General features: G+C 38.1%; 1 protein-coding gene and 3 long non-coding RNA genes across 4 annotated transcripts; 2 read left to right on the top strand and 2 right to left on the bottom strand.

The window, feature by feature from the left end:
• Positions 1–24,230: 24,230 nt before the first annotated feature.
• LOC129923638 (uncharacterized) lies at positions 24,231–97,000 on the bottom strand. The gene is made up of 8 exons (XM_056015568.1): positions 95,887–97,000; positions 75,269–75,396; positions 73,448–73,526; positions 50,461–50,565; positions 43,307–43,476; positions 41,791–41,890; positions 37,855–37,963; positions 24,231–24,391 (listed from the first exon to the last, which is right to left on the bottom strand). The coding sequence occupies exons 1-8, from the start codon at positions 96,877–96,879 to the stop codon at positions 24,249–24,251; spliced, it is 1,827 nt and encodes a 608-aa protein (XP_055871543.1). The 5' UTR covers positions 96,880–97,000; the 3' UTR covers positions 24,231–24,248.
• LOC106057581 (uncharacterized) lies at positions 44,186–45,832 on the top strand. The gene is made up of 2 exons (XR_008775617.1): positions 44,186–44,624; positions 45,677–45,832. It is a non-coding gene; the product is annotated as an uncharacterized LOC106057581 (long non-coding RNA).
• On the top strand, positions 82,570–85,289 carry LOC106080026 (uncharacterized). The gene is made up of 4 exons (XR_008775618.1): positions 82,570–82,879; positions 83,184–83,329; positions 83,742–83,824; positions 84,711–85,289. It is a non-coding gene; the product is annotated as an uncharacterized LOC106080026 (long non-coding RNA).
• LOC129923639 (uncharacterized) lies at positions 89,502–93,237 on the bottom strand. The gene is made up of 2 exons (XR_008775619.1): positions 93,000–93,237; positions 89,502–91,623 (listed from the first exon to the last, which is right to left on the bottom strand). It is a non-coding gene; the product is annotated as an uncharacterized LOC129923639 (long non-coding RNA).
• Positions 97,001–124,153: the final 27,153 nt, after the last annotated feature.

Raw genomic sequence — 124,153 nt, 5'->3', positions numbered from 1 at the left:
GGTATATGTGTATAAATTAGATAGATATTCTCAACTCATTGGCCACATTACGAAACCTGGATTGTGACGTCAAAAGCTTGCTTACAGTGTCATTCAAGAAAAAAACTAATTGCTCAGAATGACACAAAGATAGAGACACATTACAAATGCTCTTTCTTTCCTAGTGTCATTATGCTGAAAAGCGTTGGAGACAGCCCTGCTTCACGCCATTTGAGACAGGAAAAGGCTTGGAGTAGTCTCCGTTGTCTTGGACTCTTGCTTTCATGTCATCATGGAATAGGCGCACCATTGTTATGAATTGATCCGGGCAGCCGAATTTGAACATGATTTGCCAAAGGCTTTCACGACTGACGTCATATTGAACAAACCCCCCCCCCTCTTGCTCGTGGAAACTCCGGATATTGAGAAACATTTGTGGAAGTAATTGTTTCGCGCTTTGGGACTACATTGAATGGTTTTGTGACCCTAACCCCTAGCATGCTACCCTGCCTCATAGTGGCGCCCGGGTGGAAACGATCGTAAGAGGAAACGATTAGGCTAAAGGGTAGCAAAACAAGACTCCCGTGGGGGTGCCTAAGGGGGGTGCGAGAGCATCCTTATTGCACTGTGCGGAGTTGTAAAAAAGCTCCCACAACCTTGTCATAATCCAGGCGTTGTTCCTCAAGGGGCCGTTACATAAATAGCGTGTCCCGCACAGTTAGCCTGGTATAGAAAAGGAAAGTGGCGGGGGTCTTGGTGTATGCGGTCTCTTGCCGCGAGTCTGACCCACCCGTCAGACAGAACAGTGTACACTTTTCTCATTCAGGCCGGTGAGAGGAAGCTCTTGTTCACTTTTGCTGGCCTAGAGTTCCAAGAGCCGAGGGCTCAACTCTACCTGACAGTTATATATATATATATATATATATATATATATATATATATATATATATATATATATATATATATATATATATATATATATATATATATTTATAGCTTTTATATAGCGCTACTTTCATGCTTATAGCATGCTCAGGGCGCTTTGGTCCAATCTCATTTGTGGACCAGTGGGGGGAGGGAGGGGGTATCTAGGAGTTGGTTTTCCGTGCTGCCTTTAGGCGCTCAGTAAACACAACTCTGCCCGAGTTGGGTGTCGAACCTCGAGCCCCCTTCTAGGTAGCCAAGACAAGCCAAGTTCAAGCGCACTTTGGAAACAAAACCAAGAAAAGCGAATACTGGTTTGAAGCTAGTCTACCAGAAATGGAAACTGCCACTACGAACAAGAGAGCAGCCATGCTAATCTACAAGAAGGATCCCACCCCAAGCAACTTAAAAAGGCTCAGAGCTGCACGTAACAATGCCCAAAGAGTAGCGAGACAGTGTGCTAACAAATACTGCAGGAGCTATGCGAAGATATTCAATCTTTTGCCGACTGTGGTAACATCAGAGGACTATACGAGGGCATGAGAAAAGCCTTTGGACCTCATACCAGCAAGTGTGCACCGCTCAAGTCAAAAGATGGCTCAATCATCAGTGATCGTGCGCTGAAAATGGGGCGATGGGCAGAGCACTATGCAGAAATCTACCAGATCTAAAACGCCATCTCACCAAATGCTGTTTCCAATTTAGATCTATAACTAGGTCTAGATCTAGGTCTAGTTTGTATGACAAATGACAACGAAAATATTAATATTTATTTGCGAGGGGAAAGTCTTGTCAAGTCATTTGTACACAACTGTAGCTAGCTCACTACCTAAAGTAGGCCTAATCTAAGTCAATAATTTTTCGTGTTGCCAATTTATCGAATTTTGTAAGAAGAATACATCTTTTTTAGTTTCTCTTCATGATTGTAACATGTTATTAATTTTGAATGTATGGATAAGGTTAATTATTATTATTTTAAAAAAATATGAATATATGGTGATGCTGTGGCTTAGGGGTAAAGCACTTGGAACCGAAGTCCCGTGTTCAAATCCTGGTGAAGACTCTCGGTGGACCACTTCGGGGGCCGATTTTAAGTTTGTGTTTCCACACAAATTGTCTTTGTAATCTTGTTTTATTTATTTTTTGAACCTACGCATCATAATTTCTTCGACATAGACTTTTGACTTTATTTGAAAAGACTTCATAATGCGCCCACGAGATACACACGCACCAATCTCTTAAACTGTCGTACGAATTCGTAATTAGTAGAAGGTAAATGGAACATGTGTACGAGATTGCGAATTCGTACGAGTGTTTAAGAGATTTCTTGATAGTTGAGTCAGTCAGAGGGTATTGCTTATATTTTATTATGGATTTTATCCTATGAATGTTCTCAATGATGCTTTGTTTGTATTCCTATGTCCATTCTCATAGATGTATATTTTAATAATTGTTATATGTGACGTAGTTGTTTGAAACATCGTATCGTTATTGAATGACATTGGCGATGAACTAGATGTCAGACAGCTCACACTATGCTTGTCACCTAGTTGGTACACATTCCATTAGATAAAGTGTGACAGGTTAGCGAAAGTGACGTGTGTTTGACGTGTTTAATGTCTAGGGGATGATTATTTTTGAAATTATCACACACCAACCCGTCAGCATATAAATCGGGAGCAGGCACGCAACGAGACAAGCAATGAAAAAAAGATACAAAGCTAAAATTGAAGAATATTTATTTACATAAATATTTACACAGAAGAATAAAAAAGGGGGAGGGTTTGTATCTATCTCTAATCAATACTATATTTAATCATCACTATTGCACTTAATAAGAGAGTATGTCACTTTGTCTTCTGAACTTAGCTGGTTGTCCTGTTGATGTCGCAGCTGGCTGTGATCCTGGCTTGAGGTTTAGCAGCTGGAGGTGGCGCTCTAGCGGGTAGAAGGACGCCGGTGATACAGTTCTTGTGGAGTCTCAATCCAAAGTTCTGATATCTGTAGTGGGCACAGTAGGGCGGGTGGCCAGCTTCCGTGGGCACAAGGGTACTGCGGGCAGAGCTGATCTGCCGTGGGCAGCGTCCTTAACAGGATAAGTCCAGTGAGTTGCGGAGGGTTTGGCGTAGCTATGACGTTTCGCACAGACTCTGGGTCTATAGGGACATCGTTCCTAATAAGTTGACATGTGGGCTGTCAAATAGGCAGGTAGATAATAGTAGAGCCGATAGCGCCAAGTGGTAGAGTTGAGTAGATCCACGTAGGCAGGAGATGATACTCAATAGCAAATAGGCAGGAGTGCAGTGCTGAATAGCACTACGTACAAAGACAATAGTGCTCCAACCAAGTAGTTGAGTTGTGTCGAATAGACACTGAACAGCAAATAGGCAATTGACTAGCCAAATAAATAGTCAGGCCAGTGATCCGATAAATAGGCAGACACCTGAGAGAGGCTACGGATAAATAAAGACAAGTTAGGACATGTCTCTCTTGCATCTTATTGATGCCCTCGACTGAGGTGCATTCGTCAGATTGGTAAAATTGCTTTTGAGCACAATGAGGAGATGATGGAAAATGGGATTTGGAAAATAGAGGACTGATAGTAGCAATATAAAAATGTATCTAAAAGGGTAAATAATAATCTCAAATAAATAGCACAAGTGGAAAGAGAAAAAAAAAGGGGGGGGAGAAATGGGCGCTGGTCAGCGACCATGACGGTTTGTTTACATACGACCGTCGGTCGAGAACAATGGAGTGCGCTTGAAAGGAGAGTGTCCGTTCAAGGGGCGCAACTCCCGACAAATTAGAATCACTACAGGGGAGATAACTCATATCTCTTTTCTAAGCGCAGTATCAAGGCGGTCAGTCGAGATAAAGGAAATAAAATAAGATGTACAAATATATACATGGTTGCATCAACGATCAACTGAGCAACGTAGCATTAATAGATTAAGGCAATACATAAATAAATACATATGCCATGTTTCTGTTTTCTACTTACGACAGTGAGAAATACACAATGCACTAATTAAATATAAATGAAATAATAAAATACACATGATAATATCCAGTGAGAAATATTCACAAAGTAATTAAGTGGAACTGTGATTAAGTTCGGATTACCACCAGGTATTCCTCTAAGAGTAAGAATAAATGAAACAGTCTAGACTCGATTGCTCAGCTAGAATGAGAAATGAAAGAGTGTCTGTTCCGCCTTATTCTACCTTATATAGGCCTGGAAAAGGTGGGCGGAAACAGGAAATGTCCTAGGCTAAAAATTATCTCTCACGTGGGTGAATTTGACTCGAGATGGGAGTCGCACCTTGCAGTGTCGAGGGGCGTGTTGATCCGAATGATCTCTTTGATCAAAGAGAGACGTGGGGGGGGGGGGGAGAAAGAGTGACTTGCATTCCACCCAAGGTGGTGTCAACTACGACTGTCAGACATCCGGCGGGTAAGACCAAAGTGAGTGTGTGTTTATCTTTCCCCGATCAAGGGGAGATAAGTGAAAGGACGCGGCCTAGCTATCTCCAAGGTGGTGGACTAAGTCTAGCCTGGAGAGGAAAAGGTGGGGCGGGTGATGGAATTGGGGATAGGACGAGGAAATAACTACAATAAAATAAATAAATAATAATTAATGCTGTGATAAAATTGAGTGACTCTGACAACAACTTGTCACATGCAGTCAGCTTGAAGCGTTGACCACAACCTTTTCCTTTGAATCATGTGTATTTTATTATTTCATTTGACAAATCTATTTTAGCTATTTAATCTTGTCATTATCTCTTATGATTGTAATCACAAACAATTTTATCAATCTAACGGATACCCCTCGATTGAGAGCATCAAAAAGATGCATGAGAGATGTGCCCGATGTTTTCTTCCCAGCCTGCCTCGGGTTGTCTGCCTTCTGATTCCACGTATATACTTATGTGACAGAACTTGGTACTACTGACTACGATCACACCTACGATTGCCACTTACTTCTTGCTCTTGATACGTCTACTACCTCTACCCACTGTAGACCGTTTCTGCCTACAGTACTTATCACGCCTTTGGTAGCCTGCCAACCGCACTACCGTCCCCACAATCGACTCCGGTGACACTTGGACTGAGTCATCGATAACCCTCTACCTGCTAGAGTGCTATCTCCAGCTGCAAGCCCTCCACTACAGCCAGCTACGTCATCAATAAAATCTTCTGATTTGGGCAATGTTGGACTAGTCTGTTTCGTTTCTTTGATTAAAAAGTATTGGGCCTGAAGTCGCTTTTTTCCCTATATATCTTTGCATTTTTCAGTTCTTTTTAAATTAAACTGTCATTATTATGCTATAATTTTAAGTGTACCTGATAGTGAAAAAAATTCTGCACAAAAATACGGGTAGTTGGGATCAAACCCGATAGAGGCTATAAAAATAAAATACCTGAAACTAGCGCTTGAAACTACACATTTACGATACTTTATTTGATTAGTATTTTACCCAAGATCTGTGTTGTTTTTTTAAGGACTAGCTTATTTCATGTACCCGGCATTTTCCGATACACAATTTCATACACAAAATAATTGTTGAAATTTTTTTTTAGTGATTTTAAACTTTAAATGATTACTTTAAAAGGTGTTACTCTAATCAATTTTGAATATTAGTTTGTTATGAATGTCACTGTCTATTTTGTGTCTGCTCTAGTTTCTTAAATTTTTCTTGAGAAAGGGGTCGTTTTTTCTCCTAGCAGCCTTTGTAAAATATTGGTCCTAAATAATGTTCATAAACAAAAAATCGCATGGCTGCATTATGATGAATGTACGTGTTAGTTCAATATATTTTGTATTACTAGGTAATTAAAAATAACTGTATAAATAGACATAAGTTTCTTTCTTTTTCTGTTAGACAATGTCATATGGCAAATTTTTGTTTATATCTTAATTCTAAAAAGGAATAATAATAGAATTATACAGTATAAATGATCACTAAGTTTTTTTTTTTTTTTTTTTTTTTTTTTTTTTTTAAAGTCTAACTGATAAGATTACAAAGAGAGTTTGTATTTTTGCAAATGTACACAATGTTGACTATGAGTCAGCCTGAATTTATGAAGTTACAAACTTCAAACAACTAATATATTCCCTCTTCCATAAAACTTTGTATTTAAAAAATAAATTTATCCAATGCTCGAGATCCTGCTTGTATACTTAGTCCCTATAAATCGATCCGGTATCAATGTATTAAGTAGCAATAACCCCGCAAAATAAATGAAAGAAGATTGAGATGTACATATATTTTTGTGATGGTACGCACCGGTACGGGGTACCGGCACCTTTTTTGAATGTCGGGAAAAATTATTACTTTTCTTGTATTTCAACGTTAACTGTTAATTTATTAGTAGTTGAAAGTTAGGCAATCTATCACTCAGTATCGGCACCTATTTTTTTTTACAAAAAAAAAGCACTTTATATATGTATACTTTGTATATACCTTACTTTCAGCTGACATGCCGTATTATTAAAAACACCTATTTGTGAAAATCTCAATCATTTAGAGTCTTAGACAGTCATTATTTTAGACTATATTTAAGTATAGAGTCTAGACCTAGATCTAGTAGGCCTATTACTATAAACAAATAACAATAATCAGTCATTAGACATCATTAGCAATTTCATTATTCGGTCTAGGCATTGAAAAGTAAATCTTTAAATAAACTATAATAGATCAAAGTCTAAGTACTAACTTATTAAATAAGTAGAAGTACTATAATGAATATTGTATAGATCTAGATTGACTAGATTATAGATAGATCTATAGATAGGCTTAGATCTCTAGTCTAGTAGATTAAGTATAGAGTATGGCCCCTGTCAGGACTGAGTTCTGGTCAGCCTGGGTCTCCTGTTTACTGTAGAGGAGAAGGGGGGCAATTCAGGTGGTTGATTTCAAAACTGTTATTGTTTTGGGTTGTTTTTTTTTGGTGAGATGTTTTGTTGAACAATGTAACTCATGATAAAGCAGTGTGTTTTTGTTCCTAGTCCAGGACAGTTGGACTTTTTGGATATATATAGTCTAAGTGTAGACTCTAACTATTTTCAATCCACCAACTGATTTATCTTTATAATCCAAAAAATAAAATGTATCGGTGTGACATGCAAACAATCCCACTTGTTGCCCCCTTTCTGGTAATACTCTTAGTCATTGCTGTGTTGGACCTCTATTCTTATTTATCTTTACCCGACACCATCGAGCAATGTGTCCGCCCTTTCCACATCTATAGCATATCACTTGTGTACCCTCTGTGTTTATATTATTCGGGCGACGACTGTTAGATTGACCAGTGGCACCAAAAGCTACATATGGGATATCGTTGCTAGTTACTTTGTTACTTCCCTTTACAATATGTGTGGAGCCTTTCGTGGCATCTCTAAATTGATCAATACAGTCTAAGACCTCTTGGGCTGAAGTAGGCTTTCGTAGCAAAATATCTTTCAGGGCCTCAGAAGATAGCACACTGTAAAGTCTGTCTCTCATTATAAGGTCAATTATACCGTCTACTGTCATTGGGGTTTGTGATGTTTTAAGCCAGTTGTCAAATGTCCTTTTCAAATGGACATAAAAATCTTTCATGTCGTCCGTCTTTGGGGAAAGTTCATGCCACAGTGTTCGGCAGGCTTCTTCTGTGAGTTGGGCTTGTTTTAGGAGCTCCCCCTTAACAAAATCATAGTCAGTGTTATGTATCAGTTTTGTTTGTATCATAAACAATTTTAGTTTTTCATTTAACTTGTGAGTGAGGACAAGTGGCCATCTTGTCTTGGGTATGTCGTTAGCAGTAGCAGTCGTTTCAAACAGTTCTAAGTAGAATAACAAGTCCTCGTTGTCTGTCATGCATTTTAGGTTTTTGTCTAACTGTTTACTCTGTTGGGGGTTGTCGTTAACTGTCATGTCTTTCTTATCCATTTCATGTTGTCTTGCTAGTTGTTTGTCCTCCATCTCTCTTATATGTCTTCTCTCCTCCGCTTCCCTTGTCAGTCTATCTAAGTCAATTTTCTGTTGGGCCTCTATAAATTTCTTTAACGTTTTGCCCTTAAACCCCAACATCTGAGCCTGGGCTACTATCTCCTCAAATGGACGAGGTATAAACTCTGACATTTTCCTACAGCAGTGTCCTTTATTACAATATTACCTCACAAAATGATATACATACAAAAACAATTAAAGCAAAATTAAAATAATACTAATACCTCTGCTCATACTTATGTTGTTCAACTGGTACTCCAACAGGTTAAAGACAATAGTCCAAGGTTATCCAATAATGTGATTTCTCTTAGTCTATTTCAGGTAGATAATCCAACAGGTAATCCCAACATGGCTTTATACCTACGCGCGGTACCGGTACTTGGAATGTATCACATAAGTTAAATTCATATAAGTATTATATCCAGCAGTAGCTTCTTCAGTATAATCCTAATAGAATGTACCACAAAAGTTAAATTCATATAAGTAGATAATCCAACAGGTAATCCCAACATGGCTTTATACCTACGCGCGGTACCGGTACTTGGAATGTATCACAAAAGTTAAATTCATATAAGTATTATATCCAGCAGTAGCTTCTTCAGTATAATCCAAATAGAATGTACCACAAAAGTTAAATTCATATAAGTATGAGATCCAGCAGCAGCTTCTTCAGTATAATCCAAGGAATGAGCGTATTGGTAATCCAATTATGAGGAACGAAATTGGCCATGCATATACACTTATGTTTAGACGTACGAGGGGGGGCTACTATTACTTGCTAATACTGAACACATTCGGCATGTTAAATCATTATTATTAGATAGTAACAGCCTAAAATACAGACGACGAGTTTCCGCTCCTTATGGACTTGAACTCTTTCATTAGTACACACTTGGAGATATGCGCTGTCTGGGTGCAGCAGATACTTCAGGTTACTGTACTCAGCGATATGCGTTGCCTGGGTGCAGTAGATACTTCAGGTTGCAGTACTGAGAGATATATGCTGTCTGGATACAGCAGATACTTCACTGGAGATTGATGCAGCCATCACATGTAGTTGTTTTGGACGGGCCCCCAAAATGTCAAGGCCTACTTCCACTAATATCTGTATGTGTCATGCTAAATGTACCCAAGTCCTGGATAATACCATAATGACACGTACAATGACAAAATAAGATTCAGAATGCCACTTTACCGACATATAACATGTTTAATTACATTATTTTCACTATAATACAGAAAAATAGTTAGAGTCTACACTTAGACTATATATATCCAAAAAGTCCAACTGTCCTGGACTAGGAACAAAAACACACTGCTTTATCATGAGTTACATTGTTCAACAAAACATCTCACCAAACAAAAACAACCCAAAACAATAACAGTTTTGAAATCAACCACCTGAATTGCCCCCCTTCTCCTCTACAGTAAACAGGAGACCCAGGCTGACCAGAACTCAGTCCTGACAGCCCCTTCGAATCGGGTTTGGATGGTTCTGTTTTTTAAGAATGCCCTGATCCAGCTGTACATTCTTCTATGGATGCCCATTTTTCTCATCTTCAAAAATAGACCTTTTCTCCACACTCTATCATAGGCTTTTTGCAAATCTATAAATACTGCTGTAGTGTGCGTGTTTTCATGAAACCCTTCTACTGTGTCCTGTATAAAACGATAGAGGTGGTCTTCTGTTCTACTTGCTTTCCTGAAGCCAGCTTATGCATTGTGGAGTGAGCAAGTACTTTCCAGCCACCAATAAAGACGGTTATTGATCATTTTTTCTGCCATTTTGCCAAATGTTGGATGCTAGAGATATTGGTCTATAACGTTTTGGGTCTACAGGTGGTTTATTTTTCTTTAAAATGGATATTATGTTTGCAGTTCTCCATTCCTGTGGTATGTCTCCAGTTTTCCATGTTTGGTTGATAAAGTTAAGTATACAGTTTTGGTCATGTGGTCCTAGTCCCCGGATCATTTTATTTGTTATTTTATCGGGTGATTTTCTTGACTTGAGATTTTTTAGGGCAGTACTGGGCTCATATAGAGGGAAGGGAGTGTCAAAGATCTGACAGTTGACTGTTGGAGCTTTTTCTTGTTTCTTTAGGATATTACTAAAGGCCTGGTTAAGTTGTTTTCTTGGTTTTGACTTGTTGATGGTGGCAAAGTATTTATTGAAGGTTTCGGCCTTTTTAAGGTTTTCTGTTATTAGGTCATCAGTGCCTTTTATAGGTTGGGGGTTTGTTATTTGTTTCTTTCCTGCTAGCCGGTGCAGAAGGGTCCAGCCCTTTCAATCATCCTTGTTTAGATCTAGTTGTTGGCATGTTGTGTTTCTTTCTGTTTTAATTTTGTATCTTATAAGCCCTGCCAGTTTGCTGTACTTTGTCTTGTTTTCTCTAGTAGGAGTTTTTGTCTATAGTCTTCCTGGTCATGTTTCTTTCTTTTACTAATTTATCTCATTCTGGTGTCCAAAAAGGTTTGTATTCCCTAACTTGACCTCGAGGGATGTGTTTTGTTGCTTGTAAGATCTTGGAGACTATAGTTGCGTAGGTTGTGTTGACATCTGTCTCCATTATGCTTGATAGTCTTGTGTCTGTTTCTTGTGAAAAAGCTGCACAATTAACTTTTTTATAGTTCCATCTAGTTGTTTTGCTGGGTTGGTATCTACCTGGTGTTCCAATATTGAGGAGTTTAGGCCTGTGGTCACTACCTATGTCTTCAAGAACTGTTATTTTAGAAGAGTCAGTAATGTCTGTAGAAATAAAAGGTCAGGTCTGCTAGTTGTGTTGTGTGCTCTGTGGAGGAATGTTGGAGGTGAGGTTTTGTTTTTTAGAAATTGTAGGTTAGAGGCATTTGTTACATCCTCTATTTCTTTGCCGTGCTTGTTGTAGTATGGGTAGCCTAGGGAGAGTGCGTGTGCATTAAAGTCACCAGCTATTATTGTCCTTGTGTAGTGTGGTAGTTGTAGGTCTATTTCTGCTGTTGAAGTTGTAGTGGTTAAAATGCACATTCCTGTTTGCTGATCATGTGATATCAACAACTTTGATTATCAAAAACATGATGCAGCTAACAACTTTTTTGTCAGTCTGCATTTGAAGATGGTTAAGTAAGATGCTGTTAGAAGTTATGGGAGTCAATATCTACTCTTGAAAGTAGCAGCATTATAAATTTTTTTTTTGCCAAAAGCTTCTATGCAATATTATGAATGGGTTTGTTCCAAATTATTTGAGTCAAGTGGTAGTGTTTAAATTCTATTTTTATATATTTTGGGCATCTGATAAGCGTGTTAGGTCAATATTTAGTGGTTTTAATTTATGCGCGGCAAATAATAATGTATTAACTGCAAGAACATCAAGTAGGCTACACCGTTTTTATATCTTAAACTGAGGCTAAATGAAGCTGAAGCTATAATAGATTCTAGTTTATCACAGAGCTCTAGGTCTATATCTACAGTAGGCCTATATATGCTCTAAAAGCGTTAGGATAACTAACTTTATTTAAAAATTTCTTAATCCACACCCTCCCTGTCCATAAAGTAAATACTGATTTGAACAACATGGTCAGATAGACGTCCACATGTATGCTTAGTGTACTATACATCAGTAGTCGATGATGCTACAAGACCACCCTTTGTTTTTTTAAATTTCTTGTTATGCAATAGTGTTTGCTCAATGTTTAGGAAGAAAATAACACACTGGCATGGTTAGTCAAGCATGCACTTAGATCTATCTTTACACTAAAAATAGTTACACACCCTCCTTACCCAAAAAGTAAATCGACTGTGTCCGATAGACGTACACCTGTAGACCTAGTGTACTGTACTGTGCAGTCCATAATGACAAGACCACTCCGCATTTTTTTCTAGCGCGTTTAACGATAATGCAATAGTGTTTATTTTATATTGTGAGTGGACAAGGAAATAACTCATTGACTTGGTTAGTCAAGCATGTATTTACACTAAAATAGTTACATAGGTCAAATGTTACATAAAACTTCAAAAATTTCATTTCTATATAAACCGTGGTAACTACATCTCAGTGTGAAATTCTAAATCTATTTTATTTAATAAGAGTTTAGACTTTATCGGCATAAGTAAAATTTTTCGTTAAATAATAACTTAATATACTTTTAAAAAAATTAAAGTATCCTTCGAAATCGTTTCTAAATATTTTAATTCAAAGCTAAAATACAAGCATACATATTTATTTAGACATCTTTTTCTAAACATTTTTGTGCTATAACGTTAATGATTTTACTATAGAGAAATATTTCTACAATGTTAAAAGAATGGGCTTTGTTGCTGAACATAAAAATTAAATATATATATGTGTCAGACTCAAATAGCCCAATTTTTCAGTAAAAGAAATCACAAAAGTCATTTCTCTATAGAAGTTACGAACATAGACATAAATAAATATAGACTGGCCGATAATAGAGTTTTATGAAACGAAAATTTGTGACTTGTATTTCTGTGTACTTTATTTATGTCTAGGAGTTTTGTTTAATCTCTAAGACTGAAGATCATGTAATTTTTCAATTTTTCAGAATTCGGAAATCCGAATACAATAGATATACATGTTTTCAAGTTACATGAAGTTATTTCCTTTTTCCAGTCTATATTTATTTATGTCTATGGTTACGAAGCATAGACATAAATAAATATAGACTGGAAGTAGGAAGTTATTTTTATTTGGGGGAAGTCAAATATGTTTTATGTACTCTATCTATGTGAAAAAAAAAATGGCGGCAATTGAGCTACAAATTCTTGGACTAACATTTCAGCCAATATATAATTATGATCTTTAGTTTTGAAAAGTACAAAACTGCCATATTCCCAATATTTTGCCTTTGTTTCATAATCATAGACATAGGCAAATATATATAGGTTTGTGATGTGGATCTATGTTTGTTGACACGGCTTCTTTATTAATGTATGGCGGTCGTCTTATCGATTCAAATTGTTAGAATTAGTTTTTAGTCAAAAAAAAAAATGAGCAGAACGTGCTCTAATGTTCGTAGTACGATAGGCCAAAGATAAATTCTAAAGGTTGAAAAAAAATTGAATATTATACACATTAACTTTCAGTTTCAGTAAGTCAGAATAATTCAGTGTCACTGACACTGTGACTGTCACTAATTTAATATTGATAGATCTAAATCTAATAATTATGACTAATATTTGTAATAACTAGGTCTAATACTTTTCATACTTTTTACTACTAACTATTAAACTAGTCAGTCTATCATCTATGCATGCAGACTATAGGACTATAGACTAGATCTAGTATAAGTATAGATCATAGATCTAGTGACAATCTTGAATCTAGTCCTAGACTATTTATATACTAACTATAGACTATAGACTAGACAGATTACAATTATAGTTTAAAGTATAGTATAGTAGTATAGTACTAGTAGTAAGTAGTATTTTTATTTACTATAGTATCTATATAGACTTGATCTAAATCTAGTATTTAAAACTATTTATAATTAGGCACGATTAGAGATATAATAATACAGAAGGGGTTCTATCAATTATATAGATTATGGCTGAAAAAACAACAACTATAAATACTTTTAATTTTACACTGCTCATAACTGCTGTATAACTCATACAAACTTATCTTTTTCCAAATGTTTCCCATAATAATTTTTACTTTATCGTCCAGTCTATAGGCCTATATATATGTCTATGTTACGAAAGCTATATAAAATACAACCACAGACCTATATATACTACAATAAATATAGGTTTTTGATTTGTAGTTACGATTTATTTAGGTAGGTGCTGTTTTACTATTACATACCAAGTATATTAGAGTTTAGAAAAACCCAGGTTGGTTTCTTGTGCAACGCTATTAGCTAACACCGCATATCATCTCTCCATTAGTATATATAGATCTATAATCTAATTCTAGTCTAGATCTATATATAAAAATCGAATAGATCTAGTAATAGTCTAGATTCTATCTTGAGACTAGATTACCGAGTCTAGCCTATGCTATGCATATAGTCATTTTTTATTAGAATAAAGTCTAGATATTACTAAAGACTAAAGTTTATTAATTATTAGATTATTAGATATAGACATAGGACATAGATCTAATAATCCTGTAATACATTTACTATACTCTATACTTAATCTACTAGACTAGAGATCTAAGCCTATCTATAGATCTATCTATAATCTAGTCAATCTAGATCTATACAATATTCATCATAATACTTCTACTTATTTAATAAGTTAGTACATAGGACATAGATCTAATAATCCTGTAATACATTTACTATACTCTATACTTAATCTACTAGACTAGAGATCTAAGCCTATCTATAGATCTATCTATAATCTAGTCAATCTAGATCTATACAATATTCATCATAATACTTCTACTTATTTAATAAGTTAGTACTTAGACTTAGATATATTATAGTTTACTAGACATATGTTACCCGCGACCCGCGGGTCTTTATTTGCGCATTACTTTCGATATAGTCACTGAGTGTTTTGTAAACAATTAAACGAAATAATAATGTAATAAGTAAAGCGAATGTGTCAATGTAAAAATAGTGTGAATGAAGCTATCAAATCAAAATAGCTAATAGGCTTAAATCCTTTTTTTTTCTTCAAATTAAAACATTTGCTTGTAGGCCTACATATATTTGATTAAAATTTGAGATGATTAGACTAAATTTTGTATGTTTATGTGTATAAAATATAATGTAGATCTTGAGGTAGACATAGATCTAAATCTACACTAATCTAGAGTTAAAAATTGGCTTTTATAGAGTTCATTCTGTGCTGCGCATGCGTGAACTTTTTTTCATGAATGAATATAGGCCTATCTCAACACGGCTACGCAGCTTTAGCGAAAAGCGAACGAATGTATTAAAAATGCTTTAGAAAAACAAATTTGAATGTTAATTTGATTAAAATATGAAATGAATGGACAATAATTTGTATGTTTATTTGTTAAAGCATAAAACTATCTTTGCGAAAAGAAGTTTTATCATCTTAGAGTTCAATAAGAGTTCTAGACCTAGGCCTAGGAATAGACTCAGTAGAGAGATGTGTTAATGTGTAACCATTTGGTAATGTCTAATGAAAGAATGTTCGCCAGGAAATCTGTAGTCACAGATATCAGGAACTAATTTATGTAAAAAATGCTTTTGAATAATCTAGTGGATTGGATTTAGATGTATGTTAAACGTAGCTAATGATCCTTTCACGTTATTTCTCTTTCGCTACGAAAATAAAATAAAATTAGTTTTGCGAAAATGGGTTTGTTTACCCGAAGTCGATACATTCTTATGTATTAAAAACGAAAAGAGCGATAGCTTTGTTAAATGAATGGGATTATAAAGTGAACAATTAAACGAAATAATTTTTAGTACGCGATCAATGAATGAATATAGATCTAGGCCTATCTCAACTCGGCTTCGCAGCTTTCGTAAACGAATGTAGTCTCTTAAAAATGCTTTAGAAAACCAAATGTGAATGTTTATTTGATCAAAATATGAAATGAATGGACTTTAATTAATATGTTTATGTGTTAAAGTATAAAACTATCTGTGCGAAGAGAAGTTTTATCATCTTAGAGTTGAATTAGAGTTTTAGATCTAGGGATGGGATTATAAAGTATACAATTAAACGAAATAATTTTTAGTACGCGATTCATGAATGAATCTTGAATGAATATAGATCTAGGCCCATCTCAACTCGGCTTCGCAGCTTTCATAAACGAATGTATCTTCAGAAAACCAAATTTGAATGTTTATTTGATCAAAATATGAAATGAATGGACTTTAATTAATATGTTTATGTGTTAAAGTATAAAACTATCTGTGCGAAGAGAAGTTTTATCTTAGAGTTGAGTTAGAGTTTTAGATCTAGGGATGGGATTATAAAGTAAACAATTAAACGAATTAATATTTAGTACGCGATTCATTACGGTATTGTCTAATGAAAGAATGTTCGTCAGGAAATCTGGAGTCACAGATATAAGGAACTAATTTATGTAAAAAATGCTTTTGAAACACAAAATTGAAGGTTAATTTTATTGTATAATGAAATCAATGGATCTTCTTTTGTATTTTCATATGTCAAAGTAAAAAACTATCTGTGCAAAGTGTATTTCTTAAAATTAGATCTAGGTCTAAATCCTTTCTATCTTTTCTCATGTCAACATTGTAGACATCTTATCTTATCTTCTTATCTTATATAATACAGACGTTACTTCAAAAAAGAAGATGATTACGTCCTACGCGTCATGCATTTAGTCATGCATATTAACCAATGACTTAAATTCTGCCAAGTCACTGGTTTTCCTGGCTAGCTCAGGCAACCCATTCCATGCTCTAATAGCACTAGGGAAGAAGGAGTATTTGTACAAATTTGTCCTAGCATATGGGACGAGGAATGTGCCTTTATCTTTGTGTCTTTCAGAGTATTTTATTAAATTTTGTTTTTGTATTTGAAGATTATGGTTCAGTGTTTTATGTATTATTGCTACTTTACTTTTGAGCCTTCTGTCCTGAAGGCTTTGTAAATTTAGTAATTTTACTAAAGGTGTTACTCTAGTCAAATGTGAATATTCGTTTGTTATGAATCGCACTTCTCTATTTTGTGTCTGTTCTAGTTTCTTAATGTTTTCTTGAGTTGAGGGGTCCCAAACAGAGGATGCATATTCTATTATTGGCCTAACCAAGGTTAAATAACATTTTAGTTTTATGTTCTTATTTGATTTATAGAAATTTCTTTTAATAAATCCTAATGCTTTGTTTGATTTTTTTGTAGTTTCATCAATATGTGGATTTCATGACAGTTTTTCATTTATTATAACACCTATGTATTTTGCGTTTTTAGTCTGTGTTACTGGTTTGCCATGAATAAGATAAGTGGAATTAATTTGTTTTAGTTTTTTTGTTACTCTTAACAACTGACATTTTTCTGGGTGGAAAGACATGCTCCAATTTGATTCCCATTTCTGTAATTCATCTAATTCTCTTTGTAAAATATCTGTGTCTTGTGTTGTTTTTATTGTTCTATATATTATGCAATCGTCTGCAAATAATCTGACTTTTGTTCCTGAACTAATGCAATTTGGTAAATCATTTATGTAAATTAAAAATAGTAGTGGACCCAAGACTGTTCCTTGAGGTACACCTGAGTTTACTGTTATCGGTGTTGATTTAGAACCATTTATTATTACAGTTTGTTCTCTCCCTATCAGAAAGTCTTTAATCCACTGATGCAGTGGACCATTAATGCCGAAATATTTCAATTTTTTAAGCAAACTTTGGTGGTGAACTTTGTCAAAAGCCTTAGAAAAATCTAGTAAGATAGCATCTATTTGTTCACTATTATCTAAACCTTTTGAAAAATCATCAATCAGTCCTATTAGTTGTGTTTCACATGATCTATATTTCCTAAAGCCATGTTGGTATGGTGTGAGGACATTATGTTTGTCTAAGTGGTTTATGATATTGCTACATATTATGTGTTCTAGGATTTTACATGTGATGCTGGTAAGTGATACTGGTCTGTAGTTTCCTGGGTCAGATTTTTCTCCTTTTTTAAATAGGGGGGTGACATTAGCTTCTTTCCAGTCCTTTGGTACTCTGCCCTGGTTAAGTGAAGCCTGAAAGAGTATTTTGAACACTGGGGCTAGCTCATTACTTAGTTCTTTGAGTAATCTAGCTGGAATACCATCAGGTCCAGAAGCTTTATTTGGTTTGGTGTTGGCTAATAGTTTTTGAATTCCATTTTCTTGTACTACTATATCTTCTATGTTGTCTACTTGGTTTAAATTCAGTAATATGTCTTTGTCTCCTGGGGCTGAGAATGCTGATGCAAAGTATTTGTTTAGAATGTTTGCTTTAGTTTCATTATCATTATGTATTATGTTATGTTCATCTTTTAATGGCGCTACGCCTGTTGTTTCCATTTTCTTAGACTTAATGTATGACCATAGGTTTTTGTTGTTATCTTTAGATATTACATTGTTTATGTATTCACTCTGCAGCTGTCTGCTTACTTTTTGGGTTAAGTGTTTAATTTTTATATACTTTTTGTAAACTCTTTCTGTATTAGTTTCTTTAAATTTTCTATATAGGTTTTCCTTCTGTTTACAAAGCTTCTTTAGTCTATTATTAAACCAGCATTTATTTATTTTGTTTGATGTGTATTTAGTTGGTATATGATTTTCTATAATGCTTTTAAGATGGTTTTTAATGAAATTCCAGAGGTCATCGACTGGTTGGTTAATGTCTTTTTCTAATAAGAATGTTTGTTGAAAGTTTAATGCAGCTTGGTGTAGTTGTGTTAGGTTACATTTATTCCAGAGTAAGATTTTTCTTTTGGGTTTTGTATTGGCTACTGCTTTTATCTGACTGTGTATTTTTATGATCTCATGGTCTGATAGACCAGGGATAATATCATAATCAACTACTAATCCAGGTCTGTTGGTTATGAAGAGATCTAATGTGTTGTTTAATCTAGTTGGCTTTTTAATGATTTGATCTAAACTTAGGTTGTGTAAAGTTTCTATGAAAAGCTCATTTATGTCCTTAAGGTTTTGGTGTTTATCTATGGTTAGTGTTTTCCAATTTATATCAGGTAGGTTGAAATCACCCATAATCCAAAAAACTGCATTTTTATGGCCTAGATCCATAAAATACTATAGCTGTAATAGAGTCGGACAACTTTATTTTTTTTTTTAGAGTCTTAAGTTTGTTTTAGGGCTACTATACATACACTACGGTCTAAGTTAGTACCCAAGGAACATTCCTGCCTAGTTTTATCAAGATTGGTCAAGCGGTTTTGATGTCTATAAGTAACATACATACATACATACATACATACACCTCACATTCTACTTTATAATATAGATTTAAAGATTTACTTTTCAATGCCTAGACCGAATAATGAAATTGCTAATGATGTCTAATGACTGATTATTTTTATTTTTTTCGTTTACGAACATAGCATTTTTTAGGACCAATATTTTACAAAGGCTGCTTAGAGAAATCAGGTATACCCATTAGAAGAAAAAACGACCCCTTTACTCAAGACAAATTTAAGAAACTAGAACAGACACAAAATAGACAGTGACATTCATAACAAACTAATATTCAAAATTGATTAGAGTAACACCTTTTAAAGTAATCATTTAAAGTTTAAAATCACTAAAAAAAATTTTCAACAATTATTTTGTGTATGAAATTGTGTATCGGAAAATGCCGGGTACTTGAAATAAGCTAGTCCTAAAAAACAACACAGATCTTGGGTAAAATACTAATCAAATAAAGTACTGTAAATGTGTAGTTTCACGCGCTAGTTTCAGGTCTTTTATTTTTATAACCTCTATCGGGTTATATCCCAACTACCCGTATTTTTTGTGCAGAATTTTTTTCTCTATCAGGCACACTTAAAATTATAGCATAATAATGTCAGTTTACTTTGAAAAGAGAACTGAAAAATGCAAAGATATATAAGGAAAAAAGCAACTTCCGGCCCAATTTGTGATTCAACTTATTAATAAAAGAAACGAAACGGACTAGTCCAACATTTCCCAATACATAATAAATAAATCTGCATCCCTAAGCAGTTGGAAGATAAGCTATTGCCTTAATAATTAAAATTGTGTTCAAATTATTAATACATTTAAAATATACTAGCCGGACATTACCCACGGCCTGTGGGCCTTAGTTTGTGTATTACTAATCTAGTGGATTGGATTTATATCTATGTCAAACTTAGCTAATGTTCCTTTCAAGTTTTTCTCTTTCGCCACGAAAATCAAAAGCGAAAATGGGTTTACATCCAAATCAAATATAAAATACTATGGAAAAGGATTTACCCGATTTGTTTAAAAGCGAATAGAGATAACTTTAGCAATTAACATGAAAGTGGCGCGAGATGAATAGGATATAAAGTACAATTAAAACGGGTTTACCCGATTTGTCAATTGAAGGGGATTATAAAGTAGGCCTACGTCAGGACGTCTAAATTCGCAGATATAAGGAACACATTTATGTAAAAATGCTTTTGAAACACAGATTTGAACATTAATTTTTTATCAAATAATGAAATCAGTAGACTATATTTTGCATTTTCATGTGTAAAAGTAAAAAACTATCTGTGCGAATCGTAGTTCTTAAAATTAGATCTAGATCATTTCTATGTAGACTCTGTAAACATGGCCTAGATCAGGGGTGGGCAACCTTTTTGTATCGAGGGCCGTATTAAAAACAAGTTTTGGAATGGCGGGCCGCATATATATATATCTTAGAACGATAGAATGGGTAGAATGTCTTTTAACTCATATTTACACTATATTTTATTCATGTTTCTTTCCTTTTTTTCACACTCCACGTTAAGGAATTACAAGAGTTAGCAATTTTTTAAACCAATTTTTCGATTTGTTAAAAATTGCTGTTGTCTTTTTATATTACAATATCCCCACAAATATACAGTTGTACTTAATGTACAGTATTTTGCTTTTTACACGCATAATGTTCCGGAACTGTGAAACTACCTTACTAGTTGTTACCCTTGTGACTGCTGTCAAATTACAGTCAGTCAACATTGACCAGTGATTATACTTGTTTAGTTTCAACAAAAGAAATGCTTGTTCACTGAATGAGACAATATATGTTCCGGAAGTTAAATGTCGGAACGACCGAAACCTGCCCTTGTGGAGCATCACCATTACCAGCGAATGCTGACCATGTCCTTCAATGGTGCATACTACATCAAGAGGCCCGAACAAGATTCTCCAAAGACTATTCGGAGAACTGCCTGATCTGGAAATCACTGCGCGGTTCATCTCAGATATAGGATTACTGATCTGAACCCTCCAACATGTAAAATGAGAACGAGGAAGAAAAAGAACTGATGTATGTGTACCTAAATAGTGTGAACAGCAGCAAAGTTTTTTTTTAAGGTGTGGAAATACAGTTTTAGTACTTTTAATCATTTCACTAAAAATAGTTTCACCTTTCAGCAAAGGAAAATGACAAAGACTATTTCTTTTGCTTGCCAGTAGAAATGGGAAAGCCTTGTTTGAAAAGATTTAACATGCATTTACATTTCGTATGTAAACACGATTGCAATCTATAATATATAAAAACATGAAATCTGTCTTCCACTCTTCTTAGAAATTTTGGTAACAAAGTCACAGTCTATAAGTAACAACAATTTCTTCCTTGAGATTGTATACCTCATTTGCCTTGCCCATTATAGTCTGGCGGATACATTGGATTATTTTGTTCATAGATCGGAACTACCCGTGGTTAAAACCTCTAACTCTGATAAGTTCGATTACTACACAATTTCATGACCTAGTAGTGTAATGATGAAATTTTATGCAATTTTGTGGAAACTTTCCTGTTTAAAGTTTATGGTTGTGATATTTTTTATATAAAAAAAATATAATTGTCTCGGTCAAAGATCGAGCTCCATCAGTTGTTTCACTTGTCATCTTGTTCCAAGCCTACCTAACACTCAGAGATTGTGTCTTGAATTGAGTGTATTGATGTATAGCCAATAAGCATAATCTTTGTTCACTTAATAAAACTTTTTACAATGAGAAAGTTTCAATAATTTATATAGATATGTTTTTTAATATTTGCATTTTAATATTTGTACTCTATGGGCACACCTGGTTTCTGTAGGTGTCGGCGGGCCGCATAAAACACTTCGGCGGGCCGCATGTGGCCCGCGGGTCGTAATTTGCCCACCCCTGGCCTAGATCCATGAAATAGTAACACTTTCATAGGGCACTTTTTTTGTTGAGGGTCATAATCTACTATACATACGTTACAGTTTCAGTTAGTACCCAAGGAACATTTATGCCAAGTTTTATCAAGATTAATCAAGCGGTTGTGATTTCTATGCGTGACATACACCCATACATACGCCCTATTTTCTGCTTTATAGTATAAATATATTATAAATATATCTAGATCTTGACTCTATTTAGTTTCATTTAGACTGTCAAGTATATAATGACGATGTCAAAACTGCGCGTTATAAGAGTAGTTTGTTATTTTTAAAATTTATAATTAAAACGAAGTTCGTATCAAAATTCATTTTTAAAAACAACATTTGAATCAGTATTCCATTCAATAAGTTAGTTAATAAATGGAAAATATATTTTATCATGATTCACTGACTCTTTTCCATTGTGACCTTAGATGCAATTTTGTTTTACCTATGCGCGAATCTACGAATGAAGCTTGAGTTATTAATGAAGTGACCTTTTTAAAATACGTACATCCCCTGAAGTTTTTCATTAAGATGTAGTGTATTTTTTTAAATCTGCTTGCATAGATATTTTTAAAAATTAGATGGTTCACTTTCGGAAAAGAAAAATTAGTCGTTGCATCAGAACTTTGAATGATCTAAAATATCATGATGTCCTATTTTCATTTTCTCTTCTTGTTTCTGAGATCTAAACGGCACGGACGGATGGACAAAGAAACCACACAAAATTAATAGCGTCTTTTCCCCTTTCGGGGGCCGCTAAAAAAACATTAGAGTTTTCAGTTTACAAAGAATTTACGAATTTCTTTAAAGTGTCCATAAGCCTGCGGGAATAAGTAGCATTTCAAAGCACTACTGTTATTGAGGACAGCTTTTAGATTTAACAGTTTTGTCATGTATGATGCAGTAACGGAAAAGAATATTGTTTCGATGGTAGTTAGATTCGATTTTTGATGGAAAATTCGAACAAACCCATATATGTTTACAATTATTCAAAATATGAGGGGTCGGTATGTTGTTTCTTTTGTGTCACAAAATAAAAGCAAGGTAATTGTAATAATTATCGCTTCTATATAACGCTACTTTCATGCTCAGAGCCCTAGAGTCCAATCTTATTTGTGGACCAGTGATGGGAGATGATCTAGGAAGAGGTTTTCCGTGCTGCCTTTAGGCACTCAGTAAACACAACACTGCTCGAGTCGGGTGTCGAACCTCAAGCATCCTTCATAGGTAGCCAAGCCAACACAAGTTCAAGCGTACTAAGCCTCTCGACCACGCTTCCCACTGTAACAACAACATTAATATAACAACAACATTAATAACAACAAGCATGCACACTAACTCTGTCATAGATTTAAAAAAAAGAAATAATAACAATAACACCTATCAACAGTCACATGTTTAAGAAACATTTAACTTTAACCGAATTTGTGTTGACTGCGCTTGTGCAAATCTCAAATCAGCAGATACAACTATCATAAAACAAGTCTATCAGCAGATACAACTATCATACAACAAAACTATCAGCAGATACAACTATCATACAACAAAACTATCAGCAGATACAACTATCATACAAGTCTATCAGCAGATACAAGTTATCAGCAGATACAACTATCATATAAGTCTATCAGTAGATACACTTTATCAACAGATACAACTATCATACAAGTCTATCAGCAGATACAACTATCATACAAGTCTATCAGCAGATACAACTATCATACAAAAGTCTATCAACAGATACAACTATACAACAAAACTATCAGCACAGCAAATACAACTATCATACAACAATTATATAAGCAGATACTACTATCACACAGCAAGTCTATCAGCAGATATCTATCATACAACAAATCGCCTTGAATTAGAGATTAAATACATTAACATTACTTCTTTGTTTCTATTCGAATATTGAACGAGTATATTATTTATTATGAGAATTCTCTAGCGTTCTTTAAAAAACTATTGTATAATTTTTATAATTCATTTTGTATGCATTTCCCATTGCTTTTAACTAAGTTTTCCCAATAAATTTGTTTTATTCTAAAGACTTGACACGAAGTTATACAATGAAAACAAAACAATGAAAACCATTGCACCAACAATAATTTACATTTTAAATGAGAGCTAAACAAACAACAACAAAAAACAGCAAAGAAAAGCTTTTCATTTTAAAGAGAAAATAGTGGGACTAGTTCAAGAATAGTAGTTCTAGATCTAGATTTAATGACACCAATTTAAATTTGAAATAAAAAAAATATTAGGGTTAAACGTCAATAAGTATTCACTAACATTGTTTTGAAAACAAGGGATTTATGTAATTTATGGTTGTTGTTTTTTACAGACACAAATTTGGGATTTTTCGGAATGTAAATAAAAAAAAAAACAACAATGGCGCAGACATGGTGTCATACAGAATTACCCAAATATTCATGCAACATTTAGGTCTCACTGTATTTTGTGTTTTCTGTTGACTACGGTAAAGTGCTGTGTGTGTTTAAACACTGCAGGAACATTCGGTGAATACGTTAGAGTGTTAAAAGCTGAAAGAAAATGTCAACATATAAAGGTTTATTGTACTTTTATTTCAAAAGATAAAATTTTCCAGCTTTTTCTACAGCTTTTATTGTTCTTTGTGCAATCTGAGCTGCAATATTCGTTCCATTACGTATTGTGTCGAATGAAACCAGGCTTGGATCAGGCTTGGGATACGTGAAATGATAGGCTGAAAGAGAAGGAACAAGAAACAAAGTACTGAGTCAGTATTCTAGCAAAATAATGAAGATACAAAGTATTAATGAACAAGAAGTAAACAAAGTTAGCAAGATACAAAGTATTAATGGACAAGAAGTAAACACAGTTAGCAAGATACAAAGTATTAATGAACAAGAAGTAAACACATTTAGCAAGATACAAAGTATTAATGAACAAGAAGTAAACAAAGTTAGCAAGATACAAAGTATTAATGAACAAGAAGTAAACACAGTTAGCAAGATACAAAGTATTAATGAACAAGAAGTAAACAAAGTTAGCAAGATACAAAGTATTAATGAACAAGAAGTAAACAAAGTTAGCAAGATACAAAGTATTAATGGACAAGAAGTAAACAAAGTACTGAGGTTAGTATTGTAGCAAGATACAAAGTAGTAATGAACAAGAAGTAAACAAAGTTAGCAAGATACAAAGTATTAATGAACAAGAAGTAAACAAAGTACTGAGGTTAGTATTGTAGCAAGATACAAAGTATTAATGGACAAGAAGTAAACAAAGTACTGAGGTTAGTATTGTAGCAAGATACAAAGTATTAATGGACAAGAAGTAAACAAAGTACTGAGGTTAGTATTGTAGCAAGATACAAAGTATTAATGGACAAGAAGTAAACAAAGTACTGAGGTTAGTATTGTAGCAAGATACAAAGTATTAATGAACAAGAAGTAAACAAAGTACTGAGGTTAGTATTGTAGCAAGATACAAAGTAGTAATGAACAAGAAGTAAACAAAGTACTGAGGTTAGTATTGTAGCAAGATACAAAGTATTAATGGACAAGAAGTAAACAAAGTACTGAGGTTAGTATTGTAGCAAGATACAAAGTAGTAATGGACAAGAAGTAAACAAAGTACTGAGGTTAGTATTGTAGCAAGATACAAAGTAGTAATGAACAAGAAGTAAACAAAGTACTGAGGTTAGTATTGTAGCAAGATACAAAGTAGTAATGAACAAGAAGTAAACAAAGTACTGAGGTTAGTATTGTAGCAAGATACAAAGTAGTAATGAACAAGAAGTAAACAAAGTACTGAGGTTAGTATTGTAGCAAGATACAAAGTAGTAATGAACAAGAAGTAAACAAAGTACTGAGGTTAGTATTGTAGCAAGATACAAAGTAGTAATGAACAAGAAGTAAACAAAGTACTGAGGTTAGTATTGTAGCAAGATACAAAGTAGTAATGAACAAGAAGTAAACAAAGTACTGAGGTTAGTATTGTAGCAAGATACAAAGTAGTAATGGACAAGAAGTAAACAAAGTACTGAGGTTAGTATTGTAGCAAGATACAAAGTAGTAATGGACAAGAAGTAAACAAAGTACTGAGGTTAGTATTGTAGCAAGATACAAAGTAGTAATGAACAAGAAGTAAACAAAGTACTGAGGTTAGTATTGTAGCAAGATACAAAGTAGTAATGAACAAGAAGTAAACAAAGTACTGAGGTTAGTATTGTAGCAAGATACAAAGTAGTAATGAACAAGAAGTAAACAAAGTACTGAGGTTAGTATTGTAGCAAGATACAAAGTATTAATGAACAAGAAGTAAACAAAGTACTGAGGTTAGTATTGTAGCAAGATACAAAGTATTAAAGAACAAGAAGTAAACAAAGTACTGAGGTTAGTATTGTAGCAAGATACAAAGTAGTAATGAACAAGAAGTAAACAAAGTACTGAGGTTAGTATTGTAGCAAGATACAAAGTAGTAATGAACAAGAAGTAAACAAAGTACTGAGGTTAGTATTGTAGCAAGATACAAAGTAGTAATGGACAAGAAGTAAACAAAGTACTGAGGTTAGTATTGTAGCAAGATACAAAGTAGTAATGAACAAGAAGTAAACAAAGTACTGAGGTTAGTATTGTAGCAAGATACAAAGTAGTAATGGACAAGAAGTAAACAAAGTACTGAGGTTAGTATTGTAGCAAGATACAAAGTAGTAATGAACAAGAAGTAAACAAAGTACTGAGGTTAGTATTGTAGCAAGATACAAAGTAGTAATGAACAAGAAGTAAACAAAGTACTGAGGTTAGTATTGTAGCAAGATACAAAGTAGTAATGAACAAGAAGTAAACAAAGTACTGAGGTTAGTATTGTAGCAAGATACAAAGTAGTAATGAACAAGAAGTAAACAAAGTACTGAGGTTAGTATTGTAGCAAGATACAAAGTATTAATGAACAAGAAGTAAACAAAGTACTGAGGTTAGTATTGTAGCAAGATACAAAGTATTAAAGAACAAGAAGTAAACAAAGTACTGAGGTTAGTATTGTAGCAAGATACAAAGTAGTAATGAACAAGAAGTAAACAAAGTACTGAGGTTAGTATTGTAGCAAGATACAAAGTAGTAATGAACAAGAAGTAAACAAAGTACTGAGGTTAGTATTGTAGCAAGATACAAAGTAGTAATGGACAAGAAGTAAACAAAGTACTGAGGTTAGTATTGTAGCAAGATACAAAGTAGTAATGAACAAGAAGTAAACAAAGTACTGAGGTTAGTATTGTAGCAAGATACAAAGTAGTAATGAACAAGAAGTAAACAAAGTACTGAGGTTAGTATTGTAGCAAGATAAAAAGTATTAATGAACAAGAAGTAAACAAAGTACTGAGGTTAGTATTGTAGCAAGATACAAAGTATTAATGAACAAGAAGTAAACAAAGTACTGAGGTTAGTATTGTAGCAAGATACAAAGTAGTAATGAACAAGAAGTAAACAAAGTACTGAGGTTAGTATTGTAGCAAGATACAAAGTAGTAATGAACAAAAAAAACTCCTTTTAAAACTATTAGTTTCTCTTCTTTCATTGTTTACGTAAAAAGTACATTGAACATTTCTAATACAGCGCTGGAGTGTAATATTCGTATGACATTATTTATTTTGAACCTCTTCACATTTATTTCTTATTGTAAGCTTACGTTACCATCCTCAGCCCTCCCCACTCCTCCAGCAGAAAATCTAGGATCTTATCGTATGTCGGTGGCGTTTCAAGTTTTTTAAAAATGAAAAATATTTTTTAAAGCTAATAATCAAAATGCTAAACAAAGTGGCAGCTTGTGTGCTACTTACTGTATACGAAATAGAAATTCCTTGACACAACGCTTACTATTGTGTACTGATCAATAGGCAGAATACTATTATAGAATGTTGCACATTTTCCTAAAAGTGCTGCAGCTTGTTATCAAGAGCAGTAGAAGTTCAGTTAAGACTTATTCAGTATGATTCCGTTACATCGTTCAATATTCCACAATATCTGCTTCACAAAAATTTTGATTGATATTGTAGAGCGAATACTTTGAAGTCCAGCTACCATTTTTTCCCCAGGAAAATTGATTACATTAACATTGGTATACTCTTCACAGAGAACAAAAACAGTGTTATAAAGAATTTCGAGGGCGCTGTCGTTCTGATAAAGGTTAACTGCTTTATTGAATGTCAGAACGTAGCCGTTAAAGAAGTTACACTGCCAAGACTACTATGCCAATATTAGGCCAATAGAAAACGACGACGCGAGCTAGACTGTAGTGAAACATAATTCCACTTGCCTTGTACTATGTATATGGCTCCTTTTGTCTCGAAAGGCAATGGATGCGCCCAAGTGAGTCACTGGTTTTGGCTTAATCTTGAGACGGGGCAGAATCTGGTGTGGCTAATCAAGCCAATTCTAGAACGGCAGACTTTGCCACAATTCGTACATGTGTATGCCTCTGATTTAGGGCTAGCAGACAGGGCAGCTTTCTTTTTTTCCCTCTTGATTAAAGCCGCTTCAATTCTTTTGTTCTCAGCAAGGGTTGTCCCAGCACGCACAGTCTGTCTCCATGCACTCCGGTCTTTGGCTATGTTTTCCCACATACTTTCACTGATGCCTGAGGCTCTCATGTCTCGCTTGCAGACATCTCTATATGTTAGTCTTGGGCGGCCCTTGGGTCTGACTCCTTCCACAAGCTCAGCATATAAGATATCTTTCGGGATTCTACCATCTGGCATGCGGGTGACATGTCAGAACGTAGCCGTTTGAGAAGTTACACTGCCAAGACTACTATGCCAATATTAGGGCAATAGAAAACGACGACGCGAGCTAGACTGTAGTGAAACATAATTCCACTTGCCTTGTACTATGACATTTAGAATAAACAGAGCATATAAGCAATTTTTTTCTTTTTTCCCAAAATGATTTCGGGTAAATATTAACTAGCTAGGGATTTGGAGGCCCGGGATTTGGATGACCTCTTTGGGGGCCCCTTGCATTTTGACTTTCGACACCATGATATGAGATAATGTACTTCATAAATATATAAGCCTACATTCACATTGGTACAGTATATCAGTAAAATAAACAAGAAATAATCATTAAGAATCTTTTAATGAATAATAACGTTGTTGTTTTTTTTGGCGAAATAATGCACAAGTGACAAATCTCAATTCATATCGCTTCACGTCGTGCTTCCCTGCAGCAAAGCCATCTATAACATCATCTACATCGATACTGTCTAGTATTTGTGACTCCACTGACATTAAAGCCATGCTGCTAAGCCTTTCTTGCGTCATTGTGCTCCTGAGATAGTTTTTGATTAACTTGAGCTTTGAGAATGATCTCTCACATGACGTAATGGAAGTGGCCTGAGTTAGCAGTATTCGGATGGAGGTTGCAATATTTGAGCACATATCATTACCATATGAAGCCAACTTCCTCAATATGCCATTTGGTGATTGTGGCACTGGTTTGTTGATGAAAAGTGCTCGTGCATCAATGACATCATTGAACAAACGATTTGCATATATTTCATCAAACAGGAAAAAATAACACAGTTTTTCATCAGCGTGTCATCATCCATAGACTCCAAGAGGTATCTTGTTTCAAGAAGTAACCCAAAGGTGTCCACATGGTTTTGCAGCCATCGGAAACTGTCCTTCATCTCCATATGAAGTTTGTCCAGCACTTCTGTAGCAACGTTTGAATTGCAGTTCTATTGACAGTCCTACATCAGAACTCAACTCCCCATCAAGTCTTTTCTTTCTTCTGGTTATTTTGATTACAGTAACTCCATAGCATTCACTATCTTCTTTTGCTTTGGGTGATCAGTTTCGTCCGTTTCTCATCATTTCGGAGAAAGCATGAAAGGGTTTTAATTTCTTCATCAGCTGCTTCTCTATGTGCAGTCCAGACGTTTGTAATTTCTTCTGAACTATATTAATTGGGCGAAGGAGATTTGACCAGAATTCCAGATAAGCGAAAATGTTATAATTTCCCCTGCATGAAGAAGATTCTGTGCACTGCTTCAGAAAGTTTCTCCAACAGCTTGATGATTTTGTCGAGATGCAAGGAAACTGCCGAGGTAGCTTCTTCTCTTGGGGACCACCTTGCATTAGTCTCCTTTTAAAACTCCATGCTTCAGCTTCTTTCAGTTTGGCCCATCTTTGGGGTGAATTGGAAAAAAAGTTGAACAATTCATGTACAGTTCAAATAAGGTGACAATTATTGGTTCTATCTCAGCAGAATGAAGAGCTCCCAGGCTCAGAGAGTGATTATCACAGTTCAGAAATATTGCATTTAGATTTATGGCTGCTTTATCATAGGTTTGACCTCTGAACAGATTAAGGTCCAGCCCAGTGTCTTTAAGAGTTTTCAGGACAAGTTCTTCATAATGTTGTCCATCAGGTTTCTAAAATTTCAAAGTAACCAATGAATGACTCTTTTATTTCGAAATTATCAACCATCAAGTAACGAACTATTAGGGATGCCTGTTCTTGATGAAAAACATCTGTGGTAGAATCAAGCACCAGAGAAAAGTAACAAACTTGCTTGACTTTCCCAACAATTGATTCCCTAACTTTATTGCATATGAAGCTAATAAACTCATTTTGATTTCCGGTGACAAATAATGTGTCTTCCCATATTCGATTCTATGTAAGTGATGTTTCGTAACTTCATCAAACTCTACAAGAAATTTCAAAGATGCTAGGAAGTTCCCAGGATTGGGTGAATTTTTTTGTTGTGACTATGTAAGCTTGAGTTTGTTTTTGCAAAGTACTTAATAGCTGCTGCTTCACGCTTCAGAATATCTCTCCAATACTGCTGATTTTTCAAAATTTGCGCTTGAAACATATGTGACGGTTCATCTGGTTCTGCCTTAAGCTTTTCTTCTTTTAACTTCCTCTTCAAAAGAACTTGTCTGTGGTGGACTCCTTCTTCATGTTCTTTCAGTCTCTCAGGTGTCTTCCATTTGGTGAAACCAACTCCAGGTTTGCTCAATGCACTAGATGTCTTGTCTGATGCCTCAGAAAACATTACACATGCAAAACAAGGCAGACATCCCAAATGTGGAGAGAAGAGGAGCCATGAGATTTTTACTAAATTATTACATTTTTACTACCTTTACTATTTTAACTGTGAATAGGCAATAGGGAATGGCTTTTATGATCAAACAATATCTTGCAAAAAAACAACAACAAAAAACTGCAAGGTATCAGTGTTAGTGACTCAGACTATCCTTAGATGGCTCTAATTTGTCACTAACATCAGTGCATAAGCTCCCACGCAGTAACCCGACACCAAGAAAAGGTTCTACGGTGGCCTAAAGAGAATCCTGTGTAAAGCGACGCTGCTGACTAATTCATTGTCATGGGTGTAACGACCCGTTTTTAGCTCACTCAAGGTATCACTCAGGTCCAAGCATTTAATTTATTTAAACACTTTAATCATCAATTTTACTAATTTAGCCCATCAAGCGCTAAAAACACACCCACCACCCCTCCAATCCAATCCCACCCCCTTTGGCGACGATGTCACATTTTACCTTCCCCATCTTGACACGTTCCACACTAACCTCTTGACAAGAGCACACTCCCTCTACCTATCTAGGTGGACATCCGTTGACTCCCCCTCCCTCGGGAGCGGCTAGTCACTTCAAAGAGTCCATTCAACTCAACGCCTCAAGCGACGTTATTCCCTGATCGTCTAGCGCTAGCCAGTATTAAGGTAATCTACCTTGCCCTGGCCACCTCCAATAATCTCCCCTTCACATCCTCCGACCAACTGGGCAGAAGATAAAGGGACGCGAGGCGACCGTTTCCAGGTCTTTCAATTCGCGCTTTCTCGCAACGTCTATTCCCGTAAACTCTCGTCTCGGTCAAGCGGGGAATTCTTTAACAAAGTCGCGCTTATCGGTAAAGCTTATCTGATGATTCAATACGGGTTGAATCCTTCAGAGACAAGGCTACAAAAATATATCACATTTGGGAGTACCCCAGGATGCAGAACATCAGGGTTAATTATACTGCCTGGAAATCATTTGAGGCTATATCTACTAATTAATACATTATATAAAATACTACAATGACTAAAGATATACTTAGCCCAAAGATCTCCAGAGCAGGGCACACTTCTCCCGAGTACCCCAAGACACACAACCACTAACATAAAAAATACAATTTATAACTCAGGTCCACTGGTCAAGCTGGTAACTCAGGAGCAAGTGGCAACTAAACACCATCTACATGCCCTTATATAAAATGCGTAAGGGGAATCACTCCTATAATCAAAATAAATTACCTTTAAAAAAGCTATTTCCACATTATGTCACACTTCTGCTCTACACATTTCATCCCCTATTTCTTACACTTTGGATTGGTGGTATGTAACTTTGTAAAGTGCTTGAGAACCATTTTACTTTGTTGTGTATATATTTGTGAATTTAATTACTGCATTATTTGTGTACATATATTTGTGTATTTCGTATCATGGATAATGTAAATAGATTACTTTATGTTTATATTTTATATCATGACTATTGTGGCTTAATATTCAAGCCATCTAGACTAGAATTTATTACTAATTCTTACCACATGCATTTAGCTCCTTAGCCATTCTTAATTTATCCCAAATGTACTATAGCTCACCGTGTGCTCTTATTATTAATTAATGGATACGTAACGTTTTGGTGCTGGGGACTTTTTGGCACGAGATATAATTTGACGATAATTTAATAAGCACGTAGCGTTTATAACATATTTATAGAATATTTATTTCACTCTACCATAATATTATATGTATAGTATGAATTTAACACCGTCCATCGAATTGTTTTTTTTTTATAAATATAAAGGTTTTGCTTATTTCATAAATATCATCATTGGCCTCCGTCAGCCTTCCCTATGCGTTTTTTTATCTCCTCTTCTAGAGACAGGTCATCTTTAATTGTGGATCCCAGATAGCAGAATTCGTTTACGGCGTCCAGCTTGTTATCGTCTATGAGGATGGAGTGTGGTGCTGTAGCAGGTGGTCCCATAACATTTGTTTTCTTCGTGCAAATAGTCAAGCCATATTCTTTACAGGCCTGAGAGAAGCGGGACATTAGTGACATAATTCCTCTTTCGTTTGTGCCACTACCGCTGCGTCATCCGCGAATAGCATATCTCTGATTTTAATTTTGGCCCTCAGTCTGGCAATATTTAGGAGTTTGCCATCAAATCTGGAATGGAGATATAGGTTCCTTCGGTGGATTTGTCAAACGCGTTGTGGATTAGAAGTGAAAATAGTATTCCAAAGAGGATTGGGGCCAGGACACATCCTTGTTTAACCACGCTGTTTATACTGAAACTTTCAGAGCTGGCACCGTTGAATTGCACTGTACTTATCATATTTTGGTGGAAAGATATGATTACATTTAGTAGCTTGAGTGGACAGCCTATTATCTGTAACATTTTCAAGAGGCCATCTCTGCTAACTAGATCGAAGGCCTTTGTCAGGTCAATAAACGCAATGTACAAAGGCATCCTTTGATCTCTGCACTTTTCCTGGAGTTGGCGGATGGAGAAAATCATGTCAATCGTTGTTCTCCCTGAGCGAAAGCCGCATTGTGATTCTGGATAGACCCGATCAGCGAGTTTTTGTAGCCTGGGAAGTATCACTCGAGCAAAGACTTTGCCTACAATACTTAGGAGGGAGATTCCCCTGTAATTGTTGCAGTCGCTTCTGTCATCTTTGTTCTTATACAGTGTAATGATTTTAGCATCCCACAGGTCTTGTGGCACAGCACCTTCTTGCCAACATTTGCAAAGCAGTTCACGTAGAGGTTGAATTAGAGTAGTTTTGCATTGTTTTAGAAGATCTGGGGGGATACCATCGCATCCGGTTGCTTTGCGAGCAGCAATGTTGTCTATGGCTTTGTTGAGCTCTGAAAGGGTGGGTGTTTCATCTAGCTCGTTCATTGTGGGTAATTAAGGGCTAAGTCAGAGACTGAGCTTGTTGTGGCGTAGAGCTCAGAGTAATGTTCAACCCATCTGTGCATTTGTTGGCACTTGTCTGTGATAATTTCCCCAGTGGTTGATTTAAGAGGTGCTGTCTTGTTTTGGGAGGGTCCGAGAGCCTTTTTGATTCATGAATATAGGCCTATAATAAGTCAGAGTCCTGAATGGTAATGATATGCTATCCCCTCCCCTTTATTTATATGTGAGTTCTGCTAATCGCACTGGATGAAATTTTTCGATTTATTTCCAAAAGAAAATTTTTTTATTTGACATTAATGTAATACTTTCATATAACAAAAACCATGTTAACATCTAAAGCTTTATTACGCCGAATGACAATAACTCAACATATAATAAAGATTAAGACACGGAATGCGGTCAGTACAAACTCTAACGTGAATCCACCAATGTAAACAAACACTAGGGGCAACAATAGATAGAAACAAATTCACGACACTAAGATACTTTGAAAAGATATATTCCTAAGATTTAAGGGGGCCACGTTTGTTAAGATTTCAGCAGCGTTAATTGGCCTTGTCCGAAAGGTGCCACAAATGAACCTTAGAGCCGTGAGAGTCTCATCGCACTAGGGCACCGTGTTGAGAACTCTATTCTCTGATAACAGCAGCAGTTCTTTTCAGAGCTTCTCTGTCTCCGTACAGAGCCAGCTCTTCATGCGAACCAGTTTCTATTTCACTCAAATGGCCATGTTTGGGGTGTAGTGTTGCGCACTCGTAAAGGATGTGGTTAACTGTTTCGACGTCGTCCTGACAATGCCTGCAGCGTGAATCGAAGTTTGGTTTAAATTTAGCAAAATAGGCACCGATTGGACAGTGTCCCGTTCTGTACCTAGCGATTGTAACCTGTTCCTACCTATTTAGCTGCCACCATTCGTCCGATTTTGAGGGCCCTTTTAGGTTTTGCCAGACTTCCCTGCCCGTGGTACCGTTTTCCCAGTTTTTGCACCATTTTTCTCTCTCCCACTCATCCACAATCGCACGCGCCTGCTCAAAAGTCTGTGACTCGTCCACAGGGTCCAGCTTTGTGGCGAGCTTGGCTAATAAGTCAGCCTTAGTATTGCCTTCCGCGCCTACGTGTCCAGGTACGTACTGGAATGTCGTCCGAATTTCGTGTGTTTCTTGGAGGCGTCCCACGCAAGCCAGTGTTTTTGCCAGAGGTTCCGGGAGCATGTCGGCTGAGCTTTCAATGGCTTGTAGGCACGACAAAGAGTCTGTGAATAGCACAATAGGACTGGGTTGCGCTGTTTTCTTGTTTAGTCGTTCTTTAATGTACTCTACTGCATTTTGAATTGCTACCATTTCTGCTACGTAAAATGTGCTTGCACTCGGTCGAGTGATTCGAGGGCAGTTTTATTAGCATATACTTGAACTGTATAGCTGTACCCAATTTGTGATCTGACTGCCCCTAAGTACAATGTGCGTAGCTTGTCAGCTTTGGCACAACACTTTGTACTGGCTAGCTTTCTTAGTAACGCTAACTTCTCCGAGGCTTTTCTTTCAACATCCTGGACGTGCTGGAGCATTGACAGTTTTCTATACAGGGTCACCCCTAGATATTTTGGCGTGTTTTCACGTTGGAGTTGCAGCCCACAGAGTTGAAGCTCAAATGGAGCCTTAGGAATGTCGATCCCTAGGCTGAACAGGGACCAGGTCGTTTTGGCAACGTTTATCTGAATCTGCCATTTGTCGCAATACGAGAAGATGGTTTGGAAGTCTGCTTGAAATGCCGCCTGAATTTGGTCGGCTTTCTTCCCGGTTGACCAGAGGACAATGTCATCCGCATATAGCAGTTTTTTTGACCGCAGTGAGCTGTGCAAATCATTATGATAGGCCATGAAAAGTGCACAGGACAAGGCAGAGCCATGTGGCAGGCTAATACGTTGTTGTTTTGGCTTTCTAAGGGAGTGCTGGTATTTTGTATGTGTGCTCCTCTCAGACAGAAAGGATTGTATCCAATCGTATATCTTTCCCCGCACACCCATGGTTCTAAGCTTAAGATAGAGGTCTTGCCTCCATACTCGATCGTAAGCCTGTTTTAGGTCTATGAATACTACATATGTGCTTTCGGAACTCTGTGCGAATATCGTGACCTGGTCGATCGGGCTCAAGCATTGACTAAAACCGGCCTGTTCTGGCGCCAGGATACCGGCAATCTCAAAGGACCAAACTAGCCGCTCGTTAACCATACGCTCGGCAATTTTGCCAAGGGTCGAGGTTAGTGAAATGGGTCTGTAGGACTCCAAGTTAGTCGCGTCTTTGCCCTTCTTGAGGACTGGTACAATGATAGCACTCTTCCCAGGTTTGATTCCTAAACTCCAGGAGTTTACCTCTTGCAATGCCCCTGAGGTGTTCTACCATCTCAGGGGTAACCTCGTCTGACCCCGGAGCTTTTCGGTTTTACACTTAGCTATCGCTCTGTCCAGCTCAGCACGACAGAACGGCGCGTTGCACGTTGCTTGGCTTTCAGGCTCATCTGGTTGATATTTCATTTGCCAGAACTCTGTCTGTATTATATTAAAGCACATGCAAAAAAAAACAAATTATATGTCCGTACTTGGCATTCTAATTCTTCATTCTGTCGCTATATGTGTCATTACGGTATTGTTCAGGACTTGGTTACATTTATTAATCAGCATTGAAATACACAGACGTATAGTAGAGAAGAAAAGAGCATTGACACATGGCACCTACTGGATTAGGTACAGGCACATGCTGGATAACATACTAACATTTACTGGATTACATACTAGTCATACAGTGCGATGTTAGAGACACCGACATGATTATTATTATTATAGTTCGTCCATCGTGGTTTGTTGATGACCACTTTTGTCATCTAGGGAGCTGAGGGCTTTGCACTGGGGCTTTGTGCCTCCTCATGTGGCTGGTGAGACCTATATGAGCCCGAAATATTCGGTGCACTCTGGACAGAATATTCCAGCTAGAGTTATTGTTATTGGCCTTGCTTTTTTTCTCTGACGCTTTACTTCTGCCAGCGCTTTTTTCAAGTCCTCAGCAATTTGTGCGCCTGTTTTTACAGTGCGACGCAATGATGCTCTATCCTGTGCTTCTGTCTCCCAGGTGGCTGGGTCAATGTTGAAAGCATTTTCTTTGTCCTCCTTGTGAGCGCTTTCCTTTGCTTAATTAGCCATACAGGATTCGCTTAGGGATGCGGCGGTCTTCCATTCTGCAGATGTGTCTTGCCCATCAGGAATGTGTGGATGCTTTGCAGGCATGCTCTTCGAGGACTTCAGTATCTGGTATTTTTTCTTGCAATTTAAAATTCAATATTTTTCTGAGACAGGTCATCTGGAAGTGGTTTAGTTTTTTTTTTTTTTTTTTTTTGCATGTATTCTATATACTCTGTCCATGATTCTGAGGCATAGAGCAATGTAGGGAGGATGACAGCTCGATAGACTTAATGATTGTGGGGATACCTCGTCTATTCCAGACTTTTTTAAACAGTCTGCCAAATGATGCAATAGCCTTGGTGATACGCAGGTTGACTTAAGTCTTGTTTGTGTTCATAGGGAGGCCAAATTCAGAACACCCTCTAGAGGCCTATCGAATAGTGGAGTAGGCCTATCGAACAGTAGAGTATGTGTATCGAACAGTAGAGTAGACCTATCGAACATTGGAGTAGATCTATTGAACAGTGGATTAATTCTATCGAACAGTGGAGTAGACCTACCGAACAGTGGAGTAGGCCTATCGAACAGTAGAGTAGACCTATCGAACATTGGAGTAGATCTATCGAACAGTGGATTAGATCTGTCGAACAGTGGAGTAGATCTATCGAACAGTGGAGTAGGTCTATCGAACTATGGAGTAGGTCTATCGAACAATGGAGTATGTATATCGAACAGTACAGTAGACATGAGAGACGCGAAGTAGGTCTACAGAGAGTCTAAATCAGCCTACAAAGAAGCAGATCACGAAATAGATGCTGGTGGAAACTATTTTGAGCATAATTGAGCCTATAAATTCTCTTCTTTGACCAGTTATTGACATCATCTTATTTGATAATGCGCTGCACAACTTGCTAATTACGTTCTTCAAATGTTTCATTTATACAGGCCAAGAGATACTTCTTTGGATCTATTTGCTTACCATTATATTTACATCTAATGAACACTTAAAGAAACATCTGAAAGTCTCAACACATACCTAATGGTTCGTTCAGGGAAAAATTCCCCGTCGGCTTTTCGCTGTCAGAGTAAGGACGTATATAATCAGGGTGCCAGGTTGGATGACAAATGTTGATATAGCAGATAATCTGAAGAGGAAAAAAAGGATAAAAGTAAAAATGCATTTGATTTATTGAAACCCTCACCCCAGCAAATTTCTAGTTCTCTTATTAAAACTAATCAAATTCTGTAGACTCTATAGAGTTTGCAGCGCGCGAGTGTTTGGCATGCGTTGGGTCTAGGGAAAGATGGTGTGCAATATAACAGATAAACGGGAAGCAGGCAAGCAGACAATCGAGAAAGATACAATAATTTGTAACATTTCCTATGATGTTTATTTATAAATGATGGGAGGGGATTTATCTTAATGAGAATGTTAGTCATCATTATTAGAACACGGGTTGTGAGATGGATTGTGTGCCACATTTTCTTTGGTTACGTAACTTATCTATCTGAGGGTACTAGCGCTATTGGTGATGTAGCTGGCTGAGCTCCACAGTGAAGAGTTTGTACCTGGGGATAGCACTCTAGCAGGTAGAGGATTACCGGTGACTCAGTCCAAGTGTCACTGGGGTCGATTGTGGGCACTGTAGTGCTGGTGGCAGACTACCGAGGGCGCGATAAGTACTGCAGACAGAAGTGGTCTTCCGTGGGCAGAAGTAGTAGTAGTATCAGTAGGTGTAGTATCACTAATAGTAACTTTGCTAGTATGTGTAGTGGCAGAGTAAAAGTAGTATCAGTAGTCGTACTCGTGGTATTAAGTAGCAATCATAGATGTAACCGTAGTTGATATCAGTAGTGACTTCCAAATAGAATCAGTAGTTGCACCAAGTTTCAAGTAGGCAGACTGGAGGGAGGTGCGAAGAAAAAAAAAAGACAACGTTAGGTCACTTGTCTCGTCCATTTGATCGATATCCATGATTGTTATGCATACGTCAGTCGTGGTATTTGATAAATGATGTTTTGGGTTTTTGGCACATCGGCACAATTTAAGCCATGTCATGCCCATAATTCCTCAACGGTTATTCGCCTTTATAGCTCAAGCGCTAAATGTTACACAGCCAAGTGATTAAAAACAAGGTCCATTCAAATGGTAAAAATGGTAAAAATGTATATAATCCAATAAAAATATGTTGTAAATATTTATTCGCAATTACTTCGCCTAATCTCAAATCAAATTTTCGTAGTCAACCCCACCTCCCGGATAAAGCCCATTTTTTTCCCAGGGTCGCCATAATCAAACCATGTTTCTAAGCTTTCTGCTCCAAAATATTTCCCTGTAATATTCTGATATATGGGGCGCAATCAAGGAGGATAATTGCCAGTACTCACAGTGTTTTATTTTCGGTATTTTCCCAAAAGGCCGCAGTCTAATTAGAAAGCTAAAGCAAGAGGGCCATCCGAAGCTTCAGACTGTCTTCATCGTAATAGAACTATAGATCTATTTACATTTCTTTTCTTCTGCCAGCGCTGTTCTCTTGTCCTCTGTAATTTGTGCGCCAGATTTCACAGCGCGACGCAATGATGTTCTCTCAAGTGCTTCCGTCTACCTCTTGGCAGGATCAATGCTGAAAGTTTCCAAAGAAGCTTTGAGGGTGTCCCTGAAGCGTTTACTTCGTCCACCTTGTGAACGCTTTCCTTCCCTTAACTGGCCATAAAGTGGTAGTTTAGGTATGCGGCGGTCTTTCATTTTGCTGATGTGTCCAGCCCTTCGCAGCTGTGATGCTTTGCAGGCCCGCTCTTCAAAGGACTTCAGCATCTGGTATTTTTCTTGCCATTAAACATTTACTATTCTTCTGAAACAGGTCATGTGGAAGTGGTTGAGTTTGTAATCCGCGTCTTTAGTTTAGGCATTAATGGTCTTTTGTATTGGATTTAGATCTATGTCAAACATTGCGCATGTTCTCTATCATTTAAAAAAAAGAATTCAACGAAAATGAAAGTACAGTGTGAAAATGGGTTTACCCGTTTATCCGAAATATTAATATTTAATATTGAATACAACGAAAACGGGTTTACCCGATTTGTTAAAACGTTTCGTTCTTTAAAAGAGGTAAATTTAGGTAGTTTTGTTAGATTTAGGGCCTTCCAGTTGTGGGAGGGACATTGAACATACACTACGGTCTTCGCCATGATCAAAGAAACATTTTGCTAAGTTTTATCAAGATTGGTTAAACAATTTTTATTTCTATGCGGGACATACAAACATACATGCTCCTTACATATTAGATTTGACTGAGTTTAAAAGCACTAGGTCTCAGTATAATGTACATCATTTGTAACACTCCGCGTGCATTAATTTAGTCTCTTGTACCATGGTTCTAGTATCTCAAAGTATGAATGTCTCCGTATACCGCGTTCACACAAGTTTTGTCGTTTTCGAGACATCTCATACCTTCGAAACCTGATTTAAAACCATGCACTTATGTCTTCCTGGTACTGTCGATATTTTAAATCTAATTTTTCGCTTAGTATAGTGAAATAATTTTCTTTGCAGTGCTTGTTAGCAGTAATTAAGTACATTTCTTGTTTACTGCCGATTAACCAACGCATTCCGCACCTCTGGTGGCTCAGAAACTTTTAGATTGCGCCAGTGGGAGCTGCTCTTTCCTCGTGGAATTTGAACTCTTGGGACAGCCCCAACATTTCATGAACATTAAAACCAATTCTCTAAGGACGTGGACTTATTTTCATGAACATCATAAAATTTTTTTAGAGACACCTCATTGGCATAGTTAAAAGAACATATAATAAGATTAGTCTTCTAGTCCTAAGATTAGTGAGGAATGCAGCATTTCCCGTGGCTGCTGAGAGCTACATATTTTGCCACATCCAGGGCAAACATAACCATTGTCCGCAGGTGGTCGATTTAGATTTTCTTTTCGACATCTGCGTTTGTCCTCGGCAGCGGATTTTCTTTTGGTCTCAAATGTATCCCGCGGCCTTCGTGAGTGACCTCCTGCTGTCTCGTTCTGAGGCCGCATGCAACCAGGTGCTCTTTTCTATGTCAGCCAAGGAAAGTTGAAGCCTAAGCTGGTCTTTGAAGCGTTTCCGTGAGGCGCCTCTGTTACGTCGACCACCTTTTAGCTCACCAAAAAAGACTGCCTTTGGCATACGTTCGTCTCCCATACGGGATACGTTCCCTACCTAGCGTAACTGTCGGACCATAAGAAGTTCCTCTATACTGTCCATACCGGCGTTCGCAAGAACATCACTGTATGTAATGCGGTCTTGCCACCGAATGTCCATGATGGAGCGCAAGCATCTTTGGTGGAAGCGCTCAAGAAGTCTTAGATGTTTCCTGTATAGTATCCATGTCTCAGAGCCATACAGAAGGGTTAAGAGAACCATCGCCTGGTAGACACTGATTTTTGTAGGCAGGCGGAGCTATTTGTTCCGCCAAACTCTCGCCTGAAGTCGTCCAAAAGCGCTACTGGCCCTGGCCAGACGATTATCAACTTCCCTTGAAAGTGAGGCGTCATTTGACACTATACTACCTAGATATGTGAAGTGGTCTACCACATTAAGGGGCTGTCCGTTTACGGTGATCATTGGGGCTGAGTATGTTTTATTGAGCGACTTCTGGAACATGACTTCTGTTTTCCCGAGGTCTATAGATAGACCGAAAGAGGCGGCAGCGTATGCAAATTCGTTTACCGCGTTCTGGAGATCATGTGAGTTAGCAGGACGCAATTATCGGCATAGAGAAGCTCCGTTATGACCATCTCCTTTGTTTTTGTATGGGATAGTTGACATCGAAGATTGAACACATTGCCGTCAGAACGAAACCGGATATAGATGCCATCGTGCAACCGCTGCCTGATTTGACCCAGCATTACGCCAAAGAAGATAGCGAATAGAGTAGGAGTTAGTACACATATAATGAATATTAAAAGAATGTTTTGAATGTTCTTACCTGAAGTTGTTCATAAATGTAGACAGATTCAGGATTCATTTCAAATACTTTGTAGGGCATCAATATTCCATTGTAACCCCAATCAGCATCTTTCTCAAGCCTTTACAAAATTAGTAATTTCATTATGGACAGATTATGATAGAGATTACAAATTTCAAATGTGTGAAAAGTTACTGTTCATGAAAAAAAAAGTTTATGAAAAATGTTCCCATTCAGAGAATCGAACTCTGTACTTTTGGATTTAAACTCCAATGCTCTGCGGGCTCAACTCCAATGCTCAAGGGTCAACTAAGCACGAGACAAGTTTTACAATCTATTGGCAAACTGAATCGCTTTTTGCCAAACACCAGTAGTTTTTATTTATTTATTTTTGTTATTTTATATCGTCCGATTTTTGTACCTGTTACTGTTACCTGTTACTCTAGTCAAAGAACTGCAAACGACTCGTTCCTTTCCTACTTTGTTGATCAGTTTATGGAGTCGAGAAGATCAAGTGGGAGATCTTGTTCCAGTTTTGTAATGGAGTGGGAGCAAATATCTGAGTACGACCTATTTGGAATACATCTTCTAAACGTCCACATTTCTTGTAGTTGTACTACTATTTAGTTGGACTGAAATGCTCCAAGATATACACAATGATGTCATGGAAATTCACTTGAAATGAACAAAACGCTAGATGATGTAGGCCAAAAGGTTTTACTGGAAGAATACTATCAATGTGTGGGGTTTGTGTGGTGGGCTTACAACGTCAAACAAGGGAGACCAATACAATATTCGTTGTATATTTCCTCTCTATCGATGTGGCATGTCCTTTTATGGAAACTAGATGAGGTCATTATTTTCTAGTCTGCAAAAAAAAAAATCAATAATTTTTTGCCTAATCAAAAGTTCTTCTTAAATATTCCAAGATTTCAAGCAAAAGTGAAATGTTAAACAACTCTACGTAGCCGTTTACAGCTTAGACTCAATCTTATTTGTGTGAGCTATGTACATGACTGTAGATATCTTCCAATTCATCATGAGTGCTCTTTATTGCCACAGAGCATGAAAGACTCACTATAAATAAGTTTTTAGAAAAATACTAATAAGAGAACCACTGCTTGGTAGATATAGATTTTTTTTAGGCCTAGAGGCGTCCAAAAGCGCTTCTGGCCCTGGCCAGACGGTTAAAAACTTTCCTTGAAAGAGATACGTCATTTGTACTATGTTTCCTATGTGAAGTGGTCTACCACGTTAATGGGCTGTCCGTTTACGGTGATCTTTGGGGTTAAGTTGGTTTTATTGGGTGACTTCAGGAACATGTCTTCAGTTTTCCCGAGGTTTATAAATAAACCAAAAGAGGCGGCAGCGTATGTAAATTCGATTATGTTCACACACACTTGTTATACAAACATGTAACCGCAAGGATTGGCCTCTTTAGTCACATGAGAAACTGCTAAGGGCAAAGAGTATCTCTCGAGACCTAAAATGACACAGATAGACAGTAAACATGAATGATTTAAATGTATACATTTACCAAAATGTGTCCAGAAATGTGTAGAGAAATGGAGATTTCGCCCTTGACATTAATACTCCCATATTTATAGCCCTTGGCCATTCGCCGTAGTCTGGCCAATCATAAGACATTAACGTGGGATATTTTCGAATCTCTTCACTAACTGGGTTACCCCAAATGACATCTCGGTCCTGAAAGAGAAGAGCATCAAGATCTAAAGCTTCATTTCTTAACCAGCAGTACCCCAAAGCTACGCCTGTTGATTTGTTCCCAGGCTATATTATTTATTTTGCCATGGACCCCTATTTTTCTTACTTTAAAGAAAACTAATTTTAATACGGGCCTGCCATGGAGAGAGGTTCTAAACAAGGCAAAAAAAAAAAAGGGAGGAATGGAGAAAGATGGTCGACAAATCATGCCTGGTGCCCCAACGGTCCAACAGACTAAGGGATAGGTAAAAAAGGGTAAAAAAAAATTAATAGTTCCACAGCAACCCCCCCCCCCCCCCGATATATACCTATGGCCAACAAATTGTATTACATGTATCTATGACGTTAAATTGTAGCAGTCCGTAAATTTGAGTATCACTTCTCTCCGCCTCTCCCACTCTCCATCTTAAGAAATATTTTTCACTGACTGACTATTCTTCTGCTTTTCAGTTCAGAATCAAACTATTGGCTCTTTGGATATGTTTTGTTTTAAGGTTTACTCATCAACCAAGAAGGGTTCTGTGGGATTTCTATTTTAGAGACTCGGTCAATGAGTGGGGTTAAAATTTTGATGGATTCTCTCATTCGAATCCCAACGGCTGTATGACGTTAGGCCTTCGGTTGTATAGTTCTACATCTGTAGGGTTAAATATGGAGTCGAAAGCAGGGTTCGTGGGGTTGGATTTAGCTTTGCAATCTTTTTCATTCTTATGTCTATGGGGAGTTCTCCAGCCTCCACGTGGAGATTTGGGATTGGTGATGTACGCAGCGCGCCGAGACAGAGCCGCAGGGCAGCATTTTGTGTGAGCTCCACTATTTTTAGATACGATTTCCTAGCTGCTCCATATATAATGGATCCATAGTCTAACTTGGATATGAACAGACTCCGATATAGCTCTGTCAGCTCCCCAGTCCATATGGCTAAATACTCTGAGTAACGTGGGGCAAAAAGCCCTTCGGGGTAAAAGGCCTTTCTTAATTTTTGTGCGAATGGCTTATTGGATGATTCAAATTAAGACTTCCTGAGATAGCTTACTTCCGTTCTTTTAATGCACATTGAGCTTGATGTAGTAGCTTTTCAATTTATCGTCACAGATCACTTTGAATTTTTCTACCTATCTCACTATAAGGTAAGGGCTCATTTTATTTGTCTGTATTTTTTATTATGTGTTATTTTATCCTTAATTGTAAATATTCTTTGCAAAGGATTTTCAATTGAAATCCTTATAGATGTTGCTATACTCTAAAAGCGACATGGTGAAAGTTAATATATTGATCGTTTCAACATCACCTAGATGTAGATCTATGTTGGGGTAAAACGCCCATTTGAGTTAGGGGCAGGAAGCCTTTATCGAAATCTGGTCATAAAAGATCTAGATGTATAATGTATAAAATCTAGAAATCTCTATAAATTTTAGACTTCATTGTCGCTAGATTTAAGATTATTCTAGATTTATATTAACTAGATATATAAAATATACAAATAATCTACAAAATTCTAGATTCTAGACTGGAATCTAAGAATAAATTATATTAATACAAGTTCAATAGGTCTAAAATGTAAATTAGAAAAATATATCTAAATCTAGATTGATTATAAATAAATCTAATAAAATATCTAGTCTAGATCTAGTAGATCTATTTCTATATGTCTATATCATTATATTATTATATAAATCTATAATAATAGATTTTTATTCTGTACACAATAGTGATTTGGGGTATTCTAGTCAATCCAGATGAGACAGCAATTAGTATGCGTATTTGTGATACTTAGATTAGAAAGTAATAGTAAGATCTAGTAGGGCTGTAGATCTAGTCTATAAATTATACCATATTAGTAAGTTTAACTATAGATTTATATTTTCTGTTTGTAAAATGTTTCAGATGTTCCTTCAGAGTTGAAGATAATTACTTCCTAGTCCAAACCTCCCGCAGGACGACGGGGGTGGGAGCGGGCAGGGCTTGAACCCTGGACCACTGACAAATCTCAACGACAGTCCAGCGCGCAAACCGCACGACCAAGTAGCCATCGATTTTCTAGATCGTTATTATTTATTCTACTTTTGCCTGCTATGTTTGGAATTATATATATTTATCTTTTGAGATCCATAAGCTTTTAAAGTTTAAAATGTGCACAATATACTTTTTTTAATTTTTTTATTTATTTTTTTCATTTCAGAAAATGGTAAGAAATTACCAGAGAAAAACACAAGGCTCGTATGGACAACATTCTTGACAGGAGCTTTAAAAGCTATCGCTGATGGGATGCCACTTAACAATGTCTCCGAAAAAATTACATTTATAATTATTAAATATTTCACTTATACTTTTTAAATTTGTTTGTCAAAATTTATTATTTATGTTTGTGTATACCAAATATCGCAAGCTAAAATTATTTAAAAACAAATTCATGTGTTTATATAATTACATACTGGTACACTAATACATACAACTAAGAGCTGAAAAACATAAAAATAATTTTTAAAGTTTTTAGTTTTCATTAATTTTGCTTCTGCATTTTAATCAATTTTCTTTTTTATCTTGTTTACAAACTAAAATAAAAACAAAATTACCAGCCTAAATTTATACACAAAAACAAACATCTACGAAGAAAAGAAATTCCTTATTTGCTTGAACATAATTAATAATCAATTATCATTATTATTCTTGTGGGCAAGGATAAAAAAAATATATTTGAAAACAAAATTACACATACAAATATATATACACCTAAGAGATTTAAAAAATAATTAAATTCTTTATTTACCACAATTTTTGCTTTGGGGGTAAGTGGCCCTTGGAAGGGCTTTTTGTCCAAAGTGTGGGGTAAAATGTCCCTTAAAATTTTTTAAAATTTCATGCAATAATTTTTAGATACATTGAAATAAATTTATTTTAAAAACTAATTTGTAAATTAGACGTAACACTAAATGAAAACCAAATTTAAGATAAAATTATATTAATAAGCTAGCTTGTATAGGCCATAGAAGCTTAGGGGGGGCTTTTTGCCCCACGTTACTATGTTTAATGACATGGGGCATTTCTTGCTTAGTTTTTTAATATGGGTGAAAAAATAAATTTGAATCTAGGGTAAGGCCTAAAGATTGTGTAGTTTAAACAACAGAGATTTTCTTTTTGTCTAAAAATAAATCAAGGTCTGGATGGATTCCCCTTAAATTACTGAAAATGCATGCTGACAGTTTTTGGAATTTAAAGCCATTATGGTTTGCCCAATTTTGATTTTTATTTAAACATAACTGTAATTTTCTTTCTAAAGTACTCATGTTTTTGCCATATGTAAAAAATGACAAAGTTATCAACATACAGAGAGCATTCTATGCCAGGCACAGAACCTTTAAAATGCTTTTTTTTTTTTACATTTTTAGCGGCCCCCGAAAGGAGAAAAGACGCTATTAGTTTTGTACGAAATGTCTGTCCGTTCCGTTTAGATCTCGTAAACTAGAAAAGATATTGAAAATCCGACATCACAATATTTTAGACCACTCAAAGTTCTGATGCAACTGCTACTTTTTTTTTCTGAAAGCGAAAAATCTAATTTATAAAATCAGTTATGCAAGCAGTTTTTTAAAGAGAAAAAGCTAATTAGTATGCATTATAAGTTAGACCTAATTTAAAACGAATGGTAATCTTGTAAACCTCATTTTCCTGAACATTTTTTAATGCGGTAATTTTTTTTTTTAAATAAGAGATTGAGCCTTTTTCAAAACAATTAGATCAATTATAAGACACCAGCTAGGCCATGGGAGTCGCGGTGGCTGAGCGGCAAAGCGCTTGGCTTCCGAACCGGGGGTCCTGGGTTCGAATCCTGGTGAATCCTGGGATTTTCAACTTTGGGAGCCTCTGAGTCCACTCAGCTCTAATGGGTACCTGACAATAGTTGGGGAAAAGTAAAGGCGGTTGGTCGTTGTGCTGGCTACATGACACCCTCGTTAACCGTAGGCCACAAAAACAGATGAATTTAACATCATCTGCCACTAGGTCTAAAAGGGGAACCAGTTAGGCCAGGTTCACATCTAAATTTACATTCACTTTCACCTATTCTTTGATCCGCGGGACCGTTGGGGCACTACACAAGATCTGTTAACCTTCTTTCTCCATTCTTATCTCTCATTTGTCATTGAAATAATTTCATTTGGATGTTCTTTCTGAAAATATTGAAGCCTGTCTGGGTGGACCACTTCGGGGGCCGATTTTGAGTTTGTGTTTCCACACAAACTGTCTTTTGTAACCTTGTTTTTATATTAAACAGAGTTACTGAAGGAATGCAGCCTGTCGCCTTACTGCCTTTGAAACCGCAGAGGTTTTAGCATCCAGAGTGCCTACAAAATTTCTCCAGGAATTCTTTTTGGCTAACCATATAGTTTGTCTAGCCTTCGCTCTATCTATCTTGAATAGCTTTAGATTTTCCTGGAAAAAATTCTTTATAAATGCAGCCAGTTGATTTTTTCCAACCACCAATAGCACTTTTGCAAGCTGTATCAAACTATGGTTTCCTAGGCCGTTTTGGATTTGCGGAGGTTAGGGCTACAACTTTCCCCGCAAAATTAAGTAACTTGCTAGCAAAAATATCAGCTGGACTCTGTTCATTAAGGATATTTTCTGTGATAGCCTTGGAGCATCTTTTTTGGAATTGTTCCCAATCGGCTTTATTCAGCTTCCATCGTTGAGGTCGTCCCAATGAGGGGAGATTGTTAGTGATCACTTCCCCGTAGATCATTGCTTTCTGGCCATTTAAAAAAGTCCAGAAGTACAGGGACGCATATGGTGAGTTCAATGCAAGTGAGATATACAGTTCTTGGATGCAAGTAAGTCGTTGATGCATCATTAAGTATGCATAAATCATTTTGGATGAAGATATCCTCCAGCATACAACCTGTTGTGTCAGTATTAATGGATCCCCACATAGTGTTATGAGCATTGAAGTCTCCAAGGATTATATAGGGCGAGGAAGCTATTCTATTAGTTTCTCAATGTCTGTTGGATTCAATGAAGCGCCTGATTTCTGCATCGTAGGAGCCCATCAGAGTGTATCTTGCTATCAACTTCTACGAGAAGTTCAAATGATTTGTGCAAATTCGATACTCTCTTGGGCTGTCCCCCTACTGGGTAGATGAGAAAAGGACTCATCTTTGGTCAGGTAGCACAGCTTTATGTGGCCTCCTCCTTTTTTTCTTCTATTCTTCGTCTCTTGCCAATAGACATCAATCTGGTGCAAGTAGTTATCTTCTCTTTCTTTTTTTTTGGTTGTTGTTGTCCATATACATTTAACGTTGTTAGACACCTGTGCTCCCCACCCGCCACCGAGTCCAACGAGGGGACGAGTCATTCGGATGTCCAGAATGAGCCCGCCAGTGCTACCCAGGTGCTATACTCAGTCAGCTGCTACATCGGACATGTGTCCGATACAGCAGCTCCCTGATTGACCCTTTAGCCACAGCCCTCCACTGCTTAGCGTGACAAGCCGGTTGAGGGTTAGTGATCATCACCCTGATCTACAACACAAGCTTTCACTGACCCTGTAAAATACGGTGTGTCAATACTAACTCTAGCAATCGGTAATTGTACAATCTTCCCATTAAACAAAACACACTTTCTAGATTCGCCCGTACATACAGAGTCTTCCACTAATTTGTTATTCACTATAATAATAGTGCTCCCTGTGTCCCTTGTGGTCTTGGCTGTCTTGTTCCCTACGAATGTCTGAAAAAACTCCAATGTATTAGATGACAATGATAAACCTTGTTCTATTCCACCTTTCTCCCAGCCTTTTCTTTTCTGTTTCCTTGATATCGTCAGTTGCAGTTATCATATTGTCTTCCATATGTACCACGTCTATAATGCCTATCCTGTGTCTCCTTTTTTCCGTGAAAGTTATTCTGTGTCTCACATGTTCTGTTAAAGGCAACTATTTCTTCTATATCACTGCCTCTAGATAATTTCTTCTCCGGATTAGCCTCTTTATACGCCCTTATCAGTTTTACTATGTCTTCTATGGATTTCGGTTTTCTCTCCAACAAATATTTTTAATGCTTCCTGACACTCGTAAATTGCTTTGTTCAGCATGAAAAATATCTGTCAAAGGTTTTTTCTACCTCTGGTTCTATCTTACAATTAACAAACTGTTGGTGATAAAAGGCCTCGGTTTTCCCGAAAGTTCGAAGTAGTTGCTCATTCACAACATTGTAGTTGCCCCGGTTCATACATATTTTTTAAGGGACCTTCGCTGTAAATGATCTAGACAATAAGAATGTCCATTGTCTTCAAGGTATTCCAGTTCTCTAATTTCTATTTCGAACTTCTTCAGAAAAATGTCAATGTCTATTTTGTCTTCGTTGAATATCACACCTTTATATTTGGCCAGTTTATTCCCTGTAGTGTCACTCTGTCTTTTATCACTCTATCTTTCTTGGTCTGTTTTTCACGTTTTCACCGCCGTCTCCTTTTCCAAAGCCAATCTCTTCTAGAGCTCCTACTAATTCTTTTTTCTTTTCCCTTTCGAGTGGAATCTTTTCGTTTTCCTCCCTTTTTTTTTTAACTAGCTCCACCCACTTGGCCTTGAAAACCGTAGACGAAGGAGATCCACGTTAGTCGCCGCTAGAGACGTTCGCAGCGTTATCATGGCTCGCCAAGGGGAGACAGGGACCACCTGTGGAGGATTCTTTCTCGGTGGGAAGGGGGGAGGGGATACGGCAGAGTAAAAAATGTTAGTAAGAATCATTTGGACAGAGCCATAACTTCCGCATCGAAACTGCAAATGTGATTTTTAAAAAAAGTACAATTTTTAGTTGTCTTTGAGATAAAAGAAATGCACAAGTGCACCCATGTTAAAAGAATGCCTCCCTTTGAAAATATCTAACTACATCCACTTAATCCGCCTAACTAAACTTTCATAGTGATTAATTAGCTAATAAACATGAGTTTGTTGATATATTGGGACACTACCTGATAAGCTCCTCCATATTTCATCAGAATTAAAGATCTCAAAATGTCTGACTGGTGAGCAAGTACACGAACTTTTTGTTGATATACTGTCTCGATGTTTTCTATCTGTAATGACAACACATGAAATCATTGGATTATGAAACCATTTTACTTGCAGCACTATTAATAAAACTCGTAACTTCGTGGAAACTTGCCAGAAACTTATGGGTGGAACCTGGACAGAATCTCGATTTTCCAAGGTATTAGAACTTGCTGTATATGGTTTGGAAAATAATTGCTACCTTGGTCACAGAGGGAAAACACTAGTTTGGCCGTTCTGATGTTTCGAAGTATAAAAAAAAATGAGTTTCAATTTGTCTAGAGAACGAGAAAATCTTTATCTTGAACGGACTGTGCATCTTCGGGAATTTCCGCATTCCTTGAATGTTCAGAACAATTTTTGGGAGACCTCTCCTAAGTCTAGATCTAAAGGCCTATCATTGGAATAGTATAAAGTTTAGTAGATCTCTAACTTCACTTAACAACGATTCTTTATCGGGGGAGGGGGGAATGAGGCTGGGTAAAAAAAATTCCCATTGCTTTTTAATCTAACATTAATTAATGAAAAGATTTTTAAAAATACTCTATAAACTGTATAAAGGATGTATTTTATTTTTAACTGTCCCCGAAAGAAAAATAGACGCTATTAGTGTGTTTCCATCCGTCCCGTTTAGATCTCGTCAACTAGAAAAGATATTGAAAGTCCGACATCATGATATTTTAGACCTTCCAAAGTTCTGATGCAACGGCTACTTTTTTCTTTTCTGAAAGTGAAAACTTTAATTTTTAAATTCAATTATGCAAGCAGTTTTATTTTTCATAAAAATACACCATTTTTACAACTATTCACTATTAATAGTGGGAAGCCTTTTAGTAAGGGAGATGACAATATAACATATTTCTAACACATTTATGCAAACGGTTTCAGATTTTTTTTTTCAAACAAGTATTGCAAAGTTAAGCAAGTTCTGTTATACTAAATACTATATTTACACACACAAAAACAACAACTTTTTTCTTAAAGAGAAAAAAATCTATTTAATATGCATATAACAACAAAAAGCTGAGAAAAGAAGCAGGCCTATCTGTAACTGACCAAACCCACCCATGCCGGCTTTTTAAAGCAAGGATTGGACTTTACAGTCATCTTTGAGCCCATAGGAAATGAGAAATGTGCTCATCTTCGACCACGAAGAAAGAGCTATATGTAAGTGGAACATAAATTAAAACAAAAATTAATACGTAGTTTTTCATATTATCACGTGAACTGTAGCACGGCGCCACATCAGTCGGACACTTAACTTAAGGGACATTGTTTGTTTTTTACGGAAATTTTATTGTTTTTTCTTGAGGCTTTGAATAAGAAATTTATCCTTCACAATACAATTAGATCAATTAGATAATCATTATATGACATCAGTAAGGCTAGGTTCACATCTAACTTCACCTTCACTTTCACTTATACCTTGGTCGGTGACTAGAAATTTAGACACCTGATATTTAGGTAACCGGAAAATTAAGCACTCTTTAATTAGCGACCTTAATTTTGAAAATAATTTTAAAAATTTAACGTATATTTTATCCTTATATATTTTTTTTTAAAGAGACGTATGAAGGAATAAAAAAGGCTCTCGGACCCTCCCAAAACAAGACAGCACCTTTTAAATCAACCACTGGGGAAATTATCACAGACAAGTGCCAACAAATGCACAGATGGGTTGAACATTACTCTGAGCTCTACGCCACAACAAGTTCAGTCTCTGACTCAGCCCTTAAGGCCATCATACAATTACCCACAATGAACGAGCTAGACGAAACACCCACCCTGTCAGAGCTCAACAAAGCCATAGACAACATTGCTGCCCGCAAAGCACCCGGATGCGATGGTTTCCCCCCTGATCTTCTAAAACAATGCAAAACTACTCTAATCCAACCTCTACACCAGTGATTCCCAAACTTTTTGTCTCGTAGACCCCTTGTCTTTTTTCTGGTTTTCTGTAGAACACCTGCTTAAGTTATATTGAATTTTTAAAAATTCATCAATTTCAAATTACTTTCAAATTACACATTTTGTTCAAAATAATTTCTAACCAGTGACACGAGAAGTGAAAAAGGAATTTAAAACTTACATTTTAAGCTGAATTAATTTTGTAAAATAAATTTATTGACCAAATTCAAATTTAAACCCATTATATAAGTTAATACGTAAAGCATACAATCACTAAACACATTGGCTACTTTTTGTTTTTAAAAGGTTTCTAAGCTCACCATATGTTGTTTTATGAAGTAGTTTTTCAAAACATTGAATATTAATGTGCCTATAGTATTATAGTAAAAGTTTTCACAAAGAGCAGTTTTTCGCGGATTTCTTGGGCCATAATAATTTGAATAAAAAAAATACATCATTACCAAACAAGGTTGACTTAGCCAGCTGTATAGAGAAATTTGTTGTTTGCAGAAATATGGCGTTTGCAGAAACATGTCGTTTGCAAAGACTTACTTAAGAAGAAAGAAATATTTGTCTATATTCCAATAGAGCTCAAGAATTTAGTGAACTCTTCTACAAATCGATTGCCCTAACAACCAATGGGTCAGAGTTTGCATGGATGGTACTCAATGAACGACCCAAATAAATGACCCAATGGAGAAAAAATAATATAAAAATTAAGCTTATTGTAACTAATGAGCTCTGTAACAACCAGAAATAGGAGTGTTGGAGCTAACAACTACCATGCTAGCCAATCAGCCTAGTTCGCCTAACAGTTACATTTTTTCGTGGGCTAGGATGTAATTATTTTGGATAATCTGAAGGAACATCCAAAAGATTTTGAACCAAACATATTGTGTGACCATGTAAAGCTAAACAACTGCAAGAACACTGTTCTCCAATGTTGAAATAGAAGGCTGACACACTTGCCAAATGTGAGAAAACAAATACACAATTGAACATCGCTCTCTATCCGGAAGAAATGAAGAAACTAATAGTGAATTGTAAAAACGAGAAATGGATGAGCTCTCATTCGATATACAAGAAAGATGACACCTATTATAAACTATCCCGATAGGACCACCTAGAAATTTTCACATCAGAACCGTACACATCATAATGAGAAAACATAAGTTCTGGAAGCTCAAAATTGGGATCATTGAAATTTGCCCTTTTGGAGTGTCACCAGAGAATGCCGACCATGTCTTCAAAATTGCATTCATCAAGAGACCCAAAACAAGACACCGGCCACAAAACCTAAACATGAAATTCTTTTAATGATATAAGTTTGTGTAAGAGTTTTTACAATTTCTTCAACGGCTGGTAAAATCAATAATTTGCCTATCGTGTGATGTTTTCAGTATTTTACTATAAGTAAAGAGGTATAGTAAAACGCTCACTAATCATCATCTTCTTAATATCAGGCCAAAGAGAGATTTTGTGGATGTATTCTGAACATTATCTTTGAGTGTTCGAAAGTTTTGCAAACCTTTATCTTTTTATCAGGGTGGCATCATCTCGAATGATCTTATCTTATATAATACAGACGTTACTTCAAAAAAGAAGATGATTACGTCCTACGCGTCATGCATTTAGTCATGCATATAACCAATGACTTAAATTCTGCCAAGTCACTGGTTTTCCTGGCTAGCTCAGGCAACCCATTCCATGCTCTAATAGCACTAGGGAAGAAGGAGTATTTGTACAAATTTGTCCTAGCCATAGACATAAATAAATATAGACTGGAAGTAGGAAGTTATTTTTATTTGGGGGAAGTCAAATATGTTTGATGTACTATATCTATGTGAAAAAAAAATGGCGGCAATTGAGCTATAAATTCTAGGACTAACATTTCAGCCAATATATAATTATGATCTTTAGTTTTGAAAAGTACAAAACTGCCATATTCCCAGTATTTTGCCTTTGTTTCAAATCATAGACATAGGCAAATATATATAGGTTAGTGATGTGGATCTATGTTTGTTGACATGGCTTCTTTATTAATGTATGGCGGTCGTCTTATCGATTCAAATTGTTAGAATTAGTTTTTAGTCAAAAAAAGTCAAAGAAAATGAGCTGAACGTGCTCTAATGTTCGTAGTACGTAGGCCAAGGATAAATTCTAAAGGTTGAAAAAAAATTGAATATTATACACATTAACTTTCAGTTTCAGTAAGTCAGAATAACTGTGACTGTCACTAATTTAATATTCTATATTGATAGATCTAAATCTAATAAATATGACTAATATTTGTAATAACTAGGTCTAATACTTTTCATACTTTTTACTACTAACTATTAAACTAGTCAGTCTATCATCTATGCATGCAGACTATAGACTAGATCTAATATAAGTATAGATTATAGATCTAGTGACAATCTAGTCCTAGACTATTTATTTTATATACTAACTATATAGACTATAGTGTCTATAGACTAGACTATACAGATTACAATTATAGTTTATAGTATAGTAGTAAGTAGTATTTTTTTACTATAGTATTTATATAGACTAGATCTAAATCTAGTATTTAAAACTATTTATAATTATTTTAATTATGTAAATTTAATAGATTTGGTAGGCACGATTAGATATAATAATACAGAAGGGGTTCTATCAATTATATAGGTTATGGCAAAAAAAACTATAAATATTTTTAATTTTACACTGCTCATAATTGCTGTATAACTCATACAAACTTATCTTTTCCCAAATGTTTCCCATAATAATTTTTTACTTTATCTCCAGTCTCTCTCTCTATATATATATATATGTCTATGGTCCTAGCATATGGGACGAGGAATGTGCCTTTATTTTTGTGTCTTTCAGAGTATTTTATTAAATTTTGTTTTTGTATTTGAAGATTATGGTTCAGTGTTTTATGTATGATTGCTACTTTACTTTTGAGCCTTCTGTCCTGAAGGCTTTGTAAATTTAGTGATTTTACTAAAGGTGTTACTCTAGTCAAATGTGAATATTTGTTTGTTATGAATCTCACTGCTCTATTTTGTGTCTGTTCCAGTTTCTTAATGTTTTCTTGAGTTGAGGGGTCCCAAACGGAGGATGCATATTCTATTATTGGCCTAACCAAGGTTAAATAACATTTTAGTTTTATGTTCTTAATTGATTTATAGAAATTTCTTTTAATAAATCCTAATGCTTGATCCTCAAGCTTAATTGTCATAGCATCATTAAAAAATGGCACATAAACACTCACTTGTTTGATAAGGAAGTAATGAAGTTCAATTTCAAATACTGTACAGTCTTTTCTTTTTGTTAAAGTTATAACCAGACAAAACTACACTTTTTTAAATATAGTTATTAAATTAAAGAAAACAATTATTTATTCAATCAGCGGGATAAAAATTTTAATGATTTCCTAAGGTATAAATCATAAATGTGTGTATCAAAAATTCCAATTATCAAAATTAAAGTCACGACATGCTGAATTGAGATTCTTTATCGTAGACCCCCGTGCACATCTCATAGACCCCCAATTCCCTTTTTAACTTTCGTAGACCCCTGGGGGTCTATATAGACCACTTTGGGAATCACTGCTCTACACGAACTGCTTTGCAAATGTTGGCAAGAAGGTGCTGTGCCACAAGACCTGTGGGATGCTAAAATCATTACACTGTATAAGAACAAAGATGACAGAAGCGACTGCAACAATTACAGGGGAATCTCCCTCCTAAGTATTGTAGGCAAAGTCTTTGCTCGAGTGATACTTCCCAGGCTACAAAAACTCGCTGATCGGGTCTATCCAGAATCACAATGCGGCTTTCGCTCAGGGAGAACAACGATTGACATGATTTTCTCCATCCGCCAACTCCAGGAAAAGTGCAGAGAACAAAGGATGCCTTTGTACATTGCGTTTATTGACCTGACAAAGGCCTTCGATCTAGTCAGCAGAGATGGCCTCTTGAAAATGTTACAGATAATAGGCTTAGGCTTTCCACCCAAGCTACTAAATGTAATCGTATCTTTCCACCAAAATATGAAGGGTACAGTGCAATTCAACGGTGCCAACTCCAGGAAAGTTTCAGTATAAACAGGGGTGTGTCCTGGCCCCAACCCTCTTTGAAATACTATTTTTACTGCTAATCCACAAAGCGTTTGACAAATCCACCGAAGGCATCTATCTGCATTCCAGATTTGATGGCAAACTCCTAAATATTGCCAGACTGAAAGCCAAAACTAAAATCAGAACCACCCTCGTAAGAGATATGTTATTCGCGGAAGACGCAGCAGTAGTGGCACACACACAAAGAAACTTCAGTCACTAATGTCCCGCTTCTCTCAGGACTGTAAAGAATATGGCTTGACTATTAGCACGAAGAAAACTAATGTTATGGGACCACCTGCTACAGCACCACCCTCATCCTCATAGACGATAACAAGCTGGACGCCGTAAACGAATTCTGCTATCTGGGATCCACAATTAAAGATGACCTGTCTCTAGAAGAGGAGATAAAAAAAACGCATAGGGAAGGCTGCCTTGACCTTCGCTAGACTCATGCCAAGAGTTTGGAAAAACAAGAAGCTCATACAGTGACCAAAATGGAAGTCTACAAGGCATGCGTTATGAGTACACTACTGTATGGCAGTGAATCATGGACCACCTACGCAAAGCAAGAGAGAAAACTGAACTCATTCCATTTGCGATGACTCCGTAGGATCTTAAAAATTACATGGAAAGAAAAAGTGTGCAATACTGAGATCCTTGCGCTAAAAGGTATTCCCAGCATCTTTACAGCCCTCAGACAACGCCGCTTGCGCTGGCTTGAAAATGTTCGCCGGATGGAGGACAATCGCATCCCAAAAGTCATCCTCTACGGACAACTTGCGACTGGCTCAAGAAAAACAGATGTAATAAAATGGGACCACAAATCAGTGAACATCAGTACTGACCATTGGGAAGACAAAGCTCTGGACCGCACCAGATGGAGAGAGACAGTGACCAAGAAAGCTATGGACAGTGAAAGAACATGGGTCTCAGCTCAGGAAGAAAAACGTACAATCCGAAAAACGGCCAGCTCCTCTACCACCGAAGCAAAAGCCACCTTAACCGTGTAAGTCTCATCGCACTAGGGCACCGTGTTGAGAACTCTATTCTCTGATAACACGGACAAGGAAAGCGGCAGTCCTTCTCAAAGCTTCTCTGTCTCCGTACAGAGCCAGCTCCTCATGCAAACCAGCTTTTGTTTCACTCAAATGGCCTTGTTTAGGGTGTAGTGTTGCGCACTCGTAAAGGATGTGGTTAACTGTTTCGACGTCGTCCTGACAATGCCTGCAGCGTGAGTCGAAGTTTGGCTTAAATTTAGCAAAATAGGCACCAATTGGACAGTGTCCTGTTCGGTACCTAGCGATTGTCACCTGTTCTTCCCTATTTAGCTGCCACCATTCGTCCGATTTTGAGGGCCCTTTTAAGTTTTGCCAGACTTCCCTTCCCGTATTACCAGTCTCCCAGCTTTTGCTCCATTTATTTCTAGCCCATTCGTCCACTATCGTACGCGCCTGCTCAAAAGTCTGTGGCTCGTCCACAGGGTCCAGTTTTGTGCCGAGCTTGGCTAATAAGTCAGCCTTCACATTACCCTCCACATCCACGTGTCCTGGTACGTATTGGAATGTCGTCCGAATTTTGTGTTTTTCTTGGAGGCGTCCCACGCACGCCAGTGTTTTTGCCAGTGGTTCCAGGAGCGTATCTGCAGGGCTTTCAATGGCTTGTAGGCTCGACATAGAGTCTGTAAATAGCACAATAGGACTGGGTTGTGCTGTTTTCTCGTTAAGTCGTTCTTCAATGTACTCTACTGCATTTTGAATTGCAACCATTTCAGCTACGTAATTGCTCCTACCAGAACACGCACCTAGAATCTCATCGTTCTCGGTCGAGCCAGGGAATCGAAAGCTCTAGACAGCATCAGGAAGGCGAAAGCGAAACGCAGATATGTCTATGGTGAGGATGAGACGAGCACATTCATCAACTCTTTTACCTACGGAGAGCTAGAAATTGCACTTCGGAAGTGCAAATTGCGCATGGCACCGGGGCCAGATGGGATCAGCAACGAAATGCTGAAACATCTCGGTCCCATAGGCAGAAGGAAACTGTTGGATTTGATCAATCGTACTTGGACTAAGGGGGATTTTCCCAAGGCTTGGCGAGTGGCAACGATTGTTCCCCTGCTCAAAAAGGGGAAAATCCCAGATCGTGCAGAAAGCTACCGACCCGTCTCGTTGACGTCCAACGTCGGGAAGGCGGCCGAACGCATGGTCAACAGAAGGCTCACATGGTTTCTAGAAACGAAGGGTCTCATTGCTCCTGAACAGGGCGGGTTCAGGAGGCAACGAAATGCGATCGATCAAGTGACGTTATTCATGCAGAAAGTGGCGGATGGCTTCCAGTGGGGCAACACAAATCGACCTGGTCAGTCGACGCTAGCGGTATTTATCGATCTCAAGCAGGCCTATGACAGAGTATGGAGGCCCGGCTTGTTGTTGAAACTGATGAACTTAGGTGTCGGTTCATATATGCTTAGGTGGATCCAAAATTTCCTCACGGAAAGAACGGTACAGACTCGTGTTGGTAAGCACTTGTCGAGGAAACTTCCACTTGAGCAGGGGGTGCCGCAGGGATCGGCACTCAGCTGTACGCTGTTTTTGGTCTTTATCAACGACTTGCCGGCTCTTTTGAAATGTCAGAAGCTGTTGTTTGCAGATGATATCGTGTTGTGGGAGTCAGGGAGAGACCGTCAACAACTCATTGACACTCTCCAGCAGGCATTAACAACTATATCCTGTTACGCCAGAATGTGGAACCTTGAGGTAAACCACTCGAAGTCGGTTTACTCATGGTTTACGCTGGGCCGTGATATATTGAAGGAACCTGTCGAGCTTAGAATGGATGGCAAGATTCTGGAATGGGATAAAAAGCCCAAGTACCTTGGAGTAATTCTCGATCAGAAACTGACTATGTGCGATCATATCCAGCAGGTAAAAGAAACAGCTTCCGAGAAGCTGAATATCGTAAAGAAACTAGCTGGAACGAAGTGGGGAGCGAGAGCTGACGTGCTGAGAGGACTGTACATGGGTGCAGTACGCTCTCACATGGACTACAGTCTTCCTGTTCAGGTCTGGGCCTCGCAAACGACCTTAGCAAGCCTAGACTCTGTTCAGAACCAAGCCTTAAGACTAATCTGTGGAACCTTTAGGACAACGCCAATTGCCGCTGGCGAGGTTATGGCAAACATCCCACCGTTGAAATTGCGCAGAGAACGAGCCGTCATACTAGCTCACGAGAGATATATGCGGCTGGAAGATGGATGCCCACTCAGAAGTCTGGTCGACAACTGGGAGGGTAGGAGACGTCTCAAAAACCGGCCTTGTTTCATGCATGTGGCACGCGGGCTGGTCAGAGAGGCGAATCTGCCGGTGGAGCGGGCTGCTCTTTCCCCGTCCGGTTCTATCTTCCCGATGGAGGCTCTCGGCATGCCGACGATACGGAAGAGCCTACTTGACCCAGTGGTGACGAAGCAGAGTCCAACCACACGGCTACTACAAGCAGCCAGAGAGACTATCGCATCATATCCAGCCGGAGTAACCACCATCTACACAGACGGTTCTGTGCGGACGCTCGAGGGAACTGTGAAAGCTGGGTACGGAGCGGTAGTTCGACTCTCTGGCAATCCCGAAAGTGACGAGCTCAGTGGATCCTGTCAGCAGAAAAGCAGCCTCGAGGCTGAACTCGAAGCAATGTTCCAAGCACTGGACTGGGTGGCTACGATGGTACGTAACGGGACTGCGTCAGCGCACGACATAGTCCTTTTCACGGACTCGGTGGCCGCACTGGAGGCCATAGAACGGCTGGATGAAGGTGCTAGAAGGGTATGGGACGTCCTAACGGTCGGAGGGCGTCTCCTACGATTCGGCGTGAACGTTACTTTGCAATGGGTGCCCGCCCATTGTGGGGTGGTCAGCCACGATTTGGCTGACCAGCTCGCGAAAACCGCGGTCGCAACGGCGCTCGAAAATGATGAACCGTACTCATATGAAAGTGTACGATCCCTAGTCAACCAGCGCATGTTGACACTTTGGCACGACGGCTGGGATTCTTCGGACAAGGGGCGTGAGCTTTATCGGGCAATGAGGAGACCAGACAGAAGGGATGCATGGTGGCAACTTAATCGTGCGGAACAGGCAGTCCTAGCCCAGTTCCGGGTCGGCCATTGTCCAATTGGTGCTTACCTCGGACGATGGAAGGAGAACTACGACACACGGTGTCGCCATTGCATGGAGGACGATGAAACAATAGAACACATTCTTTACGAATGCAGAGTTCTGCACGAAGGACGATTGGGACAAACTATAGATAGAGAGAATACTGGTTCATGTACGACACAGAGGCTGTCCTTGTACGGGGACAAGGCAACCTTAAGACTCACTGCTCGCTTCCTCTCACGTGCTCTAAGGGAGTAATTCTCAGCATGTTTTTCGTTGTCAATGGGGTTTCTGACTCGGCTAATAAGTCAGCCTTCACATTACCCTCCACATCCACGTGTCCTGGTACGTATTGGAATGTCGTCCGAATTTTGTGTTTTTCTTGGAGGCGTCCCACGCACGCCAGTGTTTTTGCCAGTGGTTCCGGGAGCGTATCTGCAGGGCTTTCAATGGCTTGTAGGCTCGACATAGAGTCTGTAAATAGCACAATAGGACTGGGTTGTGCTGTTTTCTCGTTAAGTCGTTCTTCAATGTACTCTACTGCATTTTGAATTGCAACCATTTCAGCTACGTAATTGCTCCTACCAGAACACGCACCTAGAATCTCATCGTTCTCGGTCGAGCCAGGGAATCGAACTACCACACCATACCCAGAGGTTTTTTGTCCGAGGTTCTCTCTCGTGGAACCATCTGTGTACACTTTAATGGAATCAGCTGGGTACTGGGCGACAGTTTTCCTGGCAGTGTTTCGTAGGACAGTTTTTGTGCATTTCTTGTTAACTTCTGGGTCAATCAGCGATTTCCTCACCTCCGGGACTCCAGGAGCATTCGCCGGAGAAGAAGCCCCATGCAGAGCGAGAGCTGCTCTGTTCTGGGGTAAATCGACTTCTTTGGACAATTCCCGCACCGAGTGCATGAAAGAGTTCCGTTTCAGCCGATTTCCGCCCTGCCATTTGTCGACCAGACTCCTGACTGGGCAGCCTTCTTCTAGCCGTTTGAATTTCTCATAAGCAATCATAACGGCTCGCTCCCTTCGTAATCTCAGTGGTGGGAGATTTGTCATGACCTCACATGCCGCAGTTGGCGTCGTACGAAATGCACCACAAATGAGTCTAATTGCTTGGTTCTGCACTGAGTCCAGCCCCGCTAGAGACGTTTGTGAGGCATAGACCTGTGCAAGAGACGAGTACTCCATCCTCGACCTTACCGCTCCAATGTAGAGGGCCCGTAACACGTTCGCTTTGGCCCCCCACTTGGTCGTGGCTAACCGCTTGACTACCTTAAGGCTCTCTGACGCTTGCTCTCGCACTGTTCTCACATGGTCGGACAAACCCATTTTTGGGTCCAGGGTGACTCCCAGGTATTTCGGCTTGGCTTCCATTTTTAATTCGGTACCATTGATTGAGAGAGAAATCTTTTCTTTATAGATATCTTTGCCAAGGGTGAAAAGGGTCCAGACTGTTTTCGCACAATTAACCTCCATATTCCACAATCGTGTGTAGCAGGAAATCGTGACTAGGTCACGTTGGATCTCCGCAGCTAGAGCGGCTGCGGATCTCCCAGTTTTCCAGATCAGCAAATCGTCCGCAAAAAGTAGTGAGCGACACCCTAGGCGTTTGGTCAAATCGTTGATGAATACCAGAAAAAGTGTGCATGAAAGTGACGAGCCCTGAGGCAACCCCTGTTCAAGTACCTTCTTATTTGACAGTTGCTCGCCATAACGTGTTTGAACTAACCTGTTCGTTAGGAAGCTTTTGATCCATCGATACATATTGGAGTTTACCCCAAGGTCCATCAACTTAAGCAACAAGCCTTGTCTCCAGACTCTATCGTACGCCTGTTTAAGATCCAGAAAGACCGCGAGTGTCGACTCACCCTTCTTCTCCCTTCCGCCTCTCTGAAAACCGTCCGCCACTTCTTGCATAAAGACTGTAACCTGGTCCATTGCACTACGCCGTTGTCTGAAACCACCCTGCTCCTGACAAATTAGATTGTGGGACTCTAGGTACCACGTAAGCCGTCGGTTAATGATTCTCTCCGCAACCTTCCCCACACACGATGTGAGGGAAATTGGTCTGTAGCTCTCAGGGCTGTTTGCATTCTTGCCCTTTTTTAGAATAGGAACAATGGTAGCCAATCTCCATGCCTTAGGGAAGTCCCCTTGAATCCATGTCCGATTTAGTAAGCCGTGAAGTTTTATGAGGCCAATCGTTCCAAGATTTTTTAGCATCTCAGCGCTGATGCCATCTGGCCCCACTGCCTTGTGTAGTCTCGCCTTTTTGATCGCGAAAGCCACCTCCATCATGGTAAAGGGCTCTGAGAATGTTTCCGTCCCAGCCTTGCTGTCGACCCACTTGCGTTTTTCATTGGCTCTTCTAACACGGTCAAGGGCCATCGACACGGAAGATTTTTTGTGTGCTTTGGAGACTCCAGCAAAGTGTTTGTTCAAAGCCTCCGCTCTCTTCTTGTCAGTAATAACAGGGCCACTAGGCGTTTGCAGGGGCTCCGCTACCCTCGGTTCCCCCACTCCAGCCAAGTTGTTTAGTAACTTCCATGCCTGTCGTCCATCCGCGAGGTCCAGGTTCGCACAGGTCTCCGACCACTTTTTTAACGACTCTTCTGACACCGTATCTCTTACCAATGCCGTGAGTTTATTGTAGGCTCGCCTCGTCTCCTCCGTTTTTTGTCTAGCATGCCGTCTTCGTGCTGCTTTTCGTTGTCGGACAAGACGTGCCAACTTTCGAGACCAAAAGGATCGGTACTTGCGCTTACCACTGGTTCGCGGAATGGCCCTACGAGCCGCAGATAAAAGAGCCTTCACAAAGAGACTGTAAGTTGCGTCAATATTCTCAAAATCAATATCAAGTCCTTCCAGGAGTGTATCTGATGAAATCCTGAAAAGCTCCCAGTCCGCCTTAGCGTACACCCACTTACGTCTAGGGCAGGCTGTTTGTTTTGTCGTTCCGAGATCAATTGAGACCATTAGCGGCAGATGATCCGATCCCAAGTCCCCCAGGACGTCTAGTCGACTCTTAGCAACTATGTCCGCAGACGCCAGGCACAAATCTGGTTTCGATTCCCCTCCATGCCCGGAGTGAATGAATGTGTTTGGAGAATCAACGTCGTTAAGGAGAACCAAATTTGTTCCGTCGCATAAGTCGATTACTTTCTGTCCCGAGAGATCGGTTGTTGTACAACCTATAACCTGGATTTTGGCATTGAAATCACCCGCCACTATCGTTCTGGTACTGGAGAGGCTTTTGCTATCGAGTGTAAGGACACTTCGCGGTGGATTATAGACATTTAGGCATTCAAATCTCTGTCCATCTTTAAATATTTCGACCAAGAGCGTGTCGGTCTCACCACATCCTCGTGAGGTGGCTCCCTTCACACGAGCAAGCAAAGGGTTCCTGACAAAAGTGACTAACTTCTGACATTTTACACAGGAACAGGTAAAGGCCGTGAAGCCCGAGAGCGAGGGCACACAACTCCGTTTCCTACCAGCGTTGCCAGCTTCCTGCACCAAGAACGCATCGACCTCGAGTTCCGACAGCAGTCTCTCAATTTCAGGCTTTTTAAGGCGCAATTGCCTATTCGCATTAAATGATATGATTCTGAGTTGCCCAGTACCTTTAACATGTTTGGGCTTGGAGGGACCGTCCCTCTTGCGTTCCTTTTCCGAGCTTTTATTGGTCACATTTGGTGTGGGGGTCACGACTTCCCCGTCCGTGGTTTTTGATGGGTAGCTTGGCTCGACTTGCGTCGAGGGGCGCTGGCCACCCTGCAGCAACCCTTGGTTAGTTTTTGCTGTCAATATCGGTGAGCTTAGTGGGCGGACATCTTGAAGAACAACGACGGTAGCTAACTTATCGGACATCAACCCGTCGTTAGGATTGATAGAGCGGGGCCTATCGAGTGAGTAATGCCCATACTCGGGTTTAATAGATAAATTTTGTAAAGCCATGTGAGTGAAATACCCGAGTGCGGGCGAAACTGGTTGCATGTTAGACTGTTGGATTCGATCTCCTCAAGTGGGATCAATGCTACCTACTCAGGAACTCGGGTTCGCTGAGCTAGCTTCCAATGTCACGCTTGCGCGAATACCTTGTGGTATAATGAGTGGTTGTCTAGACTCGTTGCTTTCACCGCCAGAAAGTTCGCCATCAGTGGGGCGACTAGATGCAATGTCGTACATCCGGAAACGTACCTTCTAGAGCCTACGGCGTTTATGGGGCGCGCCTCGCATTCCGGCGCACCCTAATCCAGCTTTTAACCAGGCACCCACACATTGGGTTGGACATCCTGGATTTAACAAGCTCCATCCACTTGGCCTTGGAAACCGTAGACGGAGGGGATCCCCGTTAGCCGCTGTTAGAGGCGTTCACAGCGTTACCAAAGTCCGCCGCGAGGAGGCCAGGATCACCAATAGGACTTTGCCACCTTAACCTGCGTTATCTGTGGACGGGAGTGTCTCTCCAAAATAGGGCTCCACAGCCACATGAGGAAGTGTGCTCTGAGATGAGCCATAGTCGTTCTACGACTGACGGAGGCCAACAATTTTATCCTTAGGCTATGGGCTATCGGTGACGTTATAAACAATAGCAACTATAATGATTCTAACTGCATTTTCATGATACAAAAGAAAAGCTGACAAAATGGGGGGAAAATGACAATCATGAGAATGTGTGGAAAAAATGACTCCTGGATTTAGGGGAGGTAGAGATGATTCTCCGCTCATTGCTTCCCTTGAGCCAACTTATCCCCTTCCAGTTGTCTACCAGACTTCTGATAGGTTAGCCTTCCTGCAGCTGTTGTAAATTTTCGAATGCCAACATAACGGCTCACTGCCTTCGTAACCTCAGAGGTGGAAGATCTGTCATGGCTTTACCCGCAGCGATATGTGTTGTACAAATGCATCGCACATCAGTCTTAAAGCTTGGTTCTGCACAGAATCTAAGCCCGCTAGACATCTGAGTGCGCTGTACTCAATCCTTGTCCTCACACAGGCAATGCCGAGGACCCGCAAAACGTTTTCTTTAGCAGGTCACTTGGTCAAGGCTAACCTGATCTGAAATATCTAGATAAAAACTAATTATTCCATATTTAGTTGACTTTTGCCTTGTTTGTTAATTGTATTTTCTCACATTGTTGTATCGAGACGTTATTTTTGTATAGTATATATTGTTGAGACCCCCATTGTATTTCTTTATATTTATGTACACATAAGTACTTGTTATTAATCAAATTCATTGTATCCCATTGTAACTTTATTTGATTATTGCATCCTCGTCAATCATTTAATTTTTCTATGTAGTAGATCTTTTTTTTTTTTTTGAAATACTAATGTAAGATGTATGCTAATTATGCTGTCATTTCATGTGCATTTATTTTATTACTAGCCGGCTATGACCCGCGGTCTGCGAGCCTTAGTTTGAGTGTTATTTATCTACTGGATTAAAAAAAGTTCTATGTCAAACATGGAGAATGTTCCCTTTACATTTTTTGGGCCACGAAAATAAAAGTAGATTGTAAAAATGGGTTTACCGGTTTATTCGAAATATTCATAAGAAATATAAAATACTGTGAAAAAAGGTTTAACTGATCTGTTAAACCGTGTCGTTCTTTAATAGAGATACAATTTGAAACGTTTTGTCTATTTTTAGTGCCCTCCGGATGTAAAGTAGCAATTATACATAAAACACTGAACCATAACCTTATCAAACGCCAACAATATGTAAAAGTGAACGGGCATGTGTCAGACACGAAGGGTCTTCACACTGAAGCGCCGCAGGGGTGCGTTCTGTCACACGGATTGTATACCATCTGCAGGAAGACTTTGGAGGGAGTACGCGTTGCACCTCATTTACTATGGTGATTTTTTTAAATACCCATTTATTATGTTCTGTTAATAAATTATTAATAAATATAATTCAGATTCTTTAATATTATTTACAGGTACTTTTATATTTTTCTAACCTCAGAACCGGTTATTTTAAATCTTAAAATTAAATTAAGATTGGGAAAGGAATGTCGATGTTTTTCAACGTCAAAAAGATTCCATATAGTATTTGACGTTTTCTTTTGTTCTTTAGAAGCTTACTAATTTAGCCCACTAACTGAATACTAATTGTCAGATTGTAAGAGATTTATATTTTTTGATGTACCAATCAAAATGGCTAGAGAGAATTGTTTTAAAGCTTCGCCATGTGAAGTGGAAGGCAGTCATTACGCGTCTCAAAACATATGTTTCATTTCCCTATCAATGGTTGTCACGAGCCGCTGGGAAAGGCCCCTATTGCGACTCTGGGAAGTGTTTTTAATTAAAATAAGTTATTTATTGAAATAATTTAGCTTTGGTTACGTTAGGTCTAGGGGTTTGTAACGCCAGTATAGACCAGCGTGCGTTACAGATTGGAAACAGAACACACAGGTAGCATACAATAGAAAAAAGAATCTCTTTAGTTAACAAAATCAAAAATGTTAAAAGTCATTAAAGATAAAATGGGGAGGGATTTGTGACAGGTGGGGAAATGTGATGTGTGTTTGGCGCGTTTAATGTCTAGGGGATGATTATTTTTAAAGCTATCACACACCAACCTATCAGCATATGAATCGGGAGCAGACACGCAACGAGACAAGCAATGAAAGATAGATACAAAAGTTAAAATAAAGAATATTTATTTTCATAAATATACATATAAGAATGAAAAGGGGGAGGGTTTGCATCTATCTCTAGTGAATACTAGATTTAATCATCACTCGTGCACTTAATAAGAGAGTATGTCACTTTGTCTTCTGACTTAGCTGGTTTTCCTGTTGATGTCGCAGCTGGCTGTGTCCTGGCTTGAGGTTCTGCAGCTGGAGGTGGCGCTCTAGCGGATAGAGGGACGCCGGTGATATAGTTCTTGTGGAGTCTCAATCCCATGTTCTAATATCTGTAGTGGGCACAGTAGGGCGGGTGGCCGGCTACCATGGGCACAAGGTTACTGCAGGCAGAGCTGATCTGCCGTGGGCAGCGTAGTTGACAGGATATGTCCAGTGAGTTGCAGAGGGTTGGCGTAGCTATGACGTCTCGCACAGACCTGAGTCTATAGGGACGTCGCACCTAATAGGTTGACAGGTGGGCTGTCGAATAGGCGGGCAAGGCCGATAGCGCCAAGTGGTAGAGTTGAGTAGATCTCAGTAGGCAAGTGCAGTGCTGAATAGCACTAAGCACATAAATAGGCAGATAAGTAATCCGATAAATAGGCAGATAAGTAGGCAGACACCTGAGGGAGGTTGCGGATAAATAAAGACAAGTTAGGACATGTCTCTCATGCATCATATCGATGCCCTCGACTGAGGTGCATTCGTCAAATTGGTAAAATTGCTTTTGAGCACAAAAAGGGAGATGATGACAAAAAGGATTTGGAAAAATAGATGGCTGATAGTAGCAATATAAAAAAGTACATAAAAGGGGAAATAATAATATAAAAATGTACAACACAGGTGGATAGAGAAAGAAAGGGGGGGGGTGAATTGGGCGGTGGTCAGCGACCAAGACGGTTTGTTTACATATGACCGTGGGTCGAGAATAATGGAGCGCACTTGAATGGAGAGGGTGTCCGTTCAAGCGGCGCAACTCTCGTTAGAGTGAAATGACTACAGGGGAGATAATTCAATACATGGGAGATAACTCATATCTCCTTTCTAAGCGCAGTATTAGTGCGATAGTAAAATCATCAAGGCGATCAGCCGAGATAAAGGAAATAAAATGGATGCACAAATATATACATGGTTGCATCAACGATCAATTGAGCAACGCAGCATTAGTAGATTAATGCAATACTTAAATACATACATAGGATACGTTTATGTTTTCTACTTACGCCAGTGAGAAATACACAATGCACTAATTAAATATAAATGAAATAATAAAAATGCACATGATAAAATCCAATGGAAATAGCACAAAAGTAATTAAGATGGAACTTGTGATTAAGTTCGGCTTACCACCAGGTATTCCTCTAGGAGTAAAAATGTATGAAGTAGTCCAGACTCGATTGACAGCGATAGAGAAATAAGAGGGTCTGATTTTATTTGGATCTACTTTATATAGGCCTGGAAAATGCGGGCGGAAACAGGAAATGTCCTAGGCTTAGAATTATCTTACACGTGGGTGAATTAGACTTGAGTTGGGAGTCGCACCTAGGACTCGAGTAATCTCCAAGATCAAAGAGAGACGTAGGAGAAAGGGGGGGGAGGAGTGACTTGCATTCCACACAAGGTGGTGTCCACTGCGGCTGTCAGACATCCTGCCGATAAGATCAAAGAGTCTGTGTGTATCTTTGCCCCGGTCAAGGGAAGATAAATCGAAAGACGTGGCCTAGCTATCTCCAATGTGGTCAACTAAGTCTAGCCTGGAGCGGAAAAGGTGGTGCGGGTGAAGAATTTGGGGGTAGGGTGGGGAAATAATTAAAATAAAATAAATAAATGAAGATAAATAATAATTAATGCTGTGATAAATTTGAGTGGCTCTGACAGCGAGTTTTTGACTTGTCACAGGATTACAAAGGTGATGAGTATAATCATCCATCCTAAAGTAACATATAATCATCCATTCTAAAGTAACATATAAAGTAAGTAAAGATAACTGAAATGATTAAATTATCATACATACTGCTGACTGTACAAACGTGTAAATGCCCTTATTGACTTAGCTCTTAGTTTCCTTGGTTCGGTCTTGGCCTCAAAAGCTTATCCCTCTGCCTTGGTGCTGTAGACTGTTTTAGTCTGCTAGCATGAACATCAGCTTGCGAGGTGCCAGCTCCACACGAAATACTGCAGTTGAATTAGTCATAGCTCGACCACTATTTTGTGTCCTCGAAGTGAGAATGACACAGCGGGGGTAGGGCAAAATCAACGATGATTAGGCAGGCAGCGGGTGCTGAGTATCGACATTAGGTGTAGAACTTAGAACCCAGTGTTCGCTGATGCCAAGGTTCTTTCCTCCAGCCACGGAGGAACAGGAACAGGAGTTCTCGAAGTCGTTGTATTGAGCCCCGAGAGCTAATGGGAATTCAGGTGTAGTACCTGGGAGAATTCAAGGATTCGGATCCAGAAGCACGAAGGAGGAAGTATATAGATTCAGCAATAGGCATGAATTCCGCATCAAACAGAAAGTATGGGGATTCTGCAACAGGCAGGAATTCCAAGTAATAGGAACCAGTCGGTTTCTCCAGTCGCAATCAGGCTGAAAAAAAACACCGTGCTAAATATATTCAACATATAAAAGGCATAAGCCGTCAATCAGAGAATCAGTTTAATTAGCACTTACCAACGATGCATGTCAATAAGATCAAGATCAGAACACTACAATGGAAATGATCATAATACAAGTAGGGGAAGGTAAACAGAACCAAGAAAATCAAAGCGATCAGCCGAGATAAAAGAAATAAAGTAAGATGTACAAATATACAAAAGGTTGCGACAATGATCAATTGATGCAATGTACAGAAAATAGTATTTTAACACATGGTAGACATTAGGTAATGCAATTAAATATGTGCACATGAAATAATTATGTGTCCTACTTAAGCAAGTGAGAATACACAATGCACATATTATGAAATAAGCAAAGTCCAAATGACCAAAGTCCAGCAATGAACAACATCTTACCCCTAGGTCCAAGTGAACAGAACAAGAAGTGTAAGGGAGAGCACAAGGAATGGAATCTGTCAATGAACGCCCCTCAACGTTCTAAATCAAGTATGGCGACTGCTTGCGAGTGGTGAAGTCTGAGCCTTATATGAACTTGGCCAGAAATAGGGACAGCATGTAATAGATCACGTGATAGGTCAAGATAGATAATGTGACATACGGTCAAGATTAGCGCTTAATTGCTAATGAGGTATTAAGAACACCTAGCTAGAGGTCAAACATGCCGTGTGCTCAGGGTCGGTAGTCTGGCTGTCTTGCAATATGAAAGGAGCTCAGATCGAATCGCGCTTGCGATAAAATTTATCATAGTCAACAAGGTTGACAGACTTGACATTAGAATAGAATAATGGAGGCTTGCCCAGATGGGCTAACTGGTAAGTAGCAAATGTGATTTGACATTCGTACTAAGAGAAGGGGAGATAAGCCAAGGAACATGACAACGTGATTGCCAATGTGAAGAAAAGGTGGGGTTTGGGGGTAAAATTGGACTTAAAAAATGGAAAATAATAAGGATGAAATAAATACATAATAATTGATGCGGTGATAAAATTGAGTGACACTGTCAGCATTGTCAGTGACAATGGTTTAAAATGATCAGAATTTTCGTGCATTTTAACTCTCTAGTATTGTAGAATATTTTGGGGGTCTAATTTACAGTGGGTTCAATTCAATGTTGATATTTCGAATTTTGCAAATGTATGGCGTTTGTTAGATATGAAAAAAAAGACATTCGTGACGATTTATTTTTGCCAGCCTTTATTAGTTCACACAACAGGAAATCTTAAATCTTAAATGGGATGAAAAAAAAAAGTATGCAAGAGAACAGCATTGATTGGAATATTTGTGTTGGAAAGAGCACAGGTGGAGCAAAAACTATTGTCACTATGGAGAGGTCTTCATAGAGCTGGTATAGTTCTTGGTTGGTGCGAATCCTCCATCCAGTTTCCTCGTGTATGGCGCCATAGATTTTTCTGAGGATTTTTCGTTCCCAAGTATTTAGCAGATTTTCTGTGATTTTTTGTCAGCGTTCTACTTTCCCTAGCATATATGACCACAGGTCTGATGATGATTTAGTAAATGGTTTTCTTTGTTTTCGTAGATATAAGTTTGCTTTTGAGTATGTGTTCTGTGCTATAGAAAGCTCTGTTGTTAACTGTCGCTAGTCGTTCCTTTACTTCTGACATTAGGTCATTGTTGGAATGTATTATGCTTCCTAAATATTTAAACGTTTCGACGTTTTCAAACGTGTGGCTATTAATTTTAATATATTGTTCTTCTGCTCGATTTTATCTTGTCATTAAAAATTACTTTGTTTTGTTGTCCTGCTGGTCGAGATGCTTCTTCAAGTTGTGTGAAAGCTCTAGGAATGTCAGAGGTGTATTTAGCAGATTTATTCTGTTGTTATTGCCTCAACTTATCGTTACAAAAATGCATTGTTTCTCGTTCAAATAAAGTGAACGCTGTCATTTCAAAACTAAATATCTGGCTACTAACATTGATGCTGATACTCTGATATGCATAACTCAGCATTTAGACATCTCGCAGTTTAGCTTAAAAAACTATTTCCGTGATTTATACAGATAATATTGAATGGATAAAATTTAAAAGAAATTATCACAACATCCATGCCAGAAAGTTTTTTGACATGCAGAAAAAGAGCAATTGTTGAAATTAATCTTATACATATTCTTAACAAAATCAACAAAAGGAGTGTACTTTGTCATACTTGTGGTTACAAATGCAACACGTGCATCCATATTTAATAGAAATAGTTCTGTAATAAGCCTACATCTTCATCTTTCCAACTTCATATTTATGCGAAGTTGCTTTTTCATCATCTGCAGACATTCAATCGAAAAATAAAAGGAACAGACTATTTCGCGTGGAATAGCATTTCGGATTAAAATTAACAAAAAGAGGAAAAAAATATATGATATGTTATCATAGCCCAACCAGCTTCATTCTACTCATATATATGCAAGGCGAGGGGGTACTCAGCGTTACAAACATTAAAAAAGAGGTACAATAGGTCAAAAGTTAGGAAAAACTAATGATATTCAGAGCCTATCAGCTGACACTCACATCATAAAATTTGCTGACGAAACAGCAATCATTGATCTTATTGCAGGTGATGAAAATTTGTACCATTCAACAATTAACACTTTTTACCAATGGTGTATAGATAACTTTCTAATTTTAAATGTTCAGAAAACTAAAAAAATGAAAATAGATTTTAAAAAACATAAAGGAAATCTTGCAGAAATTCAGATAAACAACCAAACCGTAGACCAAGTGCAAGAATATAAATACCTAGGTACAACCATCAACCACAAACTGAAATAGATTGAACACTGTAAAAACCTTTACACCGAAATTCACCAACGAGTCTTCTATCTCAGAAAGTTAAGAAAATTTAAAATCGACAAAACAATAATTAAACTTTTCTATACAGCAACCATCAGCAGTCTAATTAACTTTGCTATCACCTGGTATGGCACCATCGATTAAATAGCCTAATAAAAAAATCATCGTATACTTAATACCTTACCTACCATTGTACAAGTTTTTTTTTATAACATAAAATACTACTAAGGTGGCAGATTATGACAACCTTTTAGATCTTGCTGATACGTTGGGATTGAAGAGAAGTGACATCATCAAGTTTGTTCAGTCCAAATTGGACTAAGAATATCAAAGAGAGAAAGAAAGAGAATCAGCCAAGAAGAAAAGCAACAGATTTTGATTAAGATGCATGATTAGATTGACACATGAAACGGGCTGGACGTAATTATCTTCTTGTTTAAAATAACGTCTGTTATATATAAGATACGACAATGTTGAGAAAGATTGACTACTGCAAATATAAAAACGTAAAGATGAAGAGAAAGAAATAGAAGAAAAAGAAAAAGAAAGAGAAGAGAAAGAGAAATATAGACTGTTAATCTACAAAATGTTTAGGGTCTCTAGATTATTGACTTTAAAAAAATGAAAATCACGTTCATAGTAGAAGTGGATTAAATTTGACTTAAAGATGTTTACAAAACTTACAAAAACAAAAGTGACGTTCTCTGTTTGGAGTCTTCTCCACCATTCCCCAACAGGAACTTGGTCTCCATGGACATAGACCCTGTGGATCAATCATTTGTTCAAGTCAAACCTTGACCGCATTATAAATATTATACATAAACAAACGTTATAGTTTATAAACATTTTAAATATTCTTACATATTTATCTTGTGAAACACTGCACTCATCCTTAATCTTAGGAATCGAAGTCATTGCCGTGATATATATATATATGTATGTATGTATGTATGTATGTATGTATGTATGTATGTATGTATGTATTTATGTATGTATGTATGTATGTATGTATGTATGTATGTATGTATGTATGTATGTATGTATGTATGTATGTATGTATGTATGTATGTATGTATGTATAGATGTATAGATGTATGTATATATGTATAGATAGATAGATAGATAGATAGATAGATAGATAGATAGATAGATAGATAGATAGATAGATAGATAGATAGATAGATAGATAGATAGATAGATAGATAGATAGATAGATAGATAGATAGACAGACAGATAGATAGATAGATAGATAGATAGATAGATAGATAGATAGATAGATAGATAGATAGATAGATAGATAGATAGATAGATAGATAGATAGATAGATAGATAGATAGATAGATAGATAGATGTAGATCTATGTAAGAGTGAATTCAAGGGCTCAATATGCTTATTAATTATTGTTGTTAGTATATTTAATATCCCCCATATAGGGCCTTATCTTGCCTGTCCAATTATAGTGTTTACACTGCAAGCATGTAAGATGTACGCGACACATAAACGAAACTATTAAAATGTATGTCAACGCGGCTAAAGTCACATTTGGCAGCTATAGCGAACGAATTTATGTAAAAATGTTTTTAAAACACAACTTTTCATGTTAATTTCATTAAATAATGAAATGATAATGTGATAAAGTAAAAGAAAACTAGAATATCTAGGGTTCGAGAGATTTTAAGTTCTGCGCATGCGTAACCTTTATGTCTTGTCTAATCATTGAAAGAAGCGCGCGACGAATGGGATTATAAAGTACGTCAGGACGTCTAAATTCGCTGATATAAGGAAGGAATTTACGTAAAAATGTTTTTTGAAACACAAATTTGAACGTTAATTATATTAAATAATGAAGTCAATGGACTTTATTATTTGTTATCATGTGTCACAGTAAAAAACAATCTTTGCAAAAGTGTAGTTCTTAAAATTAGATCTAGATCCTTTCGGTCTTGTCTCATGTAAACATGGCTATATGACCTAGATCTATTCTTTCATAGAGGTGGGCAACAGTTTTTGAGGATTTTAAGCTTGTTTAAGGGCAACTTTACATATGTTACTGTTTTAGTTAGTTTCCAAGGAACATTTATGCCAGATTTTATCAAGATTGGTCAAACGGTTTTGATTTCTATTCTGGACATACACATATACGCCTTACTTTATGCTTTAGATTATATATATATATATATATATATATATATATATATATATATGTATGTATATATATATATTTTATATATCGCTTTCAGAAGATAAAAAAAGTAGCTATTACGCCTAAACTCTGTATGTTGCACGATATCATGAAATAGGAATTTTATTTGTTTAGACCCAAACATGCAAGGAGTGCGAGACAAGACAAATACTGTAACCTCTTCCGAGTCCACGCTAAATGCTGAACATTCACACATTGGTCATTAAATTATTAATTTTAAGCCTTTAGAAAGAAATGTCTATTTGAGTGACAAACTAAATGTCATTTATCATCAAAGAGAAAACATCACCTGTGTACTAACCTTTGAAAACCTCCAACATACAAAGCAGAGAGTATGCTCATATAATGAGAAAATGTCCATTCCACAGATTTGTTATCTTTTGCCAGTGAAATGTAGTGACTAATAGCTGGTATAACATCATTAGGGTCCTGAAAAATGTATGATAGATTCACTATGGGGAGAAAAGAAGTAGCGAGCCAATCAATGGACATTTCAATGCTCTCAGTTTCATTCAGTCATAGCAAGTCAAGAGATCTATCTATCTATCTAACTATCTATCTATTATCTATCTATCTAGTTTGTCTATCTATCTATTCTGTCAGCATCTCTCTCTCTGTCTCTCTCTTATACATATGTGTGCGTGTGTGTAATAAAATAACTACTAGAATACCAATATCATGGCATTATTCACAATATTAGACTACAGTAAACAGAGAACGAGCACAAACACGCCTCACATGACATTGTTGAAGTACTATGAACACACACACTGGACCTTCTGACAAGCTGGACACACGCAGAAAATAAATAACTCAGTTACACTACAATCGCCCGCCTTAAAGTTATAGGAACATAAACATGTAAATAATAGAAAATGAACCATAGATTCCTAAGAAGGCCTAAGTATCGCTACAGAATACTTACAGTATTACTCTATTGAAAAAGCATTATATAACCCTGAGGAGCACAGGCAATCGGGGGTAGCCTTTATGGTAAAACAATCTCTTGCCAAGAAACTACTAGATATCCCTGCTGGTCACTCAGACCGACTGATGTCGCTCAGACTACCGTTAGATGGCTCTAGATACGTCACTATTATCAGTGCTTACGCTCCCACGCTGCAGACAGAGCCTGAAACCAAGGAAAGATTCTACGCTGACCTGAGGAGAGTTCTGTGCAAGGTGGACACTACTGACAAACTTATTATCATGGTTGACTTGAACGCTCGAGTGAAGAACGACTACAGTGCTTGGCCAGGTGTTCTAGTAGGTAGGCAAGGCATTGGCAACTGCAACGATAACGGCAGGCTCCTGTTGGAACTCTTCTTCTCTGAAGCAAAGCTTGCGATAACCAACACATTCTTTCAACAAAAAATGCCGCTTCAAGACCACATGGATGCATCCACGCTCAAAGCACTGACACCTTTTGGATTACATAATAGTGTAACGACCCGTTTTAGATCACTCAAGGTATCACTCAGGTCCAAGCATTTATTTAATTTATTTAAACACTTAAACCATGAATCTTACTAATTTAGCCCAAGCGCTAAAAAAAAAGCCACCAACCCTTCAATCCAACCCCACCCACTTTGGCACCGATGTCACATCTTACCTTCCCCATCTTGACACGTGCAACATTAGACTCTTGACAAGAGTACACTCCCTCTACCTATCTTGGCAAACATCCATTGACCCCCCTTTCGGGGGCGGCTGGCCACATCAAAGAGCCCATTCAACTTAACGCATCGGGCAACGCTGATCGTCTAGCGCTAGCCAGTGTCAAGGTATAATCTCCTTTGATCTGGCCGAGCTCTGATAATCTCTCCTTCACATCCTCTGACCACCTGGGCAGAAAGACAGAGGGACGCGAGGGGACCAACTTCCTGGTCTTTCAAATCGCGCCTCACGCAATATCTATCCCCGGGAACTCTCGTCTCGGTCAAGCGGGAAATTCTTTACCAAAGACGCCAGATAGTCTACACCACATTTGCTGCTTATTGCTCACCGCTCTTGCTTAACCTCCTATTCATCTTTAAATGGACAAACCTCTCGGTCCGAGATCTCATTCACACTAGAGACCTGCTTGGTAGCGCATCGCTATCTTGCTTGAGCTCTACACATTTCATCCCCTATTTCTTACACTTTGGATTGGTGGTATGTAACTTTGTAAAGTGCTTGAGAACCATTTTACTTTGTTGTGTATATATTTGTGAATTTAATTACTGCATTATTTGTGTACATATATTTGTGTATTCCTTATGGATAATGTAAGTAGATCACTTTATGTATTATATTCTATATCACGACTTTTGAGGCTAAATATTCAAAGTCATTCCCTGTATCTAGACTAGAATTTATTACTAATTCTTACCACATGTATTTAGCTATCTAGCTATTATTAACTTATCGTTATTAAATTATCGCTCACCACGAGATGTTGATATATTATTACTATTTAATTCCTTGGCAGGGAATTGTCATAACATTTCTGTAACATGTCTTATCACCAAGTATGTATCTACTCTCACCCCTCTGAAGGGAACTCCTCTAATATTTATATATTTATATTATGGGCCATGTTGGCCAAAACATATTACTTAGGTAAAGTCATGTTCACTTACTTTTACTCTAGTTCGGGGACTTCGTCCCAGCTCTATTTACTTATGTGAAAGCATGGGCGAGTATCAGTCGTTGATCTCCCCTTCCCCCTTTCATCAAATTTATATAAGCAATATGTACCATTGCTATTCACCGTGTCTGGTGACCCTATTTGTATCACTTTATTACTTATCAGTATTTATTGTTTCCCTTTATGGGAGTTCACATTATTATGGTTATCTCCCTTGATTGGATATAATATTTATTTGTTAGCTCCCTTTACCATTTAATGAAACTAGCTTATAGTTTATCTTCATCATTCTGAAGATATCCTTCACGGAATGGCATCTACTCTCCCGTGGTATCATTACGGCTAAACCGATTTATACATCATGTCGTTGCAGCTTTTATTTATAGGCAATATCCACTTGGAGACTTAGCAAACTAACACTGATACCAACTATCATGTACCCACTCTCGTATAACTGTGGTAGCATGTTGGTACGTACTTGGTACTTCAAAAGTGGGCAAGGCCAGCGCTCCTTCTCGAGCTAGAGCGTCAGCCACGGCATTGCCCATCCCGCCGCAGTGCGAGGACACCCACTGCATGAAGATGACAGCTCCAGTAAGTAGGCGGATTTCATTTGCAACGCCTAATGCCTCTTCCACCATTTGGGACTTTCCCACTTTCCCCCTAAGCCGGCCAAGGCTTGGAGGCAGGACTGGGAATCGGTAACCATTACAACGGTAGTCGCAACGGTTATGTTTTCACGCAGTTTTTGGAGCAAGTGTTTAAGTGAGATTGTTATCGCCGTGAGTTCAGCGTGAAAGCTACATGCGGCGAGGCCGCATGCGCCTGACAGCTTGTCTGGTTCATGGTCTGGGGAATAATCATCAAATTGAAAAACACTAAATGTGGCTCAACAAAGACAGATTTTAGGAGTCAGTTATAGAGATCGGGTTTTAATCAAGGAAATCCTATGCAGAACTGGGAGTCGACCCCTTAGTAAGATTGTGACAGAGCGTCGCATGAGGTTTGCGGGACATGTTTTCCGACAAAATGAGTTACGTATAATAAGAGTTGCGATGACATCCTAGTACAACTTGGTGCTACATATTCATGGAGGTCCTCAGAGTAGGTGGGAAGAGGCTTCAGACATTACCAGTGACAGATTTTTGTGGAAACAGCTTGACGGCAAATGCGCCAAACGGCGCGGGAGGGTAAGAATAGCACATTAGGTTTTTGAAATAAAACTTTTTTAATAGCAGGAAAATGCAGTGTAGATACCACAGAATATGCATTTTGTTGGCTTTCAATACTAGAAATAGTGTTAGGCGGCTCCGCTCCTAGCGCTCCCCCAGATCCCTTTGCTGGCGATGGCGGGGAGTCTACAATTTTCCCACTAACTCCAGGAAATACCTATTCTAGGGCACACTAAACGTCTTCTGAAAGAATGAAGGGTCAGAATTTAATAAAGATTTATTTTTTTCGCCGAGGAGGGGGGGGGGGGAATTTCCCCCAAACTCCCCCCCCCCCCGCCCCATCCCAAAAAAAAATCCTGGCTACGTCCATGGATCTATCTATTATATTAGATTTCATTACATATTGTCACGAGTCGATTCTGTGACCTATTTCGACCAGTTTCTAGAAGCGAGTTCAAACCAGTGCAAGTGTCCAGCGTAAACAAGTTAATTTTAGGTATCCAATCAAAGACAGAGGTTAAGGGAAAAAATAGCCCACGTCAGCTACTAGAAGGTCAAAGTTACTAAAATGATTATCTGAGAAGGTTCCATGATTCTGGAACGTACGATCAAAGAAAGTATAAATTAGGGGAAAGTCAGTTAGACGGGGTCCTCGCATAGTAGTAGTTCTTGTAGAGCGATGGTCCTCGCTTAGTCCTCGATTAGTAAAGGTTTAGTTAAGTTTTGTGATATTAGCGGGTCCATTTAATTAAAGTTTTATTAGTTGAAGTTAAAGTTATACTAAGTGAAGTTTCATGTATCTTTAAGTTTTATTTATGAAGTATCAATTTAAGTTAAGTTGTTATTGAATTGAGAAGTCATTTTAGGTGAAAGTTGAAGAAGTATTATTAAAGAAGTTTTTAAGAAAATACAGAGAGATGTTTCTTTCTTCACTTCATTGAATTGTCAAGTTTGATAATATAATCCCCGGCAAGTGTGATCGTCACACATATCTCTAGACTAGATCTATGAACTAAATTTACCCATAAAGAGATGAAAGTTAAATCTATGAGGTGTTAGCGAAGAAATGAACATGGGTTTTTCTAAACATCTGATGCTTGGTATGTAATAGTAAAACAACTCCTACCTAAATTAATCGTAATTAGAGAACAAATACCTATTTTTATTGTAGCATATAAGGCACACCGTATTCGGGAACTAGGTCAAATTTTTATTTTATTTTTTTATTTGGTGAAGGTTTAACTTACAAAAAAACTGAAAGCAGATTCTTATTCTGCAACTAAAGGACAATAAAAATAGCTGTGTTTCTTAAAATTCTTTGAATTACCACTCATAGTCAAGATTTTATTTTAAAATAAATCAGGTCACTTCATGCTCCTATAATAAACACAGTTTTTGTGCTTTCTCCTATAGCGCACATAGAGCACCGTTAAGAAATACCACTATGTTATTGCTAATAAATTATATCTGTGTTAATTAAAAATTATTTAGATAGTATTAAAAGAAGTAGATTCACTTCTGCAATATGTATTTATAGTATATTGGCTCTCTCTCTCTCCCTATTTATATATATATATATATGATATATATATATATATATATATATATATATATATATATATATATATATATATATATATATATATATATATATATATATATATATCGTTCATAGTTTATTTATTTATATATGCCTACCTATATAATCTATGTGTAGAAACAGACAGAAATAAATTTATATAAATTATAGATCTATAAATTATTTATTATAATTTATAAACATGATATTTTCAACTAGGCTACATGTATTCTCTGTCTTTCTTATAATTCCCATCCAAGGACCCTCTTCTTTTCATATTTTGGATGTTCGTTTTGTTACACCTTAACATCCCCTCCCTCCCATAGATGCTTATAATTCTTTTCATGACTCTCTCCCCCTTCCCTCCACTGCCTGTATGATAGGTTGTGACACTACACGCTTAGTGTATACCTCTCCCAATCACCAGCGCTGGCCTGGCGTAATCACCTGCAGTGGGCATGGTCTCTGGCTTCAAATTAGCAGCCCGCACTTTTTCTTTCATTCATAAATTATATATTCTAGATATCTCGATCTAGGTCACTTTTATTCATTGAAAAAATCATAGATTTATTAATCCCAATAATATTTCTTGTTACGATTTTGCCTTGTGCACTATAGGAGAATGTGTTAAATTCATTATTATTGTTGAAACACCTCCTTTTGTAATTTTATTTAACAGCTAACAGTATGAATGTGATTGGAATGTCTTTCTAAAGATGTTTGGAAGCTTATTTTGATATATCCACCAGCCTACGATCAAAGATGCTAATAATGGGGACACGACAATTCGTTAACTGAATTTCGTTCACGCGACTATTCGTTCACCAGACATTTCGTTCACGCGACTATTCGTTCTCGCGACATATCGCTCACAGACAACTTGTTCACCGACAGTTAGTTCATGACAAATCGTTCACGCGACAATTCGTTCACAGACAAATTGTTCACAGACAAATCGTTCACTGGATATTTCCAAAAACAAAAAATTGCTAGAGATCGGGCCTAATCCGAAATTCTTTGTTAATTTATTTTTTTTTGTTTGTTGTTAATATTTTGTTAATGAGGACAGTATGTGATAAAAATTATACTTAAAAGAAAAAAGAGATCTTACAAGCAAGATGAAACATTTAAATGGGCCCTCACTTTAATATAGGTAACATTTTTACTTTCAACATGTAGACCTTCTTTTACACTCATGTCCATCATGTAGTCTTGTTCGCCCTACCCACATTTGCTTATCTTCTTAATTGCGGTCAAGATGTTTAATTAACATACCCATTTTATTGATATCTTATTAACAGAAACAAATATACGCACAGACACACTAGTATTTTTTTCCACAATCCTGTCAGTGTTTTTACGAGAGATAATTTAGATTTTTAACAATGGTACTAGATTTGGTACAATATATGGTTTCACTGTTCAAGTCTGAAAGTCGCAGATTTAAGGTTAATACTTATCAATTAAGACATCTAAGAAGAAAAAAACCGACAAACTAATTACATATACAACACTAGGAAATATTTTAAATTGGTTCCCTGTCAAAAAATTATAAATTTATAACAAAACAAAATTGCTTTAATAAATTTGTTATTGAAGTCCAAGCAATCAATTTAGTCTACCATATGGGTGGTCACATATAGAAACAAGTTAACTAAAATAAAAATAAAATAGAACTCCTTTTAAACTCGATGGAAAGTACTATAGGCCTACTAGTGTCTAGTAGATATTTTCAATGTTAACAGATTGAACATGTGTATAGGCAATGTCCAATAAAGTTTTATTACTTCCAGAGGAGCCATTCTGTCTAGCACTCCACTAGGTGTTAACTAGAGTGTCCAGATGAATTGGTAGATTCCCGGTAGATGAAAAAAAAAGAGGGGGGTGTAAAGGTATATTAAAGGTGAAAGTAAAAATGTTACCTATAGTAAAGTGAGGGCCCGTTTAAATTTTTCAGCTAGCTTGTAATATCTCTTTTTTTTATATTTATAATAATATATTAAATAGATAATTACATTACTGATTAGCATTGATTATTTCCACAGAACAATTGAAATAGCCTTATTATATCTGTAATTGTATTTATTTTTCTTTCATTTAGGGAAACTAAATTCACTTCTACTAGGCCGACTAGGGCCTCCAATTACATAAGGCTGGCCCTGTCAGCACAACGACCATTTGACTCTAGATACTTTTCCCCCAACTAATGTCAGATACCCATTAGAGAGTTGTTTGGGCTACCCCAAGGCTAAAATTTCAGAATCTGTACTAGAGCCTTGAGGGAACAGAGAAATAAGACTACATTGTCAATACAGTCTAGATCTATGATTATAAATACGAAACTAGAGCTAATTCTTAATATTAGACAACTAGTCTAGATCTAGTGAAGTGAATTCTAGTGACACTAGACTCTAGATCTAGTACTGACTAGTCAATCTAAACCCTCTATGTCTAGATCTAGAATCTCTCTGAATATTATTTATTATTAGTTCTAGAGTAGAGTTATAGAGTATAATAGACTTGAGTCCTTGAGTCAGTCTATCAGTATCATCTGATTTAATACAATTATAATACATGACCATATATTTCATTATATATATATATATATATACATATATATATATGTGTGTGTGTGAATATGTATAGAATTTAAAATATATATATATATATATATATATATATATATATATATATATATATATATATATATATATATATATATATATATATATATATATATATATATATATATATATATATATATATATATATATATATATATATGTGTGTGTGAATATGTATAGAATTTAAATATTTTTGTTTTAATCTGTAACAGATTTTCAAAACATATGAACATCTTGTTGAAATGGAGAAAGGCAATAAGGCAAACAAAAGAATAGACACTCCAGATGAATAGAGTACATGATTTAGTGGACAGTACAGATTTTAATGATCAAGATTTTGAACTAAAGCCAATGGCAGGTATGACATGCACCTTGTAATATAGTAAATGCACAAATTAAAAAATGTTTTATCCTTACCATGTCATTCAAAGCTACATACACTCTATTGAGAGGCATAAACAAGACACTAGCCACAAACCCCCCTATAAAACAAGATTATATGTTATGTTGAGAGCTGCCATAACTGGAAACCACTGCGCAGGTCATCGCAGATATAGTACTACTCCTCTAAACCCTCCAATGGAAAAGAAAAAAAAATTAACTGGATTTTAGCTTTTTATATGTTCTTTTTATGACAGTAGTCAATAAGATATTCCTATCAGGTAGATTAACGGTAGACATGATTATCTGTTTATAAGAAAAACTATTTGAATTTTTATACTAGGCTTCATCAATAAATTTATGGAATAAACTATTTTTTTTGTTCCTAGATTGACAATGTCAAACTTGCAACATCAAATACAAGTGAAGATGGCCCTAATGCTGAAGACATTCTTAAGGAAGCTCTAAAAAGGTAAAATTTCTACTCATAAATAATATGACATGCACTGAACATAATTTAAACCAAATTGAAAGCATAAGAGACACATGAAAAAAAAAATACAAAAATGGATGTAAAACTATTATCTAACATAAATCCTTATAAAGCTTCTAGACCTTATAGCATTGCACCTATATAATTTAAGGAAGTAAACAACAAGCTAACATCATGTTCAGGCTACTTTTGTAAACTTCACTTAATCCAAGTAGAGTACCAAGTGACTGAAACAAAGCTAATGTGACTCCTGTATTTAAACAAGGAGATAAATCTTATCCAAGAAACTACAAACCAGTACATGTATAATACTAGAAAACATAATATGTAGCGTCACAATAAACAAATTAGATAAACATAAGGTCCTTTCTCCATAGGAGCATGGCTTTAAAAAAATGTAGGTCATATGAAACCCATCTAATAGGTCTGATTGAATCAAAGGGCTTAGATCATAATGAGCAAATAGATGTGTTTTTTTATATTTCTCCAAAGCATTACTGAAGTTCATTACCATACCTTGCTATAAAAGAAATAAAAAATATGTTGGTCTTACTAGTCCAATGTACCTTTATAGTGAGAGAAAAAAAAAACTAATATTTTTTTGTTATGTTCACATGAACTTTCAAAGTTTGGGTCATAGAAACAAATGATTTTTACCCCATTTATCTTACAAAAGTTATGTAATAGTAAATATGAATTGTCTTTAAGTTATCTATTTAAAAAAAAATTGTAATATTTTTTGACTATTCTACAAAACATTAAAAAGGTATATGTATAGAGCATGCTTAGATATGTAAATCATTAACATATTATTTTAGCAAAAAATATTGATCTATGATGTGCACTTTTTATTCTGACTGCCCAGATTGATGCCTCTTCAGAAATCCACAAAGACATGATGAAAGCATTGTAAAAGCTAGTGACAATCCACAGATGTATTCTTACGTGGCTTGAATGTTATTAATGTCAAGAAAGCAAATTAGATAAAAACTATACATTTTATTGACAATTTATGTTAGACTTAGAAAATATATTTTTTTAATTGCTTATTCTTTAGAATGGGAGAATACTTCAATATAGGGACTCAAACATTATGAGTAGCTGATAGTTTTTAATTATGCTTATAAAAAGAATGGGAATGACAGAGAGAGCATGTGAGCTAATAAAAATGGTGCTCAGGTGTATTGTTTTGTAATAAATAATCGTTTAATAGCTTTTCAGGTACTGCTAGTTAGAATGCTATGTAATATTATAATGCAGTTTGTAATAATTATAATTCATTGTGTTATATATTTGTATTTATATTTATTTGTAAAGAATTCAGTTACTCTATAATGTAAGACATCATTTTAGGTCTTTCTGTGTAGCAAATATATTGCACTATTATTTCATTCCTAGTAGTAGATTATGTAATTTATTGAATGATATTAAAGAGCTTTCATATTAATGCTTCTGTACTTATTTCATAATAATAATAATAATAATCTTTATTATCCAGGAGGAAAAGCATTTACATTTACAATGTGAGAAAAGTATATATTTTTAGTAGCATGATAAAAGAGCTCTTAACATTATATTCTAAAAAAATGTATTACACTTGCTTATAGCTATAAAAATATTTATCTGAGATGAACTGCACAGTGGTTTCCAGATTAGCAGTTCTCCATATAGTTGCTTTGAAGGACATGGTCAGCATTCTCAGGTGAAAAAAAGCTTCTTTTTTTTTGCTGACAAATCTCTTGAAATATATGGAGTATACTCTTGCTTAGTTTATTATTGCTATGACACAGTTTTTTATTTATGATACTTCTTATGTTAGTTACTGAACTCCACTGTCTCTAAGAACCAGTCATCCAATAATTGTGTGCTAGTAATTTTGTTATTATAATCTTATTTAGTAGCCTATAGCCCAATTTTGCATTTAGTGCGATGTCATAGGCAAAATTCAAGTTAAAGCTGAATGCATCTATTAAGGGATTTTTTTTCAGCAGAAGACCCAAATAAGCTAAAATGAAAACATTTTATAACAAAAGATAATCAGCATGCTCGCCAGACATAGATTTGGTAGGCACGATTAGAGATATAATAATACAGAAAGTGATCTATTAATTTTATAGGTTATGGCTGGAAAAAAAAAAAAAACTATAAATACTTTTAATTTTACACTGCTCATAACTGCTGTATAACTCATACAAACTTATCTTTTCCCAAATGTTTCCCATATAATTTGTTCTTTATCGTCCAGTCTATATAGAGTAGAGTCACTATTGCGGAACAGTTTGCAGCTACTTTTAGTTTTCAATTTTTTGCTCCGTAATGGTTAGACCTATGGAAATACTAAAAGTATCTAGGCATTGCCCATCCGTTTTCCGATAAAAATAGACACTTTGTTTAGTTTTTCAACAGATATTTAAATTTTACATTCAATTCGACTGAGATATGGGTAGTCACAATTACGGAATAGGATTTTTTAAGAAGTCGCAATTGCGGAACAGGGTAAAAATGTCGGAACAAAGCCTATATAAAGCATATATTTTTATTAGTCTAATACTTGAACTCCTTATCCTTTACATTAATTTTATTTTTATTAAAGCTAAAGATCGACACACATTGTCACTTTTTGATTCTTTACCTCTTCTTTAATTGTAATTGACGTCATACTACTCTGATTTTCCTTACAAGGTTTTTTTTCCCACTACTCTTTAATTCTTTTTTGTTATATTAATATATATAGGCCTATATATGGTATTATGATTTTTTCTTTTTGCTGGACGTCTGGTTATCATACATTATATATTATATGTAATATTATTCTCTAAATGTTTTTAAATTTATGTATACTAATACAAACTCATATTTAAATTCCGATATCTAAATCACTATGTAAATATTAAGCTAAATGACAGTAAATGCGCAGGTCAAATAAATAACATCTATAGTGTTCCACAATTGTGACTATCTTTAAAAAGGTAAAAACAGGATAAACACCTCCTAATTTTTTTAAAATTGTATTCCTGGTAGATAGCTATGAAATGAAGTTTTTCCTCATCCATTTATAAACCGAAAAATATGTGTATCATGCAGGTGATGTATCATTATCATTTTTAAAAAGCCTTAAGCCATGGCCTATGCGGTTCTCTTGGTACGTGAAAAATAATGGACGATTCCACACCTGTCAACTTTAACCTGGAGTCAAAATTAATTTTCTGCTGTGAAAGGAAAACCCTTATATTGGAATTGTAGAGAAATGGACCATGCGCAGTACCGTTACAGTACTTTAGCAGAACATTTCAAAATAAAGTAGATTTTAAATAATTTCGACGAGCTGTTCCGCAAACATGCCTGTTCCGCAATAGTGACTTTACTATATAGATCTATATATGTCTATGAATGGGGTATGTTGGACTAGTCCGTTTCGTTTCTTTTATTAATAAGTTAAATCACAAATTGGGCCGGAAGTTGCTTTTTTCCTTATATATCTTTGCATTTTTCAGTTCTCTTTTCAAAGTAAACTGACATTATTATGCTATAATTTTAAGTGTGCCTGATAGAGAAAAAAATTCTGCACAAAAATACGGGTAGTTGGGATATAACCCGATAGAGGTTATAAAAATAAAAGACCTGAAACTAGCGCGTGAAACTACACATTTACAGTACTTTATTTGATTAGTATTTACATAAATGTTTTACCAAATTGCACTACTTCAGGAACAAAAGTCAGATTATTTGCAGACGATTGCATAATATATAGAATAATGAAAACAACACAAGACACAGATATTTTACAAAGAGAATTAGATGAATTACAGAAATGGGAATCAAATTGGAGCATGTCTTTCCACCCAGAAAAATGTCAGTTGTTAAGAGTAACCAAAAAACTAAAACAAATTAATTCCACTTATCTTATTCATGGCAAACCAGTAATACAGACTAAAAACGCAAAATACCTAGATGTTATAATAAATGAAAAACTGTCATGGAATCCACATATTGATGAAACTATTAAAAAATCAAACAAAGTATTAGGGTTTATTAAAAGAAATTTCTATAAATCAAACAAGAACATAAAACTAAAATGTTATTTAACATTGGTTAGGCCAATAATAGAATATGCATCCTCCGTTTGGGACCCCTCAACTCAAGAAAACATTAAGAAACTGGAACAGACACAAAATAGAGCAGTGAGATTCATAACAAACGAATATTCACATTTGACTAGAGTAACACCTTTAGTAAGATCACTAAATTTAGAAAGCCTTCAGGACAGAAGACTCACAAGTAAAGTAGCAATTATACATAAAACACTGAACCATAATCTTCAAATACAAAATTTAATAAAATACTCTGAAAGACACAAAGATAACGGCACATTCCTCGTCCCATATGCTAGGACAAATTTGTACAAATACTCCTTCTTCCCTAGTGTTATTAGAGCATGGAATGGGTTGCCTGAGCTAGCCAGGAAAACCAGTGACTTGGCAGAACTTAAGTCATTGATTAATATGCATGACTAAATGCATGACGCGAAGGACGTAATCATCTTCTTTTTTGAAGTAACGTCTGTATTATATAAGATAAGATAAGATACGGATGATTATTTTTGAGTTGCCACACACTGGTCCATCAGAGATAAATCGGGAGCAGGCAGCAATGAGACAAACAATGGTGTGACATAATGGGGAAATAACTATTTTTTATTACTTGTAAAGACAGGAGTGATTCCCCGTACGTAGCTTATATAAGAGCATGTAGACCGTGTTTTGTTGCCACTTGCTCCTGAGTTACCAGCTTGACCACTGGATCTGTGTTGTAAATTGTATTTTTTTTTGTTAGTGGTCGTGTGTCTTGGGGTACTCGGGACAAGTGTGCCCTGCTCTGGAGATCTTTGGGCTAAGAATATTTTTAATCATTATTTTATTTTATGATTAATCAGTAGATTTAGCCTAAATGATTTCCAGGCAGTATGTTTAACCCTGATGTTCTGCATCCAGGGGTACTCCCAACTGTGACATTTTTGTAGCCTTGTCTCTTTGGGATTCAACTCTGTATTGAATCATCAGATAGGCTTTACCGAAAGGATGTCTATTGTTGGAATTCTATGAAGCTTGTAGGCTCATAGGTTTCCCTGAAGCTTATAGTACATCATGACCCTTTTGTGTTTTTTTTTTGGGCCAAAAGTGGCTGTGTCAGCCTGAAGCCTGTAACCCCAGAGTAGCCAAAAGTGGTCGTGTTTTGACCTGAGGCCTGTGATCTTTATTTGGCTGTGTAAGCCTGAAGTCTGCAACCCCCAGAGTGGCCAAAAGTGGTCATGTCTTGACCTGAGGCCTGTGACCTTCGTTTTTCTACACTGATGTGTGATCTCCTGAATATGACGATAGTGTATATATTATATGACTAGGGCGGTGTGCCATACAATTTTTTTAAGGTGTTACTTTTATTTTATATTAAGAAGACCAGTGAGTTGATGGCTATTTATTTACATAGTTGTAACGTATGACTAGAGTGGTGTATGTGTATCTTTTTTGTTTATTTTGTGTGGAGTTGACCTGTGAGTCGATGGCCATTCATTTACACATTTATTTGACTTTTTTGTCAAGATGTGGTCTGAAGAGGCTGTAGAAAAACTACGAGGATGCATACAAAGCAGCTAGAGGAACTGAGGATGCCATTCTATTGCTTTTGGACCATCTTTATAAGCATCTCGATATACCCAAAACCTACGCACGAGTCCTCTTCGTAGATTTCTCCTCGGCTTTCAATACCATACAGCCACATCTAATGATAAACAAACTGAGTAACGTAAATGTAAGCCCTTACTTACAAGCATGGGTTCTAAACTTTTTAACCCAACGGCCCCAGTATGTTAAAGTCAACAACACCAAATCGTCAACTCGAGTACTATGTACGGGTGCTCCACAAGGTTGTGTGCTTTCTCCTATACTATACACTCTTTACACTAATGACATAAGAAGCATCTATGACAGTTAAACTCATTAAATTCGCTGATGATACTGCCATAGTCGGTCTTATTTCAGGAGAAGAAACTCAGTATCGAAGCTCGATAGAAGAGTTTACAAACTGGTGCACCGACAACTTTCTAGAACTGAATGTAACAAAAACTAAAGAACTTATAATAGATTTTAGAAAGAAAAAACAAACTATACGTGAACTGCAAATAAACACTACATCTATAGAACAAGTAAAGGCATATAAATATCTAGGCGTTATCATCAACAACAAGCTTTCATGGGAAGACCACCTTGGAACTCTGACAAAGAAAACAGCCCAGCGACTCTTTTTTCTATACAAACTCAACAGTTTTAAATTAAACAAGAAGATCCTTGAGACATTTTACGGCGCAACTGTACAAAATCTGCTAACATACGGAATAAGTTGTTGGCAAGGCAACGCCTCATCTAAACTGTTGCAACGTCTAGAAAACATCATTAAAAAAGCATCAAAAATTACACTCACAACATTACCACATTTAAAGGAACTTTTTGAACAAACGTGCCTAAGAAAAATCGAAAAAATCTTGGAAGACAACGGCCACCCGCTCCATCAGAACTACGCCAGGTCGTCGCGGAGTGGGCGACTGCTGTCAATCAAAACAAGAACGGAGCGGTACAAAAACTCGTTCGTACCTCACTCGGTCGGACTCTATCACCGCCACTCATTGATCAGGGAACATGAACTAAGATACCTGTGTGTAGTCGCTGAATGAACTCTTCATGTTGTCTGTTGTATTTATGTGTATGTTTCTGTTGTGTTGTCTTTATATGAGAAACGAGTCCTTGTAATCACAACAAATTTCCGTAAGGATCAATAAAGCAGTCTTAGTCTTAGTCTTAAATAAACTTTGTATGTATGTTTACCTGCGACTTTAAGTCTTGTGTTGCATACATTAGTTTATATTTGTATACCTAGAGGTTATACTTTATAACCTAGGCATTACGAGTAGGGACCAATATGCCACTGGACGAACGTGCCAGCACACCTTTAACACTGATCTGTTGACCTAAAATACCTAAATCTAGCTATAATTCTAATTAAATATTTTTAGCTATACCCGCTAATAGGTAATGTGAACTGATCATATTGGTTCATGAATCCTCTTTAGGTCACAAATGGAGAAAGATACAAATGTTGAAAAATTAAAGAATATTTATTTACATAAATTAACAAGTTAGAATAAAATGGGGGGGGGATTTGCATCTATCTCGTTAGCAATATTGTATCATCATACTAAACACTTAACTAGAGAGTATGTCACTTTTGTCCTCTGAACTTAGCTGGTTGTCCTGCTGAGGTTGCAGCTGACTGCGTCCTGGCTGTAGGTCTTGCAGCTGGAGGTGGCGCTCTAGCGGGTAGAAGGTCGCCGGTGATATAGTTCTTGTGGAGTCTCAATCCAAAGTTCTGATATCTGTAGTGGGCACAGTAGAGCGGGTGGCCTGCTACCATGGGCACAAGTGTGCTGCGGGCAGAGCTGATCTGCCGTGGGCAGCGTCGTTAGCAGTGTAAGTCCAGTGAGTTGCGGATATTTGGCGAAGCTATGACGTCTCGCACAGACACGTAGTCTATAGGAATGTCGTGCCTAATAAGTTGACAAGCCGACTGTCAAATAGGCAGGCAAGTAGAGCCGCTAGCGCCAAGTAGTAAAGCCAAATAGGCAGGTAGGCCAAACGGGCAATTGAGTAGTGTCAAGTGAGCAAATGACACTGGATAGTAGATCCAAACAAATAGGCAGATCCACATAAAAGGCAGACACCTGAGGGAGGCTGCGGATAAACAAAGACAAGTTATGACATGTCTCTCAGGCATCTTATCGATACCCTCGACTGAGGTGCATTAGTCAGTTTAGTAAAACTGCTTTTGAGTACAATGGGGAGATGACAAATGAGAATTAGAAAACTAGATGGCTGATAGTAGCAATATAAAATGTACAAAGTAAGGGAGATACTAATCTCAACCAAACAATATAAGTGGGGGGGGGGGGAGAAACGGACGATGGTCAGTGACCATGACCCTATTGTTTACATACGGCCGTCGGCCATGAACAATGGAGTGAACTTGAATGAAGAGTTTCCGCGCAACTCTCGTCAAAGTAAAATGGTAAAGGGGGAGATAATTTCTAACTCTTTTTCTAAGCGTAGTGTTAATGTGTTAGCAAGACTATCATGGCGGTCAGCCGAGATTAAGGAAATAAAATAAGATGTACAAGATTGCGTCAATGATCAAATGAGCCGCGTAGCAATAATATTGTGGACATAGGTTAATGCGATTTATAAATATAATATATAGGCAATAGTTATGTTTCCTACTTACGCCAGTGAGAAATACACAATGCACACATTAAACATAAATTAAATCAGTAAAATTCACATGATAATATCCAGCGAGAAATATACTTACTTAGACTTAGACTTAGGTCCTCCCGCGCCGTTCGGCGCATTGGGCGGCAAGCTGTCTCCATAATGATCTGTCACTGGCAATGTCTGAAGCCTCTTCCCATCTGGTGTCCACTGTTCTGAGGTCCTCCATGAAGGTGTGTCGCCAGGTAATACGAGGACGTCCCTGTTTGCGCTTTCCTCGTTTTGGCTTCCATGTTATCGCAACTCTTGGTGTGCGTAATTCATTTTGACGTAGAACATGTCCCGCAAACCTCATGCGACGCTCAGTCACAACCTCACTAAGTGTTCGACTCCCAGTTCGGCAAAGGATTTCCTTGTTTGAGATCCGGTCTGTGTAACTGACTCCTAAAATCCGTCTCAGCCATCTCTGTTGAGCCACATTTAGTCTTTTCTCAATTTTGACAGATGACTTCCACGTCTCACATGCATATGTAGCAGTTGGAATGACGATTGTGTTGAGAAGGTGTATTTTTGTCTCGAGTCCAATGGCTTGGCTAGTCCAAATAGGCTGCAGCCTTTGGAAAATGCTCCCTGCCTTTCCTATTCGGCACGCTACATCATGGTAAGCATCTCCATCATTTGTTATGATGCTGCCAAGGTACGTGAACTTGTCCAGCTCTTCAAGCTTTGACTCGCCAAGTCTGACGGGGACACCCTTTGCCTTATATCCCACTCGCATAATTTTAGTCTTAAGAAATATACACAAGCTAATTAAGATGGAACTGTGATTAAGTTCGGCTTACCACCAGGTAATAATATGATCCAGAATCGACGGTCAGCGAGAAGGATAAATGATAAAGTGAGTCTAGCTAGCCTTAGTCTAGCTTATAAAGGTTCGGAGAGATGGGCTGAAACATAAAAGGAGATAGATTAAGGACTATATCTCACGTGGGTTAATCTGACTCGAGACGGAAGTCGCACCTTGGAATGTCACGAGGCATGTTGACACGAGTAATCTTGATCAAAGAGAGACGTGGGTAGGGGTGGAAGAAAGAATGAGGTATATCCCAGCCCAGGTGGTGACCGTAAAAGTCGGACATCCGGCGCTTAAGACCGTTTGTTTGATCTTTTCTCCGGTCAAGGGGAGATAAGTGAAAAGTCATGGCCTAGTTGTTGCCAAGGCGGTGGACTCAGTTTTGTGAGAAGAGGAAAAGGTAGTGTTTGTGATGAAATTGGGGTTAAAAGTAAGAAATAAAAATAAAATAAATAAATAATAAGAAGAAATAAATAAATAAATAATAATAATTAATGCTGGGATAAAATTGAGCGACTGTCAGCAAGCTTTTGACTTGTGACACAGACCTATATATACTACAATAAAAATAGGTATTTGCTCTCTATTTACAATGTCCTCTGCTAGAGCATGAAACAATACTAAAGGAACAACGACATTAAAACAGGTCTTTGCGCACCCTGTCTGCGCATTCTGCACTGTATTTAAAATAAATTACAGAGACAAAGAAGGAATTTACACCTCGAACGCGCTCGATTTACCCTGTTGATTAGAAAATGTTTTTTAGCTCTTTCTAAACAGATTCTTAATAACTTCATCCATTTTCAGACAAGCTGTTATTCGTAGATTAATTTTTTAGAGTAAGAGATCATCACAAAATTATTTTATTTGTGATCATCCTACTCAAAATTATATGTTCACAGGGATTCCAACGTTGTTGTTTTTTCTACTAGATCTGGTGCAGTTTTATGTGCTACTTGCAGATGAGCCTATCGTTCCGCATTAAGCGGAACCGTCCCGCTAAAACATAAAAAATTAATTAAAACTCGCACTTTTTTTGTCCCGTAAAGTCCGAACTCCGACCAAATAAATAGTCATTTTTTATTAACATAAAATGAAAATACATGTATTGAATACAAAATTAATAATTGCTTATATTTCGCCCTGTTGTGGCCTACATTTGGTTAAGATTAGCGATAATGCTTCGTTTATTCAATAACAAGGGTAATTTTTAATCATGCCGAAATATTTTTCCGATATGGCTGCCAGGTCTTGCGGTTTGCACGCTGTACTGTCATTCAGATTTATCGATGGTCCAGGGTTCAAACTATGCCCGATCCAATCCCCCGTTGTCCTGCTGGATGTTTGGACTAGGAAGTAATTCTCTTCAACTCTTCAACATCCGAAACACGTAAAACATTTTACAAACATATCTCTAACATATTGATTTCTAAAAAAATAGAATTTAGTTATAACAAGGATTCTAGACTATGTCTAAATTCAGTACGAACTTATTTGAAAAGAACTGCCTTTTTGATCTTCTAGGTCTAGATCTAGACTCAAGTTGTAGTCTTGATTTAAATCTTGATCTAGATCTATCTATAAATTTAAATATATTCTAGGTCAGATTTACATCTAAATCCACACGAGATCCAGTAACTATAATAAAATTTAGACTGAATCTAGATATTAGATTGTTATCCAGATGTAGATTATATTTACAAAATAATTTGGATCTTGTCCTAAAGTGTCTCTTTTTTCTCTTTCTCTCCTTTATCTTTCTGATAGATAATCTATATATAGATCCAGTAACTATAATAAAATTTAGACTGAATCTAGATATTAGATTGTTATCCAGATGTAGATTATATTTACAAAATAATTTGGATCTTGTCCTAAAGTGTCTCTTTTTTCTCTTTCTCTCCTTTATCTTTCTGATAGATAATCTATATATAGATGAAGGCCTACATATTACAGGCTAAGTTAAGACAGTTAATAAGGTCTACAATCTATTTGAATTAGAATATTTAGGTCTACTAAGAGGCTAAAGATTAGATTTTACATCTAAAATATATTCGAAATTGTTAAACGTCTGGATAGAAATTCTAGATTTATTTCTGTAATTTGTAATGTAGATCTAGATTCTATATCTATAATGACTATGTTTGATCTAAAAATAGCGATTTTTTTATATTTATAAGTTTAGCATTATATATTTGAACCAATGTCTCACAGAGGCTGATAAGAGAAATTTTGTATAAACATCAGGATAAAATACGACCCCTTATCTCAATAAAACATTAAGAAAAACAGACACAAAATCGACAGTGACATTCAAACAAAAGAATATTCACAATTGATTACAGTAAACCTTTTAAAGAACACCTTGTAAAAAATCATTGAAAGTTTAAAATTTAGTTTTAAAATCACTACAATTTTTATTTCTACAATTATTTGTGTGTGTGAAATTGGGTATCGGAAAATTCCGGGTATTTTAAGTAAACTAGTTCTAAAAAATACACAGATCTTGGGTAAAAGACTCATCAATGTAAATGTGTAGTTCCACACGCTTATTTCTTTTTATAGCCTCCATCAGGTTTGATCCCAACTACCCATTATTTTCAGATTTTTTTTACTATCAGGTACACTTAAACTCACAGCCTAATAATGTCCGTTTATTTTAAAATTAGAACTGAAAAATGCAAAAGTTAAATAAGGAAAAAGGTACTTTCGCCCAATTAACTTATTCTAATTATAAACAAAAGAAACGAAACGCATAAGCGCAACAAAGCCCATCAATTATACAGATAGATCAGTTTGATTTCAATGAAAGTAAACAATGAATACTCATAATCTCATAGACATTATAATACAGCATGGTAAAGATATTTCGTTACCTGGCTTTGTTTCGCACCCATCAGACGAGGTGTTCCATAAAAAAATGTTCTGGCCACTTCTGCGAATGGAGAACTTACATTAATTATATTTTCAGGATATATTTTTTCTGGCAGCACGAGACATGGAGATATAATGTACTTATCGAATTGTGGAACCTGTGAGTACTGTTCCATTTGTTTGTTGAATTGCTCTAAGTTCACACAATGGTAAGTCTTGTTCAGTATTTCTTCTCTATACATTTCAAACGTAGACGTTTTATTGATAAGTCCGAATTTGCTGTAAACTATCATCTGCTCACTGGAAACTGATCCAGCTACCATATAGGTCAACTGGTCTAGTTGTTTCCAACTTTCTGGAATATACGTCAACGCTGCTCTCTCACCAAAATATATGCCTCCTCCTACACTAGCAGCCAATTGTTCCAAAGCAAAGTTAAGAGAGTCTATAGTGCCGCACCTAAGTTGTTTGTTAGTATGCCTAAGAACAAGTTGAGGTAAGGATTGCCTTAATTCTTGAAACCACATGTCGTAGAGGCTAAACTTTGGAAGTTCGTTATAATGAAATATTATTTTGACAGGTCGCAGCAGGCGTACAAAACTTAAAAATCCAATGGAATCTGCAAAGCGAAACTTTTTGGAACCACACCAAGTGAAATGTACAGTGTTTGGAATATCTTCGGGACTAAGTCGGACACTTTGTAAAGATCCGTGAACAATGTCTCTCAGAAGTTCGCGAAATACTCGTAAACGTTCCTCGTCGTTTTCTCCTTTACAATTTTCAGTCGCTTCTTTTGTGTCGACCTTAAAAAATGATGCGTTTGAAATCGCATTCAGAAGTGCTCGATTATTTACTGCTGGTAAAATGTGCTTTTTAATGTTTAGAATAGTCATTTTTTTAATAGGCATAAAATGTTTCACATAGAAAGTTAGTTCAAAACAGGTAAAACATAAAAAAAATAAAAACAACGATTTTAGAATGATACTAGATTTCATGATAGTTTCGGAAGCGATATTTAGACTTTTAACCAACGTTTCAACTCTTAAATCACTTTTTAAGTTAGTTCAGTTTTGTACTGGCTAGTAACAGCTGACATTGATTAGTAAGTTTTTTATTTGTTTTGTTGTAGCAGATCTATTGAAAACATGCATCTTGTGGTACGAGATTTCTAATCAGTGATACAACATCCTGGTTCAATAGTTAACAGAAATAACAAGGGCGTGCCTGGGCGGCTAGACTTTTCATTGGCTGTTTGGGCCGCATCTATTTATTGTATTGACTAAAACCAAAAGTAAAGTATTTTTCTTATTTAATAACTTATTTTTTATCCCAATTCCCATTTTCGGATCAAGTTGACATTTTCAACAATTTTTTATTGTCGATGAAAACATACATGAATAAAAAAAAAACAACTTATTAGCTATTTGTGATAATTTTTATATAGAAAAAGGGATTTAAACCCTGCTGTATGACAGCTGTAGTAAAAATATCCCATTTTACCATATTTCGTAACGTGTTAAATATATGTTTAATTTACATTTAAAGTGTCTACATTTACTCTATCTAATTACAAATACATCCAGCGTAAGAACATTGCATAATGTTGTTTACATTAGGTTTACACCGACGCGTTTAGAAACAGAATTACAACGGCAACATGGCCCCAGGATGACCTGATAACTATTGACAAAAACGCAAAATGACAAGGTCCTCGGGGCTTCCAAAGATATTTCTTCAGGGAACAGCACCAGAAAAAATAAAGAAGAGACAGGTATGAAAAAAGATCTGAAGACAACCTAAAAGAATGAAAGGACGGGCCTGTCATTCAAAGAGATTATATCCAAGGCAAAAGTGAAATGTACAAAGATGGTCAACCAGAGGCGTAGTGAGCAAAACGTGCACCCCTGAGGATGGCGCCCTGGGCATCGTACCTCCATCTAACTACGCTTCTGCGGTCAACAAATGTGTGGTATTCAACGGATTAACGGACAAAAGGATTGGTAATGGTGATACACCCTACCCCCACCACGTTCTCAATGTCATTATTTGCCTAGCCAGATTTGACAACTCGCCTATTTAGTGAAAACTTCGATATGTCTTCATCTTCCAAAATATTAACTTGACCTTGTCTTGCCACGCTCATCTTTTGTTTCACATCCCACTCTTTGCCCCGACATCTCATCGTCCTTATTGTTTGAACCTGCCCCTCTAAAGTGTGAAACACCAACAGGTAACCCAATCTTCACACTGTGAGCGACATGGCTTAACGTCTCATCCCCAACACATTTTTTTCTAGCCCATAATTCTCTCTATCCTTTTTATTTTGTCTCTTTCATCCAACAAACAAAGTTTAGTTTGTCATTTATGGATCTTGTTCTAGAGAGGCACCTTATTTAGAATAAACACATCCTCACAAATCGTATTACACTCTGGGTCTGGGCCTTTTATTTTTCTTACTACAAACTGCAAATCGTAATTTTCAAATAATACTTTAGCCATATCCTTTTTTTTATTTTTTCTTTCAATAAAACTGCCCGCATTTCAACAATACCCATTTTTAGCTCATGTATTCTAGTTTATTCGGTATTTGGACAGCTCTCCCTTCCTCCTGTTTTTTTTTTGTTACTCATTCAATAAATCTCGCTAAAATTTGCAAGCCCGAAAAGAAGTCAGCCATGACCAAAGCCCTCAATAAAAGGCTCGAGAGGAAGCCAGATGAGCCTGAAAGCCAAGCAACGTGCAATGCGCCCGTCTGTCGTGCTGTGCAAAAACCGAAAAGCTCCGGAGCCAGACAAGGTTACCCCTGAGATGGTAAAACACCTTGGGGGCATTGCGAGAAATAAACTCCTGGAGTTTATGAATCGAACCTGGGCAGAGTCCAGACTACCCTGGGCCTGGAAACGTGCTATCATTGTACCAGTCCTCAAGAAGGGCAAAGAAGTCCTACAGACCCATTTCACTAACCTCAACCCTTGGAAAATTGCTGAGCGCAATCCTTTCTGTCTGGGAGGAGCACACGTACAAAATACCAGCACTCCCTTAGCAAGCCAAAACAACAACTTAGTGGCCTGCCACAGAGCCCTGTCCTGCACACTTTGGCCTATCTTAATGATTTGCCCATCCTACTGCGGTCTAAAAACTGCTTTATGCGGATGAGATGAATATGGTCCTATGGTCAACCGGAAAGAAAGCCGACCAAATTCAGGCGGCATTACAAGCAGACCTCCAAACCATCTCCTCGGATTGCGACGAATGGCAGATTCAGATAAACGTTGCCAAAAAGACCTGGTCCCTGTTCAGACTAGGAATCGACATTCTTAAATCTCCATTTGACCCTGTATAGAAAACTGTCAATGCTCCAGCACGTCCAGGATGTTGAAAGAAAAGCCTCGGAGAAAGCGTTACTAAGAAAGCTGGCCAGCACAAAGTGGGGTGCCAAAGTGGGGTGCACATTGTACCTTAGGGGCAGTCAGATCAAAAATTGAGTACAGCTATACAGTTCAAGTATATGCTAGTAAAACTGCCCTCGAATCACTCATTCCAGAGAGGAATTCGATATAGGACGTAGTGTCTGGCAGCACATGCGTCACCCAGATCGCGACGATCCGTGGTGGCGGTTAAGGAGGTCAGAGCAGACAATTATTTCGCAGTGTAGGACGGAACACTGTCCTGTTGGGGCATACCCTGCCGGGTTCCGCCTCAACTATGATTTCCGATACCGAAGAGAGCGTCGAAACTGGGACGTTGCCAATACTTCAGTAATGGTAACGACAACTGGTCCCATTTTCCAATTATTTTCTTGTTGCTCTTACTCGTCGGAGTTGTGTATTTCATCTGAACTTTTCGATGAAAGCCGTCGTCTGTGTGTTATGGAGAGTGTGTGTTTCTATAGTGACGGTGGGTAGAGGTTAGCGATTGGTTGTGAATGACTCAAGATAAAGTGGCATTGTTGTCTAGGACAGACGACTACAGAATGTGAGATGGAAACCTTGTGTTATTGTAGTAAGTTAGAGGTTGTTAAAAAATGCTATTTTATATTATTACAACAGTATACTACATTTATTTCATTTTATCACAAGTTGATTCTGTTTATATTATAAAAAAGTCTTTTGTGGAAATACAGAAAATAAAATACAAAGATTTGATAGAAATTGCGGTTTTTTCGCGAATAGTTTTGGTCTTCAGGTTGGGGAATCAAAGTTGTGTGAGCACTTGAGATGTGTAAGAAATTTGATGCGGATACAAACTACAGATTTAAAGATCAATCAATGTGTCAGTCAAAGGTAATTTACAAATATACTAGTCGACCGGCGGCGTAGCATACACCGCAATTTTGCAGGGCCGGCCTTAGGCCAAATGCAACCTATGAGACTGCAGTGGGCCCCGCACTTTTATAGGACCCACACTTTCATAGGAACCGGGCTAATTCAAGGAGTATAAATTATTAAATTAAACCATTTTATAACTTAAAACAGATTTCCCGCGCCCTACTGTCGATTTACCAGGAGCTCCTGGAAATCTCCCGAAAAAGTTCTTCAAATACACGGAATATATAGACAAAAATTGTCATTTTGCCTTGAATATAGAAAACGCCAATACTACGCGCGATAAATAAAAACGGCATTATGTATTAGCCGTAATTGTGTAATCTGATGAAAGTTGCTTCTCGCACCTCAAACTATTAAAGAATTACTTGAGGTCAACAATTCTCAAATTAAATTTCACTTATTATCCCCTTTGCTACCCAAACATGGCCCCACGAAATAGTTACGCATATGGTTATTACAATGTATAAGTCCGGCCCCGCTATTTAGTGACTGGTGAATATACATAGTGTTTAGTGTTTGTAAAATGTTTGTTTGTAAAATGTTTTACATGTTTCGAATGTTCAGAGTTGAAGGACGAAGGGGGATGGGAGCGGGCACGGTTTGATAAATCCAAACGACAGGCGTGCGCAAACCGCACGACCAGGCAGCCATCTGTAGTGACCGGTAAACACTTGTTCTCCCCCCTCTTGTTTTTTCGTGGGGTGACTATCCGCAGAAATAAGAGAGTGATCTTTCTTTTACTTCTTCTCTGCCAAACTCTTGAGTGACGAAGATCTATAGATAGATTAGGTCATTAGTCATTTCGCTGTTTTATTTTTTTTTTTAGAAAAGGTGTTATTAGGAGGAGCTGCCGCAATGGGCATCAAATACCCTAGCTACGCCACTGATTCCAGATCAGGAAGTCTTCTTCGTTGGCTTCAAGTGGCTGAAATTGATATTGAAGATCCTAAACAACCTTTGGACATGTTCATTTCTTACAAACAGACATACTTTTCACATTCTTGAAAGGAAGAAAAATTAGAAATGTAAATCAACTGATAAATGCTAAAATTACAAAGAGGCCCGTATAAGACATTGGCCCCAAATCACCCCAATAGAAAGAAAACTATTTGGAGAGTTTCCTGATTTGGAAACCACTGCGCAGTTAATCTCATGTATTGGTCTAGTCATCTGAACACTCCAACATAAGAATGAGAGCGAAGAAGAAGAAGCTATAATTAATTTCAATACTCACCTCACAAAGAAATGGATAAAAGAAATGTACATTTTTCATCTGCCATTACCTCAAGACCAGTACAAATAAGAAACCAAAATTTATTTATTTGACCTCGTTGAGTCGTACACCGATTAGGGTTCACCTGGAACACTTTTTCATATGGCTGTGGAGCCCTATTTTGGAGTGACACTCCCGACTACATATATTGTAGTTCAAGATAGCTCTGGTGTTTTTTCGCTGGCCGTACGAAAGTACGAGATGCTTTTTCTTCAAGAGCTGAGGCCAATGTTCTATCGCTTGTCCATAGCTTTATTGGTCACCGTCTCTCTTCTAGTGCAGTCTTCCAAATGGTCAGTATTAATGTTCACTGATTTTAAATCCCGTTTTAAATCCACTTAACTTGGGTGGGGCGACCAGTTTTTCTTGAGCCAGACGCGAGTTGCCCATAGAGAAGGATTTTTGGGATGTGATTGTCCTCCGTCCGGCGAATTGTCCTAGCCAGCGCAGGTAGAACTGGGAAGCCCCGTTAGCGTATTTCACAATCTTTCTTTTCATGTTATTTTCGAGATTCTTTGGAGGCAGCGCAAGTGGAATGTTTTCTCTTGCTTAAATCTACGCAAAAACAAAGTTTAACATCACAACAAATAATGCTTTAAGATATAGTGCTTGTTGGCAGTGCAGTTTTACAGAAATAATCCACAAGACCATTATGAAAATAGCCATAGGCCACAAAACAATTAACATTTCTCATCAAAACAATCAAAACAGGGAAAAAAAGAGGAGGGGGGAAGAACAAGAAATCTTTTTTTATACATTCTATACACTTTATTTATGTGTGTATTTGTTTTACACACGTCAATATCTGGTGTCATTAAAATAGTTGAATTTTTTTTTCTGTACCTGTTTTGATTTTGCTCCTTTGTATTGCCTGTAATTCCTAACTATGGCCACCGCTTTACATATATTTTGTGGACTCAACAGGTCTTTCAATGTAGTCGAAATTCCTGCATCAGGTAACTGTTTATTTTTTATCTGTTGCTGGAAAAATATTGACTTTACTGTTGCTCTCGAACTTCGTAAGATGGCTGTACGCTTTGTTTGCGAAAATTGGGATAACTATGGCTATGCTCTGTCCGTTGATCTAACTCACGGAAACACAGTTATACACTCTGCTCAACAATACGCTGCCTACATGACTACTTCCGGCGTTTATGGTGTTTATGGTACAATCAAAACAGGAAAAAAAAGAGGAGGGGGGAAGAACAAGAAATCTTTTTTTATACATTCTATACACTTTATTTATGTGTGTATTTGTTTTACACACGTCAATATCTGGTGTCATTAAAATAGTTGAATTTTTTTTTCTGTACCTGTTTTGATTTTGCTCCTTTGTATTGCCTGTAATTCCTAACTATGGCCACCGCTTTACATATATTTTGTGGACTCAACAGGTCTTTCAATGTAGTCGAAATTCCTGCATCAGGTAACTGTTTATTTTTTATCTGTTGCTGGAAAAATATTGACTTTACTGTTGCTCTCGAACTTCGTAAGATGGCTGTACGCTTTGTTTGCGAAAATTGGGATAACTATGGCTATGCTCTGTCCGTTGATCTAACTCACGGAAACACAGTTATACACTCTGCTCAACAATACGCTGCCTACATGACTACTTCCGGCGTTTATGGTGTCAAGGCTGAAATTAAGTGTCACAAACGAAGACTCCCTGCACCTGAATGAACAAGTATTGAAACTTATCCCGACGAAGTAACTTACACCCGCGTTGACTCCATCGTCACAGACGATACCGCAGATCAAGTTTCATTCCCCGAAGAATTTCTTGTCTAACCCCTATTGGCATGCCTCCGCATAACCTCAAAATTAAAATTGGTTCAGAGTTAGGGACAACTGTGTCTTTCAGGAAATGTTGACCCTTCACTAAATAACGGCGTATGCTACGCCACCGGTCGACTATTATATATATAATTCTCTTCTTCCCTCAACAGTTTAGGTTCACTCTCTTATTTCTGCGGATAGTCCACGAGAAAACAAGAGAGGAGCGGGAGAACACGTGGGCATTCACACGTCGCTGGACTGTCATACCCTGCCCGCTCCCATCCCCCTTTCGTATTGCGGGAGGTTTGGACTAAAAAGTAAACTATCTTCAACTCTGAAGGAACATCTGAAAGATGTAAAACATTTTACAAACACTAAATAACAGCTAGACTTAAGCATTCCTTGTAACTACACAAATAAAACATTTGTCTCACTTTCTCCACCCGTGGATCCATTGTGCAACTCTTGGAGTACTTCTTGGATTCTAACTTTTGGTAGAACTATTTGTAATCGTGTTGATATCCCATCAGTAGATTCCCACATTCGCTTAAGAACCGTTTTCCACTACCATTGAATCCCATTACGAATTCATGGCAGCCCCTTTCTCTGCGATGTGTTGCCAATCTGGCAAGGTCGTCGAGATGGCGCATCAGCATTCTGGTGAATTAGTCCTTTCCGATGTTGAATTTCGTACGGAGTCCTAAAAAACTTCTTAATTCTCAATTCTCGAATATTGTAGACCAACATTTTACTGATCAGTGCTGATGCCGTCCCCTGATACTATGTGGCCAAGATATTTGACACTCTTTCTGAAAAAAGAGCACTTCTTTGGATTTGTTTTCATACCTGCACTTCTGATCCGTACAAAAACTTCATGTACATTTGCCAGATGTTTTCAAACATTTTACTGTTACGACACAAGACTCTTCGAAATAATAATACACTCTCAGGTTATTACTCTATAAATACTTTAATATTACAAGTTATGTAAATAGGAACATTTCATTTCTCTTCCTGTCAATTTCTCCCGGCTTCCCCTTTTAAACATCCCTTCCATTCATTACACAAATTCGCACCAATATTCATGCACACAGTGCTGCGCTACGACCGTAACACCCCCCTTGTTTGCCAAGTTCGATGTACATCGAACGTCTTTTAAATATCAAATAAAATTATAAACCACTGTTCAATATAATTGTATTATCTTCATTAATTCTCATTCTTTTAAACCAGGTAAAAACCAACAACAGCAACAAAGAAAACCTCCAACAGAAAAATTAAATATCACCATTCTCTACATCATTATTTTAGGTTCAAAATTACTTACATCCATCCCAATGTATAATGTCCAGACTTCCCCAACGAACCAATCAGAGTAAATATACAGTCTTCGATTACATATACATGTAATATGTGTATATTTACATATTGTTCCAATCTGTTATAGATGTCTATTCATTACACTGCTATTTATTGTGTTCTCACCAAAATGATTTTACTGACATTATTCTTTTGACCAACCAAGAGAAACAAAATTGACGTGGCCTAGCTCCTTTCCTTACTTCCATTTCTTTTCCTCCTTTGGTACACCGTGATAATGTGTCAGCTATCACATTGTCTTTCCCTGGTATTGTCCTGACTTCAAAGTTTTAATGCCCACCTGGCTATTCTGTTGTTCCCTAGTTTATTTGTATTAATGAAGGTAAAGGGAGCGTGATCCGTCCATAATTCAAATTTAGCTTCCATTAGATAGAACCCTAATTTTGTTATACACCATACAAAATAAGCTAGTCCTTCCTTTTCAGTGGTGGCATATTTCAACTCAGCTGCTGTCAGTTTTCTAATCACATATAAAACAGGATGTGGGACACCATTCCATTTTTGCATTAGACAGCCTCCTATTGCAATGATTGATGCATCTGTAGCCAAAATAAATTCCTTAGTATTGTCAAGTAATTTTAAAATCAGTGGTCCAGAAAAGAAAGTTTTAATTATGTCCAGGTTCGCTTTTCACACCGCCAGAAAATGCGCCGTGAGGCGCCATCGTGCATCGAGAAACGTATTTCTAGAGCCTACGGCATACCGGCGCACCCCAATCCAACTTTTAATCAGGCACCCACACATTGAATTGGACCCGCTGGATTTGATCAATAACCAGACAAGCAACTAGGACTAATACTTTTATTTTAATAAATGAAAATGTAAGCAAAGGGATATATAACGAAACTTGTCATTTGACACCGGCAGTTCAGTACTAGTCTGACAACGGTAACTCCAACTATCCGACACCAAAACTGTTAACAGTTTTGTTTTTAAATCTTTCAAAGTTCTGATGCAATGGCTTTCCGCGAGCTTATAAACCAGTGTTTCTTAATCTTTCAACGTTTGGCGCCTCCTAAACTACAATAATTTCATCATAGCACCCTCTTGAGGACCAAAAATAGGAGCGAAAGGGTTTGGGGAATGTTACAGTATAACACTTTTTGGTTATGAAAGAGAGTGGAATTTTAAGCTTATTTGTGGTTGGTTATGAAAGAGAGTGGAATTTTAAGCTTATTTGTGGTTGGCCAAAAATGATGTGCTTTCTTGAAATCAAATCTCCTGGTAAAAAAAAAAGGTCTAATATTAGACTCATAAGCAACCCTGGCAATTTATGCGATAACATAAAGCGCAAGTATATAATTGTAATGTAGTCGAGGACATTTTTTTGGGTGCTGCGTAAAAGTCGTAATAATATATTCAGAATAACCAACATTATTCTTAAGAATGATCCGGTTGGAGATTTTAAAGCGGCCCCCGAAAGGGGAAAATACGCCTATCTGTCCGACCGTTTCGTTTAGCTCAGAAGAGAAAATGAAAATAGGACATCATTATATTCAAAGTTTTGATACAACACTACTTTTCCTTTCCGAAAGTGAACCGTCTAATTTTTAAAATTATCTATGTAAGCAGATTTAAAACAAAAAAGGCTACTTTAAATGAAAAACTTCTTCATTAATAAATCAAGCTTCATTCATTGATTCGCGCATTAGTACAAAAAATGCATCTTTTAAAATTATTCTATATATCTAGATTCTAGGTCTAGTCTATATTCTAGATTAGTTCTAAACCTAGTGTAGGTTCGAGAACTAGACCTAGTCTAGATTCTAGGTCTAGAACTAGTCTAGAAATATAGATTTAGTCTAGCTCTAGATTCTAGATATATTCTAGCTCTAGATTCTATACAGGGACGTTGCTAGGGATTTAGTGGCCCTGGGTTATTTGGGGGCCCCTTGCATTTTGACATTCGACATATGACTCTTTTACCGTTGTTTATTAGCTAAATAATGCACAAGAGACAAATCTCAATTCATATCGCTTAACGTCGTGCACTTTGTGCAGCAAAGACATCTATAACATCTACATCGATACTTTCTAGTATTTGTGACGACATTAAAGCCATGATAACCCCCTTTCTTGCGTCATTGTGATCCTCAAATAGTTTTTGATGAACTTACTGGTTTGTTGATGAAAAGCGTTCATGCATCAATGACACATTGAACAAGCGATTTGCCATTTATTTCATCATACAAACAGGAAATCTGTCCACCACTTCTGCTGCAACACGTTTGAATTGCAGTTCAATTAACAGTCCTACATTAGAACTTCCCATCGTCTTTAATTTCTTCTTGTTGGAATCCATTTTATTCACTACCTTCTTTTGCTTTTTTGATGGATTGGGTTTTTGTCAGTTTCTCATCATCAAGCATGAAAGGGTACTAATTCTTTCAGCAGCTTCTTATACGTGCAGTCCAGACTTCTGAACTATATTATTGGGCGCAGGAGCTATGACATAAATTCTCTGGTTAATTTTCCATTGCATGAAAAAGATTCTGTGCTAATATTATATGATATTACGTTGTTTATGTTTTGTGCGAAAGCAAAAGTATTCAAAGCATACAAAAGGAAAGATCCATATCTCGATAAGCTCGAGTATATAGCTGAAATACTACGATAAGCTGACTGCCTTATTCACCATCACAACTGCTGATGAGTAGAAGACTCAGGGAATCATTCCAACTGATCCAACTGATCCAAAACTATTGAAATCATTAGTAGCTGAAAATGCAGATACATTACACAACGAACGACAGATGAAAAGTGAAATACGATGGAAAAGCAAGACTACCTAAAGATTTTCGTTGCATGATAAGACGTTCCAACTTTTGAGACCAAAATAAACGGTTTGCGCTTGCCATTGGTTCGCGGTATGGACCTGCTAGCCGCAGTCAAAAGAGCCTTCACAAAGAGTCTGTATCATTAATGTACTCAATATCAATCAATATCAAGTTTCTCTAAGAGTGCATCCAATTCGAGATCAACCAACAATGACGTAATATCATCAATCTTTTTCGTGCAATGGAAAATTAACCAGAGAATTTATGTCATAGCTCCTGCACCCAATAATATAGCTGAGAAGGGAAAAATAAGAAAGATGGTAGAAATAGTGAACAAATTTGAAAGTTTTTGCATTGGAAAAACGAATGAAACTTATGAGCGCTTTGTTTTCAATACTCGTGATCAGGAAGAATGCGAAGACATTAAAAAGTACATAATAAATCTCAGAAGACTAGCAAAAACTTGTAGTTCTTTGTGTTCAGAAAGGTAAATGGAGGTATTGTGGAAGGATTCAAGAATACATTAAGGAAAAGTGCCTGCATGGGTAAAATGTGCCTAGCTTGCAAGGGGAAACATCATTTTGCTGTGATGTGCAAAAAGAAAATTCTGCAGGTGTCAGACGATCAAAGACAGCTGCATTTACAAGAAAGAGATGATGTCGTGATGGTAAAAAATGAATGGGTGATGTCTCTGGAGAACCACAAAACAAAAAGGATGACAGCAGTTATGACAGTAAATGGTCACCGTGTAAGGTTTCAAATGAATAGTGGAGCTAATGTAAATATCATCCAGGAAAAATACGTAAATAAGAATCTGAGAGAAAAGGCAACGCAAAGATTACTAATGTGGAATAAGACTGAAATGAGCCCCATATGGAAAACCACTCTATTGACGAGAAATGAGAAAACTAACGAAACATTTGAGGTGGAATATATAGTACCAAATAATCTAGCATGCCTTCTAGGTTATGAAACTTTAACAAGAATGAAGTTAATCAAAGTCAATAAAGATAGGTTCATTTGCATCAGTATTGAATAACCAAAGTTTACTGGTGATTTGGGTGACTTAGGAGGAGTTAAAGACTAGTGCAGAGAGGAATCATAAAACCAGTGATAGCTAACAGAGTGGGTGAGTCAGATCGCAATTGATGAAAAAGCTAATGGAAAAATTAGCCCTGAATAAAGTTTTACTACGGGAATTCTATAATCTTGCTACTTTAGATGACATATTGGCAGATTTGAACGATGCCAAAATATTCAGCAAATTGGATGTGCAAGAAGCTTTCTGGCATGTCAGACTAGACACAGAGTCATCTAATTTGACAGCAATGATAACCCCTTTTGGTAGATACAAATAGATACAAATGGAAACGATTACCACTAGCTGTTTCAATTACGATATTATAGTGGTAGAAAGAGTAAGAACGAAAGAAGAAGCACTAAGAAATCATGATATTAACCTAAGAGAGCTGATGAAGAGATGTCAAGAAAAGATTAAACTGAACCACGAAAAGTCTGTTTTTAGAACAGCTGAGATTAATTTTTTGGCAGACAAGCAGGAATAAAACCAGACCCGATCTGCGATTTTGAGTTTGAATGCTCCAAAAGATATTTCATCATTCCGAAGATTGTGTGTCATGGTTCAATATGTTGCAAGATTTGTTCCAGACTTGTCGACAGATTTACAGCCCATAACAAAGTTGATCAGAAAGAACACACCATTTGTTTGGTCCGATCAATGCACACGAGCTTTCATCAGGATAAAACAGAAAATATCGACTCATGCCATACTGATATATTTTGACCCTAACAAAGAGCTTTACATTACAAACAGATAGAAGCCAAAATGGGTTGGGAGCAGCGTTATTACAAGATGGCAGTCCAATAGCATATGCTTCTAGATCATTAACTGATACTCAGAAAAGATCGGCACAGATTAAAAAGAATTGTTGGCAGTGGTTGTTGGTTTGGAACGTTTTGACCAGTATACGTATGGCAGGACAGTAATAGTTCAGAATTACCATAAACCACTGGAAAACATCCTTCAAAAACCACCCAGTTCTGCTCCGAGAAGGCTACAAAGTTTAAATGGTGCGTCTTTATCATTACGATATCCAGTTTCAATATGTCAAAGGCGAAAATTTGTTCATAGCTGATACCCATCAGAGGAAAAGTGTGATATCCCTGATGTTTGTGTCAATACAGTCGGACTGGCAATACCAGAGGCAGTGCTGGAGAAAGTCAGAATCGAGACAGAGAAAGATAGAACACTTATTCAGTATATCCAAAATGGATGGCCAGTCTACCTGAACTCAAACAATATTTTTTACTAAGAGACATGTTAACATACGAAGACGGACTCTTGTTGAAAGGAGAACAAATGATCATACCGATGTCACTTCGCAAAGAAATAGAAGAAAAAATCCATGCAGCACATTTGGGAGTAGACATTGAAAAGAAGAGCAAAAGAAACAGTTTTCTGGCCTGGATTATCAGCTCGAATACAGGAAATAGCCAAGTCATGTTACATTTGTCAGAAAAATAAACCAGCAAATCAGAGAGAAGAATTAATACAGCACAAAATAGGTTCTAATCCGTGGGACAAGATTGGAATTGATTTATTCCAAAATGTATGACCAACAATATCTAGCTATAGTGGACTATTATTCAAATTTCATAGAGGTAGAAAACATGCAGTTGACAACAACACACGTAATTATAAAGAGAAAGTTATAAGGTGCCCAAAGTCTGTATATCGGATAGCGGACCTCAGTTCACATCGGAATATTTCTCCAAATTTATGATGGAATGGGGAGTGACTCATTTGAAATCCTCTCCAGGATACCATCAATCAAATGGAAAGGCTGCGTCAGCAGTTAAAATTTTGAAGAACACAATGAAGAAATCTAGAGAATCAAAGTCAGATGCTTATGAAGCTCTTCTGGAATTAAGAAATACTCCAAGGCAAGACACAATTCTAAGCCCAGTTCAGATGTTTTTTTGTCAGATGATACCAAACAAAAAGAGTAACATTAAGATTTCTACACGTCAAGAGAACATTATGAGAAGGAAAGAAAAACGTCAGATGAGTGTAAAAACATCTTTTGATAAGAGGTCAAGAAATTGAAGTCAGCTGAGAACTGGACAGATGGCCTATTTCCAATCTCCTAATGACCCTACATGGAGACGTGGAAGAATCCAGTGTCAAGTCAATCAGAAAGCTTACATTATTCGAGATGACAGAGTGCATATTAACCCGAACAGAGAAACAGAAGAAAATATATTTTCCGATACTGATGACAACATACAGGACAATAGAACTCAGGATCAACACATTCGCCACTCATCAACTCATGTGCGAAAAAGGGATCACATGAAGAAACCGACTATATTCAATGAACTATTGAATGTTGATTTTTAAATGTGATATGTTTCATATTCATTGAAGCGTATGTTATGTTTTGTTATTTATGCTGTGTTTTTTTTTTTTCTATGATACTCCCCGAAATGTTTTATTTAAAATTTTTTTTTTTTAAAGAAAAGGTGCACGCGTTCAATATAATAAGGTATCATTCTCCGCCATGACACTAATGGTTGTTGTTTGTTTATTGCTGACTGTGAACCTAGATCTTAATTAACAGGAACAATGGTAGCCAATCTCCACGCCTTTGGGAAATCCCCTTGAATCCATGTCCTATTTAGTAAGCCGTGTAATTTTAGGAGGCCAATCGTTCCAAGATTTTTAAGCATCTCAGCGCTGGCTAAATCTGGCCCAACTGCCTTGATAACGAAAGCCACCATCATGATAAAGGGTTCTGAGAAGGTTTCCGTCCCAGCCTTGCTGTCGACCCACCTGCGTTTTTCTTTGGCTCTTCTAACACGGTCAAGGGCCATCGGCACTGAGGATTTTTTATGAGACTCCAACGAAGTGTTTGTTTAAAGCCTCAACTCTCTTCTTGTCAGTAATAATAAGGCCACTTGGTGGTTGCAGGGGTTCCGCTACCCTCGCTTCCCCCACTCCAGCCTTGTTCTGACATTTTAGACAGGAACAGATAAAAGGAGTAAAGCCCGAGCGCGAGGTCACACAGCTCCGTTTCCTACCAGCGTTGCCAGCTTCCTGCACTAAGAACGCATCAATCTCGAATTCCGACAACAGTCTCTCAACTTCAGGCTTCTTGAGTCACAGTTGCCTGTTCGCATTAAATGATTCTGAGTTGCCCAGTACCTTAACCATGTTTGAGCTTAGAGGGATCGTCCTTTTTTCGAGCTTTTGTTAGTCACATTTGGTATGGGGGTCATGATTTGGAAGGGTAGCTTGGCTTGGCGAGGGGCGTTGGCCACCCGGCAACAACCCTTGGTTAGTTAAGTTTAGCTTAGTGGGCGGGCATCTTGGAGATCGACGACGGTAGCAAATTTATCGAACACCAACCCGTCGCCAGGATTGGTGTGACGGGGCCTATCCGTTGAGTAATGCACATACAAGGGGTTAATACATAAAATTTGTAGAGCCATGTGAGTGAAATACCCCAGAGCCGGCCAAACTGGATTCGATCTCCTCAGCTGGGACCAATGCTACCTACCCAGGGACTCGTGTCCACTGAGCTAGCTTCCATCGTCACGCTTGCCGCGAATAATGAGAGATTGTCTAGACTCGTTTCTCACACCGCCATCAGTGAGGCGACTTGATGCAATGTCGGGCATCTGGGAACGTACCTTCTAGAGCCTACGGCGTTTATGGGGCGCGCCTCGCATTCCGCGCACCCCAATCTAGCTTTTAACCATGCACCCACACATTGGGTTGGACATCCTGGATTTGACAAGCTCCATCCACGTGGCCTTAAAAACCGTAGACGCAGGGGATCCCAGTTAGCCGCTGCTAGAGGCGTTTGAAGCGTTTCCAAGGTCCGCCGCGGGGAGGCTGGGATCGCCAATGGACCTCGGAGTCGAAACCAGACGTGCCTGGTGTCTGCGGATGTAGCAAAGAGTCGGATCATATCTCGCTAATGGTCACAATTGATCTCGTAACGACAAAGAAAACTGCCCTAGGCGTAAGTTGCTGTACGCTAAGGCGAACGTAGATCTTTAGGAGTGCATCGGATGCACTCCTGGAAAATTTTTATATTGATTTTGAGGACATGAACTATATGCACTTTTTGTGAAGGCTTTTCGACGGCGGCTCGCAGAGCCATACCGCTAATAAATGGCAAGCGTAGATGCCGGTCATTTTGGTCTCGAAAGTTGGCACGTTTTGTCAGAAAAAAAACAAGAGACTTGGAATCAAGGGAATTTCCCAAAGGCGTGGAGATTGGCTACCATTGTTCTTATTTTTAGAAAAAGGTGATGTTAACAGCCAAGAAAGCTTTAGACCAATTTCCCTCACATGGTGTGTGGGGAAGGTTGCTGAGAGAATCATTAACCGTTGGCTTACGTGGTTTCTCGAGACAAAATAATTTGCTAGGGTGGTTTCAGACAAAAACGCAGTATGATGGACTAAGTAACGGTCTTCATGCAAGAGGTATCGGACGTTTTCAGAGACTAGAGACAAGACTGGCGTATGATAGGGTTTGGAGACAAGGATTGTTGCTAAAATTGATAAACCTCGGTGTAAACTAACGGATCGGTTGGTTCAGACACGTTATGGCGAGCACTTGTGTTAGAGCAGGGATCGTCACTCTCTTTTGGTCTCTTTTTGGTTTATATCAACGATTAGACCGAAATCCTCAGGTGTCGCTCTTTGCTCTTTCTGTTAAGCTGGAAAATTGGCAGGTGTAGTCACGGTTTCTTGCTACACACGGTTGTGGATTATACAACAAAAAAAAAGATTTTTCTCAATCAATCAAATCTGAAGATGGAAGCCAAACCTAAATACCTGGGAATCCACCTGGACCCTAACATTGTTTGATAAAATGAGACTAATAGGAGAACAAGCTCAGAGAGCCTTAAGGTGGGTAAAGCGACTAGCCACGACAAAAGCAAACGTTTTGGGGGTCCTTTACATTGGGATGTACTCATCTCTTGCACAAGTTTATGCTTCACAAACGACTCTAGCGATGCTGACCTGTGCAGAACTAAGGTATTAGACTTTTCTGTGGTGCATTTGTTTCGACAAAATCTCCCACCGCTGATGATGTTGAGAAGGGAGCGGGCCATTTTGATCGCTTTCGAAAAATTCAAACGGCTGGAATAAAGTTAGGGCTGAAACGGAACTCTTTCATGCACACCGTGCGGGGATTGTCCAAAGAAGTTCATCTACCACAGAACAGTGTAGCTCTCGTTCTGCTTGGGGCTTCTTCCCCAGAAATCACTAATCTACCCTGAAGTTAACAAGAAATGCACAAAAGTAATCCTCCAAAGCACGGCCAGGAAAACTGTCAAACAGATGATAACATTAAAGTGTTCACATATGGCTCTACGAGAGAGAACCTAGGACGGAACACTCACTGAAAAACTGGCAAAAACACTGACGTGCGCGGGACGCCTTCAAAAAAAAAAAAAAAAGTACAAGATTCGGACGACACTGTAGTACATACCGGGGGAACATACTGGGGCATGTTGGCGTAGAAGACAACACGAAGGCTGACTTACAATCGCTAGTTACAGAACGGGACACTGTCCAATCGGAGCCTTACTTCGATTCACGTCGTTGACACTTAACGGTTAACTCTTCATCGCAGAGATGCTAAAAAATGCGCGGCTTTACGACAGCGCGATACTACATCCCAAAGATGACCATTTGAGAAAAAATAAAACTGGTTCGCATGGTTAGCCTTTATGGAGACAGGGAAACTCTACGAAGAACTGCTTCCGTTGTCCTTGTTATCAGAGAATAGATTTCTCAACACGGTGTTCCAGTGCGATGAGACTCACAAGGTGAAAACTGGATTTATTAAATTTCGGTATCTTCAGGGCTCTTCCACAGCTAAAATTTGTTTAGGGGTTGGTCGTCTTGGTCTTATTTAACCGTGGGCACAGCGTAGATAAGAGAAAACGTAGTATTGTAAAAAAAAATTAATTAAATAAATCATTGTTACATCTAAAATACAATATGAAATCTGCTGCCTGTTATCTGTTATCATAATGACGTTTCAGCTTGTTCAGCTTAATACGTTCTGTTAATAAACTTTGTTAACAAGTACAATCATCTTTTTTAAAAAATCAATATTTCTTTTGTTTATCCCTTTTCAGGGGTTGTATCATAATAAAACGTTTAATAGCCTGGTTCTTCACAGGCATAATATGACGTTTGACTGATGATAAATAATAAAAATAAAAATGTTTTAAGACATTAAAAAAATTAAAATAACTATCAATGTTTCAATTTCTCAGATGCCCACCATTCATTGAAATCGTGACAACGAATGAACCCCTGCTGTTCTGAAACCATTCCGATTATGTAATTCTGACTTTTTGGTTTGATATTTGAAATTTTTTTGTTCGACTCATCGGCACACTTTAGGCCATGTCCTGCCCATACTAGGTATTAAAAAGAAATGGTACACACAAATCAAATAATAAAAAAATTAGTAATGTAATAAAAATCTGTAGTAAATTTTAATAGATAAGCACAATCTTTGTTTTTTAAAAGAGCAGGCATCTTGGATTCGTCACAATTCCCGTAGCTCTCCTGCTCTTTTTAGCGCAAAGGATTGTGTATTCTGGACATGGTCTTTAGATGTTGACATCCACCACAAACCGTCAGCTTCATTTAGGGCTCTCTTTGCTGTCTTTCATTTCCCTCTACGCCCACATGGCAGGAGACCCAGGTGAAGAGGACATCCCTCTGGTCAGATGCTTTTTGCTTGAAAAACTAATGAGATTGTCAAGGTTAAGAACTCTAAATGTGACATGGGAATGTGAGGAATCTTTTCATAATTTTTGCAATTAACTCCGGACGTCAATATGGAGCGTTTGATACGTTATAATTTCCGAAGCTGCTCTGCTCCCTATGGACTTTTTTTCATTTGTTTTTGTTTGTCTCTTTAAGTCATTTGGGCGTTTCTTATGACTATGCTAACTAAAAATGTGATCACTTTTATCACGTTCAGACCGTGTAAGTCTCATTTCTCTGGGCACCGTGTTGAGAACACTATTCTCTGATAACACAAGGAAAACAGCAGTTCTTTGCAGAGTTTCCCTGTCTCCGTATAGGGCCAACTCTCCATGCAGTTCCGTTTTCACTTAAATGGCTAATTTTAGGGTGTAGTTTTGCTCACTCCTAAAGGAGGTGGTTGACCGTTTCTACGTCCTACTGGCAGTATCGACATCGCGAATCAACGTTCGGTTTTAATTTAACAAAATAGACATCAATTGGACAATGTCCCGTTCTGTACCTAGAGATTGTCACCTGGTCTTGTCTGAATGCCACCATTCGTCTGATTAAAAACAGGGCCCTTTACTGTTTTGCCAGACCCCTGCCGGTTTTTCCGTTGTCCCAATTCCGTTGTCACTTTTGTCTCGCCTGCTCAAAAGTCTGTGGCTTGTCCACTGGTACCAGTTCAGTACCGAGCTTGGCTCGGTAATACCTTCGTATTACCTTCGTACTGCAGTGTCGTCCGATTTTTGTTTTTTCTTGGAAGCACCCCACGCACGCCACTGTTTTTGCCAGAGGTTCCGGGAGTGTGTCGGCTGAGCTTTCAATGGCTTGTAGGCACGACAAGGAGTGTGTGAAGAGCACAATAGGACTGGGTTGTGCTGTTTTCTCGTTAAATCTTTCTTCAATGTAATCTACTGCACTTTGAATTGCTACCTTTCAGCTACGTAATAGCTCTTGCCAGAAAACGGACCCAGAATTTCATTTTCCGTTGAGCCATGGAATCGGACTACCACACCAAACCCAGAAGTTTTCTGTCTTGTCTCTCTTGGAGCCATCTGTGAACACTTTAATGGTATTGTCTGGGCCGGAGGATATTCCAGCTACCCGTCGCCTCAGCGTGGTCCTCCAGTGGAAACGTCCAGGGGTGGAACTGGATAGGCTAAGAACGATTAGAGAAACAGGCCTTCTAGCAGGTCTCCCTGGGTGAGCTTTTGTTTTTTTTTTTACACTCGGGATGGGGATGGAACAAGTAACCTGCAACCCAGTCCAAAAAGTCCGCCACGCCGTTCCACAAAGGGTGTCATCAGTTCCGGATTGCTGGAACAGTGGCGGTAACATTATAGGAATATGAGAAAGCCCCCCGCAGTTAGCACTGTCCTTGACACTTATAGCGGGTGACGAAGCTCGGGGACGGTGCGCTGTGTACGCGGCACGGCCTGTTCTGGCCCAGTCAATCGATATGGCCGTCTTCCGCTGGTTGCCCTCAGACAGGACAGGGCTGAAGAGCCGTTCAAAAGTTATTAATAGTTGTTAATAAACTTTAGTTTTGAAAAGCTGCTTTTCACATGACGCTACGTAGACGTTAAATTATCAGAACTGATACCATCAGCTTTTGGAATATCCTATAACATTTCTGTCATTTCAACAGATACTGTTAATATATCTTACAGCATCAAATATCTATGTTAGGTTTGCTGTAAAACAAGATACCAGAGGACCTTGCAGCATCTATGTCTCATTGATTGGTTTGCTAAAACATTTATAAACTTTCTGTGTTTTGGTACAAGCTTGGAGTTTCTCATTGTGGACATGCCCACTGTTTATCAAACAAGAAAAATCTTGCTATTGTTTTTTTTTTAAGAAAGTTTATTCAACCATTCCTATGCTTTATGATCTTGCTTCTGTCACATTTTAATGTTGTTTTTTTTTTTTTTTTTTTTTTTAATTTTTGAAAAGTGCATTTTTTCAACTTGGGTGTCACTCCCAATCGGGTGTCATCCGGGTCAGACCGTACCCCCTAGTAACGCCACTGGCCTACAGTATACTGTTACTTAAATCGCTATAGTCCGCCATAGAGAAAAAGGGACAATGGTATGTGAGATGGTACTGTGGCCTAGCTCGTATAGTTATTTCACCTATCAGCATCCAGAAAGTTTGACGATGACGTATTCAATTTTTTCCTAAAGAGGCTATTATGCATATACATCGGTGTTAAGCCGTGCTAAAAAAGAAACAACCACAGGTGTATTTTTTAAATTAGAAAGTCGGATCTGCGAAAGTCAATGGAGCAATGTAGTTCCTGGTGTATGGAAATTTAGGCACCGGATATTTAGGCACCCGGAAATTTTTTTAGGCACTGGATAATTAGGCACTTTTTGTCAAGGCGGAAAATTAGGCACTCTTTTATAACCACCTTAATTTTGAACATAATTAAAACGTATATTTTATCCTTAGGCTATGGGCTATGGAACGGTCATACAGCAATCCAATGGTAGCGCAATGGATAAATTGATGCTTGAACAAATTAGAAAAGAAAAACTGCATTGGCGTACAGCAATCGTTTAAAAAAAAAACACAAACAAAAACTCATTTCATAGGAGAACAGACAAACTTTATGCGCCAAATAACAGTCAGTTTTTAAGCTTGCTTGAGACAAATTCGACTCAACAATCCATTAAGAAAAAAAATTGGGCAAAAACGCTGAGGCTCACGACCAGTACCTCCGATATAGAATTCAAAACGAGCTTATGGTCTTGAGGGCTTTTTTTCCCGGTCATCTATTTTGTGGACGCATCAGATCCAGAAGTTAAGGTGGAGAACACTTTGAGTTTATGTAGTTAAAAGGTTAGGGTTACTACTGTACTTACGTAAGAGGCGGACGAGCCAGTTAGCATGACGTGTTACGATATATAGTCTTAGGGTTAGGGTTATTCATCCCACTAATGAATAATGAGCTATAGATGTCAGGAGAATACCTTTCGGCAGTGAAAAAAGCAAGAAAACGCTTTTGTGGTCGGGGTTTCGCCACGAACTCCATTGATGAATAAATGAGCTGTAGTCAGGAGAATGCGTTTCTGCAGTGAAGAATGCAAGAAAAAGCTTTTGGCGATGCCCCATTTTTTTTGTGTTTTTCGCCGCTTTTTATTTATTCGCGATATATATATTGTTGTAAACTGGTGGTGACACAGATGAGGGTAGTGCTGTGTGTTTTTAGCCTATCCAAATCGCCACAGTGCAGCGCAGGAAGAGCGGTCAACTGTGACCAGTGACAGTACACGCCAGTTCGGCAACGACCGGTGTGTAAATATTACGCACGCAAATCAAGGCGATTGTGATCATTCTGAGTGATCAAGAACGTTCCATACGATTCTAGAAGGCCAGTAGAGACACTATATAAGAGCGAGTGTGTCAGAAAGACTGGACTTCACGTTACCTGGCAATGTGACCAGACGAGGCGAAGTTAGAGACAGACGGAGTCTGAAGTCAGGCGGAGCAAGGCTAGGTTTTGGACAGTTAGTGTGATGTTGTTGCCAACTGCACAGTATTTGTAATGTATTTGAAATTAAACTGTTAATTTAGAGACCTGATGAGTTGTGAGGTTCTTTAAGTTCGTTGTGTCGTGTGGTGCAGTTTGAAGGGAGCCTGGATAGTAGGAGGAGGATCGTAACACTGGTGTCAGAAGAGGGATCTGAACCCACGCCTACAAGTAGTAGACACACTCGCTCATATAGTGTTGTAAACCTGGTGGTGACACAGATGGGGTAGTGCTGTGTGTTTTTAGCCTATCCAAATCGCCACAGGCCAGCGCAGGAAGAGCGGTCAACAGTGACCAGTGACAGTACACGCCAGTTCGTTGTGTCGTGTGGTGCAGTTTGAAGGGAGCCTGGATAGTAGGAGGAGGATGGTAACACTGGTGTCAGAAGTGGGATCTCTTATTGCTTCTGTGAAACTGCTTGCTGAACTTGATCTAAAAGAGCCTTCACGGTCGAGAGACACGGTGTTTAACGAGAGACAGTTGAGTGCAGAACAGCAAGGCATAAGGACTGTGGTACCTTTGGTACCTTCGAAAATGTAGCTGTACGAGCTAGAGAGACTTGTTAAGTTAGACAGTTCTACTGTGTTAAAGCATTTGAATTTGATGTAGCCAATTGTGTTGAATTGGCTGTTGATGTAATTGTCATTAAACCGCCACTTTGTTACAAGAAGCTCTTGTTGTTAAGTTCTTGTGTTAGATGTGCTGTTGTGTTGTGTTGTTTGCAGAAGGCCAGGTGGAGAATCGTCCCGAGATGACGTTAAACTGCGCTCCTCTTTCCTTAGCACTTTTGGAGCTCAAAAGTGCCCTACTTCTTTTCTATCACTGTGTCTGCCTCCTCTTTTCCTAAGTCTGCCTTCATTGATCATCACACTGTTTCCTTAACTTTAAATTCTCACTACGTCCTAGACCAGTCCGTTTGCCGTGGACTGCGACGGGTAAGGGGGGATAAAGAGATCCTGGTGTTTGAGTGGTGGCTATCTGAGGATAAACCACAACAACACAATACTTTGGCTCCAAGTTCCCCTAGACCTGAGACCCAGATGGCCCGCTCTGGGTCAACCGGCTGGTCATGCCGAGGAGGGCGGTGGCTGGAGGGTCAATCAGGGAGCTGCTGTATCGGACACATGTCCGATGTAGCAGCTGACTGAGTATAGCACCTGTGTAGCCCTGGCGGGCTCATTCTGGACATCCGAATGGTCCGTCCCCTTGTTGGACTCGATGGCGGGTGGGGAGCACAGGTGCCGAATTAACCAAAATATATATGGACAAAAAAACACACACAAAACTACTTGCCCCAGACCTATGTCTGGGCAAGAAACGACGAATTGACGGTAAAAAAGAGGAGGTCCCAAAAAGCTGTGCCTTTCTGGTGGTTAGATGCACAGAGGAGTGTAAAAGCCTGACCAAGTTGAGCCCTTTTATTATCTATAAGGGACTCAAGTCAGTAGTGGGAGAGCCCAAGAGTGTGTCTAAGCTACACAAAACAATGGAACTCCTTGTAGAAGTAGACAGCAAGACACACTCTGATGGGCTTTTAAGATGCAGAAGACTCTGTGATCTCCAAGTGGAAGTCATGCCACACAAGAGTCTGAACACCAGCAGAGGTGTAATCAGCTCTAGGGACCTACTGGAATGTTCCGAGAAGGAAATAGTGGAGGGCATTGAAGGAGTCACCCAGCGCATTACCAGGCGCAGGGAGGGTGAGGAGGTCAAAACCGCCACTATTATCCTCACATTCGGAACTAGGACACCTCCAGAGTATGTGAAGCAGGATACCTACGAGTTCCAGTGAGGCCCTACATACCTAACCCCATGAGGTGCTTCAAGTGCCAGGGTTATGGACACGGCGCGGCAGTCTGCAAGAGGAACACTGTGTGTGCCAGATGTGCTGGAGAGGGTCATGAGGAGAAGGGCTGCACAGCCCAGTTCAAATGCCCAAACTGTCAAGCTGGCCACTCAGCCTACTCCAAGGACTGCCCTGTGTGGAAACAGGAGGTTGCCGTGCAGGAGTACAAGGCAAGAAACGGATGTACCTTTAGCCAGGCGAAATCGGCTGTACTGGCCCTACCCAAGGGCCAATTCGGCTTGACAAAGACCTACGCCCAGGCTGTTGCTAAGAAAGGAAGATCCATAGCCACAAAGACGGACACATTGACCCCACCACCCCCTCCTCCTCCCCCAACTCAGAAGAAAACACCGCCAAAGAACACACCTCTGAAGAAACAAGAAAGCCCTGTTGTCATGCTAAAGAACAGGTTCTCTGTGCTCGCTGATGAGAGCATGGAGACTGAGCAGCATGTCAAAACCAATACTCCGGGAGAACCCGGAGACATCATGTCTGACACAGGTTCTCCTCAGAGAACCCAGCCAGACACCCCAACCTCTACCGAGTTAGAGGTTGACCAACTCCCTAAGGGGAGAAATCAAAGCGGAGAGGATGCCCGAGGTGAGAGAGGAGAAAATAACCTCCGCTCTAACCAGAGGGATCTCCCCTCTCCAGAGAGAAAGACTTCCCCCAAAAGGGGGTTGTCCTCCTCTCCATCCAAACCCAAGAATAAAAATACCGAGGTCACTGGAATAAAGGGAAACCCTCTTCGGGGGCCTCCCAAGGCCAAATAGCTCCAAGTAGGTCATCTAGAATAAGCCATGGATTCCAGAATTGTACAGTGGAATTGTAGAGGCCTCAAGGCCAATTACAAGGAAATGCAGCTATTGATGGACTCTGAGACTCCTGTAGCTGTCTGCTTACAGGAAACATTTCTGAAAGATAGCATCAGCTTCCGAAGCTACCGTGCTTACAGCAAGAACGTTGAGGATGCAGAGAGAGCATCAGGTGGAGTCTGTATTCTTGTGAAGGATAGCATCCCCCATGAGAGGGTAGAACTACAGACCACACTACAGGCCGTAACAGCTAGGATAACCCTTCACAAGGTTATCACTTGCTGCAGCCTGTATCTACCACCAGGCGCTCCATTAAACCCAACAGACATGGAGGACCTATTGAAACAACTTCCCCGGCCTAATTTAATCCTTGGTGATTTCAATGCCCATAACATGATGTGGGGATCCAACAATACCGACACAAGAGGTCGTATGCTGGAGGATATCTTCCTCCAACATGATTTATGCATACTTAATGATGCATCACCGACCTACTTGCACCCAGGAACTGGATCATTCACATGCATTGACCTCAGCGTATGCGTCCCCGGACTTCTGGACGATTTTAAATAGTCAGTTAGCAATGATCTACGGGGAAGTGATCACTTCCCAATCATCATTACTAACAATCTCCCTTCATTGGGACGACCTCAGCGGTGGAAACTGAATAAGGCCCATTGGGAACAATTCCAAAAAAGATGCTCTGAGGATATCACAGAAAATATCCTCCATGAACAGAACCCAGCTGATACCTTTGCTAGCAAGCTACTAAGTATAGCCAGGAAAGTTGTACCCCTAGCTAGAGCAAAGGCTAGACAAACCATACGGTCAGCCAAAAGGAATTCCTGGAGAAGTTTTGTCGGCAGTCTGGATGCCAAAACTTCTGCTAGAGCGGTTTGGCAGTAAGGCGAATCAAAGGGAAAGAATCAAATGCAATATGGCATTTGAAAAACCAAGGACGAACTGTCACGTCCCCCAGAGAAATAGCTGACTGCCTTGCATCTTCAATAGCAGAAAAATCATCCACTGCACACTACACGCCAGAGTTCCAAAAAGTCAAAACCAGGGAGGAAAGACACCCCATTGATTTCAGGTCAGAGAACAATGAAGACTACAACAAACCGTTCTCGCTTGAGGAACTGAGGGAATCGCTGGACAAGTCACATGACACAGCGCCTGGAGAAGACGAAATCCATTACCAGTTCCTCAAGCACCTTCCCGAACCCTCATTGGCAGTCCTACTAGGGGTCTATAACTGTGTGTGGCAAACAGGCGCTTTCCCAAACAGCTGAAGGAAAGCCACAGTTATACCGATACCTAAACCGGGAAGAGACGGCTCTGACCCAGCTAACTATCGACCAATAGCACTAACAAGCTGCATCTGCAAAACCATGGAAAGAATGATTAACAGTAGGCTGGTCTGGTACCTGGAAAGGAATAAAGTGATCTCAAACTACCAGTGCGGATTCCGGCAGGGGCGGACAACAACTGACCACCTGGTAAGGCTGGAAGCTTATATTAGAAATACATTACTCAGAAGAGAACATCTAGTAGCTGTATTCTTCGATATAGAAAAGGCCTATGACACAACCTGGAAACATGGCATTCTACGTGACCTGGCGCTTATGGGGCTTAAGGGACACCTCCCCCGTTTTGTGGAGGAATTCCTGAAAGATCGAAAATTTCAGGTTCGAGTGGGCAACTCCGCTTCTGACACTCATGACCAGGAAATGGGTGTACCCCAGGGCAGCATTCTGTCAGTCACCCTGTTCAACATTAAAATAAATAGCATCATAAATGCGCTGTCCCCTGGCATAGAGTGCTCTTTGTATGTCGATGACTTTGTCATTCTTACTTATGGGAAAAACATGAACCGGATCCATAATATATGGAGCAGCAAGGAAGTCGTACCTAAAAATACTGGAACCAATACAAAATGCTGCCCTGCGTCTCTGTCTCGGCGCGTTTCGTACATCACCTATCCCAAGTCTCCATGTGGAGGCTGCAGAACTCCCCATTGATATAAGAATGAAAAAGCTTGCAATGCAGTATATAGTCAAGCTAAAATCCAACCCCACGAACCCTGCTTTTGACTCCATATTTAACCCCACAGAGGTAGAATTATACAATCGAAGGCCTAACGTCATACAGCCGTTGGGCCTTCGAATGAGAGAACCCATCCAAAATTTAACCCCACCCATTGACCAAATCTCTAAAATAGAAACCCCTCAGAATCCTCCTTGGCTAATGAATAAACCCAAATTAAATTTATCCCTCCTTAATTTCAAAAAAGAAAATACAGACCCAAGCATACTACAAGTCCACTTTAGGGAACTGCAGGAGAGCTACGGAGATTGTGGCACCATCTACACAGACGGATCCAAAATGGAGGGAAAGGTAGCGTGTGCCTGCTCCTTTCGGAACAAAACAATCTCCCGTAGACTCCCCGATGGCTGCTCCATCTGTACGGCCGAATTGCACGCAATATTGCTTGCACTTATGGCCGTAAAAGCATCAGAAAGGAGTAAATTTATAATCTGCTCCGACTCCAAATCTGCATTGCAAGCTTTGGGGCGGATGAAGACTGACATCCCATTGGTACATAAGAGCCTGAAGCTGTTAGACCTAATAACAGCCGACCGTAGGGATGTCACCTTCATCTGGGTCCCCTCCCATGTTGGCATTGAGGGAAACGAAGCCGCAGACAGAGAAGCAAAGAGAGCCCT

This window comes from Biomphalaria glabrata, chromosome 17 (assembly GCF_947242115.1).
Source record: "Biomphalaria glabrata chromosome 17, xgBioGlab47.1, whole genome shotgun sequence".
NCBI classification, from domain to species: Eukaryota; Metazoa; Mollusca; class Gastropoda; family Planorbidae; genus Biomphalaria; species Biomphalaria glabrata.
The sequence above is the reverse complement of the archived record's forward strand: the minus strand, read 5'-3'. Positions and strand labels throughout refer to the sequence as shown.

Bases quoted from the DNA above. Each gene is read 5' to 3' on its own strand.
- LOC129923638 (XM_056015568.1), bottom strand. From the start codon at position 96,879: ATGAAATCTAGTATCATTCTAAAATCGTTGTTTTTATTTTTTTTATGT. The intron at 43,477-50,460 runs GTAGTGTCCCAA...CTTCTCTTTCAG, and splicing joins AATATGGAGGAGCTTATCAG to GACCGAGATGTCATTTGGGG. The intron at 24,392-37,854 runs GTATGTGTTGAG...CTTCTCTTTCAG, and splicing joins TTCCCTGAACGAACCATTAG to CCTATCATTTCACGTATCCC.